Here is a 137,713-nt window from a genome sequence, read left to right on the forward strand (position 1 = left end):
CAAGAGAGATGCTGCCTGGATAAACAGAAAAACTTTTTCCCCCATGGAGACATTGCCAGTCACTTACTTGGATCTGGTAAAGCACATCCTGTTGATCTCCACCACGCAAAGTAACAAAGCCTCGCATATATGGTTTATAAACAGAAAATCAGGATAAGTAAAAATTCAAACTCTCCTTTGGAGGGTTACAGTTCTTCCTGAAGAATTCTGAAAGATTTATAAGAAAAGTAGCTCAAACTCAAAAACACCTTAGTACTGCTTTAGATCACTAAAGCAGATGGAAGAGCCCGTGTGTGAACATTTTATTTAGGCATTTGGAAAGGCATCAAGAAAATCCCTAATTTATTGCTCTAAACTGATTGTCTAACAAAAAGAATTTCATTTACTTTCTGTAAGATCTCTGGTAATTTCTTCACTTAATACTCTCTCCTCTTTATTAATAATAGCAATAAGATTTCATATGGAAAAAAATCATGAGAGAAATATTTCAGTGTCATTTCTCTTAAGAAATGACACAAGTGTTACATTTTACTGACCCAAAATGTAGTCTGAATTTTGTATTTTATCAATATTAATCAATATATCTAGGTTGCATTTTGTTGTTGTATTTAATGCAAATTATTGTTCATTCACGCTTTCAGACTCCAACACATAACTTATCTCAGCTTGCCAAATATCTAACACAGCTCCTTAGTGTACCATGACCTTTTCCTTCTGGGTGAGCTAGTGGAGGATTTGATGTGGAAAAAAAGTAAAAGTAATTAATTTTGGAATTTTCTGCAGGATGGGATTTCTGTTTTTCAATTCCTCCATAATTCTCCCTGATCGTGTTCTGAGAGGGTAAACAATGTGATCAAGTTACACTGACAGATCTCAAGGGATGAAAAATACTAGTGGAGAAAATTAGCAACCTGAAAGCATTTTAACCAGGTTTCCAAGCAGAAGAATTGAAGCTGGATTCAAACAGGAATTTCCATATGTTGTACATTCCAGATGCCAAATTGTGCCAAACCTCCATGTAGAGTTACAAGCATATTAAGCAATTTCTTACAATAAAAGGATGGGCTGCTTCCAGCCCTAAACCTTGCTTTTGTCCCACTGTCTTATTAATATATTGTGATCAACTGGAAGGGGAAATTCATGGCTGAAAATTAAACCAGTATTGAAAACAGGCTATTTTTAACTTGTCCCTGTTCCTTGCCTATCAAAAAGCTCCACAAACACAGTGATTCAAACGAAGCAATGAACTGGAGCAATAGCTGGCATGACTGCTCAAAGAAATATAAGTATAAATTCATGATTTTCCTTCATCATGATGAGCTGGGTGTAAGTGCTTGTGAGTCTTCTTTCCCCTTACAAAAATATCCTTTGAGACCCGTGAACTGATTTTAATGAAATACCAACTCTGAAATTTAAAGACGTTACGGTTCATACTGCACATTGCTTTGTCAGTGATCATCCTAGCAGAAGCAGCCAGCTATGGGATCATCTCCTGACTGTGAATTTCTACTTCAAATATTTGGAACTCAAATGTACATAAAATGCTCAACAAAATTACCAAGAAATTCTTAGGTTCCTGTTCCCTCACGCAATTTCTTTCCAGACTTTATGGATGTATCTGTTACTGAACAACTGGAACTATCACTTTCCTAAATACACATATATGGTGAAATGGATATTAATATTTGTTCATGCTGTCTTCTTCCCTGTGCATATTTTTTGTGCAAAGATTAATATTGAGTAGATATTCTGCCATCTTTACTTTTCAGAACTAACTCCTAACAGCATTCTTCTCTCTTGCTTAAGAGAGATTTAGTCTCCTCAGCTTTTCTGCATGTTTAATTTTTCCTGCTGTTTGATGTGATTATTGAATTGTCTTGAATAATGAATATCTCAAAATAGCAGATATCTCCTGGCACCAAATAAAAGATAGACAAACTATCTAAGATAGTTTCTTTCTGCTCACATTAGCATGCAGCTCTAAGGTCCTCTCAAGCCAGTAGTGAAACATTCACTGAATATATTCATACATTGAGAAATTCACATACACTAACTTCACATAGCATATCTTTCTGTTACAAAGACCTGTTTCTTATTAAATAATTACCTATGGGGATCCTTGAATACTTCCACTGTGAAAATTAGTTCTACTTGTAAATGGATAAAATAGAGTTTCCTTTACGGTAGTCTTTTGTAACTCAAAATGTCATTCAACTGACTTTTCCTTGCAAAATTTAAATTTAGGTAAATGGTCAGGTTTTTAACTCTTTTAGATCAAATGCATGCAGAAGTAGGACCACAGATTTTTAATTAGTTTTGATTGACTAATTAGTTTAGAGGGAAAGAGGCCTGCTTTGCTCATACAAAATGTATGTGACCATTAATCTGTATTTAGTGATGAGTTGTGAAGGTAGTGCATACTCAGTTTATATTTCAGCCACAACTGCACACAGTAGTGCTGTTTCTTCTACATTTGTCACTCCTGTTTGTACTTCTTTCTGGAAACTCTATGTTGCTACAGTACATTCCTCTTATTTCTCAAAAATTATCTTAAATTTAGGTGTTTGGTTTTGTTTTTAAAAAATGGGTTTGAAAATATTGTTTCAGAACATTTCTTTAAGCCTGGAATTTCACTGAGTGTAATTACAGTTTTCAGTCATTTATCTTTAATAACTAGAGATATTTAAACAAATATGTCTATGTATATTTTCTAATAAATCTCTTAAAAATTTGGAAAAAGAAGCCATGTAAATAATTTTATCTACTAGTCAGAATCATCAAAGAAAGATTTAAAAAAAATTAATTTTCCCTCTTTAATATTTTTTGTCTGCATCTCATCTCATTCACATTATGGGAAGACAAAATTTTTAGACAACTATTTCTCAGATACCGCTTATTTTGACATTTCTAAATCAACTTGAGCATGACTTTCCATACAAAGTTAATTTTCACTGAGTTAAACTTCATTTACTTTTACTACAGGAGGGTGAATTTCTGTAGGGGAGAACAAACATACTTTTAAATAGATTTTATACTCAGGGACAGAAAAATGAAGATAACAAGTTGTCACAGTTGCAGTACAATTTTTAAATTTCTCATGATGTGGCTGCTTTTGAACCTGCAGGTCAGCTTTAAGTACTTCCATGCAGGCACAAATTTGGAAAGAATTAACTATGGGCTTGAGTGAATTTATTGGCCTGATACCACTAGGAAGAATTTCTAGTGCATTTGCTCTAGCACCAAAACTCTTGCTGTTCCTTGTGTTAAGTGTTTCAGTAACTCAAGCAAATTTTTCAACTTTCACACTTTTTGCTAAGTCAAAAGTATGGATCTAATCAGTGGAAGTGTTGTGCCTTTATATATGCACATTACATTACTTGGTTTTTCCATTACCATGGTCTCATCTCCTGCAGAAAAGCAGCTTTTCTCTCTGACACAGTTCCAAGGTGCTGCTGTTTGAATGGAAGATTATTCAGGTTCCCAAACACTTGTTGCTATACCAACCCAACCGATGGCACAGCCTTGTTGCTGAGCAGCTGGCTTGATACAAATTGAGGTTTTACATGCTAAACCACAAACACATGGCTTGGTTCCAATAAATGTTTTACAAGACAATCTACAGCTCCTGAAATCTGCCTTAACACATTTGCTGAACTAAAACTCAAAGTTTTCATTTAAATAATGCAATTTCTATTCTCAGGAAAAATAAGCTGTATTTATGAAATCTAGTTAACAAAATATAACTGTTCTGTAACAAAACTTCCCACTGTCATTAATATTCATGATTTGTCAAGACACTGAAATTAAAATTAGAAGATTTTCATATCTATAATTTGGAGAAAAATCTGATTTTCTTTTGCAAAATTCTCTGCTCTTTTATCACCCAGAAAATTATTTGAAAAAGTCCAGTACAAGAATGAGGTAGTATTTCAGAATCTCAATTAGAGCTGGCTTACTTAAACAAATACAATATTTTTATTACCTTATTTCTTAATTAACTAGTGTGCTTTATTGCCTTTTTGTAATAAAGGATGTGCAGTCCCAATTAAGTCAGGAGTAGAGGTTTGGCTCTGGCTGAGAGGGAATTAGCCCTGCAGAAAATGGCCTGGGATGATGGTAGACAAGAATTTAGGTGAGGTTGCAGTGTTCCCCTGCAGAGATGGTGTGGCTGCATTAGCAAGAGTGAATCAGGAAATCAAGGGACGTGATTACTCCTTTCTAGTCAGTATTTGCAAGGGTTAAGTCAGTCCTCTTCTGTGTCCTCCTCCTCCCCAGTACAAAAGAGAGTCTGAGACAATGTAAAATGTCCAGCAGAAAGGTTCTAACCTGGCTGGGATGCTGTAGTTTAACATATGAGGAGACACTAAAGAAGGTGGCTTATTTCAGGCTGGAGAAGACTAAAAATGTAACTAGTCTTCAGCTACATAAATACAGGCTATAGAAGAGTCTTACTCCAGCTTCTCTGCAGTGCATAGAATGACAGGCAGTACTCTCAAGTAGTAGCAGGAGAAATTCTGGTACAAGGTACAAGGAAAAACAAAAAGTGAAAATGAGAGTGGTTAAGCACCAGAATATGTTAACCAAAGATGTGAAATCTACATCCTTGCAGATATCCAAAAGATTACTGGATAGGGCAAGAAATCCCTTCTGAACTAAAATATTCTGTGATTCTAAGGTCAAGTTAAGCAGAGAGGATATCTCCTATTTCCCAGGAAAGTAATAAATGGCTACATTTAATCACTCTGATAAGGTCAATGAAAGCAATAAATGCCTCCCTAGAACTGCTGAAAATGGATTAAACACTGCCTTCAGCTAACCTAACATTAGAGCTCTCACAATCTGTCTACTCTTTGTGAGTCACTGTCCAGTGACACATTTTGTCAGTGATGATTTATCAGATAAAGGTATCAATTGCAGATATGAAACTTCCCTGAACTATCTCTATAATCTCACTGGCGCACCACGTACTATGCTTGCAATTAGTCTGCCTCAGAGATGAAGGGGTTTGTATATCTTCTATCTTTTTAAAACTATGACACAGGCACTACTGTACTGCATTACACTGATATTTATGAATATATGTCTTCATAAAAATGTAATCTTGACCTTATTGAAACAAGTGGTTAATCTCCACTAATTGTAGTAAGGAATGCAAGTCAGTCCCTCTTCATGGAAACGGTCTATGGGGAAGAGTCTGGAGAGAAACACCCACAATTATTTCCAGCACCTGAAATAAAGAATGAGTGATGGTTTTCCCAGTCATTTATAAAACAGTAGTATCTGCAGCAGTTTTATAAATCAGACTCAGAATGTCTCTCTGAGAATATATGTCATAAAAAATGCCACAGGGGACTGTGCTATAAATCACAAATATATAGAAATGAAAGGTTGTATGTCCATGCCATAGTAAGTTTCCTGTTCTGCCAAAAGATACTTTATGCTTTATAAAGGTTGCATAAAAATTTTTGAATTTAGCATTATTCTGTGCATTATCTATGAACCATTTCTTTTTCTGTGTCTAACTTGCTTCTATACCTACAACAGCATTATGTCAGGAATGCCTTCAATTTGAATCTTTTCCAAATGATGACACAAACTAGCAGGACTGTATTTTCATTTCCCATTTTCATTTCCTGACTCTGTTTAACAGTTTTATCTTCTTAAAGTCTGTGAAGTAAAACTTGAGCAAAAGGTTAAAAAAATTACTACCAGGCAAAAATCCCTGGCACATATTATTTGCTATCCAGACAGTGACTGTGCCTGCCTGTAGCCCTGGAGTAACACCATATCACCATTTTCAGGTTACCTCTGAACACAGAAAGACTTCTTAAGGGGACTTCTGTAAGGACTCCTCACTGACTTGCAAAATAGTATGTGGCTTGGAAGGATATCTCTGTGTTTAGTTTCACTTACTGTTCAGAGAGAAAAATGAGGGGCAACACTGGTTTATCATGTTTCATTCTGCCTTAAAGTTTCCTTGACTGAAAATAACCAGTCCTCCCTTCAGTTTTTTTTAGCTGCCTTTTTAAATCAGCATTTTTATAAGCATTTACCATTAACCTTACATGAGTGTGACAGTAATGAAGCAATTCACCCATCACATTCGGATTATTTGTTGTGCTACAGTAAGAACTCCTTGCTGGATATGAGGAGCTCTTTGCACTATCAAGACAACCCATACTGCTGTATTGTACTCAATATACTACTCCACTATCCTGAAACCAATTAAATCATGTGGTATGTTAAAAAAGAACATAGTTTCATTCACATGTTGATTTAGACTCACTGAAGAAATCGAAGATAATTCTGTTTGTCATTTGTTCTAGGCCATGTTTTATAAAAACCTCAATATTATTGAAATACATCTTGGGTGTAAATTTGTCACTTTTTAATAAGATTGGAAATTGTGTTTTCCTCTACAGTCTAGATCCACCTCTCCAGAGGCAGCCTGGGTCTCATATCAAAACACTCCAAAGTCTTCTGAGACCTGGAAAAGGCTTTGTGATTCAATCTCTGGAGAAGGCTCCCTTTTTCAGTGCCAGCAATATATTTGTAACAAAGGTTGTTAACTAGTGTTTTCAATTTAACTTTCCAAAACATACTGTCTCCATTTACCAAAAGGCATCCTGATTTTTAAAATTAAGTTCTGGTAGGCTATCTCCTCCATCTAAAATGCAGAGTCCCATTCTCACAGATTTATATAACTTTTCCATTTTTATTGTAAACAGCATATTTCTTTTGTCTGCCCTATTACTTTTTCTTGTTTTCTGCTGAAACAGAAATATGTTGCCAGTTCCTCAACTTTGCCACATGTTTAAGTATTCTGTTTTTATTTTGCTCCTTCCAAAGATGCTTATTAAAAAGTGTGCTTTTATTCATCTATTATTACACTGGATTTATTATTGATAGCAGGAATAGCTCAAAGCAAGAAAAAATCAGATGAATGCTTTTTCAGACCTCTGAGTTTTGTTGCATTTGAATTAATAGATAAAATACCTGTTATAATCTAGTTTTCCAAGTCCTTAATGATGAGACTGTCAGTGATGCAACATTTTGTTTTCTTTCCTTACATACACAGTGGAAATTTTTTTTTGACTGAATAAAGAATTCAAAAGCAGATCTTTTACCAAAGTATCCTCTGCATTTATATGGCTCTCTTAACTCTGGCTGTGAGTTGGAAGAAAAAGGAAATTGGAAATGACGGAATAGTACCTTAACATGAGTTGATGTAGACATTTAACATCTAAGATTTCAGATAATGGATTAATTTCAGAGATGGACATCTAGTTTTAAAATAACCTTGAGCCAAAGCACAAGCTTACTTCACCCAGAAGCTGTGATTTTCAGAAATAGTCATGCAGTATAAGAAACAACTCTTTTGCCTTATCAAGATCTGGTAATTGGAAATGAAAAGAATGTTTCTTTACTCTTCATACAATCACTTTTATTTTTTTTTTCTATTATCAACCTCTTCTTTCAAGTCTAATATGAAATGAAAGTGCAGTATGGGTCCTGTCCTTCTGTTGTACAAATTCAGCTCTTAGCTGTGTCACAAAACAAGTAATCCTGTTTATCTTTGAATTAAACATGCCACAATTTTCTAAGAAAATAAATAAAATTAGGCCATTACCATTCAAAATACTAAAACAAAAACATATTTAAGCAAAACTGACAACATCAATAATATTCCTTTTTATATACAAAATATATAACACCATAAATAAAATCAGTGATCATAGTAGATAACGTTACAGAATATGTTTCCAATTATCAATTATCAAAATATTGTTTGCAATTACTATCTTTCACTGTCATCTAGTGTACAAAAATACTTTCTGCAAGTGCTTGAAGAAGAATAATTCAAGAATGCACAGAAGAATTAAATACTAATTTTTCCCAACTTAATTAAAAAACTTTTAATTGGAAAGTAATTCCTAAGGTTTACTTCTGTCCCTCTAGTTACTCAATCTTGAAAAGTCTATACTGCTGAACAGGCATGGCCAGAATGGAAATATGAAATGGAGAGGAAATACAGAGCTTTATAGACCAATACCATTACAGAACATAGTGGAGCAGGGATTTCAGGTCTCAGTTGTATCAGGGCTTTAAGGGCTACAGGAAAGTGCAGTCAAAATATGTCTGTCAATTTGAACAGAGGAAATAAGTAGCAAGTGAAGAAAACCATTAAAATATACTGCTAAATAAAACCTCCAAGCTCCCCCCCACATACAACTCAGAATTTAATTGCCTAAACAAGAACATGCATTAAATATATTTCATATGTTCCCATGAATTGTTCATCTTTTCTACATAAAATAGCAAGAAAGTAAACGTGGCAGGTTTGAGTCAAACTCTCTTAGGGCATTTGTGAGATATTTTGGTGAGGAGTGTTTCAGTTTGCACAGTGAAGAATAGAACCATATTCATAGCTTATATGTTTGAGCCTTACTCTCCACAAACACCCATGTTTATAATTTTAATTACCAATATTGCACTGAAAGTATCTGATCACCTTTTCAAGGAAATATTTATTAATTTTCATATGAAACTATTGTTTCTACCCACATGTTCTTGCCACAGCCACGTGACCAAATTCAGTTTTCTTTTCACAACATTCAAAAACTGCACAAGTTATTTTGAGTAAAGTGAGGACTACAGTCACACATCCAAAAGGAAACAGTATTTAAAAATAAATATGAATAACCTGTGACGATGCTAATCTATTTAGTTCTGGTAAAATTGACCTCAAGGAACGATGGCACCAGATACTTAAAATGACAAAATTAATGCAGAGCATTAATATCTGTTCTTAAGTGCAAGTTTGATGCCAAATTTCATTACCTGTTCACTTCATAAATGTTAGTTAAATGGCAATAGGCAGTACAGTGAAGCTAAGTAACCAAAAATTACATAAGAGCAATTTATTAATATAAAAATATTAATAAATGGTTGATTTTAAAAAATAATATCTAAAGAAATTTCCTTTGCAACAAAAAAAAGCAACCCAAAAAAAGACAAAACCCCACCAATTATTTTTGAATAATAATAATGATAATTGAAGAACAGGTAAAATTGCACTGATTTAAAACTGTACAAAGAATGAATTCATATCCATCTTCTCATTCTTGAAAAGTGGGAAAAAATATTATTGCAGATTCATCTGAGGGAATCTGTATTGGTGTCCATACAATTTAAGACTGAAAAAAAATAAAGGCCTCACAAAAATTTAATTTTATAATAATAATTTGGCAGTTAGTGGAAGAGTAATGTAAACTCATCATTCTTGATTAAGATATTTAGCTTAAAATAAGGAAGATAAAGTTTAATATTACTTTTCTTAATTAATTTTTTCCTGTATTTACTGTTTCTAGAAATAACCAATAACATTGACCAGTTTTCTGTGAACAAAACAACAGTTCCTATTTCTTCACTTAGTAAATAAAAAAATTTCATTAGCTCAAGGTTCTGAAAGTACTGTAACTCATTTTCTGTAAGAAAACAATTTTTTCTACAAATTTTTTTTTTTTTTGCTATGGTTATTTTTGAATTATGAACATGGTAATTTTCAATTACAACATAACTTGGAATCCATTAAGCAGTTCAAATGATTTCAACCCTTTGTGAAATTAAGTATATGTATCTAGTAAAATATCTCTTTATCAGTACTTGAACATTTGATGTCACACTGCATTGGACCTCTAAATTTCTGCTTGCTGTTTTTGAGTGCATTAGAAATATTCAGGGATATAGATAGTATTTTGGAAATAGTAAAAAAAATTCAGACAACTTTTCAATCTGTAAAAGAAATAGAATAAACTGTAAAAGATATAGAATAAACTTAAAAAAACTTTCTGAAAACTCTCCTAGCCTCACAAAGGATTCTACATATGATATTCTGCATTGGAATTCAGGAGTTATTCCTAATTTTGTCCTTTAATGAAAAATACCAAAAACTAAATCCATCCTTGCTAAATGAGACTTTTGAAAAATACTTAAGAATGAATTAGAGAGAAAGGAGTAGCATGCAGGTTGTTAAGACCATTGTGATTTGTAATGTATATATTTTCTTGTCTCTTCTGGGATGTCTGTCTTATTCCTAAAAAATCCTAAAAAAAAATAAAATACAGGAACTATTTAAAAAATATATCTCAAAAAATCCAAAACCATTATGAAACAATGACATCAAGAGTGGATATTGATACAAGCCATACTCCATGCCATGCATGCTTCGAGAATTTTAAAAACCAATTCCTATCACCAAACTGAGAGCTCCCAACACTTGCATTCAGACAGATTAAAAATGTAAAGACTAGCAATGACCTCTAGTGTTATGGTTTCAGTACTGCAAAATACTCTTGCTAGCAATAAACCACAGCACCCATGGAGCATCCAGGGAATTTTAGACTGAATTATTCAGTTACTAATGCAGCACACAAGAAGCTCCTTTACAAATAAAATGTTTTGTCTGTTACGTAAAGTTAACAGCAGCAGAAATACTCTGCTATTTCTCCAGTTAAAAAAAAAAAAATAGTTTACTTGTTTGAGTTGGAAGTGCCTGCATCTGATGATATCATGGGTAACTTTCTGTACTCTTTGCACCTGTTTCAAGAACAAGGATTATGTATCAGGCGAAATGCCACTGTGGCTGGTTTATAAGCCCAGGGCAAGTAGGACAAGGGGAGCAGGAGACAGTGAATGAAATTTCAAGAGGAAGAGTAAATAAGAAGATATTATATTTCATACTATTTTGCATACAAAATATGTGACAAACGTTTTGGATAATTTGCAGAGAAGGGACAAATCAGTGCTGCTTTCTAAGATGATCTTCATGCCATTACTGTCCCCTCCACACGCAAATGTCCATGTGGTGTATTGGTTTTATTAGCCATGAGAATGAGCAGAAAAAGCCTCCACACACAAATGTAGTTATAAAATTATAAAATGACAGTACTGGGACCTAAACCAATTGCCCATTGAGGCTTGAGAGGAAATGCACTACTTGTCTTTGGTAAAACCACAGAATTCTTGGCCTTACTCTTACAGCTCAGACCTTGCTTTTAGATTATTTTTTTGCACTTATTTAAGAAGCAGGATTTTTTTCTTTTCTCTGCTACATATTGAACAAAAAAGTCTACAGCTTCAGTGAATTATGAAAAAATGTTTTTAAGGACAAATTGCCACAGCAGAATGGTTAAAAAGATCAGATGAAATTTGCTGTGAAATCCTTGTGTGGGTTACCTGACAACTGAGGGGAACTTCCCAAACACAGCTGAACTGAAATTACAAAGTGATCTTCCAGGGCTTCCTCTCATCACCAAGCACTGAAGAGAGGAATGTTTCTGTGCTTAATTCTAGTTTTGGATCTTGCTTACTCTCATTCATGCCTCATTTATTTTCTTTTTAATATTTTCTTCTTTTTATGTCTCTAACAACAATGTTAAACACACTGCTGAGTTGTTCCTTATAAGAGTTTTCATGTGCTCTTTAACACTTTGGTTTTGTTTAAATGCTTCCATTTTACTGCTACTTTCTATATCAATGTGGATATGTTGGGTTTTTTACAGAGTTCAACAGTCTAGCCAATCTTTATCTGCGATTTGAGATTATTTTTATCACTGACTTTCAGAAATGCAATCCTGTAGTTAGACACCATAAAACCTCCTGCCACAGGTTTGACTCTGCTAGCTGTAAATTGATAGCAGCACTGCGGTGCCATAGGTGCAAGAACACGGAGCTCAGGCTGGGTTGGCCCTTTGTGGATCCCCTTCGCTGGCTCTGCAGCCTTGCCTGAGCCACACGTGTTTCCTACACTTGTGTAAAGCAAGTTCCCCCCTGCTTTGATGGTCTGAGATCCCCTATAGACCACTAGCAGTGTGTGCTCATCCTTACACGAGCTGCCTGCAGTAAAATCACAAAGCACTCCCCTTCATGCTAGAACATACATCACGAAAAAGTTAATAGGCACAGTGACCTTAAGGCTGGGTGGGGGGAAAAAAGGCTTTTTGAGATGATAGTTTGGAGAATTTCTAAATTACAGATAATTGCATGAAATTCTTGAATTTCTACATGGCATTGGAGGGCACAAAGGAAACTGAAACTTAAGCAGGCTCATATTATAAAAAGCATTTGGGACAGAACAAGGTTTCTCCTCTTCTGCATCCTAAGCAAACTCATAAATTGAGTTAGCATGTAGAGAAATAATGAACAAAATTTTTATGACAGTTTATCCAGCACTTTCTTTAAAAAAATAACCTCATAACTAAGCTGGAAACAAACCATTACCAATTTAATCTTTAGCTAAATCTAGATTAACAGTCTTTGTGACCGTTCAATGACCACCAACAGTTTTTATTTTATATTCAAAACAGATATATTTTGTTAAGGTCAAGGGACATATGTAAACTTGGCAATTACTTTTGACTAACTTTCCAGATATCAAAGTACTGAGAAAAATTAATTGAAAACACACTTACAAATTAAAATGTAGATGAAAATTGAGTATCTCAAAATGGATTTAATAAGCAGATAAAAAAACCAAATTTCACAATCTAGAGAGAACTACTGCTAAGAGATTTTACAGATTCACCACTTATATAAAAATACAGTTAGAAATTAAACAGCAGCAGTAACAAATCTAATCAGTATTATGTAACAAAACAGAGGAAAAGAGAAACGGATAGGAGTAATTTGAACTTGAAGCTATTAAACACGGTCCATAGCCAGTCAAGGCAGGGGTTAGTCGCTCTTTTTTTCCCTGTAGTCCTAGAACTAAACATTGAGCCTACAACAGATGGCTGAAACTATTAGTGACATGAAAATTATCTGCTGCCAATTAAGAAAGTGACTGGACAGAGATGGAATTTAAGTAAGTTGAGCTAACTTTGGGTTTTACGCTCAGGTTCACTAAAGTCAGTATCAATAAAAATGTGAAAATCAGAAAAATCAGGAAACTTCAGAAAACTGCTAGTATTAATGCTAGGGAAATGTTCAAAAAGGGCATATAGATAAAACTGCTTAATCTATAGCCTGATGTCTACAACACGCTTTTTCTTTATGACGCCAATGGTGCATTTCAGTTAATACAGATAAAAGGATGAAGAACAGTAAATGTTGCTCAGAAAAGTTTTGTGAAAATGGACTCCAACCAGTAAATGTTAATTGACTGTAATTATGCATTTGAGTAAAGCACATACTGGTTACTGAAGTTAATTTCTTCCTTGCTAAATAAGAAACAATGCTAAGCTTTATGTACAAATCTGATTTTGTACCTAGAGTTTTTTAAAAAAAAAGAAAATCAAAACTCCAAACAAGTCTTCAAGGAAGCAGGAATATTGCACCAGGGGCAGGATTTTGAGCATCTCTAGCTGAAAATTCAAGCCACCAGCCAGCCAACATTACAGCACTCAGCCTGGAAATGTACATTGCCAGGCCCTCCACTGAGCCAGACTCAGCCCTACAGTTTTGACAGTTTTTCATTCTTTCTTTCCTGTGCTCAAATAATTAGGCAGGTATTGATCTAACTGGCTTATTTCAGTAGAAGAGAGTAATTTCCAGAGATTTGCATGTGTCAGTTTATATTTGGTTGTCTTTCATACATTGGGATAAAAATATCCTAAATGAGAAAATTTTTGTTGTTTATTTTCAAAAGAAAATAATTTAAAAACCTTGGTATTTCTAACTGCAAAAGAGTCTACCACAATCTACATCTATCTAAAGAATTCCCTTTCTACACAGATTTGAACAGTCTATACATGCTTTTAAAATGCATAGGAAACATAAATGATGCAATCAAACCAGCAGCCATCTGAGCTGCTGTATTGGAAAGCTCAAGTATAGAGCAGATTCCAAAGCTGCAAAGCTCTGAAAGAGGACTCTACCAGCACCCACGCCTGAGCTCATCAATGAATATAAAAAAGTTCCTAAGAATGAGTAATGAATGTAACTGCACTCAGAATAGTCATTTTTCTTTCTTTCTTTTTTTTTTTTTTAATGATTTAAGACATAGTTTGAATTAGTCTACTCCTACAGTATAATCTAAAATTATGTAGCTAGGTATTTAGGAATATTTGAAATGTATAGTCTCTTCTGGAAATGCAAAGAATCACTGTTTCAGTGTACTCAATTCATCATTTCAGTTCACTCTGTAAATTGAGGTCAGTGACTAATTCTTTGAATTGAAACCCTGGGAGCTGCAAAAAAAGGAAGACGGTTTTGTTTCTACTCCATTCAGAAATAAAAGGACTGAATACTATAAGTTAGTAGAGCAAAGGACAAATAGCATTCAAAATGTTAATAGATTATATTTTCAGTTAGCAATTTATCTTTATGTATAGGCAAAGTGAGTTTTATTTATTTGGTTTAAGGCTCTTTGCAGTTTATTTATATATATTAATAGAACATATTAAACAAAGTTTTAGAATTTAGAATTTAGAATTTCTAGTTTGCCTTACTAGAAAGGTTGGGAAGAGGAGGGGAATTTAGATGCTTACTTTAAAAAGGTAATTATTACTTAATAACAAAATATATTAAAAAAACCAAATCTAAATTAGTGACTCAGATTAAATATACCCATACTTTTCTAACCTCTAAAAATAGACTGCAGATTAAAAGCTAAATATAGAAGGAGTGGACATAGTCTAGAAGCACTTGAGTTTAACTCTCTGGAGTGCCTGATGAGGTACATTTCCAGGCCAGCTGCTGTGATGCTGGCTGGCTTGTGGCCTGTGGTTTCAGCTGGAGATGTCTAAAATCCGCTCCTGGCATTGGATCCTGTACTGCCATTTGGATCTGGATTCAGATACTGTTCCATGGCTTACAGTGAGAGACACCTCTGCTGGCATGCAGGGCTAAGGGAGAAGCTGAAGCTTCTTGCTTTACAGATTCTGTCTTTATGGCTACAGACCAGGAGAGTGAGTGATGCAAATGATGAAAAGATCAGAGTATGTCATCTGTGAACAGAAAGATCATTATAATGCTATTTTGTAAATGGGGACAGTATATTTTTTTCATGAGCGTAAAAAGAAAAATACATCAAGCTTCTAGCAGTAGAGGCCAAATAAATTCCTGGTATAACTTCTTCAACTGAAATATCTATATATGTAATAACTTTTTGTTAGCAGAAATTAAACTTAAATTTTAAAAGTATGATTTTATACATGAACAAGGAGACCTGCATGGATTAACAAGGAGCTCCTGGACAAAAACAGAAAAGGGGAACTTACAGAGGGTGGAAATGAGGAATACTGTCAGGAATACTGGCAAATTGTCCCAGCAGCCAGGGATAAGGTTAGGGCAACTAAAGCCCTGAAAGAATTAAACCTGCCTAGGGATCTCAAGGACAACAGTAAAAGGAAGACTAGGGAAAATGTGGGTCCTCTCCAGAAGGGAACGGGAAAGATGGTTACCTAGGATAGGGGGAAGGTTGAGGTACTCAGCACCTTTTTTTGCCTCAGTTTTCCCTGGCAAGTGCTCCAGCCACACCACCTGAGTTGCAGAAGGTAAAAGAAGGGAGTGCAAGAATGATGAACTGCCAGGTGTAGCAGAAGAGCAGGGACCTGATAAGTTGCATCCATGAGTCTTGAGGGAACTAGTACAGAAAGCGGCTGAGCTACTTTTCATCATAATTGGGAAGTCATAGAAGTCCAGTGAAGTTCCCACTGACTGGGAAAGAGGGAGTAAATCCCTTTAAAAGAGGAAAAATGGAATACATACCTGTGACTAATAACAATATACTCATTAGTGTCTCCCCACCTCCAGTCCTTAGTAAAGCTCTAAGATACAGGAAAGAAGTTTTTTACAATGAAGTTTTCAAAATTATGGAATAACCTTCCTGAGAGGTGGTGGATGCTCCATCCCTAGAAACATTCAAGGCCAGGTTGGATGGAGCTCTGAGTAACCTGGTCAGGTTGAAGGTGCCCCTGCCCATGGCAGGAGGGTTGGAAGTAGATGATCTTTAAAGTCCCTTCCATTCTATTTCTATTCCCTTCAATTCTATGATTCTATGAACATGACTTCAGTGCTTTAATATAAAAAAACAAAGCTGATAGACAGTAAAGGATGAGAATTCTATTCTCAGTGACACTAAATATTCAGTAATGCTTACACAGCTAAAACTTTCTATAAATATTACTAACAGTATTACTGTTGTTCTATGTAGTCTGCACTGTAATGCTTGTTTGACCTCGTTGTACTCATTATCATCTGAGTGCTGAGAAGTGGTGGTATTGGAAGGAGCCTTACACAAATGGAGACTCTAAAATGAACATGCACAACAAGGGATTTTTACAGGATTATTCAGGCTGCGTGTTTTCCCTTAAGAGCTTTTGTCCTTAACACTTTTGAGGGTATGTCCATTCTGACTTTTTAATCTGAGATTTAAATGCCCTTTGCACATTTCTCCACAGGACCAAGAACTGATCTCATGACCTGAATGTTAAACTGAATCGAACTATTCCCTTCCTGCAAGAAGTTCATGCAGCAAACAAGAAAAATCACTTATGAATTCAAAACTTGTGTAGTCAGAACTACTGAAACATTAGGAAGCCACACAATGTTAAAATCACTGGTTAGGAATGATCTGTAATGAGGTCAGAGGGAGTGGCATGCTTTCAAAATGGCATCAGCTGTTCTTTAGTCACTGACCATTCAAAAACAAATTAGTGATTGCTTATGGACCAGTCAGAGCTCTCGAAAAGAAGCAAGAGATGAGACAGGATTTGGCGTTTGCCACAGAGTGCCAAGCTACATTAAAGGATAATCGAAGTTCTTGAAGTCTCTCTCAAAACACGCAGGAGCACTTGTGTTGTTGGAGACTGCTGTTCACTTTGCGTATTCCAGGTCAGAACAGTATTTTGTCCTTTAAAAAAATATTGGTTTCTGAAGGGGTTGTTTAATTGGAGGATGACTTAAATGGAAAACAAATACTTGTTGAAGATTACTTTGCAAGATGCCACAAAGCATCAACACAGAAGGAAGGAACTTGGGTTTTAAGCATCAGCCTGATCTAGCAGAGGAATGAATATAGCTGTTTCTAGTATTTGAAAAAGGAAAACAAAAAAACAAACAATAAAACTCCAACAAAACAAAAATCAAGGGAAATTGATGAAGATAGCAATGTGTTTGGTTTTGACTGGGGCAGAGTTAATTTTCCTCTTAGTATCTGGTACTGTGCTGTTTTTTTATTTAGTGTGAGAATAATGTTGATAACTCACTGATGGTTTAGTTGTTGCTAAGCAGGCCTTATTCCAAGTCAAGGACTTTCCAACTTCCCATGCTCTAGCAGTGAGCAGATGCACAAGAAGCCAGGAGGGAGAATGGCTGGGCAAGCTCACCAATAGACCAAGGGGATGTTCCATATCAGAGAATGTCATGCTCGGTATATAAACTGGGGGGAGTTGAGGCTGGGAGGGGCCAATCACTGCTCAAGGCAGGGCAGGGCATCTCTCAGTGGGTGGTGAGCAACTGATTTAGTCATCACTTGTCTGTTTCAGGTTTTATTTATCTCTCTTTTTATTGTCTCATTATTATTATTATTATTATTATTATTATTATTATTATTATATTTATTTGAATCATTAAACTGTTTCTACCTCAACCCATGTGTTTTACAATTATTTCCTGCTTCTCCTCCACATCTCACTGCGGAGCAGAACTGTAAGAGCAAGCAACTTTGTGGCACTGTGGTGGCTGGCTGGGGTTTAACCAAGACACAGCAGTAAGGGAAGCAGAAGTACACAGGGCAAATTTCTGGCAAGCAGAGCTGAAGAAAATAGGAAGATGTGGGTTTTGAAGTACATTTGAAACTAAATAAATTCTGACAGTATTGGCTCCTTACAGGAGTGTAGACAACAATTGTATGGAAAAACAATCACCAGACCTCACTGATACTGTGGGACTGTGCCCCTTGTCCATGACAGTGCCCCTTGCTGCCAGCCTTGGCTCCCAGTTTGATTTCCCTTAAAGAGCAGCCTGTTCTTTTTGCTCTCTGACTACAGCTACATAAATATGTAGTTTAAGAGACACATACTTTGGTATGCCAAATTTAGTGCCCAGAATTAAAAGCACACAGTGAAAAACCCCTTCAACCTTCTTGGTTATTTTACAGAATGTGAAAAAATATATGCGTGAATCCTAAAAGGCATCTTGAAGGAATAATAATCTACATTTTGTACAGCACTTTGAAAATGTTAAGAATTCCCAGTAACCCTGATTCAACGCTTTCTTTTTGTATATTCTAGAGTAAAAACTACATAAAATGCTGGCTTATTTTTTAGGATAGAATATAATGCTAAATTTTAGGTTTTGTTCAGACAGGCTCATGAAAAAACCCTGTAATTAGTTGTTTGGCATGAAGCGGCTCTGGAACACTTTGAGAGGAAGCAACATAATGAAATGTTACAAGAACAAGCCAGAACAACCTGCTCTGCTAGCAGCACTTTGCTTACTCCACAGATCTGAAGTTCCTGCTTCAGTCCTGCCTGAGCTGCCTCTCAAATCAATCAACAGTTGTCCCACATGTGCTGTAAAAACCAGAACCATGCTTAAGTGCCTGAAGCCTCATTTTATGCTATTGTTGAAAGCCTGACTGGCAGAGGTGCTTTGCCAGAAAACTAAAAGCTCTGTCGGCACTGCCGCTTCAGTGTTTGAAGAGATGCTGCTGCTTCTCTTGCCAATGTCTCAGCTTCTCAGACTTCAGGAGGTCACTCTCAGTAATTTCTCCTCAAGAGAATTTTAATGATACTTATTTGTGTTTCAGGCTTACCAAACCTCAAAGTTTTGGGGTATTTTCCTTGACTTCTGACAACAGCATGCATGCAATTTGTTCTGTATTATACTTCCCATTACATCTGTTTGAGTATTAATGTCTTCCCAGCTCCGTTTGTTGTTGTAGTCTGACATGCCACAGATGTTTTTCAGAATTTGGATATGTCTCCTAACAAGCTGCAGAGTTGGGGAGTACTTGTTTATGGGATGCCACAAGGTGGCAACTGGGGGCTTTTTTTAAAAGGCCAAGAAGTTCCTGTCTGGACAGGCTGTGACGATTCCACATAGCCTGGAAGCTCTCCAGCATAGCAGAGGTGGCTACCACAAGTTTACTGTGAAAACCATAAGCCTGGTCCAGCTTGTGAGAAGCACCTTAAGGTATGGAAGGCCACAATTAGGTCACTCCAAAGTCTTTTCTTTACCGGGATGAACAAAGGAAAATCTCGCAACTTTTCCTCCATCCCACTACTCAACCTGGTGGCCTCCTCTGGACTCTTTTGATATATATATATATATATATACATACATATATATATATATATATATATATATATATATATATATATATATATATTCTTCCTGTGCTTGGGATCATGGCATGCTTGCACTCTTTTTTGCAATCCTCCTCTTATGTGCAGAGAATATTCTATAACTGAATATAGCCTGGCCACAACATTATGCTTTGCTGCCTATGGTGTATGTTATGGAAGGAGAGGTGAAGGGAGGCAGCAGAGAAAGTACAATCCAGCTGTATGGTGCTCTCAAGGGATCTTGGCTAGAGGATGTCCTTGATGCCAGCATTGTGATCTTCTCCTGCATCTCTGAATCAAACAAGCCTCTTGCTTGTATTCCTCTCACATTTACTCTTCTCTATGTGGAAATGTGCTCATTCCTAAGAAAAGTTCTGTGGGCTAAACCTCTAAAGAAACTTGTAATAAAACAGAAACCAAAAGTGACCTGTACAAGGTTTACTTTTGTTTTCTCAGACCGGATAAGAGGTCAGTTCCCACCCTACAGCTCATGGGCTGCTTTCTGTCGAAAGCTCTCTGAGAGCCCTTCCCTGGGGGATGGGAGTCCAGCCTGGACAGTGAGTGCACCTGGGGCCACCCTCACTTACTAGCACAGGGATGAATTGAACAGTTGCTAAATTCTGCCCGCATCTGGAAATACAAACAGCCATCATCTTAAATGTTGAAATAATAGTCAATGCCTATGGCAGGAAAAAGAATATAAAAAGAATATAGTGACAGAGAGCTCTTGATTCCCATGAATCCTTCTCTTTTTATTTCTTTCCACTTTATCATTGCTAGCAGGTCTCAACTTCTAGTCTTAAAATTCCTGTGTGTTTGGGAAATGGACACAACCTTTGGCTGGACTGCCCATGGTGATCGCACTTTCTTTAAGTGACACCTAGAAGTTTGTTAGGAACTAGTATCCCTGTAGTTGTAATTTGCATTTTATTGCAAAAGTGGTTGGTAAGTTTCTCTAGCAGAAGATGACATTTTTCTGTTTGTGCAGAGTGTAAGAAACTGTCATCTGAAACCATCTTTTTTTAAGATTTCTTTTTACAGTTCTAAATGTCAATGAAGCACATAAGTTATTTCAGTACACTTCTTTACAATAAAACTCAAAACATAGAGGAGAGCTATTTAAACCCCTCTGTAGATTTTCTAAGCTTTTGATCTCTTGTCATCTCAGATTAAAATGGAATTGAATAAGCCTCCTTCTCAGGTAAGGCCGAGGGCCTAACTTTGAAATGCCAATCATGTCCTGGGTTGGATCAAAAGCAGCATGGCCAGCAGGTCAGGGGAAGGAATTGTGCCCCCCTGCTCTGCTCTGGTGACACCCCAGCTGCGGTGCTGCATCAGCTCTGGGGTCCCACCAAAGGGAGGACATGGACCTGTTGGAGTGAGTCCAGAGGAGGCCGTCAGATTGACCGGAGGGATGGAGCACCGCTCCTGTGAGGAAAGGCTGAAAGAATTGGAATTGCTCAGCCTGGAGAAGGCGTTGGGGTGTCCCGATTCTGGCCTTCCAGCATTTTAAGGGAACTTGGAGGAAACACGGGGCAAGACTATTTACAAAGGCACGCAGGGACAGGGTGAAGGTATGTAAATTGAAAAAAAGTACATTTAGATTAAACACTAGGAAAAAATTCTTTAATGTGACGGTGGTGAAGAAATGGAACTGGCTACACACGGATGAGGTGGGGCGATCCTGAACACATCCCTGGAAGTATTCAGGGCCGGGGTGGATCGAGCTCTGAGCAACCTGGTCTAGCGGACGGTGCCCCTGCCGTGGGCAGCGGGGGTGGAACCGGTGGAAGCGGAGCACCCCGGAGCCCTTCCAGCCCGGAGCCCTTCCAGCCCGGAGCCGCTCCATCCGGAGCCGCTCCATGCCGGAGCGCTCCCGGCTGCGCCCGCCCGCCCCGCGCGCCGCCGCCGCTTCCGCCGCGCGGTCCCTCCCGCGCGCCGCCCCCTCCCGGCAGCCCTCGCGCCGGAAGCGGCTGACGACAACAACAAACAGCGGCGGCGGCGGCGCCGCGCTCGGTCCCCGCGGCCCCCCGCCCGCCCAGCCCGCCCCGCCGCACCGTCTCTCCCGGCCCGCCGCCTCTCCCCGCTCGGCCGCGGGCCCCGCCGAGGTGCTGCGCGGCCCCGCGGAGCCGCCGGGCCCGGCCGCGCGGCGCGGGGGGGACGCGGCGCCACCGCCGCAGGATGAGCGGCGCCGCCCGCGCGGCAGCCGGGGGTGAGTGCCGGGCGCTGCCCGCGACGGGCGGGATCCCCCCGCCGCCCCGCTCAGCCCCTCCCGGCCGCGGGGAAGGCGGGGACTCCGGTACCGGGAGGGCGGCCTTGGCGAGGGGCGGCGGTCCCGGCGCCGGGCGCAGGGCCGTACCCGTGGGGCGGGCGACCGGGGACTGGCAGGAGGCGGAGCGGGGTTCGGGGAGGACCGGGATCCCGCTGGAGCCGCTCCAGGGCGGCCGAGTGACCCCAGCGCAGCTGCTGCGGGAGGCCGTGGCTGCCGGCCGTCGGAGGGGAGCAGCGCCGGGCGGGCCGGGGTGCTCCCTGCCTGCCCGGGGCTCCGCTGCCAGGGCGAGCGATTCGTGTGAAGTTACTACAAGGAATGACTCAGCCTGGCAGCGCCTCCGTGCTCGCCGTCGGCGGCGGCCGGGCGAGCACCGTGCACAAGCGTTGTGTGTTTATAAACGGTGTTCTGCCTCTCCCTCGGTTGTTTACTTGGTCCTGCTTCCGAAGAAGCATGTGTACTGTAACGAGTTTTCCCTTCGTTTTTTTTTCTTGCGGCGCTTTAGTAGGCTTTCAGGATGTTATGTGGATCCATGCTCGCTTTTCTTTCTTCACTGACCCCCAAGAGTACTGGCTGCTAGTGATCCAGAGGTAGAAATACTAATGTAAATGCTGGGAGAATTAAATGAGCTGACCTTTGTCATGTTTATGTTTCTTGCCTAACATCACCTAGACATGAAATAAAAAGTCATGTCTGCTCTCAAGAAACCCAGAAATGTTAGTTTAGACCTCATCTAGCCATAGCTTTTTTTTCCTCTTGTGACTTTTTTTTTTTTTTTGTCTGAGGTAATTACATGGTATGTCCTGGCAATGTGACATTTCTTATGGTTCATATTTTAAGCTTTCACCTTTACTTCTTTGTGGGAAAGAACAAGGAGGTTGATGTTTGGATCATTTTCTTTGTATATGTGACACACATATATGTGTGTCAGAAGTAGTTTGTGCTGTTTGCTTTATGGAAGGACTTGCATTTCTGGAGATGTGTGTTTAACTGTATGGTAAAAGGTACCTCAGCAATGCTGGAGAAATGAAAATAAAGGAAAAACATATTTCAGACAGTTGAATTTTATATAGCTGAGACTATAAATAGAATTAGAATTATACAGTGGCCTGGGTTGGAAGGCACCTTAAAGATCATTAGTTCCAACCTCCCTGCCATGGGCAGGGACACCCTCTGCCAGACCTGGTTGCTCAAAACCCCATCCAACCTGTCCCTGAAGACTTCCAGGCATGGGACATCCACAGCTTCTCTGGGCAGCCTGTTGTAGTGTCTCACCATCTTTACAGTAAGGAATTTCTTCCTTATATCTGATCTAAAATTATATTCTCTCAGTCTAAAACTATTGCTTCTTGTCTTCTCCCATACATACCCTTCTAAAAAGTTAATCTCCACACATCATGGAAGTACTACAGAATAATGATAATAATGAAAACATATACTATTATGGTATATTTAAATAGTGAATGTTAAGAATATTTAGCATGTAGTACCTTAGGAAATTTTTAGAAGATGAAGTGCATAAAAAAAGACTTTACTCTTATCTTGTGGTCTAAGACAAACTTTTGTGCCAAGAAGCAAATATTAACAAGAAAGGATTTTGATATTCTAGCATCATTAAATTTAGATTAAAGTGTGCAGAGGATATACTTGTACTTACTCTAAATGCTACATGGAACTCAAAATGGCTTTATTGTGTTGAGAGTAGTAAAGAAAATTACTTGCTGAATAACACATGGTAAGGGACTTCAGCTGTGCCAGTTTTAGTGCTGGAAATACAAATGGGATCTTTTGGGATAGTGGATTATTGTAAGATAGACGTAATTGTGCTTTGGAAGTCCATTATTGTTGTCCACTTTGTACAAGCAGCTGTGTGTTTTGTAGATTGTAAAATAGCAGTCTATCTTAGCCACAATTGTGTTGCTCTAGGCTTGTGCTCAGCACAGATTTGGGTTATTAGTTTCTGAGATCGTGTCCAAGGGGCTGTCTCTCTCCCCATGTCAGGTTACTATATTTATAATTAGAAGTGTATGCAGCAGACTTGTGCTCTCACTGGAGAAGAGGGCAAGGGTTATTTTGAGGTCTTTTGTGGTGTCTGTTTAAAAAATGGTGTGTCCCTGTGTGTTGTCTGAACACAGCTGTTATGTGGCCTTGCAAAAACTAGGGTATAAAACAATTTCTAAACTGAACTTCAGTTATCTTGGTTAAATAGGGAACTGCGTGCATGTTTGGGGATAAGGGTGTAGCACAAGTTGATTTGTTTTTGATAAGAGTGGCAGTTACAGTGGAATAACTGGAAAGAATTTTTCTGTGTGTTATCAGTGTGTCCTTAAGTCTTTATTTGCTTTTAAACTAGTAGTTACTTTCTGTGGAAGAGTGGTGTGAAGGTCTTGAGAGTTAAATTGCACAGGATGGGTTCCATCAGCATGTTGAGGTAAAAGTGGGAACAAAATGAAAAACTATAATGTGTGTACCCAGCTGTTACATGAGCTACTTCAGTCATTTAGATAGTGACCAAGGAGTCATCTGTCTCCTGCATTTGCAATATTCCTCGAGAAAGTTGCTCTCCTGAGTTTTGGTCCGCAGCTTAATAATATTATATGAATAGTTTCTGAAGATGAGGAGGGGAAAAAACAAATAATACCTTCCTACTTTCTAGGAGCCTATTAATAGGTAGCATTGTGGTGCAAAGTTGTTAATCAGTATTACTGAGTACCAAACACTTGATTACGAGATGCCAACTTACATAATAATATTGTATTATACTGCGGGATGTGATTGAATGCAGTGATACCAAACAGGCAAAAAATATAATTAATATGTAAATTACTCATCCAATTGCAAGAATTATAGCATGTCTGTTTTCTAGCTGATTTGCTAGACTGATGTTTTTGGCATACAAGTTGAAAGATCCTCACATGAATTGTGTGTTGTAAAAGCCTATAGCATGATTAATGGTGATAAAGAAATTGCTATTAATTATTTTTGTGAGCTAATTAACATTCTGTAGTTACTGACAGTCACTTGTCTATTTATTAGTTAATTCATAGTGGAGATCCACTCTGAATCTTATTCTTAATGAATTTTATTTCGTTTAAATTTTAGTTTTTTAAATGTAGTTCAGTTGAAAGGCAAGTTGGAAGACATCATAGGCACGTACCAGCTCTTTCTATCTTTCCAATTTGTGAGCAGGGCTGGAAGTATGTGACTATTATTTCAATATTAGTTATTGGAAGTTGTCAATAGAAGTATCTAAACAGATTTATTGATACCAGATTGAGTATGTTCAGAGATTGAGACGGGGCTTGTAAGGAGAAACACCAGGGCTGTCAGGGCAATTCTTGCTTGTCTTCTGTCCATCTCTAGGTGTATATTTTCCTTTTGTTGTTCAGATTTGTTAGTCCATGGTTCAGAAAGGTTCTGAGCTCATGCAACAGCTCAGTGTAGCTTTTTATGTCCATCCAAGATGTTAAGAGTTTCTTTTGGAAAGAGATTTTGCAGCTGGGCCTGCTGTCTTTATCGCATCAAGGTGAAATGATTACGGTGTGCTGTATATAAAGCTCTAGTAGTTTGTGCATCTAGAAAATAAGCTGTGGTAGAATATTGTTGACTGTTTTCTATGAATTAGTACAAATAAGTACAAAAAAGCCTTGTTTGAGTGCTGTATGAATTTATTTCTGACTTGTGTTAATCACTTGTTAATGGAAAGTAAAATGTCAAACTGCTTTGTTGACTAGTTGAGTTCCAGCTGTCCTGCATGTGTCTTGCTGTGTAATGCTATAGGATCAATGAGAAGAATGGTGTGTGAATATTTGAGAGCAGCTCTGCCTAAGTCATGTTCTAAGGGGTTTTTAAATGACTTTAGAACATGGATTTATTTCCTCTTTTTGAAATAACTCATATTTTCTTACCTCTTAAGACTCTTTTGAAACAGAATTTTTGCTTTTTCAGAAGAGTAGGAAAGCTGAGGTGGCGATAGTGAAATAGTGTGTTCAGTGTTTTGATTGCCTGTTGCTTTCGTTTGGAGGGATTAGGAATTAGTATCTGTATGATCCATCTTCATTATTTTTCTTGAAGATGTGTTTGGCAGGTCAGTATGCTGTTTTCATTTTGAACAGACTGAAAACTATATGTGTTTTAGAGGTAGAATGCAGTATTGAAGAACTAATTATAGGGAGAGTTTTACTTACATCATGGATTAAAAAAAACATACCACCTTTAGCAAAGCAAAAATATAAATTCTGTAAGAATTTCACTTTGCTGAGATCTGATTTTTGAATGTTTGAGGCTTCTATTTTGATTTAGTTCTATGATTGAACATATTATGCTCTTTTGTGCTGTAGTTATAGCTGCAGTACTTTTTGATATTTATCATTTGAATAGTGTTTTTTTTCCCTGATATTACAGGAAATTTAAATGTCAGTGATTTATCCCAAACTTTATTTTGAGTTTGTTGATGCCAAGTAGCTGTGCTGGTACATCAAAAGTGTGAAAATCTGACCCTTATTTATTGTAGTTGGCCTTGGATAAACAATTCATGCTGACAAAATGGTGCTTTTGTTTATACAGTTATTCTTCCATCCTCCAAAGTGTGTATTTTTATTAAATTCAGATGAAGGGAAGAATATTACGTAAGAATATATTGTGTAACAGGACTAGAAGCTGTCTTCTAATATATTGTGCTTATGCTATATTGTAAGTATTCTACTAGTAAATTCAAGCTGACTTCTCTATTTAAAAGTATTCTTCACAAGTACTTGTGCTGTCTACTGATTGAAAGAAACTTGATTCTCACCCAGTGAATGGTTTGAAATATGACTCAAAATTCTCAGTTCTTTCTGAATGAAGGGGGGGAGGGGTAGTGTGTAAACTTTCCTTTTTAAATTAAAGGCTTGGTGGTAAAATACCTATGCATTTCAAAAAGCAAATGTATTTGTAGCAACATTTTCACATGCATGTTACAGCTCTAAACAGTACAACCAGGGTTCAGTAAGGCAGGAATATAGTTATAATACAACAGTCATTGTAAGTTGTGTTTTTCTCTGGTTTTCTTGGGGTTCTTTGGTGGTTGTATAGTCCTTATGTTGGTAAAACTGCATAAAAGAATTTATCGGTGCATGTTGTTAGCTGTTATAGGCTACCAAAGATTTATATTGCAGAAAGGTAAAGAAGGGCAGATGAAGATTAGAAAACAACTTCTGGAAATTAGAGATAATTTAATATTCTGCAAACTATCCTACAGCTTTTCTCATTTCTCAGCACATTGCTGTTATTTTTCTTTCACACTGTTGCCAGTAGAGATCTGAAGGTGATTTGTAAATGTGTGATATCCAAAAAGAGTTAATAAATTGACCTGAGAATAATCTAGACATTTCTGAATATGTATTCCTAGGCAGACTGGGGCTTATATCAGCTCTGCATCTTGCTGATGGTAATTTGCTTTCAGATACCACTGGTAATAAAAGAAAGTTGATAAATAGGAGGAGGTTGGTAGGTGACATGATTTATAAGTAACTTTAAAAAGAGAAATTAGATAAATTCTATCTTTAGATCTTTAGAGTTCAAATACTGATTTTATGATTAATGTAGGATAAGAAAAATTTGAAACAAGTTTGAAAGTTGCAAACCAATTAAATAACTTACCAAGATGGTAGTGGATTTCCTTATTTCTAGAAAATTTTACTGTTTTTTTAAAAATCTCATTGCTTATGAATAGCAATTAAGGAAGAACCTGTGACTTTTATGTGGGCAGTCAGACTAAATCACAAGGATCTTTACTTGCCTTACATTTCATTATTGTCAATCTTTGACTTTCTTTTCCATCTGTAGTGTTTTCATTCCTGTGAAGTGAATGCCATTTAATCAGTCTTATGTTCTGTATTTTCATCTTTTAAATAGTTCTGGTCAAGATTTTTCTCTTTTCCATGTAAAAGAAAACAAAACAAAAGTTGTAGCATTAGGATGTTGTATCTGAAGAGGGAAGAACAGGGGAAATGGCCTCTAGACTAAATTTTGAGAAACTCTGTTCTTGGTTGCATCTGTAGTAATTGCAAATTTTTAAATTATCTTAGCCTGCTTTTTAGAGGTTTGGGCTTTTTTACTGGGTTTCTAAGATGTGATCTGTTAGTAACGGAGGATGGCATGGGCAGTTAGAAATGTGAATGATGCCTTCTGAAAATTTTCACTTGTCTTCTTGAATGATGATTCTGATGTTGGGTAGCCTCTGTTTTCATTGGCTTCTCTCCAGCCTGAGCTGAAGTACAGTTTGTGGAGTTATATAACAAACCAGATCATGGAACCAATTTGAGCTATCAGCATCCTGGAGAAGTATGGTATTTCTAACTTATTACAGCAAAGGCATCCAGTTTATTCCAGAGAAATATGGGTACTTGCACCACTGAAAGTTGGTGCAGGGAAAGGAGCAAAAGAACTGGCTGAGGAAAGGGGTTCATAAGTCTGGTGCTCTTTCTGTTTGTGTTCCAGAGTTTGTGTTCTTGGTTGATCAGAGAGAGTGTTAGTGGAAGAAGGGTTGGTGCTGACTTGTATGAGTTGGTATAAGAAAGAATGAATTTTTTTTTTGTCTGTTTCTTGTAGAATTGTTTACAAACACTGAAAGATTTGACATGCTCATTATTTTGGAGTACATACCTACAGAAAGAACCTTCCCACCACTATGGAGTCAGTCAGTAGCTTGAATAAAACCACCTGAAGCTCCATGTACCTGAGACTTCCAATCTTTGCAAAGAGAATGTATTAATCTCTGTAATTCAAGGGAGGCTTGTACTCCACAAGTGCTTTGAAATGGCAAAATTATACATTAAAAAAAGAAAAATCTGATGAAACCTTCAGTTAACTTTGTCAAAAGTAAGGCACAGACAGCTGTGGAAAGACATGCTTCCATCAATTAAAAACAAAAAAAGGGAAGAAAGAAAAGGGATACTTCTGCAGGCTGTGGGCTGTTTCCTAGCAATGAGATTGTCAGGAATCCTGTTTGTTTTCTGGCTTGTACCTGTTAACTGAGACACAGAAGTTTCACTTTGTCATGTAAGAGATGTGAGGTTTTGAAAAATGGGGTAAAATTGTATTTACTATTGTAAGAGGAGAACTTTTGTCTGATCTGTTATATGGACTGTTTTGGGAGCTGCTCAAATCAGTGAAAACAGCAGTGTAAATAGATGCTAACCATCAGATTTGAAGCTTTATCATCACATCCGTATGTAATCATGACACACTGCCTGATAATGTGCTTGTTGTCTTATGAGCATGTTTGAAACTATTGCATTCCTAGAATTTACAGTGTAAGTTTTGTCTGAACTTGTGAGAAGCTGCATTGTTTTGAGCCACATCGATTTCAAAGCCACTCTTTAATGCACAGTGTTTTCTTACCTGCCCAGATTTGCTTTTGATCTGCTCTTTCACTTTTGATGTTGCTGAGGTCCTCTGAAGGCATTGCAGCACCTACTTAGCTGAATGAGGAGCTTCCATATAATTCAGAGTTGTAGAAGCAACTCTGAATATGGTGGCCAATATGTAACTGAAATATTAGGTTAGTAGTACATAAAATGATTCATCTTAAAGGAGGGGAAGGAGGGAGGAAGCCTCTTAGACTATGAAGTACTATGTTACTGACTTTTGAAATTCCTCTTTAGTGAATTGGGAAGTAGGGGTTTAAGAATATGTTCTGGTTGCTCTGTAGGATTGCAGCTTGGCTCTTGGGTTGAGTGGAAAAGACTTGCTTTGCTGACCCGCAGCTGAATTTGAGAGCTGTTAAGAACACAGTGACTGTTGGAGATGCTGTAATTAAGTAACCGCCTCTGTGCCTGATGCACATCTCAACATATAAATAGAGCTCCAGATGGCTGCAACTTTACAGATGTCAGGGATTGACAGCCTTTCTTTAAGACTGCAGTGTGGCTTGAACATGAGGTTTATAGGCTTTGATACAAGGTGGCAGTTGGAGATAGGGTCTCCACCTTCAGTAATATTTATCTCAGTGATTAAATGTGGTCTTGTTAAATTTATTTTGGAGGAGTAGGAGAATTAAATTATTCTTTCCACATGGGTCAGGAGGAGCCCTACTACTTTTTTATCACACAGCTTAGGGGTTTTTTTTAAAGTTTTTTTTTAGTTTTTCTTTTAAGTTTTTAAAGTGTCTTTTAAAGCACATTTCCTTTCAACAGTTGGCTGTCTAGAAAATGGTATGCATTTTCAATGTATTTTAAAAAGGTAGTCATTTCTGTTGCATAAAGCATTACTAAAGAATGTGTGCCCTCAAAATGAGGTCATACTCTGTATTCTTCTGGTGCTGGTAGTAGTAATGTTCTGCAAAATTAAGGTATTTCTGGTTAGATGCATTAGGTTGCAGTATTGAAGAAAGGTCCTTTAGAAGAAAGCCTACTTTTAGAGAGGATCTTACAACTGACATTAAGAAAGATGTTACTTGCATTAAATTTAGCTTCAGTTTCTATTTTCGTTTTCCTTTGACTTATGTGCTATAAAATACTGTGCTGCTGGGGTCTGCAAGTTAAAGCAAGACAGGAGTTTTTGAAAAGGGCACTTGAAAACAACAAAGGAAGTGGAGGTAGAAGGTAGGTTTATAGAAGAAAACAAAATTAATTGTAAGGAATATTCTGCACTGATCTTGTACCTTTTTTGATTATAGAGTTGCTTAAGTCAAGGGTAAAGCAGGAAATCCTGTTCTAAAAGGTGAAATCATAAGAACTCTAGCATCTGAGAGGCAAACCTTAAGATTTGTGGTATGGAAATGAAGCACTATTTAATAACATGCTAACGTGCTCCAAAGTTGACTCCATCTCGAGAGGTAATAAAGGTATATTGGCCTTGAGGGGAGATGTTACCCAGATAAGATATTTACTGAATGAGGAATAGCACTTGAGTCTTTTTAAGCATGTCACAGACTTGTCAGCCTTTGCCTCAGATGAATTGTCCTTTCAATAGGCAGAAATTCTGTGGTGTTGTCCTGGAGTCTCCTGACCCTGGTAATTTGTGGGTAACATTTATGACTCATATCAGAGACACTGTTACCTGTAGTGTACCTCAGTGCTTCTGCAGTAAGGGAAGTGAAACTTCTTTATCAGCAGCATGATAAAGTTATCACATAGAAAGTATGTGATTGTCTAGTAGCAGTGTGGAAATGCAGGCACTGTGTCTTGCCTTGATCAGGTGATTCGGCTAGTTCTGTCTGCTTTCAGGCTTGAGCCCATTTTGACCTGGAGATACACACAAGGGGGAAAGAGTTTGGGCCTCTTGGTTCTATCTGACTTGGAAGATGAAGCGTTGATAAGTACAGCGCTTAGCATACAGATGTGGAGCAGGACTTCCCTGCTCTTCCTGGAACAAAAAGCAAGATACCATGTACTACTTGCGTGTTGCTGTTGTGGATGGAATTTTACACCACTGGGTTTTAAGGAAAGCCATTACTTTGGCATAGTTCAGTTTAAATTTTATGGTGTTAAAGAAAAAATTATCACTATTGCTGTTTGCTCAGATTTAGTTTGTAATCCAGATTATAAAGGAAGTATGGGAAATGAGATGTCAGAAGCATGAGCGTGAACAATTAAGATAATGCAAAGGGAACTTAATGACCAAAGTGAAGTTGATTAATGTCCCATTAAACCCAAACAGCATAAATGTTGATTTTTGTCTTTGTCTTGCTCTGAATGCCATGATTCAGTGTTTGAGTTTGTGAAGTTGGAAAGAGCTGTACCATGAAACAATGAAGCAGTCAGCATTAGGTAATTAGAAGCAGGGATTCTGCATTTAAGGACAGAAATGGATGCTTAATGTAGTCATAGGATTATTTGTACAGTTCTGTGAAACCTGTGATGCCTGTGCTGTAATGACAAAAAGAGTCTGTAAACAGACATTAATTTCCTTTCCGAGATGTAACAATGAGCAAGTTCCGAACTGAGATACATCTCAGTGCTTGTAAACAGTATGTGTTGAAAGTATTGATCAACACTGACTTCAAAAGTAGTTGGTTGTTGAAGAGTTCATATTATACAAGAAAAGAATGCAGTAATTGCATTGCAATGTAGGCTTTGGTATTTTATTACCTAATGTGCATATTTCAAATTATGGAAACTTTTTATATTTTGTGCTGTTCTTACATTTTTGTAAGCTTATTTTTTTTTTATTTATGCCTACCATTTTCTGTCTGACCTGGCAGCTGTTTAATAAAATTTCAAATATTCAGCTATTGGTATTACTGATAATTCACGACAGTTGGTCATACAGACTTCTATCCCATAGTGTGAAGGATCTAGTTTGTATGATTGCATGAATCTAATGCTGCAAGTCTAAGTCTACAGGTTAAACAAATAATCTGGGTGGATTAGTCATTTGTGGTTTTGTTTGATTACATAGGTAGTAGCTCTGTCTTCAGTAGCTGTCAAATTGTGTAGTTGTTGAACCTCTATTAAAACAAATGAAAATAATTTCAGCAACATAACACTAAAAGCCTTGAAACTTGTAACATTTAAAGCTAAAAATGAATAAATAAAGCCTGATACTCTGCTTATGGCCTGTTGTGGTAATACAAACAGAAGAACAAAACATGTATGGATATATTCTGTTGAAGCTTGGTGTGACTTTCACCCCAAGATTATGTTAAGAACTTGTGTTACTGCTGGATGATGACAATATTCTGGAATACCTGGAACAAATTTAAAGGCTGATTTGTGATATGTAGCTGACCTTGTTTTCAGCAGTCTGCAATAACCTAAGTTTCTTTGAAAGAAAAGAAACATAGGCGACTGTGATGGGTTTTCTTGCATACACCCTGTAACTTTGAGTGCAGTCAAGCAGATGTTGTCCAGAGATGCAAGACTAGGGAGAGTTCTCAAAATTAATTTCCTTCCAGTGTTATGAAGACAGCTGGAGAGAGGCGCTTGACATAGTTCCTGCTGAAGGGAGAAAGGGCTACAGCATGCTTTTGTTGGACATCAGTGCAGGAGAGGTTGCAGTTTAAGGCATGTATTCTCTTGAACCTTGCTTTACGTCATTCTCCTCTACCTCAAGTGTTCATTGAAATTTGAAACGACTTTGAGAATGGGTCAATTCCATAGAATTTTATGAATTCTACCTTATTTTTTTTTAAAGAGCAATTTAATACAAATTTGTCTTACCTGTGTTAGTGTAGTTCTTTTCCCTCAGCATAATTTGAAGAAATGTTGGGTGAAGAAACAGGACTTGTTTTTTCTGTCTTAGTGGCTGCAAAGGAATTATAAGGCAAGAGATTATTGCATTGTGTTCCTAGTTTGTGGCAGAAGTATTTCAGCAGTTTCATGTTAATGTGCATTACTTTGACCTGAAGCAAGTATTCATAAATTTATTTTGCTCAAGTACAGCTACTGACTGCTGATAGCTAAATGGGAGGAGGACACTTAAGTTTTTTTTTTTAATGGTAGCACTTAAACAGACTGGGTATTTCCCTTTTGTTGTACCTTTGCTTCTGATAAAATGTCATGTGTGCATTTTGTATAGGAGATATGGGGAAGTGGACAAAAGGGATGAAGATAATTCTTCTGTTCCATGACCATAAAATAATTTTTTCCTTTATGAAGGTTTTCAAATGTGGGGTGGAGTGTTTTTGGTTTATCTGTATTAACGCAGGTTGTATAAAATGGTTTACATGTTCTAATGGTTTTCAGGCTTCAGCAAGCCTATTTTTAGTAATGGATTATCACCTTTTATAGTGCCTGATCATCTCCTCAGAAAGCTTGCTAGGGCATTAACATGATATAAATGTTTGTTTGCAGTTTGGAGTTTGTGCACTTGCTTCACTGCCCTGAGCCCAACAGGTCATCCACATGTTCTTTGCCAAGGCTCCTTCTCCTTTGGCACTGGTACTTAACTGAACACGGTTAAAATGAGCTAGGGTAGCCTAGAAAAGATCACCTTTGCTGATCTGGCTCATTTTGGTTGTTGTAGTTTCCATTGTAGTTTCAGAAGCTGCCCTGGGTGATGAAGCCCCTGGCCAAGATGTGGTGACAATCTGGGAATGGTAACATCTTCAGTTTATTTAAAAAAAATAGAATAAATAAATCTAAAAAATGCTTTGAAAGTAGGTGAATGCCTTAGCAAAATAGGTTATCTTTCAGGTAAGGAAGGTGATACCGATTCCTGAAGGAATCTCTGAGAGGCAGCTGCTGGATAAGACTGTTCATTCAACAGCAGTAGCATGTATACCTTTTAATGCTGGATTTTCTTAGATAAATTGCATTGTTAAGACTTTTCTCTACTGCTCTCAGCGTCACTGTATCAGCATTCTGCACCAGTTCTGAAAAATAATTTCAGTTAGTGGAAAAGCAAGCACTTCTTTATAGTGAACTAAATTTCTCTCCTTGTAAAGACTCAAAAGTATGATTAACAGTTATTTTAAACAAAAATGATGAGCAGAAGTATTCAGATGTGTGGAAGATCTGGGCAGACTTGTGACTGGATAGTTGTGGAGTTGCGTTATGTATATGTTTTATTATCCCTGTATTATGTATTGGTTTATTCCTTTGTACCCCTGTGTGCAACTTGGTTTATCCCCAGTTTTCCCGCCTTGTCCGCCCTTCCCGCCTTCCCAGTATCTATCCATCACCCTGAAAGAGGCATTTTACCCCCCCCGGGTGCCTTGTCTATCACTCGGTGCCCCTTCCCATCCATCCAGAAGCTTCTACTCAGGGCACCGGGTGATTGGGCGAGGGCCTGGGGCTCCCCCCATATCCTTCCCCCATTGGACCCCACCATATCCCCCCATCCCGGAGCCACCCCCTATCCCTATCCCCATTGGTCGTTGGATAACCCTCCCTTACAGTTTATAAGCCAGTGCAAGCACCTTGTGCTTGTTCCTGTTGGCTGGCACCGTTCTAGGACATTTGGCCCCGTTGGGCTACAATAAACTCGGACTTAGCCCCCAGCAGGATCCGCTCTTCATTTACCACCGCGAGGCTTGCTAGCGCTGCCCGGAACCCACAAAGGCACTCTCCAAACCCCAGCTGGGAGCGGCGGAGGGTGCCTCCATCGCCCGCCCTCGCCCCACAAGAGCTAGCCGGGGCTGAGAGAAAAGGGATTTGGGGCGGGAGCGCGGCAGATAGTATTGTTAATTAACAAAACCCCAAATAACTACCACGTAATTATTCTTCTGGCGTTAACATACACTGATTTCTGTATTAAATGCAATTATCATAAAATCCAGACATTTTAGTAATAATTGCATTCTGAATCTTTGCAGATATTCTTTGGCTTTGAACAGCCATGCTACTCTGTTGCCAAAAATCAAGTAAAGTGAATGCGTGTTTGAATTTGAAGAAGACGGTGGCTGTATAATGCCTGAAGGTAATTCTTTCTTTGTCAGAAGTTAAAAAGTTAGAGACTCTTGATATATGGCAGATGCTATCATAAATATTGTTGATCTTAATGTTTCTTCTTTCTATGTTTTAGTTAGGTTTACTGTTATGGTATGGATGGGTAAATGCTTGATTAAAATTTTGGTTTCTCTCTTAAATATTGCTTTAGCTTAGGTAGTAATGTTCATATGAAAACTAGGTACTATACAAACCTTTTACTATGCTTAAATTGAAATTTTTTTGTGTTGTCTGTGCTTGGAACATTGTATTATTTAATGCTTGTTTCTAATTCTACCTTGATCATGGTCACAAATACCCTTTGGGAAAAGAATAGTGTGTGCATGAGACTGATCAGTTCTGAAACATTGTCCAAAGATTTTATTAATAAAATAAGGAACTTCTACCTTGTTCTTGGTGTTCAGCAGTTTTTGCCTGTCTAATAACTTAGTTTAATAGAGTATGTTCTTTTTCTGATTCAAAATGAAGCTGATGCCACTGCCTACAGTTTAGTTCAGGTGTAAGGACAAAATCACTCTCTTCAGATCAAATTATTTAACTGGCCCTTTTTTATTTGATGTTCTGAAACCTTTTTGTAAAAATGCATATTTTAACTAGGACTATCGTGCTTGAAAAGTGTGAGGATAGCTGCTCTCTTGTAAGCAAACTCTTATGACTTTCTGGAATAAATATTCGGATAAAACATCTTCACCCTCCTCATATTAATGGCATGTTTGTTATTTTTCTCTGTGGTTTGTCCATTTTTCTATGTGTAGGCAAAGAGATAAATGCACATTCAGACTAATATTCAAGTAATGTGATAAACTGCTGGACCCTGTATGTGTGTCCTATTAATATTCGAGGAAATAGAGATGACTTATATTACCAGTGCAGTAATTTAATAAAAAAGGTAATTTTTATAATAATGTAAAAATATTGCTTAGTGGCTAAAACTTACAGCTTAATTTTCTGTAATTCTTTCCATATAAAAATCTCAGGTTATTAGTGACTACAGTGCTTGTATTTCTGTAGCAGCTTTGGTAGTGTCGTGGAAGTTACTCATAAGCTTCCTAGTTCGTAAGGAGAAGAGAAAAAGCTTCAGAAGTATGAAGTACTTCAGTGATAGAATCTCAAATTAAATTTCGGTGTTTTATGAGGCAGGTTAAAGTTTTTCATCTGTCACATACACTGGAAAAACACATGCATAGAATTACTCATCCAGGTTCTTGTAGGGTATGCAACTGAAAATGTGTGTTGACCTGCATGTTCTTGCCTGAATGCTTCATGTTTGCCGTCAGTAACAAAGAAAGAAGCTACAGATTTAGCTAATGCTGATAACAGAAGAAAATATTTCTTTTAAAGCTATTAATTATTGTAGAGAAATACAAAAAGGAATTTTGCCTTTTTTTTTTTTCATCAATGCTTCAATTTCTGGAGGAAAACGTATGGGTAGGGACAGCAGTGAGCAGATAGGAGATGTAAGTTGAGGAGTTACTAGATTGTGCTGCTGTTAGTAATTTCCAGACATCATTTCTAGATTTTACAATCTGGGGCTTTAAAAAGGTGTTTGATAATTGAGAAAAGCCAGGTAATGATCTGGGATGATGGCTTCTGCAATTGGAAGTCATAGTTTCTTTTTTTTTCTAATTTAGTTTCTTTTATTCTTCTCATTGTATATTCCCATGTGTTCTCCCAACTGTCTGTGTATGCAGAGACTTACCTTGCCCGTGTTTCTGGCTAGAGGAACATCTCTGTCTTTGGTAATGAATAAAGAACTGTGGAATGTGAGCACTGATGTAATCGCACGGTATAGATATGAAAAAGTGTTTTTAAAAATGTATGGCTGTCTTTTTCATAACGCCTGTGAAACTAACACTTGACATTTTGTTTCAGTTTCTAAATGATTTTAGCGGTGGAAGTTACAAACTTCAGAGACCTAAAGAAATCATCATGAAGCTATATGTATTTTTGGTCAACACTGGAACTACCCTTACATTTGATACTGAACTTGCTGTACAAAAGTAAGAGAGTAAATTAATTGTGTATTGTTTGTTTTAAATTAAAAAGTGTGTATACTTTTATATACTAAGTATTTGACAGATGAAGATTAGGGTTTTTTTTAGTATGTCATTGTAGTTTTCCTCTAGGTTTTCTTGTATTTGAGTGAATTTTGGTAATTTTTTCCTTTTTTTTTTTTTTTTTTTTTTTTTTTTGTTTTGTTTTGTGGGTTTTTTTTTTTTTTTGTCTTTTTTTTTTGATTAGCATTTTCATTGATTTGCCAGGTGATTGTGTGTGATTCCTTGAAAGAGTAGAGAAGTTACTTGCTTTCTGGGACAGTGACAGAAGCTGACCTGCTCCTCACTGAGTGTGGTGTTGTGTTTGAAAAACCTGTCAGAAGGACTTTTGATCTTTTATGCCCTTTTTTTGAATAGTATTTTTATTTGGAATTCTCTAGAAAGGGCTTATTTTTTTACTGTTTGTCGTCATAGAGGGAGTTCTGCAGGTTGTTCTTTCTCTTGTCAGTACATTCATCCTGAAAAAGATGTGTACTCTGTAATGTTTTTGGATGCTAAAGAATTGGCATGAAGTTTTTTGTCTCATGGCTAGATGGATAAGTTTTGTGCTATGTTGTAAGGCTCCAACCTATTTTACATTATATTGTATGTAAACCATGAACTTCTGAATGTCCAGCTGCCTGAAGCATGATTAGTATTAGAGGATCACAGTTAGGTCACAACAAATTTACTGTTTCTATTTTTTTTTTTTCACTGCATGCTAAAAGCATCTTGTAAATGTATAGATGCTTTTTAGATAGGTTTGTATTGTATCATTTTTCATTGTTCTCACGTGCAAGACACTTGGGGGTAGCAAGAGCCAAGCTCACCTGCTGTTCTCCATAGTTAGCAATGAATGTGTTGCAAGTAATTGGGTAAGAAAGATTTCTACCAAGTTTTTTTTTTTTTTTTCCTAATTCATTGTTACCTTTCTCCTGAATTCCTATTTTTCATTTTCATGACTGAAAAAAGACTGTCTAGACTGTTTTTGTGTGCTCTTCTCTAAAGGCAATTGACAGTCAGGCTATTGCTGAGCATGAAATAGTGTTTCAGTCATTCTGTTTCTACTGGGTCATTTACAGATGTGCTCACACCCCCTGTAAGCTGTCTGATACATTTAGACATTACATTTTTAAATCAAGGTGAGTGAAGTGCAGCATCTAAGCTGCCATGCCAGGCTCTTAATTTGCTATGGGCCCACTTTTTGCTCAATTGAATTGCTCTTTGAGAAAGCTTTCCAGCAACTGAACCACACAAAATCAAAGACTCTTCAGTTGAGCAGTGTAACTACTTATTCTGTGTATCTGCGTGTATATACTTGCATTTTCTAGTAAGACTAACGTTATTGGGTTCTTTGCCTGCTTCCTTGTACATGGACAAGCCAAGCTATCTTCCTAAAGCCCGTGGAGGTGATAGGTACATGGTTACTGTAACACAGCTAGCAAGTATGAGCTTGTGCTCATGAGAGGTTTGTATTCATGATGTCATGCTGAATCATGGGTGTTTTAAATAACAGATCTTTATGATCTTTTTCAAGTAACACTTATGTTTCCTGCCAGTTACAGCAAAACTATTGATGTGTATATTATTCACTTCATGATCTGAAGCTTTTTTATACCTTTGCACAGGTGTTGCCACAGTGTGTTATGTTAGGTGGGGTCAGTAACTGTATCAGATTAGTAAATTCTTGTTTACTTTGCTGTTTACAAGTGTCTTAATGACAAAATCAAGAACTGTCCAAAATATGCAGTAATGTTAAGATGTCATCAGCTAGAATTAAACGTGTGAGGCTGGTGAATTAAAACCAGAAGTGGTCTATTGACATACTGTTTCTATGTTAAAATCTGTGATGTTTATATTAATTTGTTGTATCAATTGTTGAATTTCCTGTTATTGTTAAGTCCTTTATGATACTTCGCGTACAGTAAATCAGAGTTTATTAGTGGAATTGTTGTTATGTTGTGAATAATGAAGTGTTGATAGTCTTGACTTCTAGGGTCTTAGCAAGTCAGCTGTTTGGTCATAAGCTATGAATTCAAGGAATATGATATGACTTTTACATTTGCTATCCTAAATGCTTGGTGTGACTTAATTCAGAATTTCAGCATGCTAACAGATCTTGGAAAAAATACTGCTGGTGACTTATCAGTAATGCGGAGACTGTTTTCTTTTAGCTCATAGTGTATTGACTGGATATTCAGAATGCAACACATCACATCATTTACAAAATTTACAGATATCTCATTGTGCAGAATAAAAATATTTTCTTAACAAATGTTCTGCTTTGACACAGACAAGTCACCAGTGTCTCCTACAGAAATATGTAAAATTAGAGACATAAGTAATCTGATAGCATCAACTTCTCTTCTCATTTTTTTTAGTGTGGCTGATCTGAAACATGCAATTCAAACAAAGTATAAGATTGCCATTCAGCACCAAGTACTGGTTGTCAATGGAGGAGAGTGTATGGCACCAGACAGAAGAGTGTGTAGTTACAGTGCTGGAACAGTAAGTGCATGCTGCATTCTTAGTCTAAACTTTCATTTATAGGGGAAGGAAAATATTAATTAGTAAGGGATTATTAATTTTTTTCCATAGTTTGCTGGATTTCTTTCATTTGGGAAACAGGTGCTTATGTATTCAGTTTCTAAGTGTAGATTTTAACTATTTCTCAAGACACATTACCACATGAGGAAATAATCGATAATTCAACAGGAAGTTGCCTTTATTCAGTGTTTGGTTTTGTTTCCTTTTTGAGTGTAGGACACCAACCCAATTTTTTTATTCAACAAAGAAATGATCTTGTGTGAACGCCCACCAGCTATCCCCAAAACCACGTTTTCAGCAGAGAATGAGATGGAATTGAAAGTAGAAGAATCTCTTATGATGCCTGCAGTGTTTCATACAGTAGCATCACGAACACAGCTTGCGGTGGTAAGTAGATTGTTACTGGATTTGCACATCAAAGGAAAATATGTCAGAAGGAAAGCTTGATGTAAAATATTAAATAGTTTCTTCAAAAGGCAGTAAAAATGGTGTATTAGTGATGATGTACTCTTCAGAGCCTTTGTCTCATAGTTTCAAAGTAAGTTTTGAGAAATGTGCTTGCTTCTTCAGCATGTTCAGAGCTTCTTTCAAAGCTGTAGTGTAAGGCACCTTTTGGATGTGTGCGTTTGCAGTATTCACAAAACAAAAGCAATCAGGTTGCTTTGGACCATGCCTTAATGCACTGCCTTATTTTCAGTGTCCTCAGTCTGCCTCAGCCTGAAATGAGAAAAGTAACTTTGAAAGCAATGTTAACTCAAGTAAAAGATTAACACTGTAATTTTTAAAAGCATCATGCCAAGCTTCTGTTTTATGCTTATGTTTTATGTCTAAACAACTGGTGAGGAATTAATAAAACTAAGCTTTTTCCCATAATTCAGGTTGCTTATTATTGAATACTGCCTCCTACTTGCCTATTGCATATATTTACTTGCAAACTGGTCAGAAGTCCAGTTTGATTATTTCAGTGGTGTTTTGATAGGGAAAAGTCTCACGCTGCACCAGGGTCAGTAAGATACGAAATGTGCATGCAGTAAAAACTAGCTGCCTGCTCAAGACACTGTCACAATGCCTTCAGTATCTGGACTAGTTATATTTTCTTTTTACGGATTATGTTTCTGTATTAAAACTGATCTCATTTTCTTTACAAAATTTGTATTTAAATGGATTAAGTATTTTTCATACCTCTAAATATTATTCCAGTGGTTGGCAGCAGGAGAATAGTTATGTGGAGCCCTTCACACAAAATGAATAGTGATATGTTTTTTGTCTTGGTAATAAAATTTCTTAATTTCATTGACAACTTTAATGCAGTTGAGAAGAACATGTAGCACTTGAAGTGGCTGGGGTTTAATACTACACAGCAGAATTTAAAGAAAAGTGTTAACTGTTGTGTACAGAACAGGTTTGGTTTCCCCCTTGGCGTTCTGACTTGTCAGGAAGGAGAAGGGTCTTGTGAATAATGTGAAATAATGTGATCATGACATACTGTCTGATTTAAGGCAAGAATTGAGTCCAGTAGACTCTTTCTCTCGCCCCCACCTGTTGACAGTTAGGGCTGACTTTGTAAATAGGACCTTGAGTTACTAGGTGTCTGTGAGTCATATGACTGTCATAGGCAAGAGTAGATATCAATGTGATTTCAGCTAAGGAGTAGGAGGTTTTCAGTTGTGCTCTTTGAAGAGTGAGGGTTCTGGTTTTAACAGCTGCAACTGAAAGTGCTTCCAAACCATTCTTTGTGAAGTATTAAGAGGAGGTTATAAAAGTAAGCAAGGCTGATAGCTTCTAAACACTTAACACAGTGATTTGATGTGAAGGGAGAGCTGTAGTAATTACTACAGTCTTTGTGTTTGTGTTTTGTTTTTGAGGGTAAGGGAAGTGAAAGGTGATGATACTCAGTCTCGTGTTTCTCACTGTTGTTTTATCTGGCTCCTCTGTTTTGTGCCCTGTTTTGTGCTCTTAGATTATTAATTTGGATTTCAGTTTGGTAAAATTACTACAGCAATGGAACATACTTAGTCCCTCTGGAGTAAGTGTTTTTTATTCCAAGGTTTTATAAAAGATACTCCTGTTTAGACTTGAAAAGTTGGTGCTGCCTAATTTTCCCTCTTTGATTCTGAAGATTATATTAATATGCAGTGCATGCAAGTTTGTTTCAGTGTTTATGCCATTAAATATGTTATTTAGATCTTTCATTAAATATGTTATTTAGATCTTTCTAAATATTTAAATGACATATTTATAGTTCTTTTCATATTCTTGCAGCAGGCCTATAATACTATAGAATTTAGTTACAGACTGGAGACTTTATACAGAGACAGTGATCATGAGTTGATGTGCAAGGAGAAAATAAATGTTTCCATACTTAGTGTCACCTGTTCGTAGTATTGCAGGATTGGGGAAAACGGGGAAAGGAATTGTCTTCAAACATGGATCCAAGTAGCAGGTGTTATTTTTAGCCTGAAGATATATTTTCAGGAAGATTATTATTAGTTCTCCACTTTTGACAGTTCTTCCCTGCTTATAAAATGGGTATTTGTTTTCTCATGAAAAACTTGGAAATTTATTTAAAGATTAAGTAGGTAGATAGTGATATTTTAAAATCTGATTCACCTTTACATCCACATTTAATTTTATCCAAGATTTTAAATGTTTTAAAGCCATAGGCTCTGTGTTAGGCTGTGAAGATGAATTGAGTACTTCTCTGGGATGTCAGGGGACTGACAAATCCATCATATATAAGAGAAGATTAGTAAATAGTCTGTTGTGATTTTTAGATGTACCAAGCTATGAAAACTGTATAAAGAAATATTGTAGTGTTGTACTAAAGTAGTTTTTCATGATACCTGCTTGAAGAATATTGAACAGTAATTCAGAAGAAACTGACGGAGAACAGGGAATGTGGTTAGAGCATTAATCTTCTCCAAGGTTCACCATAAGCCTCTTGCCTGGGAGGAAGAAGGAGCATGGGGTATTAATCCTTCTCAAAATTGATTAAGATCTGGGGAGAGCTAGAAAGGCTCTGAACCTCTGTGGTTGTGTGACTGATGCACCCAAAGCCACACTGAAAGTACTGTATGTGAGAGTTCCTGAAAAATAATCCAAGCTTTCTTTTTATTCATTCTAGAGAAATGGTAATCTGCTTTACCAGAAAAGCAGAATGACAGTACTTGATTATGGCGAGGTTTTTGCCTGTTGTAATTATTTAGAGCATTTTATTTAATTAAATTTGATTAATTAATATTTACTACTAATACAAATGCTATTATATGATAATGTACTAGGAAAATAAAGGTTGCATTCTAAATTATTGCTAATGAAAAAGTCTTACCTGTTCTTGTCAACAACACAAAGCAGTAATTTGTAAATATTAAAAGAAGGGAAGAATATTTGATAGCTACTTGTTTCTATTTAATCTGGTGTCTGCTCTACCCAGAGACTATAGGATATGATCTTTAAAATCAGACTTGACAGGAAGTTGCAAGCATACAATTAACACTAACTTATATTGAAAGTAAAAAAAGGTACGTCAAAAAAGTTACAATCTTTTTTTAGATTTCATAACTCCTAACCAGAAATTTCCTGTGGGAAATATATCTTGCATTTTCTGTTTTCTGTGGTACTGTGTTTGTCATACATCCATTTTTTGTTTCTTTCTGTTTTCATGATTTTAACATCTATTACAGATTTTCTTAAGTTCCTACTCACTGCCTGTGATCTCATTACCTAGAATTCACAGCATAAAGATTAAGTAGCTTTAAACAAGCTGCATCTGTTCCCTCAACTCATTCCTTTACCATTCAAACTGAAATTCTTGCCATGGGTTTTGTGATTTGCAATATGGTGTCTTTGTTCATACATGTTTTTAAAAAGCTCAGGTAAATCAACTTTCTGAACCTGTTTCTATTTTGTGTCTTGGCATTCTGGTTTCTCTTGGGCTAAAAACTTACATTTGAGATGTCTCTCCCTAAAGGGTTCCAGGTTGCCCTTTTTACAACTAGCCTAGTCTCCCACCTTTCTTGCAGTTGATCAATTCTTGCCTTGAGCTGCAATATGTGGACATTGAGGTGCACACAGTGTTTGCAAAACGTTACATGCACACCAGCTGAGAAAACAAGCTGTTCTCTACACAGTATGTTGTGCAATAGGCTGTGTTGTGTCAATCTTACGGTCTTTTAGCACCACTACTTAAAATAATTTCTGGTAGCTTGGCCTTTAGGAAAGGATTTTTTTTTAATATTATTGGTTTTTTGTGATCTAACTGAAGCTCCCATGTAATTTGTCCGAGAAAGATATTGAACTTTTTGTGAGTGGGTATGTTTCACACTTCATGGGGTGTTGCTGCTGTCATGATCAAACTGTCAATTCCCGTCAGTTTGTCTTTGAGAAATGAAAATGAGGATGAGAAACTGTGTGGTCATTTCATTTGGTTGCGTAAAACTGTGGCTGTAGTCATAGTACATAGTCATAGATCATTCTCAGTTTAGTTTTAAACACTTCAGGTATTTAAGCCAAGAAGTATAGTCATGCTTCCTGAAAGCTGTGGATCTACTATTTAGAGAAATGCTCTTTTCTACCAGAAAGTTGCTTTGAGACTCTCTGGAAAGAATTATTTTAAAATATTAATGTTCTCTCAATCTTTTGAAGTAATTGTGCAGGGTGAGGTAAAATGGGTTTATCCCAAAGTTTATCCCAAAATATAAATTAAAGATTTACTCTAAGGTAGGTCTTTCTAAATGCTGCTCTACCTTTTATTTTTTTTGACCTTTGTAACCAAAACTTTAGATCAAGCTTTCATAAAGTTGATCAGAACAAAAAGAGTTGTGTGACTTGGAATCAAGCTAGTGGAAGCCAATGCTCACTTTATACCATGGTTTGTATCCCAATTGTAGTGGTTTATGTAATTTCTAATTTTTTTTTGATGGGAAGTTCTGTCACTTGACTTCTCCAAACCTGCTTATAATATCAGGGAGAACTAGTGAAAGCAGTAGTGAAGAAAGTAATTAATCTGTGACGTAAAAAATTACTTCTGCTCTGCTATGCTGGTGAAAAAAGTACTTTCTGAGTAGGAAATAAGTAATGAACTGTGTGGACAAATGTCCAAAGGATGCAGTCAGCAAAAATACCCAATATTAATGGAGAATGAAATTTTGAGCTGTCTACTGAAAGGAGAGAAGTTGCCATGAAATATCGCTTCCATCACAGAGAAGTTAACTGCTCCAGTTACAGGTTTTAGAAACTTAAATGTTGAAGTGTATCTTAATTTGGTAGGTTCATGTCATAGCTGTGAATGTATTAGAGATAATGGTCTTTGTTACTAATTTTGGTAAACAAGGTAACGGTTCCTTGTTATGAAAGCATTTATCTGCTGTTGCAGTGTGTAAATTCTTGAAATTTTACTTTCAAGGATCATTTTTATTGGTCTGAGGTTGATTTTTACGGTGATTGAAACCCATAAGGAGTCCATTTCACAGGATTTCAGACACATGGCAATAGAGGACTTTGACTTATTTCCTTCTACTGCAGGGTTTTAGAGAATGGAAAGAACCCTGCATTTCCTGAGAACATTTGTTCTTTAGAGGTAAGTCCAAAGACTGCTTAAGACAAACAGACCTTTGTCAGATTTTGCTCATTCAGATGAGCGGAACTATGATAGTAGGATGCAGAGACAGCCTTGAAATTAATCCTAAATGCTTCACCAGTTAATTTTTGCTTTAAATAAAACATAATCTGTTGCTTCTACTGATTTTTGGTTGAAACCTAGAATATAGAATTAATTATAGAAAGATTCTTCATCAGAAAAATCACCTAAATTTAAGTTGTAATTCTCAAAGGAAATAATTCAACTGCACACTTCATTACAATATCCAGCCAAAGATTAAATGCATTCTGGTGGCCCTGTGGATTTCTTGAAAAATTGGATAGTGAAGATGTCATTATTTACTATTCAACGTAACAGCACATGGGGATTAATCTGGGTCTTGATATTCATGTTCTGGTAGTGGTGCTCTTTTAGGTCCTCATTCCAGTGTGCAGTGAGGTGACTGGTGTTCTAGATATGCTGCTGTACCACTGTAGGATGAATGTAGCCCTACAAGGCAACTGAAGTTAACTTTTGTGCTCTGTGAACTATTGGGTGTCTGCCAGTAAGACTTGAGTGTGTCTGTGAATAGTCAATGACAAAAGCAAGCCTGTTGTTAGGCAGGCTTCCTTTTCTGTGCTGGAGCTGGCAACCTAAATGCAAAGTATTAAACCATATGTTAGATTGCAGGCCTTTACTTCTGTGCTTGGTACAATTCAGCTTTTAGGCTTCATTTAGCAGAGAGCTACTTAATTCTTTCTTGTAAAGAGCCATACAGTTGTATAAAATGAATTGCTCTAGTTCCTTCTAAAGTAGCCTGAGATCTCTCACAAAAATATTGTCTATGGAGGTAGCATGTAGGAAGAACAAGGCACATCACCTGAAGGTTTATTTCAGAAGTGATGGCAAGATAAGAAAGGTACATTTATGTAGTTTTTAATTTCATAAATTCAAAGAAAATTAAGTTACATAGGTACTCCAAAGGATGCAAAACAACTTCTCCGCTGTGTTTTCTTGCTGCATGCTTTCATATTTTGAAAGCAGAATGACTGAAACAAAACAAATGAAATAATAGTTTAACATAGTGTTCTTGTATGCACTAGTATCTGCTTAGTATAGTCTAAGTCTGAAACAATTCTGGCATGTGGACAAATAGTTACTCCATGTGGTTTGACCTTCATTAGAGCCATCTGTTTGGAACCTCTTGAATTCAGTGTAATTTTCTTTACTATTTAATGAGCTTATTTCATGGTATGGCTTAAGAAACCAGCATCATAAACATTACTGTGTTTCTGTGGACTCTTAATTGCAAGCCATGCTAACATAATTCTCCTGTTTGCCCCCTACCACCTAGACTGAATTTCTTTGGCACATGTAAAAATAACTTTGAGAGGATGATAATATGGCATGCTATTGTAATAGCTTGCATATGTACCCTGAAACGTGTCTGTTCATTTATACAATTGGATTTGTAGTCTGTTAGCATATGTATAACTTTGAAAATGTGTTGCTTGAAAGAAACTTAGCTAATGAATTTTGATCTCAGAGTTAGCTCAGAAAAAAATCTGTCTCTGAGAGACAGTATGTCTCAATGCTTATGATTGAAGTGATTTATGAGCAATATTAATGATGGCTTTCATAAGGGAATTTTTAATTTAATGTCCACATCTCCTGTGTATACATTAAGAAGCTGCAGCTCATCTGACAATGAATACCTAGTTACATACTTAGATGGCCTTGGGGTATGTTTTTATAATACTTCCTTTAGGCATGTATCTGTTTATACAAGAGATACTGATACTTATTAGAATGTCCTTCTCTTACAAGGTTTCTGAAAAATTAACAAATATTCATTTGCTACTCTGGGAAATACTGTTGACCCTTGCTTTTGACTGCTGGGATAGGAGTTTGCTTTTTCCCAGACTACTGGGATAGGAGCTCCTGGTTTGGTTAAATTTGAGTAAATCGCTGCAGGTTAGACTTAGGTACAGAGTGTTAGTGCTGGTTTTCAGCTGTGCAACAAGTGATCTCAATTGTGAGGATGATTTTTTTTTTCTGCTTGTAACTTGTTTTGTGTTTGAAAGTGTTTTGTTGTGGAAACAGGCTTGTTAATACTAAAATTTTAAATTGCCAACACTTAAGTTCTTAAATAAGTATCAAAAGTGACATATAATAAAACTTCATAGGGCAGCTCTTGCTTATAACTTTTGACTTCTATTGTGAACACAATAAATGTATCTATCTAGCTGAAAAAGCAAACATTTCCCATTAGTTAAGACTGTCTCAGGGTGGAAAGTTTGGTCATATGAAGCCTAGTGCATACTTTAATGTGTTAAACACATGAGCTGTGCTGTGCTAAGTGAGCTCGTCCAAAGGAAAATAGAACTGGCAAAAACCTCTACTCAGGGCATGTAAAGAAACAGCTGAGTCCAGTCTTTATCTGTTGGTACTCATTTGGAGGAACTGCATAAAAAGACTTGATTATTAATTTTGATTTTGTAGGTGGCTTATGTTGTTTTAAACTGTTTGAAATTAATGTGTGTTGTTATATATTCTCTCACTCTTCTGGAACTATGGCTTATAATGGTTTGGAGTGGTATAGCTCCTAATTTGGTGGAAGGTAGACTTTGAGAGAGAATGATTTTTGTAAGTTGAAAGTAAAATGTTTTTGTACATTTCCAGGATGTACATTTGAATGAAGCAGAGACATTCAGTTACCTTTTCAGCTTCATATTCTTAGTATACTTTTTTAGTATATGTTAGGGTAAAACAGCCTGTTCTTTTGGCTCTTAATATGATAACCGAGGAAGCAGTAATTCTGCTTTTTTTATATGCTGTGCGATTTGCCTTCGAATAACTTGTATACAAAGTCAATTTAAGACAGTAAAAAAATGTTCAAATGTTCAGGTAAATATTGCATTTGTCAGCTTATGTACATTTAAATTGTACAGCCAAACTGGGGATAGTCTGGAGAAAATGACTTGCAGATTTCAGCATTGTCTGGATACCATTCCAGGTGTTATTGGTTGATTTTTGACTTGGGAATCAAGAGTTCTTGCAGGAACTAAAATAATCATTCATTTCAAACTGGAAATCATCATTCTCGCATGCACAGGAAGCTGCCAAAGTTCAGAAAACAAAAAGAGACTGATAACAAGTTCAGAAAACACAAAGAGTGATAGGAATTTGTATTAATAGCTTAGGATGTTATTGGAGATGCATATATAACTGTTTTGAATATTCATCCTTCATCTGCTCATAGCTTATTTATCAGAGATTTGAAGGACAGTAGAATTTTGTCATGCTTCTTGAAACACAGCTTGGACTTCTGAAACAGGAGGATGATCATAACTTTCAGGTTTTGTCAATATGAATTATGAAATATTTGTTTAAAATGCCATGTAGTTTTGTGGTTTATTTCAAAATGTAAGTGTTGTTGGTCCCTAAATTTTTTTGAGTGTGCATATGTGCTGCTAACCATGTGTTCAGCAGCAAATGCATTCTGCAATATACGGATGTGTTAGGTTTTTAACACCGCTTTCTCACTGTATTTTGTATAACTTGTTTTTCCATGCATGGTTTTCTCATGCATGATGGGACAGGGGAGTTGTGTTCAGTCCTGGTTTAACAGCATGCTCAACCAGCAAAAAGTTTTTGCAGAAGACCTTTTTCTTGTAGGTTAGATAGATGCTAAAACCTAATATGTAGATGTGTGCAGGAAAGTATTTTCCAAGGAGTCTGTTACTGGTAATGTTTTGAGCTGAAGGATTTATTGTCTGACTTTTTTAATACTTTTTGATGATTTGGTAGACCCTTTGAGGGGAAAAGCCTTTTTCTTAAATTCCTAAACTTAAAATAGTTTCTTTTCCTACTAGTTGAAAATTTGGTATTTATTCTAATGGGCATTGCTGTTAGTACATGGTTTTTAAGATCTGGTAATTGCCATATGTAGACCTCTGCTTTAACTTTTCCAAGTGGGGCAGTAAATTCTCACCCTGTGGCAGTACAATGCCTCTGTGTCATCTAGTACTTTCACAGAAAAACTTTCACAATGGTTTGCAGATGCCAAGTTTCAGGGTATGTTTTAGAGTTTTGTGGACATTGTACTGCTGCTTGTCATGTTACATCTGGTTTATTAATCAGTGAAAGGCTTAAATTATTTGCCGTGCTGTTTCCTCATGCATCTCTTCTTGCACCTGATCCACCTGTGCTTTTTGCTGACTGATTGTGCATTTTATTGTCTTGTTCTGAGATTCTGCTTGGCTCATCAAAAAGGTCCAATTCTCCTTATTGGACCTTACTTGCCAGTTTTTTCTATCATATTATTGGTGTGAGGGTTATTATTCGGGGTTATTATTCATGTATGTGTGTACCCTGAATATTTTATATTATCAGCATTTAATTAATTTTATAAGGTGGTTTTGGAATTACAGTTTTCACCTCTCTGTTATGAAGAGTTCTCCTCTCAGTAAATAGTACATTTTTGTCATCTAATTTACTTCCTTTATTCTTAAATTTTTAAAAAATGTTATTTTTATGAGGTTTTAAGGTGTATAACTTTCAATCTGTCTAAACATCTTGTTTTATGTTAATATCTTCAATAACAGCCTAATTAGTATTTTGTTGATCGTTTTTTCAGGAAATGTATGAGGTTGCCAAGAAACTTTGCTCCTTTTGTGAAGGTCTTGTACATGATGAGCATCTTCAACATCAAGGCTGGGCTGCTATAATGGCCAACTTGGAAGATTGTACATACTCTTACCAAAAGCTGCTTTTCAAGTTTGAAAATGTGTATTCAAGCTATTTGCAGTCCATAGATGATATCAAATTGAAACTTACACAGTAGGTTTGCTGTTAAATTCAATTTACTCAAATTTACTCTATTTTAAACTTAGTTTTTTAAAGTGTTTTATGTCTGGTTCTAATTCTGATTAATTAGCATGTCTTTGATTATGTGTCATGGAGAGCATTCATTTTGTTCATGCTAGTGACTTTTTTAACAGACATTTTTCCTTGTATTTGTCAGCACAAAGAAACCTCTATTGAATTATGTGGAAGATAAACTTTTTAGTGTACAGCTGCTTAAGAGCTGGAGTCATTCCAAAAATGCACTACAAAAAGGTGGATAAGAAATCTAGATATTAACATGTTTAAATACTTATTTACACTTTTGAATTAATTGGCTTTTAACCACTTGAACTGATATTTAGAATTACAATCTGTGTTGAAAGTATAAAGTCATAGCATAAACTTTGAGTGAATTTGTATACTTTTGAAAGGAATGAGGGGGACACCTATGTAGATATATAGCTATTGTATGTATGTGTATGTATCTTGTGTCCTGCAAACTCTGGGTTTTCAAAGAAAATCTTCTATATCTTTGTAGCCACTATAGTATTATGGTATTTCTATGAGTGCTTTGCTTAATAGACTATAAATGGATATTGGATCATTAAAAAAAAAAGAAACCATAAATATGTTTTGTCTTTAAAAAAAAATTGAGCTTCATAGCTTTTACCAAGTAGAAACTATTCAAACTCTGCAAAACTAGTCAGACAGAGGACACTGATAAGTGTTGATATCCATGCAGACAGGAAACATAAGTCCCAGTTGTACATTTAAACAAAGAAGTAAGTGGGTGTCTCTGTTAATCACTTCTTTTCATTCACTATAAGTTTGGAGGTGTAGAAGATACTATATTCAGCAATGGGAGAGCAAAATCTTTGGCTTCTTTAGTTGTCCTTCCATGATGTTGATATTCAGCACAGAAGTTTTGAAGGGTAGTTGCAAAATAATTTCGAAATCTTCTTCAATTCTAAAATTAATTGCAGTTCATATTGTGGATGATTTTAATCTAAGATTTCATGTTGTGTTGGCTTCTAGATATTGATGGGTCTTTTCTTTTCACTTTTCTAAAAAAGCTTGGGTTCTGCTGTTTCTATTATGGCCAAGATACCACTGCTGGAGTGCCTAACAAGACATAGTTACAGAGAGTGTTTAGGAAGACTGGAGTCTTCACCTGAACATCGAGGAGCAGAAAGCGAAGACACTGAGGATGGGAAATCTGCTGAATTGGTGCTTTATCCTGATGTATCTAAAGTGAACAGTAAATCAATGTTAGCATCATTTTGCAAGTCAGTTGAACATTCAGCTTTGGAAGGCACAGATCCTGAAAATGTAAAAGATGATAAGGAATCTGGTCAAAATGCTACTGTCCAGGACAATGAAATGTCAGTAGAACTGAAAGATGATGATCAGCCTTCCTTCAATGTGTCTTTGTTAGACTGGATAAATGTTCAAGATAGACCTAATGATGTTGAATCCCTGGTCAGAAAATGTTTTGATTCCATGAGCAGGGTAAGTTAATTTATTTTTTTTTTTAATCAAATTACATTGCATTGAGGGCTGCTGCTTTTTTTTTTTTTTTTTCCCAGATGCAGGTGCTTTTGAACTGACTGACTCAACTATTTTTTAACTTGTTTCTCAGATAACTTTCTGAATGAAAGCCAAAGCAGAGAATGAGGAGGGATAAGTGTGACGGAAGTGTTTTATGAGTTTGGATGTTAAGAATTTGATCTTTAGGAAGATGTATAATTTTATGAATGCTTGTTATCTTGCTTACATTTCAAATAGCCATTTCTTTTAGAAAGCCAAAAGCTTCTTATAGCCTATAAGCAAAGTGACACTACTATTGTTTCTTTGCCTTTTTCATAGATACTACATTTAGAATAAAAATAAAGATTTTCCTGGATCAAAATTACTGTTCTTTGAGTTTAAAATAGATAAGCCCTTATTAAAATATAGAAAAATTTTATATGGTTAATTGGGATAAATTTATAATCTGTATCTCAACCTTCTTTATTAGCTGATACAGAGGTGCTCAGAAGGGTCCAGGCAGTCAGTTTGTGTATCTGATGCTGGAAGAATACAACAGGGCTCACTTTACTTTCAAAATTAATATTTTAATCAGTGAGCATTATAACCTTTTTAACTTCTTTTGCCTATAATTTTCCTTCCCTCTTTGCTTTCACTGTAGCTGATATTTCTTACCCCTTGTTTACATAGGTGTAATATATTATTACAGCACAACATACCTTGAACAAAGAAAACAATTTCTGTTGTCTTTGACCCTTTATTTCCTCTGTAAGGTAGGACTGGAAGACTGAATCAGTGATTTCTAAATCCCATCTATTGTAGGGAACATCATGGTATGATCAGTTCTGTACATTGATATTTTGATACTGTCTTAAAATTAATTGGAGAATTTGGCTTAATTTTAAGGGCTGTCTTAGATTTTAGTAGTGCAGAAAAGGCTAAAGAAAAGATTGGACATGACACAAGGTTTTTTTCTTTAATAAAAACAAGAGTTTATTTTGTATGATAAAGAATTCCTGTTGGCTGAAGTCTGAGACAGTCCTCCATTCTGTTTGTTCAGTAATGCTATAAGGTACTTTCTACTATTATAAAACAAGAGTAACAGAACCCACTAGATGGGTTGTGAGACAATAAATTCAATTTCTACATAGTACTAACAGAACATGGATGCGTGCTAAAAATTTTAAAAATTAATATTTGAAGAAATGGATATTAAGCAATTACTTCCAAATAAATTACAGATTTCCAAAATACACAGAAATGCTAAGAATACTTTAGTGCATACTCTTCCTTTTTTGATCAGCTTGTAGTCTTATCTGACATATATCACATGTTTTAAAGGCGCTGTTTTGTACTTGTCTATTCTATCCTTGTCTTATCTAAGATTTGGCAGAAATCCTTTATTTTGGCTATTGTAATTGTTTTGGAATTGCAGTCAATTTTTATGGGAAAAAAATGTGATTGAACCCACAAAAAATGAAGTTTCTTTTTGTATTCATGGCATAAGCAGAATTGGCAGGTAGGGAAAGTGCTTCTGTCAGAGTATTCTGGCCACCACCAGAGTAGTTGTGATTGATAAGTCCTGATGCATTTTGGTCCACAAAAAACCCCATAGCTTTGAAGTAATGAGTTCCTGATTCTTCTTAGGAAAACATTAATTTACTTTGTTTTGATAGCAGTAAAAGCAGACAAAGCATTGAATCTTTGCTTACCATTGGTTTAGAATTAGTTGAAAACAGAACTGGCCTGCAGCTGCAAAGGAAAAGAAAATCCTAAATAAATATCTTGCAACATAATTTTTATTTAATGTTCATTTGAGATGACACTTTAATATAAAAAAATATAGAATAAAACTTTTGCCTGCATTCTCCCTGTGCCCTTTCTTTCTTGTAAATGCGAGCCATACAAGTGGTTTTTGACTGCTATTCTTATTTCAAAACTGAATTCAGGTAAGATTTTCCTGAAAGCTTAAAGCACAAGAGTTAAGAGGTTTATACATTTGGTACTGGTAGTCTTGACATTGGTGTGTTGCACAGAGTGCTGCTAAGTTTCTGATGGTTGTAGCCTCTAGATGTTTCTACAAAAAGGCACTTCTAATTGCAGAAACCTTGGCTGCAGTAAAAGCACTGGGTAAGTAGGAGCTAACCAGGTGTTTTTAAGTGCTGTTGCAGCCATTTAAATAAGAGGCTAGAAATGGAAAATAGTTTTAAAAGATGAAAAGAGCAGTATTCCAGTGAAGGTAGAGATGGATTGTACAGATGCAGTTAGGTTAAAGATGGGATGAAAAGGGTGGATGGAGGAAATAGGTAAGAAAAGAATGAGAGGAATAGCCATTCTTTGTAAAAAGAGATAAAACATCATTAGTTTAAGAAGGTAAAAAGAGAAAACACCCACCATATTGTTCTTTAATATTTTGTTTGTTAAGAAACTCTTCTGGCTGCTGTTGTGGACTAATTCAGGATGTCTTAGGGAGTAATCCTGAATAGCGTGGCAGTGAAGATGATCCTGTACAATCCATCTGGTTAAATACTTCTGTTACTGTTTCCTGAGGATGGAAAAGTGACTTGAGACCAAGATTCAGAAGACATCACATGCAAAAAATTAACCTTTGTATTCAGAGAATTTGGATGCATTTTGTCACAATAATAGCAGCACTTATTGTTTATTCTAAGGAGTTCTGGGCTACTACTAGGTTTTAGTACTTTCCCATTTCCCATGCAGTTTTTGGTTGGCTGGCATTTTGTTTTGGTTTTTTTGTGTTTTTTTTTCTTCATTTTTTGTTTGAAGTGAATGGAAGACCTATTCTTTATAGTTGTTCCTTAATTTTTAATGTTTCTCCTCTCCAGATTCCTCTCTACCTCTCCCAGAAGGTTGTTTCCAGAATGAAGTTGTGTGTGAAAACCTAGTTAAATAATACATTGAGGGGAAAATACACTTTTCTTTGTTACTATTGAGTCAAATTAATGTGGTTTTTTTTTTGAGGATGGAGGTTGATTTGTGTACTCTGTAAGTGGCTTAAACCCTGCATGTTGATGAAAGAAGCCAGTTCTGTGACAACCAGTGTGACTTTACAAATAGCATCCTTTTCACTGGATTTTCTTATAAGAGATGGCCTACCATGATAATTTTGGATAAATTTGGGCAAATTTGTTCATCTTCTGCTATCACCTAATGATATTTACTGTGTTCTTAACTAACATATTTCGGGTTTACTCTAAACTCTGACCTTCATAAGTAGCAATTACCTATGTTGTTTCTAGAACTCTTATTTTAAGTTACTACTCTTATAGTGAAGTATGAAGAGTCACCCTTAGTATCTGTGGACATTGGTAGACTCTTAATGTTTCAAATACTTCTCTTTTTCTGTAATATTATGCAATAACTTTTAAAATGTGTTTTTGTTACGGGAAAAAAGCCTCTAGCTAAAAGTATGACAAATATACTAGTTTTCCATGGGGTTTTTTCTGGTTGCTTAGAAATTATTTGCTTTTTTAAGTAGTCAATTAAAACACTCATTTAGTGAGAAAAGATTGATGGTTCTTGCATCTTTTTCTCACTACCCTCCCTTCTGTCACATTCATAATTGGTTTTGATTCCAGCTGAATGATGGACTCTGCCACAGGTCAGATTATCCATTAGCTATAAAGTGCCTCTTTCCCCCGTACCTCAACTTGTCCCCTCAACCAATGTCCCTTCCCTTTATAAGGATCCACATTGCTCTGATGGTCTGGTTGGAATACTTCAGAAAAAATCATGCTGCTGTATAGAATCCATAGACTCATTTACTGAGAATTCTGAAACAGATAGATGTAGCCATATATTAGATGAAAGGAAAAAAAAAAAGGAAAATGTTGAGGTTTAAAAAAATCTTATTTAGCTAACTTAAATCACCTTTCAGTGTGTCAGCTACTAATAAATTTCTTTTTTTAGCTTGATCCAAGGATCATCCAACCCTTTCTGACAGAATGTCGCCAAACTATCGCCAAACTAGATAATCAGAACATGAAGGCTATTAAAGGTCTTGAGGATAGACTCTATGCATTGGACCAGATGATAGCAAGCTGCAGCAGACTGGTGAATGAACAAAAAGAACTTGCTCAGGTAATACACAATTGTGTGTGCAACATTGAAAGATGGCAGGGTTTTGATATGTGTATGGTGTTAAAGTTATAATGAACCAATTGCATGTCTTTATGCAAGATAGTTTTCGACACCCCACACTGGGGTTGGTCAATAAGGTGCTATTTCTTAATAATTTGGCATTTAAATATTAGTGGGTTTTACATTTTGCTGTCATGTTTTCACATGGTTTAAAGCTATAGCTAGAAAATCAGAACTTCAGTAAGAGTTGAGTAGATCAATTTTAATTTTGAAGGGAGATATGGAATCCTTGGTAATTTATCACTCCGTGATATAGGATCAGGGAATAGGTTAATAGTTGATCATCAGTATTGTAGTAAGGAGAAAAAGTAGTATGCCTTCAGCGGACAGTGTCATTTTAAGTGATAAGAAATTTAGTTCAAGACTATTTTAAATATAAAATATGTAGCTCCTATTTTTAACAGACACTTCAGTATAATATGGAAGTTATTTTATTAAATACAGCTTCTGTAAAGAGCTCCAGTGATCTTGATAACCAGGATGCCTTGCTTGCTACTGAAAGTAAATAAAAGTCTATTTGGCAATACATGATGATGTTCAGATTTTCACCATCACCTTGGAGCTGGGACTCAAAAAAGGCACGAGTTTCTTACTCCTACTTTCATACTGATATATTAATAGTAGGAATAAAGGAACAATCTTGCCTCCCTATTTTGAGGGAGATTAGAGACCCCTTTTGAGGAGGGCAGTGCTGGACTGAAGGTTGTGTAGGCCCATGCTCCCTGTTGCCTCTTTGGTCTAGCATGTGAAAGTGGATGCAACCAGTACTTTTGGCAGCATTGTTTAAAAGTCTAGCCTGTCTCCAGGTAAATTCAATGAGTAAGTTTAGAAGCAAATTTGTGGTAAATCTCAGTCTTGTGGTGTTTGTATTGTAGGCCAGTGCTAAACTCAAGTGGTGCTTTTAGCTATCTTTTCCTTCTTCACTTGAATAAAGACTCTACCTCAAGTTTATGAATCCCACTTCGGAGTGAGAAGCCTTACAGTCAGCTGGAAAGAGACTTTGTCACCTTGTTTAAATGCTACTGTAAATTTAGAATTTGTACCTTTTTGAAACTTGGCAGAGACTTCAGCCTTCATCCTTGCCATTTCCTTTTATAAATTTTCTATTACTTTACTTATGATGTAAGGGAACATTCTACATGCAAATAAGATGTATGGCTCTTGATCTTGGCTCTTTGGAAGAATTAGTTTAATGTGTGAATTTCTTTATGCAAGAAGTACAAATTCTTTAGCCCACAGTAGTATTGAACATGCTCCAAGTTGATGTTAAAACTTTCAAATGCCAGAAGCTGGGAAAAAGGTTGTTAGCAGAAGTAAGAATGATGGTTGATCCTCTCCATCCTAGTAGCTATGCTTCTGCTCATGAAGTTTTGTGGTTGTTCACTGGTGTTGGTTAGTTGTGTGAAGTTCTGTTAGGGTTGTGTTGGTAGCTATTTGGTATGGAAATATAGAACAAAACTGATTTGGACTGAATTATAGAACAGAAAGAAAGCAACTCTGGGATTTGCTTTCTCCATGTATTATTCTGTTATACTTCTCAATGGTTACAGTAAGTTTGTTAAAATTACTACATTCTTAGAGAAGATACGTCACTTTCACACTTTTTGATTGTCACAAAGCTTGTGTAACAAGTATCTCTCTCTTCCTCTAGGGATTTTTGGCTAATCAGAAGAGAGCTGAGAACTTGAAAGATCCTTCTGTGCTGCCTGACTTGTGTTTGAGTCATGCAAATCAGCTGATGATTATGTTAACTAATCACAGAAAACTGTTAGATATTAAACAGAAATGTACCACTGCCAAACAGGAGCTTGCAAATAATCTGCAAGTCAGACTGAAGTAAGTTAAAACTTTACAACTTCCACTTGCAGCAAGGCTGTTTAAGGAATGTGTGTCTTAAGAAAATCATTACTATTAAAAGGTCAAGAGCACTTAGAGTGTCTCTGTTAGTATATATTCCTAATTGCTTTCTGTTAGTATATATTCCTGATTGCTTGATGTTGACTTGTTTGTATTTGTTGTTTCACTTTTGCTTCAATTCTGTCAATAGAAGCAATTTTATGCTTTTTATTACTTGTGGAATATACCTCTACTTTAAGTCTTTTCTGGTGGCAAAGTTGCTGTGATGTTTCTCCTCAAGCACACCAATTGATCACCTTCCCAGTAGTTACCCTGTAGTTTAATTATATAGGTGTCTGTGCTTGAAATTTTTAAATTAATTGTATGATTAAGGGAATGGAGGATGTGGTTACAAGATGTGAGAATTTGTTACAGCATTTGTTGCTTGTAGTGCGTGAGTACATTGTGTGGACTTCCCAGTGTTGTATTCTTATTTCTTTGACAGCATTCTAACTTTTAGTACCTCTTGCTAAAGCTTTTCAATAAGTATTTTTAAGATATATAAACAAAAAGTAGTCATTTTTTTTCTCAGGATGTATCAGCTTTTTTTAATTCTACAGGAGAAAGTTGCATTATTACTACTCCTAAGGTTTTTTATGCTAATAACTTTAAATGTCTTACCAAGACATTCAAAATCAATGTCTTAACTCAAATGGATGTCCATTTTTGATCACCGATGTGGATATTCTGTTGTGAGAAATTAACAGGAAATTGCAAGGTGACTACTGAATTCTGAACAGCTTGGTATTTTCAGTTAGCCTGTTATGTGAAATGATGTCATTGTTCATTTCATCCAGACATGTTGCTAATCTAATTTAAATGAAAAAAAAATTTCCAAGATGTGATCTTCTAAAGTGTAATCTACTTTTGTAGGTGGTGTTGTTTTGTAATGCTTCATGCTGACCAAGATGGAGAGAAACTACAAGCACTGCTTCGTCTTGTAACAGAGCTCCTAGAAAGGGTCAAAGTTGTAGAGGCTCTCAGCACTGTTCCTCAGATGTACTGTTTAGCTGTTGTTGAAGTTGTGAGGAGAAAAATGTTCATAAAACACTACAGGGAGGTAAGTAAATAAAACTTTGAGACCAAACCTTTGTATCAGAATATAAATTAACAAGTAACTATGTATTTTCCCCTTTCATAGTGGGCAGGTGCTTTAATAAAAGATGGGAAACATCTATATGAAGCTGAAAAGGCAAAAAGGGAATCTTTCGGTAAACTCTTTAGTAAGTATTTTATCTTCTGTGAAGTTGAATTGTGTTAAAGTGTATCTCTTTTCTTTGTATTTAAAATAATTTTCATCATATTCTACTTTCAAGACCTGAAAATTTTTACTTAAATAGCTGGTCCTATTACAAAGAAAATACTTTTCCATTGAGGAAATCAATTAACTATTTCATGTAGATTATCCAAAATGTGAAAGCTGTGAAGTGATAGTAAAAGATACGGTTTCTCATTATCACACTTAAATGCAGTTTGTACTTAAACATGCCTTGTGAGCTTTTATAAGTTTTATTGTTCTTTTAAATAACACTTCTAAAACCATTACTGAACATTTGGGTTACTGCTGTGACTTCCTCTGTACTACTCCAGAAAAATCCAAAAACTAAGACCCATGTCTAAAGACGTTCACCAGAAGTTTTAAAAACATAATTAAAAATAAAGATACTACTAAAAGAATTTTGGTTAGTTTTTCTGCAAAGCCTGCCACTTGTGTTCTGAATGAACAGCTAAAATAAAAAAAATTGAGTGAAAATTTATCAAATTTTTTTGGAAAGGACATGAGGGAGATTACAGTGAAAATTTCAAAAATAAGTTGAGGCTTTTCCTGTGTGTACGTTAAGCAAAAAGAGACTTCTGTGAAGGGAGCTCTGCTTGAGTGGTGGGTTTTGTCTGATGTTCTGTGGTCATTTGCAATTTTACGTAGTCATCAATATAAGTAGTAATGTTTCCAAATATACTTCGGCTATTAAACTGCAGTAATTTCAGTTGATTTCTCTTGAGATGTTGCATTTCTTCCTTTAAATAAGTTGTTTGTTTGGGTTTTTTCTTCAGGGAAGTCGTTTCTAAGGAATCGTTTGTTTAGAGGACTTGACTCCTGGCCTCCATCCTTTTGTGTATGTACTCATATCTTTGGGTTTATTTAATTTCTATATAGTTTTATAAATTAAAAACCTATTAAAAACTATTGTCTTTTGCATTGCTGTGACACATGAAGAAGCTGGGAGCTAGTGTTCTCTGCCATTTCAAGTGACCTATATTAACATCGGTTTGTAACTTACAGTGCAGTGGGAGAGGAAATGTCAGCTCTCCTTTTTATCAATGCAGTCCTTTTTTATCCTGTGGTATTGAAAAAAAAAATTAAATCTTAATGATCAGGGAAAAGAAGCCAGGAGAAATTTAATCTAATTGTCTTGTGAGTAATAGAGCAATAAAATTAATTGGATGATAAAAGCAAGTAAAAGTTTTCCATGTAATCACTGTATGAGTGGAAAAGCAGTTTTTCCTCTTAATTGGCTGATAACATGAGGGTGTTGTAATTAAGCATTGCCTGTTAGCTTTGATTTCGTACAGGTTGGTTAACTCTGAAGTAAGCTTACTCTGTGATTCCAATGTTGCTATCTCACTTTGCCTTTTTAACCTTTTCAGCTTCTCCTTTTCAGCTTTTTTTTTTTTAATTTAAAGGATACTTGGAAAATAAGAATGCTACTCACTCCAATGTTTCAAATTCAACTGAACTGAATTAATATTTGTATGTGTAACAGCACAATAAATAAAGCTTCAATGCCAACTTTATACCTTAACTTTTAAGCACATCCATCATGTTTATGAAGCTTGGTAATAGGGAGGAAGTTGGACTAGATGCTCATTGTAGATCCCTTCCAACTGGAGTACTCTATTCTACTGCTGCCCAAGCACTATGGATAGTTAATCATTACAAGTGTAGGGGTTTTTTTTAGGGGCAAAGGACCAGACTTGGTTTCTTAAAAACTAAAAATCTTTTGTGTAAGAGATCAGTTTACTGCTAACTTTTCTGTGTTATTTATTAAGCTTTTCTTAATCCTTCTTTAGTAATCTGATACTTTACAGCAATGTGTAAATTAATATCTTCTTTACAGACACGAAAACCTCGCAGATTTGACAGTGAGCTTCCAGATATCTCATTGAGTGACTTGCAGTTTTTGCAGTCTTTTTGTCCTTCAGAAGTACAGCCATTACTCAGGTAAGACACCTCTTTACACCTTTTGTATTACAGAAATAGCTTTCCCGGGGATCCCATCCCCCCATCAGCTTTCCACCCCCTTAGGTCATTTTCCATAAAGAGCAAATAAGGATATTTTCTGATCTAACTATCATTCTTAAACAATGATCTTCACTGAATTAAGGCACATACATATATACTCAAGCTCTGATGGTTTGAACATACCTATTCTATATTGAGATGTAAAGGATTTGGGTGTTCTTTTGATCTGCCTCAGAGCTAAAAAACAAAAAAAAATTGCCATCAGTTTTAAACTGAAATAAACTCATAACTGTTTTGTCAGATCAGTATGAGATTTTATACTTTTTTCTTTTGCTCTTTGTTGTGTGGTATTCTGGAGGAAATAAAGTAAATGTCTTTAGCTCTCAGCATGAGATCACAGAGATCTCCTATATTCAATTACTACTTTTTCTCCAATTTTATTAAACTGATTTTGCTAAAAAGTGTATTCTCTTAAGTGCCTCTGCTGTCAATAAAAATCCATCATTTTGAGTAGAAGCTCTATTGGAGGAGATCTATCAGTATGACCACATTCAGATGTTGCATGTATCATCATCCTCCTCCAAAAAGAGACCTGCAGTTAGAGATTAGAGATTTGCTTTGATTCCTCCTTTTTGTAGTTGGTTTATTGGGGTTTTTTGTTTGTTGGGGCTTTTTTTGTTTTGCTTTTTTTTAGCCCCGAGACCACAGTCACACTAAGTTGTGATTGCATTTGAAAAGGTAAATGCAAGAGGAGGATGCTTCACTGACATCAGGTTCACCAGCAGTGTCAAGCTAATACCTGTTATTGGTGCATAAGGCAGGAGTTGAATTCACTGGTTTTGTTTACCTGTATTTTGGACTGGCATTCTTTTTGGTTCAGAATTCCTGACTATGGTGGTGTTGGTAGAGTTTACAAGTGTAGTAAGCTTAGTGGATCACAGCATCACAGTGGATTTGCTGTAGGTAATTTTATAGCTGATGTACCCTTTTAACCCTCTTCATCAATTTTGTGGGAGAAAAAGTGCAACTGTAGGATATTATTTTGAATGTTTGCCTGATTTTTTTTTAATTTGTGAGAATTTTACAATCTTCCTAGAAGTTATATACTGAATTCAGGAAGAATTTTGCCCTGCTATTGTCAGAAAACCGATCGCTGACTTAAGATGTTTTATTTGGTTTGAATTGTAGTGACATAGCTTTCCACTTGATGGCAATAGAGGTGGGAATATGTCATTGCTTCTGGTTTCTGGGATCAGGGTTGTACTTGGTGAAAATACAGAGGCTAGTGTTGAACTTACAACTCGTGTGGGCAAAAGCTGTAACACACCTTAGGTAGATCTGATCTTCAGAAGAAACTTGAGAGCAGTGTTGGTGTTTTCATTTAACATGTAAAGAGCAAGCAATAAGCAAAACTGAGACCCAGCACAAAGTCCTTTTCTGTCAGCACTGAACCTCTCAGCTGCATAATTCAAATGCTGTTTCAATTTACTTACAGTGCTTCAGTCTTCTGAAATTGTGTTTGAGCAAATATTGAAATTATTGAAATCTTAATTCTACAAAAATACACTGAATGCCACTTGCTCTATATATTGAATAGAGAATGCAGAATACAGTGAAGTGTAATCTGCTTTTACTATATTGTTAGTCTAAATGAACTCTTGCTCCGTGTTTTCAGCTTATCTTGCCATACTTGAAATGTGATCACGACACATTAATCAGTTGTTTAATTTAGGTTACCTATTATGAAAATAAAATAGTAGAGAATTAATTGCTTCTTCAGAGGAAGAGCTGGATTGGAGAGAATCCAACTGGAGACAAAATACAGTCATTTGCAAACACAACTGCTTCAATTAGAGATCTAATCACTTCTGCTACTGTCATTGGAACTAGGTACTACTGACAAATGCTTTCCTTGGGAGGGAAGACTAGAATTACTTGCTTATCACTGTGTTTATTGTTATGGACTCCTTAAAAGTGCCCAAGTTTTTAATTTTAAACAAAAATACCAGGCAGTCTTTGTAGACTTTTTTTTTTCCATATAAAATACATGAAAATAAGAAAGTACAGACCATATACAGAGGCAAGCTTAGTGTTGTTGAAATACACACATAGTAATTTAATAGATTGGAGTATTAAACTAACAGTGTGGAAAAAAGTAATCCTGTACTGTTTTTAAGGGTTCCCATACTTTGTGACTTTGAACCTCTTCACCAGCATGTACGTGCTCTACATAACCTGGTCAAGGCAGCACAGAGTTTGGATGAAATGTCACAAACTATTACAGACCTGCTGAATGAGCAAAAGGTATTTTTTGCTTTTCTATATTAATAAAAAAGAGATTATTATCTTTAAAACAGTAGAATATTTTCATAATATTGTTTTATCAAACACTTTAGAATGCATCTTTGTTTTTCCTGATAAAAAGATTAACTGCATAAGTTTTCTTTCTAATCACAAACTACTGAATATTCTCAGAGTATTTAACAGATTCTATTGTTGTAGAAGTAGAATTGTACTTTTTATATTTTTGTTTTCTGTCACTTTCAAATCTTCTGTCTGCAGTATGTCTGCATTCTGCCTTCATTGCTTTAGTTTCTATTCAGTGAATTTGTAACTTCTCTGGATTTCTGTGTTGTTTCTTAGATCCTTTTGGTACAAGCAGTTAAGGAGATTTTAGGTCTTTGGTTGGCTGTTGTGCAGTCCTTCTCTTTGAGTACAGAAGGAACAGATGGTAAAAAGATCCCTTCCTAGTTTCACTCTGCCTGTCAGATTCCTTCCCCTAGAATTGTGTTTCTGCCAATCACTTTTGCTTCTGTGCACACAGCCTCCATAATACACCCAAGAGGTTCCTTTTAGCTTTTGACTGTGGCCTCTCTCAGGGAAACACTGGGCGAATTTAGCAATGCTTAAGATTTTTTTGTGAAGTTGACTTCTTCAAGCTGGGTTTCTTTTGCTTTAGAAAATCATTAGGTTTTTCCAGGGGCTGTGTTATTGTCTGCAGTGTAAATTGTTATATGCACTTGGCTGACTGGGAAGCATCTTATATATACAGATAAAGCTATGGGCATGTTTAATTTTGAATGGCAATTTCCTGCTTAAACCAAGTGACATGAAGTCTCTATTTTTTGATTTGTCTGGAATTTGAACAGGAGATTTATTGGGAATCTTTTATTTGTATAAAATATGAAATTTGGCTGCTCTTTGTTCTGTAATATAGGAAAGGTGTATTACTTAAGTAATTTCCCAGCTATTTTCTTTTTATGAAGATTGTTTTTCAAATAAACAGCCATTAAGAATAAGAATATTAGGACCTGAACACTGTAACAGCCATTGAAATTGCTAGAAGTGAAATTCCGTGAAATTTTATTGTTTTCTGAAAATGCCCTTACAACAGACCTTGCTCTAAAATATAGACATACACTCCCATTATGGAGTCCCAAATCCTGAAATTTATCTCATAAGAAACTAGGATACTGGCAGTTGTTCTAATAAATTAACTTTTTCACGAAGGCTTGCAGTGTCAGAAAAACATGAAATTTAGGTTTTAATTCAAAATACACATAATAACAGTAGAAAGATAAGCAGGAAATATGCCTGAATTTGTGAAGTCTCTGTCATTTTCTCTTCTATCTTCAGATATGCTTATCTGAAAAAAATGTTATAAGTATCTGGCTGTACAGAAAAATGCTTGCAGAATCAGGAAAATGCACTCTTTTCTTTTGCTTTTGTTTGACTTCTGTGTGAGTGAAGAATCCAAATAAGTGTCAGGTGCTTAGACAGATTTGGATAATTGTCTTTCCTTAGAGCAAATTGCATTGCACAGTCAGAGCTGGGCCATTCGTGATGTCATCTTGAAAATGCCCATCTCTGTGTGTCATTTGAGTGATTCATTTGAACTCTTTTTGGAATTGAAGCAAACAGATTTGTCAGAGATTTCTTTTCAAAGGCAATGTTCTTGTTACTACTTGATGAAAGACACAAGGTCTTTCTCTGTGTTGTTTTGCTCTGCAGCTAATATGGAAGTGTTTTTTTAAATTATACTACTTTTGCCTGTGTAGAATTATGGAAGTAATTTTTAAAATGCTCCTTTTTATATCTTCAGTATTGCTGGTAATTCACAGTAAATAATTAGAAGGATGAATAAGCATTTAATAATTTTTGTGAAGATGCCTACATCTTCATGCACCCACTTGTTCTGGTGGTGAACTGTCCCAGCTTGGTGCAGAGTTGGCAATAACTGTGCAGGCATTGAGTGTTGCCCATATTATTACTCTTGTACTCTGCCAAGGAAACACAATCGAGCCCAGCATTTCCCTTTCCATACTAGTGGCAGCAGAAGCCTGGTTCTTCAAATTTGACTGGGATAGTTTGTCTGGGTTGGTGGTGGTACAGCAGTTGAATTCTGTCTGGGTCAAGTGGAAGTTCATCCTACTAAATCAGCTGCAGCAACTGTCCTTTAATAGTTGCTTTAGGCAGGAGGGAAGAGTTGTGACTGGAGACAAGGAAGCAAAGAGCAAGTCAGAGGAGATTGAATAAGTTACTGGGGATGTTGAGAGTATTTCTTTTCAAGTGTCTGCATAACTCTTACTATTTCAGCTTTCAAGTTCATACAACATACGTGATAATTTTTTACTTTAGTATTACATCGGAGTAGTTAAATGACATTTTTGTGGCTATCTGTTTAATTTGTTAGTATTTTGAAATCTGTTTTCATTTTTAAGACCTTCTGCTTGTTCTTTGCAATTTAATAGACTCAATGATGTTGCTGTGCCCTCTTATTTCCATAATGCAAAGTTTAAGCAGGTCAGCAGTTGGGTTAAAGATGTCCAGGAAAAGCTAAGGTGCTTGTGAATAAGATGATTAAGCCATCTTCTCAGGGGTTAGTAGGTAATTAGCATATGCAACCCTTTGGTGTTAAAACGTTTTCTTACAAGAGAAGCTCGCTTTTCAAATCAGATCATAAATCTACCTTTTCTTCTAGTTGAGATGGGAATTGAAAAACTGCTTGTAATCTTCCTGAGAATTGCACCATTCACTTTTTTTTTGATGTAACATAATTAGAGCAAGGCATGTAGTCTTGCAATACCTGAGAACTTGGAAATCAATTCTGCTTTTCTGTCTCTATTTTTTTGTTTGCTCTTGACTCCTCTTCCTTTGTCTTTACAAAAATTAGTGTATGACATGTGCGTACACTGCTGCTTGTAGATTGTAAACAGACTCGATGGCAGGCACAGGCTTCTCAGTAAACAAAGTCTTCACATAGTTTCAGCTACTCAAAATGTGACATTTAACTCTTCTCTAAGCAGTAATTGGGTGCTCTCGTTAGATTCCCAGCTCACAGCAGCCACTGCTGAGGCATGTAGTGTGTTACAGCCCAGGTCATGAGGAAACAGAGTTCATTATTGTTCTACAGAGTGGCAGGTTTTTTTTTAATTCTTTATGCTATATCGTTACTCTACCTTCTAGGATGATTCTACAGGGTTACCAGAAGTAGATACTATCTTTCCTTTGCATGTGGATTTCTGTAAGACTTGCCCATGTTCTAAGTCTTTGAAATGCTTTTTTTAGTGTGTGGTTAATATCTGTGATGATGGTTTTTGTTATTGTTAAAGCTTTGGTATATTAATGATAGATGTTTGTCACTTAAAGCGTGGTTTGAACCCAGGCATGAATCAGCATACACAGTAGCCTTCAATATCTATTTTACTAAGTTTTCTCAGAAAAACAACAAGCTAAAATTAAGTTCAAGGAAAATGCTTAAACCTTGACTAATAGAATCATTTAAATAGGAGCATTTTATTTTCATTTTTTTTGTCTCATGTCCTGTTCACTTTTCATAAATACATTATTCTGTATGCAATAGTCTCAAGGTTTTTTTATAATGTATTTAAAAATCATTGTATGATTTAGATTCATAAAGATGCAAAAGCTAAGGGAGCTAAGGTGCAAGTGCAACTTGCTAAATAGATGAGCATTTAGATGAAAAATAGGTTGTTCTTAAATCACAGCTGAGAATTGTTAAACATGCAGTATCTCCTTTAAGGAACGTTTGTTTGGTGCAGAAGAGGATAAGGTCCCTTTTTGAGTAACAATCATTTGTACAAGATGGAGAAAGCAAAGAACAGCTATTTATACAGCAGCAGATCAATGTCTGTCGCTTCAGGGATTTTTGCTGTTGCTGAACATTTATTGCCAAGCTCCACTAACTGTCACCAATCAAGTAGCTGAATTCAATGGATAGCAGAAGTTTCTTCAGTAATAGCTAACACAGTAAAGAACGCCAGACAGGATTTTAGGTGTATTGAGGCAGTGTGGATGGTTTGGGAAAGAAGCATGAACAGGATCACAGAATTATCAACTGGATGCAGTGTTGGCTTTTTGAAGAAAACCACACTAGATTGCCAGCACTTTGAGACTGAACATCTTATGGGAACTTTCTACTGGAAAAAGTTCCATGAGTTTTTCTTCAGGAACTATTTATTTTCAAGGTGATTATATTTCTTACATGAGTAAAACCAAACAAGTTCTTAGTGATGAAGGATGGAAGAGCAAGGTAATAGTTAAGCTATGGTGTTACAGAGAATACACCTTTTAGAGCACTGATATGTTCAGAAAACTTTGCATCTCTTCCAGTTTGTGATCGTAATGATCCTGTGCATACCCCTTAATAGTGTGTCACAGTTACTTGCCTTATGTATTTTAACTGTGTGTGTTTCACTATAATTTTCCTAGGAAAAATTGCTTCGCTATCCATCCTATTACAAACTTTTTCAGGAATGAGTCCTTGGTGGATACTGAGGCTGTACATTGCTTTTTGGCTTACACTGGAATGTGTTCTGCACTTGCTGAAGCTTAAGGTTTATATTTTTGTCTTAAGAATCTATAGATGTATCCTTGGCATTAGGGCTTCCATATTCCCTGTTGTATGTGATAGTTAATAGCATAAGGTACTAAAGGAGTATTTAATAACAGTATTGGCAATAATTGAATAAAAATATTTCAGTAACAAAATTACTGGGAAAACTGAAGTAAGTAGGCTGTGAGGAACCAAAGCCTATTTCTGAGTGGTAAGATACAGTTGGGTGTGCTCTACATAGGATTTTCAGCTTGCTGAACATTTAGTATTTGTTTTTACAAATGATGCTTTTCTGAAACTTAATGGAAGATCTCCTTGATTTTCTGCAATTTTTGCTTAAGTTTTAGTAATGCGTATTATGGATTGTTGCAAGTAATAAGGCTGATATTTTAAAGTTCTTGTTTTGCCTGGTGGTTTTGAATTAATTTTTAATATCAACAGTTCTGGTTTTCACTTTGTGTTCATTTCTTGTTTTATAACTTGTAGGCCTCAAATAGTCAAGCATCGCCACAATCTGCTACCACACCAAGGATGGAAAGTACTACGGGAACTGCAATTGCTACCTCTTCAAGAACTCCTCCATCACTCAGTCTTCAGGGTCCCCTGTGTCCTCCTGTGTGTCCCCCAGCTCCATTAGAAGAATTGTCTCCAGACAGCATTGATGCTCACACGTTCGATTTTGAAACTATTGCCCATCCAAACTTGGAGCAAGCTCTTAAGCAAGGATCATTAGACTTGGATTCATTGGCAGAGAGTCCAGAATCTGACTTTATGTCAGCAGTAAATGAGTTTGTAATAGAAGAAAATCCAGTGTCTCCTAATGTAATAAGTGACCCACAAAGCCCGGAAATGATGGTGGAATCTCTTTATTCTTCAGTTATCAATGCAATAGATAGTAGGCGTATGCAAGATACAAGTTCTTGTGTAAAGGATGTTTCAGCAGAAAATGCTTCTCTCAGTGTTTGTGTGGAGAAGTGTAGGGTTATTGCTCAAGACTCAAAGGTACATTTAAGAGGCATAAAAGAAGATCTTTGCCATTTCAGAACACTTGTACAAAGAGAACAGTGTGACTTTTCTAATTCTTTAAAATGTACTTCCTTAGAAATAGTAAATACAATTGAAAAGGTAAAGCTTTCACTTGAAAAAACACTAAATGATAAACATCAAAATGAACTACAGTCTTTGAAAAGTGAGTATGAAACTAAAATTAATAAATTATTGGAGGATGGTGAAGAAAATAAAAAGAAAATCAAAAAGTTAAAAGGTGACCTGTTAGGTCTCGAGGAAGTTCTTCAGAATAAGAATGATGAATTTGCAATAGTAAAGAATGAGAAAGAAGCTGTGGTTTGCCTTCAGAATGAAAAAGACCAGAAATTACTTGAATTGGAATGCCAAATGGAGACACAAAATTCTGAAATCAAGGAACTGAGGCAGTCACGTGAAATTGTACTTGAAGACTTGAAAAAACTTCATGTTGAAAACAATGAGAAACTACAACTCCTGAGGGCAGAACTTGAGAGTTTAGAGCAAAGCCATTTAAAAGAACTGGAAAGCAACCTACAAGCCAGACATTTACAGGAATTTGAGAAGGTCCTAGCTGAGCACAAGGACTGTTTGGATAAATTAAAAAAAGAGAACGAGCATAGACTTGAACAAATGCAGGAATCTCATGAGGTAGTTATGCAAGAGAAACAGCAACAAGTAGAAGAGTTACAACTCAAGGTTTCAGATCTGTCTGATTTGAGGTGCAAACTAGAAGTTGAACTTGCCCTTAAAGAGGCAGAAACTGATGAAATGAAGCTTCTTTTGGAAGAAAGCAGAAACCAGCAACAAGAGACCTTAAGATGTCAGATTGACAAGGAAACTGAAAGCTTAAGAAACGAGATAGATAAATTAAACAATAAAATACAAATCAGCAGTGATGAATATCAAGTGGGTTTATCAGAACTAAGGACTCTGCTGACAATTGAGAAAGATCAATGTATTTCTGAGCTAGTAAATAGATATGAAGAAGAATCAAATTTGCTTAGAACTGAATTAAATAAAGTAACGCTTCTTCATCAAAAAACTGCTGAGGCAGAAAAAAGACTTTCAGACCAAATAACAGAACTGCAAAGTAAGTTGGAGTTGGAAATGACTGCCCTAGAGAAGGAAAAAACAGAAAAAATGTCTCTCTGTGAGCAGCAGGAAAAATATGAAGCTATTATCCATGAGCTAAAGGAAGAGAAAGAACTGTTAATATCTAACCAAGAACGAGACAGGCAGTTGCTCATTCAGAAGCTCAATTGTGAAAAAGAGGATGCAGTACAAACTGCTTGTAAAGAGTTGGAGTTACAGAGGGAAGCTGCTGAAAAAGGGCTTTTGGAAAAAATACTGCAACTTGAGATGCAAGTGAATAGGAGGTACTGTAAGAATTAAGTTACTGTGTTTGCCTAGTATTTTAATCAATATGGTATATTCATTATATACTTTGCAGTAACTAAAATTGTTGTAATAGAGTTTCTCTGTATTGGTTTCTCTATTCAGATTTCAAATTGTTTGCATGTTATAGGTAGTGGTGTTCCCATATCTGTAGTGAATCTCAATGATTGTAAAACATGTTATACTGGATTATTTCAAGACATCAATGAAGGTTTTATATTTCAGTCACATTGAAGGAGTGTTTCTACAGTAGCAAGTTACTTGAAATTCTGACTTTGATGGCCTCAGCCCATCTCTCCCATCCTTGCTCTGCTAGCACTGTGGGATCATGCAGTGGCTGGCTTTTAGGTAGCCTGGTAACTTTCTTTATTGGCTAACTGTACACCAGGTTGGTGATAATGGTGTCATGAAAACTTGTGTGGGAATTTATACAGGATTGACTGAGAGCTGTCCCATGGCCACATGGACTTCCAGTGACTTTTGCTGCCCCACTTAACTATTTCATGGTCTTCAGTTTAAGCTTCATAATGAAACACAAGGGTGCAGCATAATCTTAAACAACATCCTAACATAACTATTTTTTTTTTTGTTAATTCCTGCAGAGATTTTTAGATTTTAAAAATATTTTCCCTAGCCTAGAATGTGTATAATTATTCTTTCAATTGCATCTTACGTACTTATTGTTGGTAATGCCTGACAGCAGCCTAGATTACATTGTTATAAAATTTTTCCATGTGCTAAGGCTTAGCAACAGTGTTTTTTTTAAATGCTCGCATTTATCATTTATGTTCTTGTGGTGTGAATCAATGCAACAGATCTTGTTTGTAAAATATCTTCATAGAGGAATTTTTTCTCATGTTAGGTTATACCAAGTATAGATGTTATACCAAGGCTATAGATGTTAGGCTATACCAAGTATGTGAAATGAGAAAAGATCAATAAAATGGACAGAATGGACATTAAAGCAAGAATGCTACAAAAAATGAGTACAGACTTAACTTAGCTTTTAAATTTTGAGGATCAATGTAGTGTTAAGAAAAAGGTAGGAGAGGGGAGGTAATGCAGAGTCCAACAGCATAGTCCAAGGGAAATGGGAATATCTGCTTCACTGGAATTGTCTGCTGCCTCAGGACTTTCACATGCAAGCAAATCCATCATTATGTGATGTTGTGTTAGTGCCTGTGGTTGTCAGTGTAAAAAAAAATGCATCAGATAATATTGCTTCTTTGAATGAAGATTGGGATATAATGAAACACAAGATCAGCCCTTCTTAACTTAAGGAAGTATTCTCTTAATGAAATATGGTGTGATGAGAAGAAAAAGGATAAATTATGTGTTCTTTTCTGTGTATTAATGCATTGTAGAAATTTGAAGAACTTGACTCAACAGGAAAAAGATGTAGCTGTGTCATCAGACTTAAAATCCACCGACACTTAAATTTGAACTTGCGATCACAGCTGTGTGTATTATCCAAACTGGATAAAGCATATAATGTATTTCAAAGAAATATTATCTGCTTCAATCTAAAGAAGTGCTGTTAGTTTGTTACATGTTCTGTCAAGTAATTTAATTTTTAGTGTTACATTGAAATATATTTTGCCTCCTAAGGCTTCTTTTTATGCCTTTATTCTGTTAATTTTTTTCTCTAGATATCAAGATATACTATGTTTTATCTCCAAAGGGATGTATGTTAAGTAAATGTGTCCTAATATTTCAAAGCCATTATTTACTTGTTTGATTTTTGAATTCCTAAAATCCCAAGCTGTGTCAGTAACTCAAGGTGATTTGTTATCCTCACTCTTTGTTTAGAAGTTAATTTGTAACACTATAAACTTTTGTTTGGCATATGACTATATGTTTGTTATTTTCTGCAAGAGTAAAGTTGTATTAGCCATTCAGAAGGTACAGACAGAGAGAAGGATTGTTAAATTTGACCTGAGTATTGCACTGGTGTCAGGAATTTAGGTTTTAAACTTTGATGAAAACTAACAAAAATATTAAGGGGCAACAAAGAAATGTTTGCTATCTATGCATTACCACATTATAAAAATTAACATGGTTTGCTGTGTCTGAAAATCAAATAATTTTGATTAAGAAAGATAATACTCTTTCTGCACTATGTACTAGTGTAAAACAGTAAACAACAGTATCTTTAATGATTTGTTGTTAAGCATTTTGAAACATTTTTCTGCTTAGTTAAAATATATATAAAAATACTGTAAAGAATGTTAGAAGTAGAATAGGAATCTCAACTGCTTTGAAGATGGAATTGCTGCTTTGGTATCTTGCAGGCTTAGTATTGTCCAGCCACTTCTGTCAGACCACCATATGAAGTGGAGCTTCACAAAGTGAATGTCCTCTCTCTCTCTTAACTAGACTTCATTTAGAAATAACTTGAAAGTTAATCAAGCACAAAAATGTTTTCTCAGTGGCACAAAAAAAGATTTGCCTGAATGTTTCGTGACTTTAATGTCAATATGGTATAAATTCTGGTGCAAATGAATAATAGAAATAATACTATTTTTCACAATTGTTGCCCATCCGAGAAATTTCTCTATTCTAAAGTTCTTCAGGAGTATTCTTGGTGAATCAAGCCAAAACACAGAAGAGTGTAGTTAGTTTTTGCTTCAGTGGTGAAAAATATTTGGCCTATGTAACATTTTTTCAAAGCCATTTAAGGTCATTATCCTGCCTTTGACTGTTGATGGTTTCCTCCTTTGCAAAGATTACTGCTGTGCTCCAGCTTCTGCAACCCAGAGTTTTGAATTTCACATCTGGATTCCCTAGCATCAGATTTGCTGCTGAATTGTTTTTTCCTCGTGTGATATTTCTGAAGGCTTTGCATTTTGACATAAGTATCTTTGTGAAGTTGATAGTTGCTTCTTTTTATCACTTTCTGCACTTTCTATTACATTAGTGAAAGTATAAACAAAAGTCCTCCCCCACAACAAAACTTCAAAGTTAGAGCCAACTTGCTATGCTAAAAACACAGAAGCAAGAATTGGTGAGATGCTTATGATTAAAAAGTAGAATTGAAGTTAGTAATGGCTTAATTGTAATTAGTATTTATTAAATATTTCAGAAATAATGTTTCAAAATGAACATCTGACATTGGTGTGTTGTGGGGCTTGATATATTCTTCACATTTAAAGTCTAAACATTTTCTTTTAAGTCCTCCTGCTGAATCATCTGCTGAATCAAACTTAGTTGCTGAACTTCAGGAGAAGCTTCAGGAAGAAAAAATGAAGTTTTTAGAGCAACTTGAAGAACAAGAGAAAAGAAAGAACGAAGAAATGCAGAACATCAGAACATCACTCACTGCAGAGCAACAGGTAAAGCAGATTTTCTAAAAATTATTTTTGCATCCATGACAATAGTGTTCTTTTACTTCTTTGAAGTTAGAGTATGGTTTTCTGGTTTTCTCTGTAACACTTGCACATTCTAAACCATTGTGTTTGTCTAAGCCAGGATATGATGTGTTAATGTAATCAAACATTCAAACATTTGAGTATTAAAAAAAAAAAAAAACAAAACAAGCCAAAGAAACAAAAAAACTCCACTGAAAATAAAAAAGACCAAAAGGCAAAACCAATTACCAAAGAACTGGCAATCCAGATTCAGTTTTTGTGACTTTTTTTGTTTAAGTGCTTGGAATTTATATTCATTCATCTCTTTAACTGCAGAAAGATACCAGGTATTTTAGAATTTTTGGGCAACACTAAATTATTTGAAATACTGATTGATCTGGAATGCTACTTACTGGCTTTTAAAGTTTATTACCATGGACAGATGGTGTTTTGATGTTCAAAGCATAAATATATTGTATTTTGAGGTTCAAACAATATGTTGCATTTTGTGTAATAAACTTAAAGGCACTATGTACTCCTTATCTTGATGAAAAATCATGTTGCACTGGATTATTATTTAACATCTGTATCCACACATCTTTTCCTTTCTAAACATCTTGAGCCTGTTAGTTTCTGTAGATGAGTCTCAAGTTCTTAAGTTAAATCTCTGTTAGTAGCAGCTATTATCTGCAGCTTTGTTGCATTTGAACACCAACAAGGATTTTCTGTTTTAAGCACTTCTCCTTACTTACACTATGGTAGGATCAAATAAGGACAAAGAGACAAGGGTGGTGATCAGCCAGCTTGGTTGAATCAATGCTATGAATCACTTGATGCAGGGAGTAGGGAGCACAAAATTGCAGATGGCTATAAAGAAAGGAGTATTACTGCAATTGGGCTGCAAGCCTTAATACTGAAGTTAGCCTTACATAATAAATCTAATAGGAATTTTTTTTCCTAGATTGGTAGCTATTAGATTTATTTTTCTAATATTCCATAGTATTCAATTTTCCTCATTATCTAATAGTATTCTTCATTTCAGCAGCAGAGCATGGAAGGGAGGGTTCTGAGGCATTAACATCAAATTCCAGGGAAAGCTGGAACTTTTTTTAAAAAAACAACAAACAAGAAAAACTCGCTTCCCCCCAAAAAAAGACCCCAACCAAAGCAAGCAAACCCAAACCCAGAAAAAGGAGTGTATCAGTCAGTGCTGACAGTTTACTTCACTGGCTCTGCTGATTACTGAATATTTTGTGTATTTATCCTTGCCTTTGTCTTTTTTGGGTTTTGTTTTTTCTTTCTCTGTGAAGTTTCTTTAGAAGTGTCACTTATGCTTGTGGTGTGAAAGTTGTTATGCATACATATAACAAAGGCTGCTGTGCCCTATGTAAGGTGTGTAGCCGACCAAATAGTTTGCATTTTAAGACTGAGAGTCGATAGACATATATCAAGGCAGTCTTCAAATTTGCAGGAGAATTAAAATTAATTTTAATAGATGGTTGTTGGTAGGTTTTGTCTGTCTCTTCAGCAGCATCCTAAGAGTAGAAGGGCACAATGGTCAGTAGAAGGACTGAAGTGGAAAGATTTATCAGACTGGTATTGAAGGCTATGCTGGCCTCTTTTTATGTTCACCTATGCAAGCTATTAACCAGAATTCCTGTATATCTTTTGCAATAATTAATTCTATTAACCAGAATTCCTGTATATCTTTTGCAATAATTAATTGTTCACTGAAAAATTAATGTATGACTTGAAATGCAGTTTTAATTAAGTTTATAGTGTATTGATAATGGTATTTTACTTTTTCATTGTATGCAACATAGCTGTATGCAGTTCATCTTTATCTTAATCACTTGAACCCTACAAGTAACTGTTTTAAATATAGAATGTTCAACATTGCACTAACTGGAATATAAAGTATTAATTTTAAAGAAAAATCAACAACTTTTTTTTTTAAACAATTTTTTTATTGTTTGACTACTTGTATATATCAGGCTTGAGGGAAAGAGGGCTAAAATGAAAATTAATTACAAAAGTATTTTAAATACAAACATGAAAAATAAAATGTACTGGCATTTTATCTCTTCACAAAAGCAATAAGCAAAAATGCTTTAATTTCTTATTTAATTATATTGTAGAAAACTGAAATGCTGTCCTTTGTACTATTTTGCAGTACATTTTTACAGTACATTCCTTGTTTCAGTAATACTTCCTTTCTGTTTTCAGACCAACTTCAACACTGTTCTGGCAAGAGAGAAAATGAAAAAAGAAAACATAATTAATGATCTTAGTGACAAATTAAAAGTGCTTACGCAACAGCAAGAAAAAGACAAGGGTAAGCAAAGTTCTGACTAACTATTCATCTTTTCTAAGAGGACTGCTCCACTCTTTGCAGATTGATTTTGATCCCTAGTGCTACTGTAATTAAATTTATTTGTGTCATAGATTTGATTGAAACACTTTCTGAAGATAGAGCTCGCTTACTTGATGAGAAGAAGAAACTTGAAGAAGAAGTTAATAAACTGAGAAGCAGTAATTATTCTCCATCAACCTACTTGGCAGCAGCATCAGAAGTTTGTGGAGCCTGTGCAGCTGATGTGCCCACAGACACAGACAGATTGGTTGCTGACTTTGGGGCTGAGGGGAGAATGGATTCCACAATGGAAACCAGTATGATGGCTGTGCAGTAAGTATAGGGCATTAGAGTAGAAATACACAAAGCATGCTCTTGTTCTGGAGATGTCTGCTATTGGGCAGTGTCAAGTACAGATGAGCATGTTTAACTCTCCTCCTGCCTTTCCTCTTCCTGAAAATATTCTTTTAAACATATATGTGCATGCAATTGTGGTGTCTCAATCATTAGGAATGTGTGGGTTTGATGACTTTGAAGTATGCAGCTTCAAGGTGAAACTTGGCCCCATAATCATGATGTAAAAGAATATACCTAAGTATACAAAACTTAAGTCAAACAGAAGGAAAACTGTCATGCTGAATGAATTGGGAGGCTGTATGTTACTGACACATCTTTTGAGCAGTGTCTCGCTTTCATGGCCACTTGTGTTTTAAAGAACCCCAGGCTTCTCCTTCATACCTTCACAGAAGTGAGAAATCTGACTGGGAACCACACAAGAGGACCAAGAGGAATAAGAGCAAAATTGTTACATGTACTTACATTGACTTTAGTCAGCGTGCATCACAGCTGGTGCTGCCTAACCCAGAGTCACATACCCAGAGCACTAAACAGCTTTGTGGAAGTGAAGATTAAAACAGTTTCTCCTTGCCAAACTAAACTTGCACTGATAATAAAACAAGGAAGTACCCCATCTTTAAAAAAAAGAGCCGTTTCTTATAGTAATCATTCTAGTCCTGCACTCTTGAAACAGATGTACAAAACAATTAAGGTGAGCTTGTGAACCCAATGATTAGACAAAACTTTCACAGGTTTCTGTTGACTGTTTCCTATTACATGAGAGCTAAACAGCCTTTTAACTGAAATGAAATAATGATTAGTATAGTTTAATTATAATCTGTTAGCTTCTCTGATTATTTTGATTGGATTTATAGCATGTTTCATCCCAAAACTAGTCCGTTTTCTCAGCCATATCAGTTTGGACTAGAAAGTACATTGTTTCTTGTCTATTAAAACTGCTTTTAAAGTACATTATAACTGTTTTAGGAGTTACTGTTATGTTCTTAAGCAATTACTTGGGATGTTAGCATTTATTTTATCATGCCCCAGAACTCAGTTTATCCTACAGATGAGCAGCAACAATTAGCAAATTCACATTAGTGTCTCTACCAGAGAGTACCAGGGCACTTCAGACTACTCCTCAGTAGCCCTTGAGCTAGACTAGGAAAATGAGACATAATAGAGCTGAATTGCAATATCAGGTGTTAACTGTCAAAGCATGTGGGGCTGTGTCTTTCATCCTGCTGTCTTGAAAACAATGCAAAATACCAAGAAATGTCCCAATGTAGCTTGATAAACTAATCAACGGCTGAAAATTCACTGGCTTGTTGCAACAGAGAACCCCCTTGGTTTAAAGAAAAGGAAAAAAAAATCCAAAACATCAGCCAGAAATATTGATGCTGATTCCTAATGAGTCTTTCTGGGCTGTTGCCACTGTGCCAACAAATATATAACACTCCTTACTAAGTGAAGATAGTAGGAGGGTGTGGGAAAGACAATTTTTGATTATTAAAAAAATGATAGTTTTTAACCTGTCTATTTTCTTTCTCTTTTAGTGAAAATGTTCATATGTCTGAAGAAAAGCAGAGGATAATGTTGCTAGAAAGAGTGAGTAGATTGTTTGTTTGTGAGGTTGTGTTATGACTAAGTACTTAAATACTTAAAAATATGTACATGTGAAGTTGTGCTGTGGTCATTTATATACTCTGATAAAATACAGTGTCTGCAGGGATTATAAATATGATTTCAGGGAATCTTTTTTCATTGTACTTTTGGATCACTGTAATTCACTGTAGTAATTCTGGATAACTATTAAAACATTACTCTTGGCCTATCCTTGTTTATGTGAGCTTTAGTATGAGTGACTGATGTGTCACTCCTCTTTGGAGTGGCAGATCATTGACACAGAAAATTTCTATAGGAAAAAAAAAGTTACAATTTCTTTTTCTAATTATAAAATACAAAAAGCTGGACAGGATTTAAGACTGATTTACCAGTTTCTCATAAAAATGGGTAATTTTTCCTCATAGACTATATTCTTGGTGAAATGTGAGATTAACCTCTAGTAGCTACACTGGAGTATTACAGATTCCAGTAATTTTTAACTATCAAGTCATGTCTAACTTCATCTCATTTGTCTTTTTGAAGTTTTTTTTTTTTTTTTTTTTTTTTTTGTTTGTTTTTTTTTAAAAAAAAGGCGTCATTAGCTTCCAGCTTTCTAGGAGGCTTGGACTAAAATCTGGGACCAAATAAAGCACAGAAATACTTTTCTTAATGGATTATGACCCTGTATGAAGCAACAACCTGGGTGTTTCTGACTATGAGCACATACATGCTTTTTTCTGCCATTTGATTACAAAGGATTTGTCATGGGTAGAAACTATAGCATAGTAATATATTACATTTCTTTTGCTGTTCTATCATTGACATCTTTTTCGAACTGAAATAGAAGTAAGACTATGCAGGTAAAATGTTAGCTTGGGGATTTATAGCAATTGGATAATTCCTAGACTTCAACGGGTTTTTTGCACGTCTTTGTTCAAAAGATGTTTTGATAATTCTTTTAGAGCTGTAGTGTTGTACAAGTAGTTGGGCTTTAGTCATAACAGAATTTAAAAAAAAAAAAAGTTTGTACTGTATAAGGTATAATATCCAGTTACTCAAATTAAGATTTTCCTTTAGACTTTGCAGTTGAAAGAAGAGGAAAATAAGAGATTAAATCAAAGATTGGTAAGTATTTGTGCAATCCATTTTTTAAGCCTCATGCAAAAATAAGAAAAGCTTAAAAATGTTAAGTTTCTTAAAGTCTTAACATTCTTAAGAATGTTTTTCTATTAATTTGAAACATATTTGAAGTGTTAAGGCAAGTGGTGAGGTACATGAGCTTAGTCTCCAGAGGTACATGAGCTTGGTCTTTTCATGGAAAAAGATTCACAGGACTGGAGAGTGACTTCTTCCCAAAGATTGCAGACCATCCAGAGTTGGGATAATGGGGTGTTAATTTCCTGGGCACCATGACTCAGTTTTCAGCAGCAGTAGATTGAAGACCAATTTACAAGAATATAAATATCTATATTATTAAAGTGCAATTATGCCTGCACTTTAAGCATAATTGGGAGGGTTAATGATAACTTATAGATTGTTTTGGGAAAACTGCACCTGCCACCTTTGTAAGGTGTAATTCTGCCTAGTAGCTGGAAAGGCAGGCAGCCACCATATGAAATGCTACAGTAAATGCCTATGGAATGAAAAATAATTTAGTAACAGAGTGCCCTTCTTTCCTGTAGTATAAATTATTCTCCTTTTATTTATTCTCCATTTATCTGTGCTAGCAGGTCTCAATTTTAAGTCTTAAAAAATTCATGTGTATATAGGAAACAGGCACATCCTTTGGTTGGACTGGCCATGCAGATCACACTTTCTTTAAATGACAGGTGATACCTGAAAGTTTGGTAGGAACTGATACCTCTGTAGTGGGAAGTTAGACTTCATACCAGGTGTAAGAAAGGATTGCAAGACATCTAAAAGTAAAATTTTAAAAGGATTATATTAAATTCAGAATGTCAGTAAAGTACACATTATTTAAGTGTGTTTTTTACAATAAATCTCAAAATACACCCAGACAGTTTTCTAAACATCTCTATAGATTTCCTGAATTAAACTCCTGATCTCATGTTACGTTGAAGTAAAATAAAATCGAAGAAGCACTGTGTATGAGACAAACAGAAGATTATTCTTGTTATGATTGATATGAAGCCATGTAGAAGAAATTGGTGGTCCATTGGTCTCTAAAGCAATTCAAATTTGATTTCTAAATGGAACTTCATATATTTTCAATTCCTTACTTATAAAATGAGTTTTTACATAGATAAGTTTATTATTTGTCTCATCCTTCTTTGCCTCTTCCCCTCCTTGTAAAAAAACTTCTAAAATTGAGATATATATCAACACTTCAATACCAGTGTTTATTTCTATTGAGTTACTTCAGATAATGAGCTTAGAAGGCATTCTGTGTGAAAAAGAAAATCTTCGTAGGTCATTGGCTTTTGCAGAAGAACTGTGGGTTACTTCTACAAGGAACAAAAAGGAGCTCCTTTTAATACTTGGAATGTTATTACAGGATTTTTGTTACAGTAAATTAGTTTCTGAGAAAGGGAACAATTTTTTCTATATAAAGGCTATTACAATTTTATTCATAAAACATTCCTTACTAGATTTTAATGTAATTATTTTCAACATTCTAACCTGTTCTGTTGTTCTAGAAGTTAAAGGAAAAATACAGAAATCAAGCTATTTTGTGTTTTCATTTGACACTTACTCAGTTTGAAAAAATATCAAGAAAATATATGGTCTGTTTATCTGAAGAGAACTCGCAAACACTTTTATGTACAGTCTAAGCAAATTTGACAAATTTCATGCTAGCTGCAAATTTTTCAAGAAAGAAAGGTAGCCTCTAAATTTTTTTAAAATAATAATAAAAATTAAAATCTGAAGTTGGATTCTGTAAAGAAAACTGCTGAAGGTGTCACAGAATTGGAGAGCATTCTGTGATTTACTGCATTTGGACCCATTCTTTGAAGAAATGAAGAAAATGAGCTGTGAATAGGCTTCAGGCTCTGGGGAAGGCAGGTCAAGATTGACAATAGGAAGGAAATTCACTGTAGGGATCAATATTTGAGTTACAGCTGAAAAATCTCATGCTAAACTTTAAGTGTGGGTAATCTAGATTTGAATAGCATGTATAAATGGTCTAGGAAGTAGGAATAGATGGAAAAACTGCAAGACATCTAGTCAGAGTTTCTGTGGAGCAATTACGAATTGTGTTTTGTAAGGAGGTTACCCCAGAGGGTAATGGAACTGATATAATTACATTTGAACAGCTTCCTTGGTTAGTTGCCTGCACATGGGGTAGGTATTCCTTTGGAGATAGAAGTAGCATTAATTACCTATTGTCAATTCTTGTTATCACAGTTCTTGTAGAAACTTTGTGTGCACTTAGGTTTATTTTTAGGTCTAGTTTGTCCTTTTGAAGTTGGTCCATATGCCAGTATTTTATTAACTGAAACAGAATTAAAAACAAATATACATATAGGAGATAATTCTTATGTCCAAAACCTTACAGAATCGAACCTTTGTTTGGTCTTTGTAAATCTGGCTCCAGTTTTGTTCCAGGGAATACTACCCTGTTGATTACAATAAACTTTAGACTTTGTGACAGTTTGTAGAAAAACTGAGAGACTATGTTGAGCTCAGCATCTAGAATTTAACTGTAATAAACATGTAGTGTATTGTTTTCTACCATCAGCCATTTCTAGTGCCAGTTACTTCTTTGTTAGAATGGACAGTTTTATCATAGCTCTAATGTATGCCCAGAATAAATCTTCACTGGCATTGATATGAAAGCCCTTCCCAGTTTTAAATAATGAGGGAGAATACAGTTATGCAGGAACTTTTACAATCAAAGGTAGTTATTAAAAAAAGTACAATAATAAAAAACAAAACTGAATCACAAGCAACCAAACCCACTACAGAACAGGATCACAAAATTATGGTGGGTTTTCTGAGTGAATATAAAATCTGCAAGACTAGACACTTTGAAATCAGTGAAAAATCATCTTGCCATATTTTTACCTGCAATGTACATTTCATCATAGCTTGCCAGTACTTTGTAGCTTTTCTCTTTTTATAGATGTCCCAAAGCATGTCATCAGTATCCTCAAGACATTCTGAAAAAATAGCAATTAGAGAGTAAGTACATGTTAATTTTCATATAAACAGATGGATATACTTTCAATAAAATAAGTGCATAGTTAATGTTACAATTTTTCTCTTCTTGTTCTGTGGTGAAAAGATGCATAGATCTCTATAATTTAGCCATCAGCTATTGAACAATCCCAGTTAAGCATAAATCAAATTTTATAAAACCTTTTTCTAAACAATGAAATGGCCTTTTTGAAATCTGTCAGTGACTTTCTTGAATTCAGTATTCCATGGCATTTCCAGAATTCTGAGGCTTTTCTTAGATTTCTTTTTTGTCTGTAATCTTGAAGTCTAAAATAAGGAGATATATTCATCCTGAATATGCATAGTGATGTATTATATTTCAAAATAAGTCTTACCTTCCTGAAGTCTTCAAAGTTCTTGTCTTACTCTAACAGAATGAAATAAAATGAGCTCAAGCATTTTGTTAGGTATTATTAATGTGTTTGCAGCTGGATGTAGAATTGTTGCTGGAAAAGAAGTATTCTTGTAAAAAATGAAAGCTACAGATAGCTTCTTAATTAATATTAGGCTTATAAATTACTTGAGTAATATAAAAATTCTTTTGAGAAAGAAAACCTGCACAGATTTTTCTGTTAATGTTTTCTGAATTACACCAGTTTCCATTTTTGCTGCAATGAGACCAGCAGGGGAAGAATTGTTTTTTTCCTCTCTAGCATCTGAAAATTGTCACAAGTGTCCTTTTTGAGGAGGAAAATGGTATGAAAGCAGAATTAATCTGTCCAATAGAGATGTTTTTAAGTCAATATAGCTTATCTTCATAGTAAATCCAGGCAGAAGAGTTTGGAGTATTATTTATTTAATCCAAAAATTAACTTTAGAGATTATGACCTAAAATTCTCTACATTTACTCAGTTGACTGTCTGTGTATCTGTAGTCTCCTCCTGTGGAGAAGTTTTTCACTTTCTTTGCACTTCCTCCCTCATCCACAGAGGAGTAGTAATATTTATTCTTAGAGCTCCGTTGTGATCTAATGCTTCATTTGTAGCTATTTTATACTTCATTAATGGGCAAAGAATTTACTTGCAACACTTTACACAGTGGAACAAGAAGTTTGGAGACAGAAGTTGTTCTTTGAATTCTGTTGCCAAAACTTCGTATGGGAACTTGGCTTTTTGTGTTACCTTGGTGTCACAAAGAAGCAGAGTTCTAAAACATTTTATGTACAGTCTCCACCGTGTTTCTTTGGCTTTTCATCATTTGATCAAAGATGAACACTTCATCCCTTCTCTGTCTTGTGTGCTTAAAATTTTAAGATTGAAAGCTGCATAAATGTTCTCACTGTATTTTTCTGTGTTCAAATTTGCTTCAGTTTAAAACAACAAAATAATTTTTGTAGACACCACTACAGTGATGGTTACCTTAAGTACCAGTGAATAAAAATAATACAAAATTGAAACACTAGCATTTAGTTAGGTATTTCTGGTTATGTTTTAAAGAAAACCTGACAGTTCTTTTGAGAAAAAGAATTTGAGCTGCTGGATGTATAACATTTCAAAAACAGTTTTTAAAGGTAGCCTGCTTTTCTTGTCTTCAGAAAATATGAAATGTATATGAGTTGGCATAGCATGTGGAAATGTCTGCTGCTCTTCAGCTTAGTCTGTCTCATGCAATACGTGGGGGAAAAAATGTAGTGTAATTAATGTAGTTTTAAGCTTCTGTGCTTTTGTTTTAGTTAAGTTCTGTGATTTTTTTCCCCCCCCTAGTTTTCAGGTTGGCGATTTGGTACTCATTATCTTGGACGAAAGGCATGACAACTACGTGTTGTTTACTGTTAGTCCGACCTTGTATTTCTTGCACTCAGAGTCCCTTGCTGCACTGGATCTCAAACCAGGTGAGTGTGGTAAGTGTCAGATTTTTTTTCTAATTATTATCTCCTCTTAAAACTAACCGTCTTAACTTTCTAACACTGAGTGATTTTTATATGTATGTGATAAATACAAGAAGCAAGTAATAGTTGTCAGCTATTTTGGTAGCTTTTGCTACTTGTTCTGATGCAAAATATTTTTCAAAGCAGAACATTTTTAATTAAAAATTTATATAGATGTTAATATCTTGCAAAACTAGGGGAAAATATCTGCGTCTTCAAAGTAAGCTGTGGAAAAAAAAAAAGAGAGAGAATATGCCAATTTAATATGCAGAGTTGTTAACATTCCCATCGGGCTGCTTCAACTACTCAGCATAAATAATAAATAAAAAAATGTACATAATAGTATATGGGAGTGTGCAAGCAGTATTTTTGCTCATAGTTCTTCAGTTCTTCCACCAAATTAAAATGATATTTATTATAAATTTTCAGAGAAGACTACCTGTATTTATGTTCAAGTTGATGATGCATTTACTTTTTTTCTCCCTTAAATTTCAAGGCTTTTTGTTGATGTTTTTTTGCCAGCTATCTAAACTTAGCTAAATTTAAATCTTTTTAAATGAGGAAGAATAACAATGCTTTGCACTAAACCATGAGGTCTGCATGAAGTGGAGTAATTGACATGTCTTTAAACTATCATGTGTTTTAGCAAACCCACCTGTGCTCCCAACTTTGTAAAAAAACATCTGAGATTATGCATCAAAGAAAATTTGTATTCATTCTAATTTATCAGTGAAAGTTTCTGTAGTATTGCAAGCTATCAAATAATTTCCCCGAGCAGACTCACTGTAGATTGCAGTTATAATGAAACATGATAGATCTTGAATAATTGTGTAGTCTCCAGAAGACCACTAAGCCCTGAGTTTGCTGGAGGATCTGTGCCATGTGTCATCTGTGAAACCTAAGGAGAAAATGCCTGTCTTACTTCCAGATGTAATATGTTCTGAACTATGGCATTAGTAGTGCATACAGAGCTATGTGAAATATGGTAGACTTTTCTTACTGTTTTTTTACATATGTAAGGTAAAAAGCCATGTCAGTTCGTATGTTACTGTGAGTACTTAATTCACTGACCTGCTTTCCAATGGACTTGACTTGCTCTGGTCCTTACCAATTGCTGAACAGAGTTAATCTCAAATCTAAGAAAACTGCAGATAAAACAAACATCAAGACTTATCAACTGCCTGAGGGACATGTTTGTCTCTGTCTCACTGCTTCAGGAAGCTATGTCTTGATTATATTCCTGCATCAGGAAAGTGGGGAAAGTGAAATTCCGAATGATAGTTGTGTATGTGATAAGTTAAAATTCATGTTGGCCTAGTTACTGCAAATTATTGTTCTAAGGGCCACCAAAATGTTACATTTAAATCTGACCTTGCTGAATGTTTGTTTATTTAAACTGAATTTTAAAAAAATCTTCATTTAATGAAAATATAATGTAATATCCTGGTACTTGTAGCTGCTTATTCAAAATATTAAATACATTTTCTCTTTAGCATCAGGTGCATCTCGGAGACCGTGGGTGTTAGGAAAAGTGATGGAAAAGGAGTATTGCCAGGCAAAAAAGGTAAGAAATTAGTAATGAGAAATAATCTGTGATAAATAGAGAAGAAAGTATATTTTAGTATTTTTAACAATTGTGACAAATTCTCTCTGCATAAGAATTTAGATGAAAATTGTCCCAAGTTCTGCTATTCCTGCTTTTCTTTTGTGTCAGTTTGTGTCAGTGAATAGCAAGAGTAAGGGGAACCAGAAGAGTCAAGTGAGCAGTGGGGTTGGGTGTTGGCATCCACACTGTCCAAAGCCCTGCCAGACTCCTAAGGGTCTCCTGAATATTGAGTAATGGGAATAATTAGAGTTTAAAAATACAAAAATCAGTAGAATAATTCCACATTTTAATTGTTTTATTCTTTTTTTTGTAGGCACAAAACAGATTTAAAGTTCCTTTGGGTACAAAATTCTACAGAGTGAAAGCAGTACCATGGAACAAGAAAGTATAACACAACAGATTTTTAGTTCATTCTGTCTCCATTCTTTTTTGACTTGTCCTTCAGTGCTCGTTCATCGCTCCAAATACCAGGCCATCTTTTTATACTGAGGTCATGTGACAAGATACGTCATTGATGTACTGCTTTCACTTTTTAACAGGTGTCATTTTAGAAATTCATCAAAAACTCTGGCCCTAACTGCTTCGATTTTTTTATCCAGATAACTATAAGAGTGTGGACCAAATGAGTTCATTTTCTCTAAGGGCAACCACATGAAACATGGTTTGTTTGCCATGTTAATTGCCTGTTAAATATACATTAGCTTGTATTTAGATGTTAAATGTTAGTTACCATTATTACCAGCATATGTCCTTTTGTGAAATCATTATCAAAGTACTTGCACTCTTTAACAGATTCTTTATATGTGTAAAATTCATCAACTATTTAAAGAGGTTGTTCATTGCATGCAGATAATCATATAATTTTTCTTCAACATGTTTGCCTCAGTAGATAAATAAAAATAACTACTGCAGCTTGTTTCATTACATGAAAATGCTCTTTAATGTTAAAAAACCCTTGTAATTTGATAGACTGATTTTGAAAATCAGTCACAGTTAGATCTGCAATCTTCAAAAGCACTTTCGATGGATTGATCACATGGATTCTGAAGGGAAGACTACCTGTGCTGTTCATTCAAGGTGAAGCACTTGTTCTTCCTAACAAAACAGAAGTCTTGTATTAATCTATTTAGAAAAATCATATTGATGAAAATGTATTTCATGGTTGAGTTTCAGGAAAAAACTCATTGTACATTAACCATACAAGAGTCATTTAAGTAACAAATTATTGTAATTGTAAAAGACATGTAGAATTTTAAAACAATAAAGATTTGAAACTGTATGTGTTTGAAGTATTTGTGTGCCTTTTAAATACTATCTCTAATATTTATTTCATGTTAATCTGTTGCATCTTCTTTATGATTTCTCCGTCAGTTTCATTACGTAGCAATACCCAAATTTTCTATGAGGAGTAGTAATTTTCAAAAGCATTTGGGAATTACAGGAATTACCTTGTAATCATAAAAATTAATCTAAGTGGACAGAAACATTAATTTTGTCATATTAAATGCATAATGACATTTTTTTAGTAGTTATACTGCCTACATTTTTAAAATGTAGTCTTATTTATTTTATTTTTAATAACAGTATAGAAGGGATGTACTATAAATATGTAACCAATGGGGAGTGAAATTATGAGTTCAGCTATGAGCTTATGCCTAGGATTTAATCCATAGTGTTATTCAGCTGTGATTTATCTTAAGGATTTGAAGAGGAAGAAATAAAGAAACAACCACATGAAAATCTCAATGCTTCTGCTTATATGTTTCAAATAATATTTCTCTAGACTAACCAGTCCAGTTGAATACCCAGAAACATCTGTATATGCTTTATTTAAAATTTTGTTCCATAAAAATTTTCAGTTCAGATTTTTATGAAATGCATGGGCTTGTAACTGTATCATATCTTTGATTAAATAAATCTAAGATAGTTGATCTGTGGAAAACAGAATGTCATTTTGTCAAGTTGTATTCTTACCTGGTTGTTAAATTTACTAGTTGATTTACTGACTTCTAAAATTAGTTTTCTAATGTGCCTTGTTCTTCAAGAATAGTATTACCATAGTTGAGTACTGCCCAGTGTCAAATGTGTAAATAAGATAGGACAGGTTTAATGTATAAAAAATGCAAGCCAGAGAAACAACCTATGCCTTTTTTAATCATTGAATTTTTCACCTTTAGCTAAATGGGAATTCAGTTCTGTCTGCAGTTTGATGCAATCTTGTTCCTTAAGTCAACTGAGTCACAAGAAGTTGCACACATAGTGTAACTCATTTCTTTTAATATGCTAAATGTTTAGAAGCCTTGATGTCTTTTACCCATTGACAAAACTTTCCCAGCCTCAGATACTACTGCTATGAATATTAGAAGTCTTGCAGGGATTAGTTCTCTTGGAAGCCATCAGGCTTTGCTAACAGGCACTGAATCCTTCTATTTCTGGGAGAGCAGTTATTCCTTGAGTAGCAGCAATGAATCTGTGTAGCAAGGGGCAATCCAGTGCTATAACATTAGACCCCACTCTTTTATTACTGATTAATCTACTTCAAAGATGAGTAAAATGTTGCCTAGAATTTTCTCCATGGGGGAAAGGATGTGTTGTCAATCAAGTTCTTCCAAGTTGGATAAAACTGCTAATTTGACGATGGCCCTACGTGACAGAATACCTACAAGTGGCACTCCTTTTTGGGCATACAAAAATACACATTTTTCTTACACTGTGAGTCATTAATCACTGAGGTTTGTGTGTCTTTCTGCTTTGTGCTGATGACATACCATGAAGTTCATTTGTTGTAGGCTCTGAGATGGTGTCCTCAGTGCTGAAGTGAGGTGAGTACAGAACTCGTGCTGAGAATTAACTTCCTCGCTAAAAAATAGAAAAAAACTCAGAAATTCCTGATCTGTATTTGTAAAAACATCTAAACTTTCTAGTCTCGTTTTACTGTTGCCTCAATTAAAAATATGTACTTTTAAGCTTATATATGGACAGTAGCAGTGATGATTTATGATGCTATGAAAGTTGGCTTGATTTCTAGTTTAAGATAAAACTACATGACTGAGGTTTATATAACTCAGAAACACATGAACAATATATGAAAGTGAACTTGGGAAGCACCTAAATAATTTGATTAAAATAAATTACTATAATGCAAACTATGAGGGAAGAAAAACTTCCCTGCTGATATCTGCCATTTAATAGAATGCCAGGATGTATCTGTTATTGTTACATGACATAATATTTTAAAAATATAAATAAACAGCAGTGCCTTTGGGTTTTAGGAATATTTGTCATGTGTTTCATTTTATAATCTTTATGTATATTCAAAATGGAAGTCCTGTCAAACAAACGCCTTACGTATTCAGTAATGATTCTGAACAGTCATTGAGAAAAATGTAGTTTACATATTTTTTGTATGTCACAGCCTTACTAGTTCTTGAAAGTATGTTTGTTATGTACCACCTATGTGCTTCATCTTGCACCATAATAAAACTTTGTGTGTAGCTATATAATTTGGAGGAGCATGGTCAGGAGGGATGGGGGAGAAGTTGGAGGATAAATTTGATGGTCTCAGATTTCTCTAATTCTTTTGTGGAGCAGCATGTTGGAAACAGCAAATACTGAAAATAAAAGCCTCTTGTGCTACTCTAATGCATGTTTATTCCAAAGTCTGGCTTTAGAGAGAGAAATTTATTTTTCTGAACTGCAGAAAGGAAAATGAATGGTAGAAAAAGTTGACCAAAAAAGCAAATGCTGTCCTGCAGACTTAACACAGAAGGGATGTGATAATTTAAAAGGGATTTTTTCCAGTGTTCCTGGAAAGCTTATATCCATTTGAGTACTCGGAGAAGCATATCAGTTTTTGCACTGCTCTGCAGTTGGTTGCCTGTCAGGAGCTTATGCTTATGTTCAGAATTCAGCTGTATTGCATTTGAATCTTAAGATGGTCTGAGTAGGACCATTTTTACACTAAAGTATACACTTTCCCTTAAGTTACCTATGTTGCATAGTAGAACTGGGAAGTCTGCCCTTTGCAGAATTATTCTGTGCCTTTTTGCAGTGCTAGTTTTCTTTGTGACCTAAATTGCACCCTTATTTCATGGAGTTTAGGTATAAGCCAGATTGACTGTGAGCAGCTACAGCAAAAATGGATTAGTATTTTGGAGTGCTGTTTCATTCCTATAATTTTTTCATTAATAAATTGTAATGCAGGTAATTACTGCTTAGTGCCAAACTAATAATTCAGAAATGGAGCATCCTCCATATAACAACTTCTCAAGCCTTTCAAACTTCAGTGATCTATCTCGGTGCTGCATTGTAAGGTCGCTGATTCCTTTATCTCTTTACAGGCCATTCTGCAGTCCTGAAGCAGTGATAAATGAGAAAGGGTGAACAGTTACTTCCTTTAGCACTCGATCTATTAACACACGCTCATATTAACAACATCCACATAAAATACTGAGCATGGGAAAGTCTAGTCCCCAGACTCCCAATACTGGCTAAGAATTGAGTTCAATGTTGATGCTCTCAAGTAGCATCAGATTTAGAGAACAGTTGAAGTTGTAAGGAACCTCCTGAGGCTGTCTTTTCTGACTCTCTGCTGGGGCTCGAATCCTGTGATGTTTCTAGTAAGGGTCTTCAGTTTACAACTGACTTGGCAATTCAATGTTTTCAATGTTTAATTTAGTCCTTTGTTTTGAAGCCTGGATTGAAACTGCTATTGTAATTTGAATATTTTTTTAATTCTCCCTTATTTCTGGCTCAATTTTCTGAAATTAATCATGGGTAGGATCCTTGCTTTCCTTTTCCTGACTTTTGCTTATTTGGACTTAAATTCTCATTTTGGGTTTGAATTTCTAGGCAAAATTATATAATAAGTAGCAGAATTTATTTTTCTGCAGCAAGAAGAGCTATTTTCTTGCCTCCTACTCAAAAATTTGTACTGTTTGCAAAAGGGTGTTAATAAAGAACTTTTTTTTTCACCATGCTCAGATTAATAAGTCCTGTTTCTGCCCCAGATATCTACATGAGATCTGCCTCTTCTGAACACAGTGCTGTGTTCATGCTTGTGCACACAGCTTTAGCAAATACTGCAACAAGCAGCAGCTTTGGGCCTGTTTACCTGTGCTGGGAGCATTAAAGGTGCAGAAAAAAATTGATAAATAATACCTTATTTTTATTTTTTAATGAAGATTAGTTACAGAGATATGAGTTACATATAACCAAAACATTCTGCTGTGCTGGAATTTTACACTTCCGAGCTGACACACTGTATAGTCGTTATCAAGGATATAATAATTTTTTATATGTCAGTTATCAAGGAGGGACAAAAGAAAATGGCCTGAAGGTCCTGGATCCTTAAGGGACATCAGTCAGTTTTAAGTACCAGTCTATCTCTGAGCCAGTTAATTTAGGCAGTTGAAATGTCAGCTCTTAATATCTAATATAATCACAGTGCTCATGAGGAGGAGACTGCTAAGCTATGCCTCTTGTGGGGTGTTGGCCAACATTAATTATCTACCATGTCTCTTGTGAATGGTGGGGAGTACTGTCAGCAATGATTTAACAGTGATTGAAATGGTAGAAAAAGGTTATACTTATATTGAATACAGTACAAAATACTGTAAATAACAGGAGATAACTTTGTAGAAAATTGATAGCTTTTTAAGCTTCAGAAGAGACATTTATTTTATGTAATATACAGAAGAAAAACAGGTATTTATTTTCAATTGAAATCAGCTGACTAAAACCAACTGTCTGCTATTAAAAGGCTGTAAACTAGAAATAGCCTTTTTTGGTATATACTAAGATTTCTTGAATTAGGTTGAAGTAATTTTTCAGAGTGTATTTTTTAAAATCAACAAAACATCTAACAAGTAAAATATTTTATTTTAATTTTAGACCATGTAATACTAATAATATTTCTATTCCTTATGTTTGTAGCTCTTACAAGTGAATTTTTGGAAGCTCAAATAATTTTCCCCAGATATGATACATGCAGTTAAATATGCTTCTGTTGACCTTCTAACAGTACATTGTAGAATTTGAAAAAAAATTTCCAGATTAGCAGTAGAATGTAAGTATATATACAGTGTTGTTGCTACTTGGGAACACCAGAGGTATCTGAACATAGGTATAGGATAGAGTGACTAGTAATGGTTTTAAACTAAAAGAGGATAGATTCAAACTAGATAAAAACAATTTTTTATGATGAGTGTGGTGGAACACTGGGACAGGTTGTGCAGAGAGGTGGTGCGTACCTAATCCCTGGAAACTGGATGGGTCTCTGATCAACCTGATCTAATTGAAAATGTCCACTCACATTAGTGGAAGTTGGACTAGAAGTTCTTTAGAAAGGCCCTGCCAATCCAGAATATTCCACAATTTTATGTATGATGACAATATGTATGTATATACTGTGATGGCATATGCTTCTGTTTTGGCAGGTTTAAAGCACTGAAAAATTGAGAAATGTCAGCTTATCAACTTGGATTTTATATGCCTGAGGATGCACTTTTCAATTAGCTAATTAGGTGCTCTTTTCCTGTGCTTCTGCTTCCACATCTGTTCTCAGTTATGCATAAAAACCTTGCCTTTAACATATTCATTCTTGTCCTTTTTATGGTGACAATTTCTGAGCAGAATGCTTGCTATGTATCACTTACATAAGACTCGAGTTTCTCCAGATAATTTACTTATTTTTAGTTACCTGTTTACCAGGGGGACCAATTTGAGATGCTTGGGCTGCTCTTCCATACCACAGCAGTTTTATATCTTCAAATCCTGTGCTCTCACCATTTTGTTCTCTCCATTATGTAAGCAAGATGGTAAAGCAGTGTACTCAAAGGCATGTGACACTTCAAGTAAAACTTACAGCCTTGCTTCTCTGCTCTGTTTGGTACTTATGATTCTCAGGCGCCTCTGAAAACTGTATGTTGATATCCATGTGGGTCAGTTCTTACTCTGTAAACCAATTTTCTATATTAATACAATATGCACTGTTGTAATATGGTGCGTGTATTAAATCACATACTTAGTGTTTTTCTTTGACTGAGACCTAATACACCAAAAATAAATTTTTTACAATTTTCTACCTGAAAATGTTAATTTATTTTCAGTGGACTTCTACAGGTTCTGATTTCTGTCTTGAGATCTGCATTTTTCAGCTTTATATTAGACTTCTGTAATGTATTCAAAAAAGGAAGAAAAAAAAAAATCAATATTGGCACTTGTCCATCTGCCAAATTATTTCTTTGCTGAGCTACAAGTGTCATTTTGAACTTTCTGACTTCTTGTTACTATAGTCACCTATAAATCATCTTGAGAAATTTTAAGTTATGACCCATTACTGCACAGGAAACAGGATGAGCCATGATTCTTACATGATGCCTTTGGACTGTCTATTTTAATCTTTCTTCTTATACCTTTTTAGTGCCACATGTCCTCTTCCCAGCTCTCGAGTTAGTTCAGAAAGAGGAACTTATTGTTGACAACCCAAGTCCATTCCCTGTATCCCTGTATGGTTAAATGAAGCAAATACGTTTGTCTTATTGTATAGATGAATCAGATTTTCCCTTGCACGCAGGTAATTTAACCTATTCACTGGTGACAAAAAAAAGTTGTGCAGAAGCTTTGATGTGCTGGAGCTGGTTGGTTAGGGTGTAGTACAATGTTCATTTTTGGAAAATCTCAACTCTTAGAGGCTTGAAAAATTCCATAGATATACATGGAAGCTACTGGGAGTAGAGATGTCACAGTGTTGTCTGGCATGAAAAGGGCCATGTGTGGCTCTTGAGGGAAGACACCTCACTTCTAACTGCTGGGCCATTGATTAAAGAGCTTTCTCCAAGAGATCCTAGTATATGGGGTTTGGTTGGGCTTTTTGGGTTTTTTTCTCCTTAACTGCAAGAGTTAAGCATCAAAACTGCAATGCTTTCTGTACGGAGGAATAGCTGTTCAGTAGGCATCGGTAGCACCACATTCTTATCTACAAAATAATCTTATAACCAAGTATTTGAATGGATACCTTAAGAACCTATGAAAAGGGGAGATGTTGAAATTATTTTATTTTCTGTAACTATTAAAAAAATGTATTTTAAAATTTTTACTACCTTATTTTGCTATGTTCCTTTACCCATCAGACAGTGACTTATTTACTGGTTTTGTGTTCCTCAAGGAACTAAAATCAATACATCTCGTATCTCATTTTTGTTTTAAACAGCAGGCTGCAACAGTTTATTCTTCAGGAACATCTTGGGATGTCATGGACTCTCAGCCTAGCTTAGATAATTCTGTAATTTCACTGGCAATCAAATTTTGACACAAAAATCAACATTTTAGAGATGGCAATGTCTATTCCCTTCTTGCTTCCTATAACATCTATAGAGGATGAAGTCATAAACTGATTCAAGTGTTCAGGGCATAATTTGATTTTTTCCTAACTACAGAAATTTTTGTTCAAGCATCTTCAATATTGATATAGAGAACCAAAATTATACTAGGAATTATTATTTTTATTGCAAGGAAAATAAATCTGTAAAGCATGTCTTGTACTTCTAAGCATAAATTAATATAAATAAGAAGGAAATGTAATGAAGGGGTTTTTTTAGTCATTGCCCAGCAGATGTTCTTGAAAACTAGATTTAGGTGAGAAAAATGACGAATCTGCTGTTGTGCTGATGGCTACATTTCTCATTTGCTGAACTTTGCATGTTGACCAATAAGAGAAGAATATCCTTAAGAGTTTATAAGCAATTTCCTGGTGACATTTTGCCTTCTCCTTGCCACAGAATTTAGATCATCTGCTATAAATACTCCTCACCTGCCCTTCATGTTTTCAGTTGCTCCAAATTTGTTATATTCTTAAATTGTTTCAGAGGGTTGGTGGGATTTTAATTTTTTTTTTCCCTTGTGAGATTTCTGCAGAAACTTGAGTTGCTTTGTAGTGGGATGGATGTTATTTTCCTTTATGGTTGTACTTTGCATATTCAGGAAGTGTGGCACAAAGGAGGGAGTGGATGTTGGATGTGTGCTCAGGAGCAGTGGACCTCAGCAGGATCAGAGCTCTGATGCTGACAGTGGCCTGTGATCATATCACAGCACAGGGTCACAGGCAGGTTCTTTAGGATGCTGATTTGCTGCAGGTCTTTTCTTGCATTGATCCAGGCTTCTGTGGCTGTTGTGACCCTGGATGTAGGGGTGAGGAAGACAACATCAGGAAGAGGAGAGGGTTGAAATAGTTGTGCCAGAGGCTTTCTGTGATTCCTCTTAACATTAATCCCAGAAATTGGTACCAAGATGGAAAAACCATTTTAGCACAGGCTTTAGAGCCTTGGCTGGGGAACTAAAAGTAATTTCTGAAACTGTTCTTGAAGTTTAACCCTGAAGCATGTCCTCTGCAGGATCACTAGTAAAGCAGTTCTGCACATACTGTTCTGAAAGGAAGTAAACCCAGAACACTGTTTAAAGCTCACCCCCTTTTATACAGTGTGATGCTGAAAGAGGTAGAGATTTATGAGCCCCCTCAAAAATGCAGATATACAGATGGCTGCTCTATGAGCTCTGATGTTTCCCAATCACAAATACTCAGTTCCAATGACTTGCAGTTGTGGCATTTCCATATCCTTAATGCACCTCCAGAAGGTACAGTCTCTGTATTTTTAGCTTCCTAAAATAGATGGGTAGTTTCAACAGGATGATGTCTGTCACTGTTGCATAACCTCTGTTGAGTTCTTTCCGAGAGAATATTTTTTTAAGTCTATGAGCAGTTATTAGATAAATGGCAAAACAATAGTAACACTTCCATTTCTGCATGCTTAGTTACTCCTTTTTAAACAAGCGTGTGATTATGCTTCCACATGAAAGTGGAAGGAGTTGATTTAGTAGTTATTTTCATTTGAAAATCTTTCTAGATATAGGGGAAAAAAAAAAAAAAGAAAATTCCATCTCAGGGATGGTCTATTATTAAATTCTTGAATGCATAAAATGAATACGTTACTATTTTAAATGTCTCCCAAGAATCTGGGAGTCTTTTTATAACACAAATCTGTGGGTTACTTCAATGAAAAACAACAACAAAAAAAGCATTCTATTATTCTCATGTAATTATTTGACATAAGTAATGTTTGAATTTATTTTTAAATATATAGAATTAGTTGCTTTCTTATTTTAAAACCAGATTTAAAATAATAAAATATCTTTTATTGAACTGTAACCAATTATCTATGCAAGGTGTTTTAGCAGTTTTTTTGTAGGTTTGAAGGAATTTTTGGTCATTTTTGGTAATCAGTAAAAGTAGATAACAAATATGGAAATCTCTTCAATGGAATTCCCTGCTTTCTTCCTTCTGTGCTTCATCCTTTGACTAGGGCAATATGCCTGTGCTGTGCCTCCAACCTATGTTTCTATATAGGTTATGTAGCATGAAAACAGCATTGCTGTGTGGGTAGTTGTGTTACTCTGTGGTATTTTGAATGGGCCTAATGTAAAGCTGATAATTCCCCTTGTCTGTTTCTGTCTGACTTGAGATTAGTCCTTTCATCAGACTAACTTCCTCTGGGCCTGTTTTTAAAAATTGCATGTGTGGAAGACTGACATAAGAAAAGAGTCATTTCCTGCAAGGAATTAGTTTAGCCTCTGTTTCCTCTCTTTCCACCAAGTTCTAATTTTGACTTGTGAGTGAAAAATATATTCTATTTTAAAAATTATATTAAAAGAATTATAAGGAAAGAATGGGTCTACACAATCTTTGTTCTTTGTAAGAAGCAAAACCCACAGCTTTTTGAGAAGTATGAATTTTGGAGCAAATCCCAAGGGGAGAACTACAGATAATGGATAGATTAATGTGCTGACTATAGACTAGTGTCTCGGTTTGACAAGACAGGAGTCTGTGAAGGAGGGCTAAAGCCTCCTGTGCAATGGAGAAGGTAAACCCCCTCCCTCCGAATTACCAGGATTTTTAAATTAAAAGGCTCTCAGGCAAAGATATGGGAATGGGAGTAACAATTCTTTACTAGGAGAAAACTAGATAACAATTTAAAAAGGCAAATGCAATTGGTACAAACAAAACTAGTGATAAAGTCCACAACCTGAGGATTCGGGGTGTTGGTAGCAGTCCGGTTGAAATGATAGATGCTCCTCTTGCAGTGGCTGATGAATTGCAGCTGAAGTGGTGATCTTTAGAAGGGTATAGTTTCCTCTGAAGATCTGGTGGCAGTGGGGCCGGTCTTCCCCTGTGCCGGGGTTGCCTCTGAGCTCCGCCGCCGTCGCCTCACCGCGCTCCGGCCGCTTCTCTGGGAATCCCGCCGAAGAGAGCTGCTTCTCTGGGTATCCCGCAAAGAGAGAGCTGCTCTGTCCCCCAAAAGGTACCCCTTTATACAATAAAAGAGTGCTTGGCTTCCCCCTCTGGGTGGAGCATCTCACAATGGGATGATGTTACGTTTACCAGCCCTGCATTGAATCAGTCAATGGCCCATTAACAAACGATTACCTCTTCGGAGCAAACCATTGTTCTTGGAAGAGATAACAAACCTGCCCAACCTCCAACAGATGGCAAATAGAATACAAGCTTATCTTACAAACCAGGACAACTAGAAAATACATTTCTAAGAATAAGTAACAATAATTTACTATACTTAGAGGATACTTTCTTAAGGATAAGTAACACTTTTACTATAATGTAGTTTCACTTTTTAGAGAGCTGTTACTCATCATTCCAATCACTTCTCTGTATCACTTTTTAATAGATGGAAATAAAGGTCTCAATTGAATTGCTTCTCTAGGTCCTGGTTTCGTATAAACCAGGCTTTAGAAACTAGTCTGCAACTGCTCGGCATATTTTTCCTGTTCTCCAGTTTGAGATTTTTTTTTTCCACCTTCGTAGCCATTAGTTTTTTCCTTGTCTCCTGATCTGTCATCTCTATTATTTGATTCTGTGAGAGAATATATATTGATTTTTTTGCCTTGAAGAAATTGTATCCCTTGCTACCCTGAAGTGCTGAACTGTGAAAGAAGAAAAACAAGCAGTGCCCTGGCAGGCAGCTAAGATCATCTTGCTGGTGGCTTGCTTCTGACCTGAAGACTACACACTTTGAGTGACTCTTTGATGGCAAATTAAGGAGAAAATGGCTGTTTGCATTTCAGGAAGATATTAAAGCTATGAAGAGACAAGAAAAAAAATTGTTGTCTTCAGGGTAAAAATGAAAATTGATTATTCATGGCATTAGCTACTTGGGAAGCTGCAGTATTTTTAAGAAATACCAGAATAGAAATGATGCTATTCAGGTTTGAGGTAAACATTAGCAATGAGATACAGATTCTAGAATGGTCCTGGAAGTTCACAGATTAGCTATTTCTGTGACAGAAAGAGCTTTACACTTTGAAGGAGGAAGGAATTTTCTTTCTTCAGGCTCCCAGGTCCTTCACTGAGGATTCCAATGGGTCTTCATTTTCCCAGTGTCTCTGGTTTTCTGGAATGGAAGAAGGTTCCCATAATCCTTCCTGTTCCTAAGATAAAAATATATGGAGAAGTTAATAAAGACATCTGATCCTGCATGGGGCTTTATTTCCACAACAGAGTAACATTCCCTGACGTGTTACAGAAGGATAAAAATAACACTTGGAAGTCTCTGACCATTTCAGAGGTTTGAGGAGCCCTCTCGAAATACAGCTTTGGCTTGAAATCCTGAAGAAATGCTCAAGGTTCTGCTGTACATGTTAAAAATAAAGATCAAGACAAGCAAGAAAACCCCAGGCTGGTGGCTTAGGAAAGATCAATGTTTTGCTGACTGGTTTGAAGGGAAAAATAGGCCCTTGCCTTACACTTTGGCACTTCTTGTATTATTTGCTTGTTTAGGCTTTGGTGCAATGTTACCTACTACAGAGAAACATCACAAGGACTTCAGATGAAGGATAGGCTAATGTTTGCAATGAGTCACAGTTTGAGCATGAAGTGCAGGACTTTGGAGAGTTCAGGCATCATGATTCCTTTGGGATTCCTCATCCCAAAGCAGTGGGAGGGAAGAAAATTTCCACAGCCTTCAAAAATCTAGGATCCATACCCTCAAGGTTTTTTTGCCATTTTCTGATTTGTTTAAAGGAAAACTCAGAGTAAAAATGTTACATCTGCAGTTCATCTCACACTAAAGTGTCAAAACATGCAGTGGTTAAAAATTAAAAAAAAAGGATCAATCAATCCTTGGTTTTTAGGATTCCAGCAACTGACACAGCATGAGGGATGCAGAGAGAAAGGTGGTGCTTTCTGATAACAATGTTTACAAGTAAGTTACCTTCATTTTCTTACAAGATTATCTTCTGAGAAGGGCAAATAGAGAATTAAATTGCTTTAAGACACACAAAAAAGTGAATTTAAAATGTCAGATTGTTCTGTCCTACTGAAGGAAAGCATTTCTCTTGCTTTGAGGCCCATTGATGCCAAATGAAGTTAATGTAATGTCTCCTGATAGCAGAGCAGTACTATTTAAAGAAAGGTCCACAAATCCAGGCAACAGCAAAATATCACCTATAAACTGAATTTAGAAGAATGATCCTAACAATCCAGAGTTTGGAATGCTTTTTGTCAATTTTTAGGAAGCATGGTCTTGTTTTTTTTTTTTTTTGTCTCTTTTTGCCTATGGTAGGAATTTGTAAGTTTACACAACTGTTTCTTTATTAGTGGGAGAAAGGGGTAGAGATTATTCTTTGGGAAAGCAGTCACAACTGGATGGGTATTTGTGAGAAAAGCAAGGTTTTTTGGTGCTTTATAGGTCTGAATATCACAGCCACAATAGTGGGAAATTCCCATGAAGTTATGAAACTAATAAAAAAACTGCTGTTGCTTTGAAATACTGTCTACCAAATTAGGAAAAAGTCATCTGTGACAGGAAATATGAGCCAAAAGACAACTGAATGACTTTGATTTCTTTTTTTCATTATGTATGAGAAGCCTTATCTTTAGTAAGAATGGTTTCTGTTAGAGTCTTGCTGAGATGAACCTTTGACTGCTCTAACATCTGTAATGCCATGGAAAAGGTTGTCTGTTAACTGATATGGAGTGTTCAGCAAGAATTCAAGCATTCCTGGATATTAAACACACCATGGGAGATGTTTTAAGACCATGCATCTTTGTCGGAAAAATGGTACAGCCACCTTTCTGCAAAATCTTTAAAAATAATGAAGGAATCAACAGCCATCTACAAAGAAATATATGCTTCAAAATAAAAATACTCTTGGTGAGAAAGGCTGACTTTTAGAATTTTATTAAAGCTGTGTATCTTTTTTCTCTAATTTAATGTTTAGTTTTTCAAAAATTAAAAAAAATAAAAAGTCTAATCTCATCTCTGAAAAGGAAATTTAAATGTGCTCCGGATATGTTCTTAAAAATTATCCTACAAAAGTGATACTTGAATAAAGGTACTGAAGGAGGAAAAAAAAAAGGAGGGGAAAAAAGCTGATGATAATTTATCTTGAGAAAAATAAAACAGTCATGTAAAAATATCTTGGCATTATCTTGTGAGACTAAACAAGTGTACATTCATTATAATGATCTTAAACATCTAGATAACTATTTTGGAAGCTGACCCTTTAGAGCAGCCTTCCACTACAAGATAATTAGATGAAGTGCCTTCAGAAACAAAAACAGCCATTGAACAGTGAACATTAGCTAGAATTTATCTTCTTAGAGTAATCGTTGCGGTGACAAATTGTTTCAATTATGGATAAATTTAGTAATTCAATAGGAGACCTTGTGTTAAAAAGTAAATAATGAAAAACACGAATAATAGTTTTTCTTTAGATGGATCTATTTCTGTAGTGTTAAAGAAAGGCTTTAGAATAACTGTCTTCAGCCAGCATGAGGAATTCTTCCACCTGACAGAAAAGCAAGGGATAACTTCTCCTCATACTGTTCTAATGAGTTATTTCATAATTAATTATGTATTTTTAATTTTATAGCATGTAAGTCAGAAAACTGATTAGGTCACTTAATTTGGCCTCAGGCACTCTACAGCCCGTCATATTTTTTTCTCTATTAGGACAGAACTGAACTCAACTTGCCAAAATAAAAATAAAACACGCGTCTGTCTTCTACAAAGACACTCCGTCTTGATGTCAAGGCTCCCACTAATTCATAAGTATTTGTAACAGTGGTTAATCCTACCTTCTAAAAATAAAAACAAAAAAAAAAAAAAGAAAAGAGCCTGACTTCTAATTCCAATGCACGTGGCTTATTTTCCAGCTCATGTTTTAGTTTTGCTGGTCACTGGCCCAGGATACTTTAGAGAAGGCCTGGAGGGTATGTTGTGCTCAAAAAATGGTTGATTGGTCCTCTGTCTGCTGGCCTATGTAGAGCAGGAAAACATCTTCTCTTCCTGAAGGTCTTTGTGTCTTATTCCTGTCTTTTGACTGGCTTGCATAAATTGTTCTCTAGAAGTATGTAAGATGTTGGTGGTTTATGTTGGTGGTTTGTGTTTGTTAGTTTTTGTTTTTTTTTAATGTCTGTGGAAATCTAAGGTACATTCACAAAAATCTACCAGCCAGACTATTACTCTAACCAGATACACCTCCAAGGGCAGAGATTCCCCATCTCTCAGGAGGGACAAGTGGTCCAGTTCCTGTATCTGCTGTGTCTTTGCCCGTGCTCCTTTGGTGTTTGTACAGACTCCAGCTCTGTGACTGTCCCAGAGATGACTGCCAATCCTGAGGGTGCATTTCAAACTATCTCTGGGGCAGATCTGCATTGGCCCAGTGCTCTGTTGCCAGGGAAGAAACTAACTGAAGGTGCTCTTATTGTGTTTGATGTGCAGCCATCATACTGAAGTATTATTGATTTAGAAATGTTAGAAATTAGAATATCTTTATATTTTTTCTCTATTAAATCCAAAAGCAGTAACCAGAACTGATGTGTCAGGCAAGTTGAATACTGACAAAAAGTGACTCTAAGTGTCCGTGACTGACAAATCTCCCAAAAGATGATTCCCCCCAAGTCCCATTAGATGTGGTGGCAAAATAATTTATCAGTCTCCTCATGCCGGCCTTCTTGAAACAGGATGAACATGATAGGCTGGGTTTATTTGTTTGGGTTTTCTTCCCCTTATCTATATTTGAACCTATATTTAGCATTTTGATCCTTCTCTGATTGGTTTTGTTAAGTAAAATGATTACCTAATTATTATTAAGTGATAGTATAGGTAGTATTCAGGGGTCATTTAAACACAGATGATAGGCTTATTGACAGCAAATTAATGGCAAAGCTTCTTACACCTTGGGATTGGAGTCTTTGTGGAACACAGTGCCAATTCTGGGAAGAAGCAGTTGAGTGGGAGGCAGTGTGCTCCTTCTCTGTGAGCATCTTTGTGGCTGCTGTAGATTCCAGATGTGCTGAGATCTCCAAACAGGCTGAATCTCCTGTGATGTTCATGCTGTGGGAGGTGGAAAACATCCAGTACTGTGTGAGAGGTTCCTAGAAGCCATGAAAGATAATAAATATGCCTTCAAAAAAAAAAAAAAAAGAAAAGGAAATAAAAAGTTTTTTCAGATATTAATCCATCCAGAGAATTTGTCACTGGGGTAGCAACAGCCTTATTTAGCAAGATATAAACTTCCCTTTTTTCCTAAACATCATGGACGTTATGGAATTTGCAGCTTAAACAGCTGAAAGGAGCAGCTGAGCTATTTGAGGAGCTGCATTGCACAGACAAGTAGGGTCATAACTTATTAAAACATTTGCAAAACACATTCCAGTGAGATGAAGTTAAACAGTTAGAGCATCTTTCCATGTAAGAAAGACATCAAGGAATGGGTAATCATGGAAATAGGCTGCTCAGACACATTCCTCAGGTTGTTGAACCCGCTTTTCATACCTCTGAGCTCACTATCACTAGCTTTTGGGGCAAATGCAATTGGTATTACAGGAAGTGATGCTGGAGCTTATGTAAGAATTTTTCCCCCCCATCACACTCTATTTCTAAGATGTATGTGATTGTAGGCTGCCTTGAAAACATATGTTTTGGTCAGAAATAGAGCAGTGTGCAGCATACACTTCCTGAACATCCTGCATATAAATAGGACAGGTGGGAAAGATTAACTCAGTTATCCTCTAGTTCAATGGCAGCTTGAAAACTGGTCTGGCTGTCCTTGTGCAGTGATGTAATATTGGCAATGGTAAGCAGGAGTAGAGCCAGAGATTTCAAGATAGTGCACAGAGCTCCAAGGCTGCTTCCCTGTGCCCCATCCAATGCACAGTCAGGGCAGCAGCAGGTCATAGCTCTCTCCCCTTCCATCCCTGTTAGCTCTGGCATTTTTAGGGGCTAGAATACTGGATGGTGTATCCTCCAAAAAAGAGACAGAATAGGTGGGAAGATTCTCTCCATCACTTCCTAAGAAAACTATGCAACTGCATGTAGTGAAGGTGCCTGCCCTGCAATGACAAATGGTGAATGTAATGTTCACAGTGGTGCAGAAATGTGTCCTGTTGCTGAAGATCAAAGTGAGAAGTTCTCTCTGCACTCTCAGATGTGTTTGGTGAGCTGGAAACAATTTTCTTCAGAAAGCTGCAGGCACTGTTCTGAGGACATGCTAGATTTTTTTTGTCTTGTGTCACAAAGTTGTTCTGAATATTAAACAATAATCACTGTCATATACAGAATATATTCAGATGCTGCACTCTTCACAATTAACCATTAAACCCTGTTAAATTTATTTAATTACCTCACTTCCTAACTGCAGAATTCAAGTGCATCATCATCGCGTGAATGCTTAGTTGAATAATGCACACACAATGCAATAATACACAATAATGAGTGAAACCTGCAAATGAATCAGTGAATACTGTAAGTGAAAGTGAACAAAAAAGCAGAGATCCTGGTTGTCATTGTCCAGTTCCTTAAGACATGCAGAGGTAGGATTAGTTACTCTTAAATCAGCAGTACGCTTTCTGCAAGTCTGGGTGCTGATATGCGTCACATGCTGTTGTATTAAGTGTAAAAAATTGATTGTTTTTCTGGCTCTAAGGCTAATTGCTATTAGGCCAAATGAGCTATCAAGGTGATAAGATAAAGGCCCTGTTGAATATTTATACAGAATTAAATTAAATACGCATGTGCCACTAGCTCTACAAAGAGCATAAGGGAAAATATGACTAATACATAGGAGCAAAGATTAGTTTACTTGTCAGTTTGTGATCATGATATAGATGGAATTTCCTTTTAAAAAAACAGCATGACAAAGAGTTCATGAATATTTTCATCAGTAGCTAATGTTTCCATTCCTAGAGGAGAGCTCTAGGCCCACAAACAAGAAAGGCTGTTGCATTTAAGATTCAAGGGAATGTCATCACAAAATGTAAACTGTCTGTAAGAAACTTCTGGCTTTGATAGTTTTACCTCATTAGAGACAAGTGCATCCCAGCTGTGAAGTGCTTCACAGTACAGGCTTGACCTGTATTTATAAAAATCTTTGGCTAATACAGCATTTTGCTATATTGGAAATCTGAGCTATGCCCCACTGAGAGGAATGAGAGTTTGTTAGGTGGGGGGCAGTATTTTGTTATCATTTTCATGTGAAAGCTGCAGCTTCTACACTGCTACAAGCGTGAGGACATATTTTCAGGGAAAGGCATAATGAACTTTTATGCATTTACTCTCTGCCATTTAGTTTTTTTCATAAATGCAATAGATTCAATTGTAGGTGAATATGTAACATGTAGGTGCAACATATATACATTTTGATTTTGGCTGTGTCATAAAAATAACTGATCTGGTTTAGTAGTTTAAAATAATTCTCTCCCAGAATAATGATAGTTCTCACAATTAAGTATGAATTAGTTAATTACAATCTGACTTTGAAGCCTTGTGTAAGCTGTTTATGCACTGAGCTGTTTGAAATAGCATTATCAAGTATTTGGAGCTCTGTTAGCTTCTGCCAAAACTATACCTGTGTATTATTTTGATCATTCTTGTGTATTTTTCTCAGGTTTTTATCTCTTCGTCTTGAAACTGGGAGGGATAGGCAAATAAATTTGGAAAGAATCTACCCAAATATGGGTAATAAATAGTGCTGCAGTAGATCTACAGAAACTAGTACATAAGTGAGAGTAGCCCTAATTGTTAATGAAGGAGAAGGCTGAGGGAAAAGTTGGAACAATATTCTTAAAAGTGGATATTTAGCAGAATGACTTAGAGATGACATAAGTGGGGGGAATAGTTTTACAAAATTTATTATGGGAAAAGTCTTGCAGCCTTCAAAATGTGATAATGAGAAAATCAGCAAGTTTCTATAAAGGGAAAACATCCACAACCATCTAGAAATATTTTTATTTTCAGTTGAGTGCTGTGACATCTTTTCCACAGAAGGAGTATAGAAATTGAGGAAGTTCTTATTATAACTGCTGAGCAACCCCAAATGGGCAAACACTTAGTTTTTCCCAAATGCATGCAAGCTGTCTGCAAAAAGCAAAATTCTAAGAAAATTAGATAATTAAGTTATGGGATCACAGACATTTAGTTCTATGGCAGTCATAGAGCACTTTGCTACATTTCCGTTGTTTATATTATTTCAACATCTCTACTGAAGAGACAGCTGGCCTGTGTCTGCAGACCACGTTAATACATAGTCTGTTACTATTCTATTTCACGTGCAGTGTGGTCCCAGAAGCAGCCAGGATGTATCTGGAGTGGGATACAGGGTGATGCATCCAGAAAAAGCAGGGGGTCTCTGGCCTCCCCTACTGATGCTCTGTGCTGAGGGGACACTTGGAGGCAGCTCCTGCACCATGTCACAGGGTGAGCCCATGGTCCCAGGTACACACTGAGCAGTGCACTGTGGAATGTGCCCCTGATGCCCACTGAAAATTTGTGCTGTCACTTTGCCTATTTGCCCGGGATTCCCAAAAGTTCATGGAAATAATTTAACAGTCGTGATGGGAAATAACAGCCATGAGCAGAAAGACAATCTCTGGCCTCTACTGGCTGGGTTGCTAGACAACAGTTGAAAGCTATTTTCTCTGTCTCAGTTTGGAAATGTTTTGTTGCTAAATGTTGCACTATGTTATGAGCAACAAGACCCAAAACCAGAGTATGAAGGAATAGAGCAGAATCACATTAATACAGTTAGTATCCATTAATAGATCGTACATTATTACCTTGCTGAAAATCAAATAATTGCACGGATTTAATTGCACACAATTTATAGCCACTTGAAGGCTAAAACATTGATTTTTTTTTTTTAAATTTTAATATATGAAAAAGATGCTGCTTTTTGCCCTCTTAAGCAGCAAGAATTATCTAGGTCCATTTCAGTTTGGTTTGCTTTGTAAACTCTGGGCACATGCACTGGAAATACACTTTCTTTGCAGAATCTGTATTTTTGAAGCATCTACTGAGAAAAAGCAGAAACTAGCTCAAAATGCTTTTTCTGCACTTCACAGCCTAAACATACAGACTGTTGTCTTCGTTGAGCAGCAACATCTGTTACTCTGGGAAAACAGATGTGTGAAGTATATTAGCAGTTGGGAAGTATCAGAAAAGGTGCAGATAAGGCTTCAGCAGCTTCAGAAGCAGCAAAGAAACTGGAGCAGATGAACAAGGTTTTCAAAAGAGAAAAACATACTGTGTGAATTGGTTAATTTTGAATGAGAAAGGAAAGTTCTAGGAAGAAAAGCACAATATTGTGAGGCCTTGCATATGTTTTGTTATCTTCAATCACATTCCTTATTTCTTACAGAGTTGATGACTTAAAGATTTCCCAGGAATCCTTGCATAGTTCTGGGTGCTGATTTATGCTGAATCTCAAGGATTTGCTGTGAAGGGGATGTTGTATTAGTTGAACAATATTTGGATATAATTCTTGGCCATGTTATAACAATTCATGAGATGAAAGCCTGGCTCCAGGAGATCAAATAGGAGGTTTTTATTTGATATCAGGACTTTGCTCTGTTTTTTCTTTTTGTTTTTTTTTTTTTTTTCACAGCTTGATCAGAGAAAATGAAAAAAAGGGCTGGTATGCTGAATGTTTGTAGTTTCATTAGAACTGAGAACTGCCAGCCCTTGTAATCTTGTGATTACTTTAAAGAAAAAAAGATCCCCTGAACCATGGAATTTAATGCTTTATGAGTGTTTGTAAACCTGGAAAATTAGCTTGACCAAGTGTTTTCATTTCAGATTAGTAGACTGAAATGTAATTATTAAAAAAAAATATTAATATAATTAATAATCTTAAAATAATTAAAAAAAATTATTACCTGTTTAAGCGTATGAAGGGATGCTGACCCATAGTACTGGAATGCTTGGAAAAGAGAGTCTTGGATCTCCCTAGGCTACTCAAATCCAGATGCCTTTCAAAACAGCCTTCTTGGTAGTGCAAAAGTTGGCTAGAGGTCTTTGCCCTTTCTATCCAAATCTAGCATGAAAAACTCAGTGTTCAGAAAAATTATTAAATCAGGAAATATAGTTCAGACAGCACATTTGACCTTCCAAAAGTTTTGATCTGTTCTCTGTTTTTCCCAAATATCTGCTTCTCCCTTTGCACTGCTTAAAATATATGAAAAGTGGGAGATATTTTGATACATTTCTTCCTTGAGGTAAGGATTCCTGATTTATATGATGCACTGGTTCTTTGTGTGTCTTCAAGACTATTTTGGCTGCAAGTTAAAACAAATGCTGGCAATAGTTGCTCTGCTCCTGGGCACCCTGGAGGGGGTTAGCAGAAAAGCTAAAAATAGAATTAAGCTGGCATAGAGGAAATACATCTTGGATTAGGTCCAAACCTCACCTAATCCCCTACCATGATTCCAGCAATGATTAGTGTCATATACATCAGTCAAAAATGGGATTACGTGGTCTTGGCTAATACACAGACATTTGAAGGCTTATTCTGAGTTGTAATAATTTGAAATTTGTTTAAATCCTGAAGGCTGTGGTTTAATGTCCCTTGCAAAAAAAATTAAACTTATCCAAAGCAACCAACCAACCCCCTTCCCCAAAGTACTCTCCAAACCTGTGGTTGCAACTTTACATTAAATATCTTCTCACTTGTGTTGTACTGATGCTATGGACACAGAAGCAACTGCTCACCTGACAGTTCAGCTCCAACAGTGTTTTCAAAGTGTCAAAGCACCTGCAAACAATAGAAGTGAAAACTGCCTACATAAAGTATGTACATTTTCTAGGTACTCAGTGAGGTGCCATGGTTTATCTGGAAGCAATTCAGTACCAAGCATTTTAAAGAAACTTTTTCTCACTTCAGTATCCTTCTAAAAAAAAGAAAGGAAAAAATGAGAATTTTAAACCAGTAAATTAAAATAGAGTGTTGTGGGTTTTTTTCTTGGATCTATTGCTCTCTCAGTATTTTTCAGATGATTCTCAGTGTGAAAATTACTACACCCATATGCTTATCAAATGTCTTGCTCTTACTTCAGTGGCACTCCTGGGGCAATGAGGTGGGCTGAGTTTATCCAGTGAAACCAGGTTCTCAGACAGCACCTGAGAAATCCTTGAAGTTCCCATTGCATGTGACAATTTTCCATAAATCTTTAAGAAAAACAAACAGTCACACAAACAATGACTAAAACATCATCATTCCTGTTAAGTGATGGGTCTGTGTTAGTAACCTTCTGATTTCTCTGCAGCTGCTGCTAAACTGAATTCTGGACCACAAGGGGCCCAAGAGGAAAAGACATTTGAATAGGCTTTTGGTCTATGTGTGTATTTCTATCTAGATTATAGACCAGTTTATGCAAATAAAATAAATTGAGAAATCAGTATGTGCCAGAGACTATTATAACTTCAGGGACTTAGCAATCTCTGTAAGAATGCTCACATTTTTTATACTGTGTTGCCAGTATTATAAACCCAAATTTTGTGGTAACTTGAAAAAACCAAGCTCTGTCTTTTCTAAGTCACCTCCAGGCTTTAACACAGAACAAAATTTTCCTGCTGAGTGAGCTCAACATTTTTTTAAAAATCAACACAAATGGAAGTAACTGTAATTGTGTGAGATCTGAAATACAGCCAGCTTGATAAAGTGTTTAATATCCTTCCTTAGCTGGTTGACTGTTTACTCGTGATACTGCATCTTCAGTGAGGCTGTTAAAGCTCTAAAACACAATTCTAGTCCTACACACAGCTCTAAATCTAATTCTAATAAACACAGTTTAGATCCAGTGCTTAAGCCTTGAGGTTTATGAATGGACTGGTGAAACAAGGAGTAGAAACACATTACCTTCTGGGCACTGCAGGTGGTGTTTCGGAAGCTTGTGGGCTTGGTGCTCACCTTAAGTGGTTACTTTAAGATTTTATATTTATACAAAATTAAAAATTAAAAATTAAAACTCTACCAGTTCAAAACTTTGAAGTGTTTTTCAACTGTAATAGAAACAGGCAGATCAGATTAAAACTAAGCTGCATAATCTGAATTGAATAAAAGTCACTTTTCTGGTTTCAACAGATATTTTGATGCTGTAGAAATCATTCCCCTTCTAACCACCTTTAGCTCTTCTAAGAAAATTCAAACATTCTTTGACTTTTAACAGAAATTACTACAATTAAAATGGGAGGAGCAAATTTCTTCAAAATATTGGTTGGCTTTATGTACAAGTTATAAAAACATTAAAAAAGAGACTTATAATTTAGAGAAAAGATAGTTAATTGTGAGTGATCAAAGGAGATTTAGTAGGAGTGATTCCTGCTGAGCTTAGTGCTCTTGAACTTCATTAAAAAGACATCCTTTCCTAGGCAATCCTTCACTATTTCAATTCTTTTATGTGTTTTATAAATCATAATGAACTAGGTAATTTCTTGCCATGGTCTTCATTGGTATAAGCTTCTGAGTTCTCTGACTGTTAACTGAAGCAATTACATACTTCAAACTAATGGTTGAACTGACTAAATTGACATGGAGAAATAAGTCTGTCTTTTCATATGGGAGTCATTTAATGATTTATCAAAAGGATGTTCTTAAATTTGTGTTTCTTTGAAGTCATTTAAAATATTAGAAGAAGAGAAATATATAAAACACTACATTTTTCAGAATAGGAAAAAATCTCACTTTGCACATAAAAATTAACAGGAGGGTCCTTCATCACTGTTCATAGTGTTATGTGGCTTGGTACTACAGAAATCTATTTACTGTATCTAAGTGTACTCTTGTTCTAAAACTATCATATTCAATTAAATATTCAAATATTCTTTGACAAGTAAAAAAAAAATTTTGGCAAAACTTCTGGTTTGGCCTCTTCATCAAGAAATTAGATTTTATCCACATGACTTTCATTTTATTTTTTTGTTACCTTTTGGATGGGTGTGTTAGATAGTGTGAGTTTGGAAATAAGAGACTGCAAAATTTACCATTTGAAGTATTTAATATATAAATCAGAGGTACTTGGAGGCTATATTTTGCCTTAATTACAAAGATGGTAAAATGGTAATTATTACTTGCCCTGATAGTTCTGAGTTCCATAGGAAACTGTTTACAGGCTGATGATTTTTTTTTTTTTTTTTTTTTTTTTTTTTTTTTTTTTGCTATTTTGGATAAGCTGGGATGTAGCCAAATGTCTGAACTTCAGTTTTTTGAAGGCAAGTCCACAGCCTGCCCTGCTCCCTGTTTCCAGTGTAAAAACATAGAGTAGTCCTTCTGGAAAAATAACACTACCAACTTTTGGAAGCTGCTGCCTATTTAGGGATCAGGTATAATATGGAAGAGTTTTGCAGACTTCCTTCAGATTATCTTTAGAGTGTGGCTCATGCCCTGTGTAATGCAGTCAGGGCTTGGCCTCAAAGGATTCAGGGGTTCCATTTCCTCTTAGACAGTCCAACCTGTGTGGTAAAAATTATGTCACTATTCTGTTTTATCACTTGAAAAATCAACTGATCACCAAATTTCCCTCTCTCTTTTATGGGTTTTGGCCATTAAAAATATGGACTTAATAAACTCTCTCAGTATACATTGCTCACACACACACACATTGTCAGTACTCATTTACTGCTTCAAAACTGATTATGTAATTTCCAGAAGTCTTTTTCAAAACTCTACCTGATGACACCACTTTAAAGGCATTTTTCTTTAAGCTCAAACTTCATCTCAAAGAAGTTCTAAAATTTATACTAGTGCCTTGTTCCTGAAGGCCCCCATTAAGCCAAAGCATTTGGTGATGGTAGAGAAAATGAGTAGCTCCAGCACAGGCAGCAGGACTGTGAATTTTCAGGACATTTTGTGCTTTGAAGGCTGGAGTAGTTTGCTGGCACTAATGCACATTAATGTGTCTGAATTTAAAGACTTCACAGTTCCATTTGACCAATGAGGTAGAGAAAGTTTAGGGTTCCTAAACTTGTTTTCTCTCCTCTCTATTCAATTATGTGATTCCTTTTCCCCCAGTGTCTTAGATCAGAATGGGTGACTGTCAACTCACCAGGCAGGTCTGAGTTGCTCCTGCTTTGTATTTTTGTAATCCCTCCTGAATTCAGTTGCTGCTGGACTGGTCTTTTTCACACCAACTCAACTAATAGCATTGCAAAACAAAGATAAATTATTTTATTTCAAAGGACATGATTGTTAAAGTTAATGAGGGATAGTGGTTTGGATGCTCACTGACACAGACTTCTCTTCCAAGGTAAAGGAAAGCTTTGCTTTTAAAATTTAGCTTTTATTGGCTTTTTACCCCATACTCATACTGTGGTAAAAGTAAACAAAGTCAGTTTCTGGGGAATGATAAATCCTTTAGAAAACTTATCTTCTAGAAAAAAATGTCTATTAGAAAAGCAAAACCCAAATGAAGCTATTAGTAATTCTCTATCTGTAAAACCAATCATGGTACCAGATCAGAAAGAACAAATGATGATGCTTTATTTTGCTTTTATTGTTGCAAAAACTGGAATAGAAGAGGGTGTTTTCTTCTTTACTTACCCTTAGAAAAATTTCTGATTATTTTCTGATGAAAAATTCTGTTGATCTGAGCCCTGTACTGAAGAGGAGAAAAGTGAGCCCAGTTGAACAGTCTAAAAGAACCTGATTTGACTTCTAGCTGTGACTGGCTGTGCACTTTCTCTTGGACAATGTCTGTGTCCTGTCACTCTCAGTGGAGCCAGGAGGAGCTGCTGGGATGCTTTCTGTAAAAAGACCAGGCCACTTGGCTTATTTGCTTGATGAAAGGAAGCATTTACTGTCATGGATCTGATAGAGAAACAAAAGAAGGTAAAGAAGAGAAGCAAAAGGTAGTTTGACCTAGGTATGAGAAATAACTAGAATTTCTATGAGTCTGTGAAGATTCCGAGGTGTTTTATGAGATTCAGGCCCAGAAAAAAATGCCTTTTCCACTAACTTTCAGAGCCACATGTGTTTTGTTACATTTATTTCAGTAGCTTCTAATCAGAATAAGGATTATTTTTGAATCAAAGTGACGTGGTCTCAGAAGTGAAAACATCACACATTTTGAGCTATTTTGCTATAACTTTCTGTCCAACAGAGCCTTTTGTAAGGGAGTTTGCAGTGTGCAGAACTCTGAGGATTTTTTCTGTCTGTTCATTTGCAGGTGTCTGCCACTGAAAGAATGAGAGCATTTCCCAGAGGATGTTTTCAGACCTGTTATCCATAAATCTGAGTAAAACTTCTATGTAAAAAAGAGATCACACCAAAGAGTCAGTACTTGAATAGTCAGCTAAGTAATCAGGAAGTTTGCTCTCCTGTTAAATAATTTATCATCTGAGATGGAAAAAAATTTAATAAGAACAGAAATAAAAATGTAGATATATCCCTTACAGCAAAATTTGGTTGATCTTTACAAAATAAGAATTTGAAAAATGTAAGTATTTTACCTTAACAACATAGGTACTGTAGGACTGTTAAAAGCTATGGAAAAAAGTTTATTTATTTAAAGGTCTCCATTTTATTTACCAGCACAAAACAAAATACTTCTTTGTTATGATCAAGATTTTTCATATAAGGACCACAATGATAAAAAATAGATTAGGCTTGTTATCAGAAAAGTATCACTTTTTGTGATTTTAGTGAGGTGGATGACAGTGGATGACTGGCATGATACATGTCTGAGGATACTTTACACATATTAGGCTACTTCCTCAAAGGTGAATTTAAAGGTCAGCCTAATTGAGAATTTGGGTACTGAAAATTTAAGAGAGAACTGGCCTATGGCTTAGTTGGGGGCACTTTGTCCCCAGTTCTTGTTTGCTGCTGAGCTAAGCAGTTCACGGTTTTAATTTGGTTCGTGACTTTTTTTGCAATTTTTAAACTTATTAGTAGTTATGGTTGCATCTATGTGTAGATACCCAAGCCTGTGTGTGATTTAGGAAATACTTCTCTTTGTCTTCGTTGTGGAAATCACCTCTCCTCTGACACTCCCATTACTGAGGATGTGTGTGAGCACCAGGAGCCAGGGAATGAAGTCAGTGTCCTCCTGCCCAGGTTCTCAGTACCCCAGAGAAAACTGGGGAGTGACTGAGATATTTCCCATCTTAGCAGTTCTCAGCTCAGTGAGGGAATGGTGATACAGACTTGGGGGCTTTGGGGTTTCACAGCTCCCTCAGGGGAGCTGGGGGCTGCCGGCTCAGGCAGCTCAAGAAAAGCAGGTGTAAGTCTGGCAGCTTTCATGGGGACGAGGCAGGAGATGGGTGGGGATTTCTTCTTCCACTTTGCCCTATCACAAAGGGAGAGGACAACGAGTATATTCAAGTGAGCAAATGTACACACATGAACATGTCAGCTGTCACAAATGCCTCGAAATTAATGACATGCTTAGAGTCACAGTGGCTAACCAGTGGTGGCCTAGACCTTTCAGAGCATTGCCTTTATCAATCAAGGACAACAGAAACACCCTTCAACAAGTAAGCAGTGACTTTCTTCTGGGAAGAATGCCACAAGCAAATTAGGGGTATTGTAAACAACACTGGGTTTTTGTGTTTGACATCAATGCTAATATTAAAAAAAAAGGGTTTCTATTTTTTTTATTTAATTCCAGATGCTTATGTTGTTCTTTCTGGAATGTAATATATACAGATATCACTGATATCTGTATGTTGCTGACAAAACAAACTGAATTTATGTTGCTAAAATCATCACAATGAGTCATTAAAATCATTAAAATGAGTCAATAATATGAGTCATCAAGTGACAGAGCTACATCTGCAACCAGCTCCTGTCCCTATGTTATGCAATTAAATTTTTGATGATGGGCTTAAAACTTATGGCTGTCACATTGAAGTGTTTCTTAACAGCTCATACTGCCACTGGAGTTATAATATTTAGTACTGCTGAATGAGTCTTTGTGATTGAATTAAACTGTTAGTCACAGAAAATAGAACCTGCCACACACAAAGGGGACCTCGATTCTCAAACTGAAGTATTCTTTTGAAAAAAGTTGTAATAAGCCTTTTTTTGGGCAGAAATGATTGGTATGTCAGAGCTGGCTTATAAAACTAGTATATATTGTGAAGATATACCCTGCTTTCTAGATTTTAGTTTATTTACACCTTCATTCTTGATCTAGTAAACTTTTTTGTTTATGTGAATTAAAATGCTTTCACTTTTTTGGGAGGGAAATTTTATTTGAGAATTATATGCTGTATATATTTGTGTTATATAAAGTAACACTTGAGCTTTGTAAGGAAAGGGACTACACATTATAGATATCTATAAAATACCTTCCATATACCTACCTCTTTCTCACTCTTATAGTTGGTGCCTTATTAATTAAAAAAAATACAAGTATTACCCTTACTTTTTATGTGTTTGGTATTATTTGCCAAATATTGAACACTAGAAGTTGTTTCAAAACTTCTAATGATTGAAGATGCATCATTCATTTTAACAAAAATTTGCTCTATGTATTATTGGAGCTTTTTACTAACCACTGGACGCAATATTTAAAACCTGAAATTTGTAAACTTGCTTACGTAAATGCTGACTTAAATTCTTCTCCTTTTTGTAGATTTTTAAAATATTTTGCTTTGTTTAAGTCCACTTTCAGGGACCTAAACACAGCTTTTGTTGTCCACCTTTACAATGCTATTCATGAAAAATTCAACTTTAGGAATTGGCATGAGGTTTTGTAAAGATTAGGCTAGAAAAAAAAGAACTGTTCAACTCCTATTTTTTATTATTTTAGTAGTCTTTTCCAGATTTTAATACTATGAGATATAAACAACAAATGTGTTCTTGTAAGAAAAAAACACATTTCAAATTTTTAGCTGATTGATAAGAGGAAAATTAAAAACAAAAAAGCTCAGTGGGTCAACATATTCTTTTAAAAGAGTTCGGGGTGTTTCATAAGTAGTTTAAGATGGTGGGAAGGGAATCTTCATCTTTCTTGTGCCCAGTGCTTTTTCTTGAGTGGCTTTAAGTAGTTCACTGAGGAATTAAGGAGCTTTAGCTTTCCTTGCAGTTTCTTCAGTAGAAATTTATACCATGCTACAAAATGCCTTTTCTAGACAGATTACACATTTGTTCTATGAGTCTATTTCATAGTCTGTCAGATCACAGAGATGTACCAATGGGAACTGCCTTTTCTTCTGTGCTAATCTTTTATTTTAAAAGTGATTTACAGTTCCTAGACAGAAAATCAGAGCAATAGAGGTACAGAATTTATTATTGTGATCATATCACCTTTCTCAGTGGACTTATGAGTATTTAGTGAGTAAAAGAGAGAAAATCAGTCTTACATGGGTAGTATATAACCTGCACAGATCTTTCATTTTACTTTGGCTTGCATGAACAGGGAGATACCATTCCTGTGGGTGACATCATTTAAAGCTTTCTAGAGCAAACACTGTGCTTTTAGTTTGTTTTACCAGTCACATACCATGAAGCAGAATAGTGGTTTGGCCACTAAGTAATGATCTTCCATATCTGTTTGCTACTCAAGAACATTGTTTGTAGATGGGCATGTAATGAAAGTCGTGCTTTGGGTTAACATCTAATGCATCTTGGACAGAAGAGGGAAGGAGAAAAAAGGGGATTTTGATAAAACAGATTTTTGGAGGAACCCTTTCAGTAAGGCTCTTTGTGAAGAGTCAGATTTGCTAAGCCAAGGCAAAGCAACACTAGCAGGAGCCCCAGATCTGTGAAAATGCTGATACTTTTATATTAAATTTCCTTTCTTTTCTAACTGCTAGTGTCAGAATATTTCAAGTAAATACATCTTCCAAAAATAATGCCTCCAGTTGAATTCTCTGCCTTGCCTTATATTTGCTTTCAAGTTAAATAACACAAGATTAAAATCAAGAGCACTTTTATTCCTGTTCTTTTCTCAGTCTTAATGTTTCAAAAGTCTTCAGGGAAATTCTCAAAGGACTCTAATAGGCAATTTCAGTAATACAGAAATGTTATAGATTCTTGGCTTTTCTGTAAGGTGGAGTATGATTTAAGAGACAGATCTTTCTTTATTTGCCTTAGTCTTCTATTAAGGGGTTTCTGCCTTCCTGGAAAAATGCTCATTTCTATCATTGATTGATGTCTTCAGTGAATCACAGTTTAAAACCTGGTTCAAGGGTTAGGTAATTCTTAGTGATATGATTTAATATTTTCAGACAGTAACATTTGCCTTTAAAATCTAAAGTATTTATATATTTTGGGAGATGGTGCAGACTTTGTTGTTTTACCAGCCATAACAAGAGCCAAGCCTGCAGCAATAGTCATGAGAATTTTCTTGCAGAAAAAACCCCAAACAATAAAAAGGCAGAAAGCTTCTCCTGGATTCTTATTGTGTCAGAAAAAAGAAAAACAATCATGTCCAAACTTGTCCTCCATAAGGATGGCTGTTACTTAAGAGAAGATTTGAGAAAGATTTGTAATAGTCTTCAGTTATGTTAAAGGTAGATGTGGAAGAGGAAACACACACCCCGTTTTATTCGGAATAGTAATAAAATATTCAAATTATAATATGTGGCAGTAAATTATATAGAGTAAAAGTTTCTTACAGCATTGAAGTAGTTTACTTTTAGAGATGAGAGAGTCTCCCAACACTGTAGGCTCTTCAGAGCATACTGTGCAAGCATCCGTCAAAAATGCCAGTGCTGTGTTTTGGAGAAGGCTGAGAAGCCACATTAAATCAATTCCAGCCCTACTTTCCTATAAGGAGAGGAAATTCAAGAACTGCATGTAGAAAGAGAACACTCTTCTAGAAGAGGAGAGTGGAGAGTATGCTTCCCATGGTGCCAATGCTAGACCAAACACCCATATGTAAGGCAAGTGGGAGAGCAGCATTATGGAAGATGATGAGGAAGGCAGTGCCATTTCTCTATTGTGCCTGCAAGGCGTAAGCTCCACTGCTTTCATCTGTGCTAATGGAAGAGGGAGCATTTAGTAGCTGCAGGCTACCTCCAGAGGAGACCTTGACACAATTCCTGTGTCATCCCTGCAGGCATCAGGCTCTGAGAACTCAGCTGCTGCTTCTGGCTCTCAGCAGTTACCGCTCAGCCGAACATGGCACAGCAGCGCTTACACAAAGCCTCTCTGCCGAGGATCTCAGGGTGCTGCTCAAGCAATTTTACCCCATTTTGCAGAGAAAGGCTCATAGAGTGCCTGAGTGACAGTTCAAAGCCACACAAAAGCAGACAGGTGCTCACTCACTGTCAGCCTTGGGTAAAACACAGAAGTTTGCTCTGTAGTTTTTACCTGAATGTAGTTTTTACCCTATTGCTGAATGGACCAGCACTGTATTCCCAGGAGACCCCTGAAGAACTTTGTTGAGACTTCTTCAAGTTTAAGCCTTCCTTACATGTGTTGATTAATTCCAGCGTCAATAAATGCAGAACAGTGAAAAAATGTCTTCTCCCTGGAGGTATTTAAAAGACTTGTGGATGTGGCACTTGGGAATATGGTTTAGTGATGATCATGGTGGTGCTGAGTTAGAGGTTCAACCCAATTATCTTAGAGGTATTTTCCAACCCTTACTGTTCCACGGTGCACTGTTACTAAACATAATGCCAAACCAGGAGGATTCTTTTAAGACATATTTAAAACAGCAATGGAAGTACAACAAAATTAAATAAAATGGGTGATTTTAAGTACATTTTGCTATCGTGATGTACTATAATTTTGAGAGACTAAATTTGTACAAAAATGCTTCACAACCAGGTTTCTTCCCTTGTGTAATCCATCAGTGCCTTGTTCTATATCCACTTCTTTGCATTTACATTAACTGTTGTGGACTCCAGTAAAATGTGTCAAATTTAAACTAGAGCTACATAAAGAGTTTAGGTGAAATTGGCAACTAAGTATTTAGGAAAGTTCACTCTGCAAACCCAGTCTGAAGTTCAGTTGGCACAATTCCCATTTTTCCCTTGGATGTTACTGCAGATCCCTTCCTTTATGAGTTGAATGCACCTATGTTTCTTTAGGTACCTGCTGCTTGTGCTATCTCTGTGCCTCACACAGAGGCAACAGGTTTGTAAACAGGTTTGTAATGTTTGTAAAACCTTTCCTGACCTTGAATTTACATTTCTACCAACTATGATGGGTGACTGCAGAGAAGATCTGTCACAGGTCCTTTCTGAAAGTGTCAAGACAAGTGAGTCAGAGGAGATGGTTGAGAAACTTATTTTCCTACCATCTCTTTTCTAAAATAAAGATTGACTTGTCCATTCTCTTGACCAGACTTGATCAGAGCTCAAAAGGAAATAGATCAGGGATGTTTTGTCTCAAAGGCAATAGACATTCTGCCTACTAGGGAATTACTTTTTCTCCCAGAGTCCTATTTAGGACATTTGGAGTCTCAAGTGAATGTTGGTATGTTAGCCATGTAAACCTTTTTTTTTTTTTGTCATCCAGTTGTGTATCCCTAAGGTCTGCGGCCGTAATATTACTGTTTTGATCACCTTTTTTCTATTTTCAACAGCTTGTACTCTCAATAACTTGACCAATTCTAGATATAATATTTTCAAAATTTATTTAGAGCTTGTAATTATTTTTTCCCAGATGATAACTTTGTTTTAGTAGTGTGGTCTTTATTGCATTTACCCTTACTAAACTTTGTAGGTTAGAACCGTGCTTGGTGTTTAAATAGAAGGTATTTTGAGGTTTTAGCCTCTCTTTATAGGCCTGAGAATACATTTATTCTTCTGAGATTTAATTGCTGTTTATGAAGAGGTTGTGTTGTGTTTTAATATTAATGGGTTAACATGAAAGGTTTGCAGTTCACAAATGAAATTTTTCTAATCAGAGCCATAGAAAGTTGGTCAGAAATCAAGAGAGAAAGGTGTTACTTATTTGTTACGATTGAACAAGTCTATGTTCTCACCAAGATAACTATTCTAGGAAAGATCCAATATGATGGTTGCAAATTTTGGGTGAAATATTAAAATGCATTTGTTGTTTTATGGCATGTTGAATTTGATCTTTTATTTCATCATAGTCTTTCCTTTGAAATGAACAGATTTAAACCTAGCCCCAAGTCTTCTGTAAACTTTATTATAGCTTAGAACACACAAGAGGAAAGGAATCTTTAAAATGCTACTGAAGGAGGTAAACCACCTGCAGTTAACAGGGTGAACATCCACTGGAACTTCTCTGTGTGACCTGGAAATGATCCTGACTGGTCAAGCTGTGATAACATTGATCTCAGGTTGTATCACTTTGCCTTACCTCCCACCTTGGTGCAGTTGGTAAAAGACAACAACTCTTCTATATTAACTCATTTAATGTTACAATTAAGTATTTTTCCAAGTCAAGTACAATCTCTGTTGAAAAACAGGGATGGACAGAGGAGCTCCAATCTTTGAAAAACCTTGAAATGATTTGTTTTTCTAAAGAGATACCAACTAAGGACTAAAAGACATTTCTGTCAGTGACTAACTATTCTTGGTTGATTTTCTCTTTTAAAAGCCTGTGTGTTATGCATGGAACATCATTAAATAGGAGCTGTTCCTCACCCAAATATAGGTTATATATATATATATATATATATATATATATATATTGTGTACTTGCTATGTACATCTTACTGAATCAAGAACTGTATGGTTAGAGCAACAAATTGACACCTGTACTCCATTACCAATCTTGGTTTACTAATCTTTATTATGAATGGATCACTTCTAATATATTAAGTGCATTATGATGTATGATTGTTATAGATCTCAATAGAATTAAGTATCTAATAAGGTTTCCTACTTTTCCAAGAATTCAAAATTTTAAAAGTGTGTTTTCAGACTCTTAATGACATCTTTTACATTCTGATTTATCTTAGATTACAGCAACAAATCTGGCACTCTGTTCTTGAAATCAGTAAAACCATAAGAGTTCTTAAGAAGCCAATTAGATGAAGAACATGTATGTTTCAGAGCTACTGTATCAGATCAAAAAATGAGGTGGATTCTTAGGTTTCTGAAACAAAAAACTCTCAGGCAGATTTAGAGCATGCAGTAATGACTCTGGAATTATTCAGAGCTGAATGAGAAACCAATGGAATTCATAAATAAACAGAACTACTGCTGTTCTGGCAACTCTTCTGGCACAGTCTGGAGACTCAAGATATCATCAAGGCAATCTTTAGCTGGTGTTTAGGAGTGAGAAGTCTGAACTCTTTTCTAAAAAGGTCAAAGAAAATTCTTGACACTAATCAAGGCTCACATGAAAAAGGGCATTCTGAACTGAGAAAACTTCCTGGCATTTTGTCTTGATGGTTCTAAGATCAGTGTCATAAATTACATTATTTATGGGTGTCATGCACTGAGTCAGCTGTAAAAGTCTGGGCCACAGCTAAGTTAAAATTTAACATTGGAATAAAGTCTAGTGAAACACATGTCAAAACTATGATCTATGATTCCGGCTGATTCTTTAGACTCAAAGCAGAGAAGAGGTCTAATGAGAAATTAAACACAGATTTATATATGAAGAGAAATTAAGCAATACATGTACAGTTGTTCTCTTAAAAGTTTCCTTACTAATTAGTTTTGAACGCCAAGGCAGGAGGGCAGAGAAAATTTGACTCATTTTCTTTGTCTTGTTTCAGATTCTCTCCCTTCTTTTCCATTCTCTTCTCCTTTTGAATAGTATTGAAAGGGGAATGATGCTGAATATTATTGGTATCAACTATGAAACAGGGGCAATAAAGGAATGAGATGTTATAAAAGACATTGGATGCAAATTCTATGGTTTTGGTTCAAATTTTGCCCAATTCAGCTGAGCCTGTTATATTGGAGACATCCTTAAAATACAATGGATTATTTGTTATTTTCCTTTTGTCTTTCATGAGCTGTTTGTTCCATGGTAATTATTAGTTCTCCTGAGCATACCGAGACTAAATTAGTTTACATCAGAAGTAGTATCAGATTACATCTGTTTCTACTAGACCAGATGAGCAAGTGAGTGCAAATATTGAAATAGCTTGGTTTTGATGATGTTTCAGATCTAAATGAAAAAATCCTCTATATCAGCTGAGTCATTACTGAGCCACAGAGAGAAAATTACCAAGTATGTGTTTGCAATGATGCATCAGAAGCTTGGTAGGTGAGAAATACCTGTTCATCTCTACCATGATCCATCTTAAACCACCAAGATCTTCCCATCCTAAGACACCAAAATTGGTAAATAGCTCTCCTCACATATTTACTGGTTTATGCTAATGTGTACTACAGATGAGACCTGGAGAACCTAGTTCTCTGAGTGGAGGAGACCTTTGTGACTAGGGAACGTGTGCTGGATCCAAACTCAGTCAGTTGTACTAGAAATGAAGCAGAAATTCAAGCTGGCACTTGCAGTGCTATAGGTACACATCTCTTTTGTCTCTCTGTAAGCATCTGACATGGATACTCTAGGAAGTCTGACATCTATCTCAAGGCTGGAAAATAGGTATTTATTTTTATGATGTTCATATCCATGACATTTTTCCTGTAGTTAAGAAAGCATTAATGCAGTCTAAATGGTGGTGGAGAAGAGAAAAGGGGTATTGAAAGGATAAAATGAGTCAATGGCTTGGGAAATTTTTAGAAATGAGGAGAAGTGTGCTCACCTCCTGTGAATTCCTGTGAATTTGCAGCTATACAGATTGGAGCAGCTGTCAAATTTCAAAGCTTATTATTTTCAATCAGGAAAGGGAGCTAGTTTTGATTTTCTTGATTCCAAGTAAAATTTTAACCACAGTATTTATAAGCAAAAATATGTTGCCATTGTTGCTTCTCTTTTGCTGGTGTGTGTGCAAATACTGTTCTTAGAATAGTCTCATCCAACTGGGAAGAGAAGCTCTTAATTTGCTAATTTTGCTGGAACTCCAGTACAGGGACAAGATCTGGCTGATCATCAAATATATAAAGACTGTGTAAGAACAAAATTGCCTTCAGACTACAGATGGAACCATGATTAGGTGACAGATAGGTGTGGTATTTTGAGGATCTAGAGATCTGACATAGGTATTTAAAGAAGTAAAATGTCTAAGTCCCTTAAGGTGTCTGTGGTGTTTAGTCTATTCAAAGGCTCCTGAAGTCTCAAAAAATGTTTGGGAAGGGCTCATTTTCCTCTAAGACAGTGGAAAGTAAACAATTTTGCTTTCCATGAGTAGTCATGGAAGTAATGAAAACAAAGAAAATTGTTAACTCCTTTACCAAAGCTATGAGATGTTTTGATATAGAATGAAATATTTTGGGAAAAGATACATCTGTCAGAGATAATATTTGAGCTGAAGACACCTTGTGTCTTGGCAAGCTGTGCTAATGCTGAGAGAGAAAATTTGCATGTGTTGCATATTTCACCATTTGCATACTTGGACCATTCAAGAGGCTGTCTGATTTTTGTGAAGGAGTGAATATTTGTGTGCTCTGAGTCACTCAAGAGAACACATCCATACTGCTGAGAGCTACAGAGGACTCAAGCCCAGTAGGTACCATCTGGATTAGAAAAAAAACCCACCAGTGACTTGGTGAGGATTTGCTGTTCTCTTCTCTTGCTTTCAGGCTGATGGCACAGCAATGCCAGCTGATTTCTGTTTTGCTTACAGAAAGTGAGTGAAAGGAGAAATTTTGAATCTATTTCATATGCTAGATGAGAAGAGCCTTTGCATCACCAGTGACATACACGATTCAGGCAACTCACCATTCTCAAACCCCAAAACTTCCTGTCCATCCAGTCTGCTTTTGACTGTACTTTCCAAAGAGAGTGGCTGCTGCCTGTACAGCCACCCTTGGCAGCTGCCCATTAAGCAAGAGGGACATGTCAGATACCAGAAAGTGAAGACTGCAGGGAAGATGTGCCTACAAACCGTGTGATGTGAGCTAGCAAGGAAGTACACCTGCCCACGTGCCTCCTGGGAAGACTTCAGCCTGACACGAGACCATGAAACTGACTTCAAAGGAAGCATCAAAAGAGGTTTCCTTAACCCAAGGACTACCTGATATTGGAACATGTGAAAGTAGGGAAATGTTCTGGTTAAAAGCCCAATAGTAATAATTTTAGGATTTGTAGAAGGATCTGCCTGAACACCTACCCATATCCTGACACTTGTTACAGGATTTTTATTCCTAAAAGAAACTGAGTGATCACTGCCACCTATTGGCAACAAATACACTAACATTACTATCCCACTGAGAAAATGCGCTAAAAATTACACAGTTGACCTGAAATTGAACATGCTGCTGTTAAAGTTTTTTTGTTTTCTTTTTTTTTTTTTTTTTTTAATGAAGTATTACCCCATGTGAAATGTGCACTTCTTATGCTAGTTTTCTTTGTCTTAGTTGGATGTTTTTGTCTCTTACAGCACAAATTTCCATTCATATGATTCCCATGAGACTGTGCTCCCGTTTCCAACAAACACCTGTCTAGGACAGCTCCAAGGGATTAAAAAATTGAAATTTCCAAGTATGAGATTACTTGGTTGCTTGATGGGAATAATTCATGCTCATGGCACAAATCTTGTGAGAAGAAATACCATAAGATCGTCTCAAATAAGGCACTGAGCACCACATTTAGTTCCTTGTTCATGGCACAAATCTTGTGAGAAGAAACACCATAAGATCTTCTAAAAGAAATGCACTGATTGTCACATTTTGTTTATTATTAGTACACTGATCTTAAGAGCAAAGAAAGGAAGACCCTTGCTATATGGGAGTTCTACTGATTTAAACATGTGAAAGAGAACTGACCCTACTAGCAGCTATGAAATTAATCATAGGCAAAACAAAGTGACAAACCCCTTATTAATATGTTAAACATTTGTCTTCAATATCTGAATATTTAAGAATACTAATTGTACAGAACTAACAAATATAATAATGCTCTAAGTAATTATTTTCAACACTTTTATGTTGAATGTTCAGTGTTTAAAAGATTTTCATACTTACATATAAGTAATTAAAAGCTAATTTTAGACACATCCTCAATGGCTCAATCTCACTAACTTTATTAGAAGTTGGAGCTATTTACATTAGAAAGATATATAAATTTATCATGAGTGAGCCACTACTGCAGTTGTGTTGTAACTAAAAAAAAATAAATTTTTCTACTGTGTGTACATTTATACTTCAGTGACATCATTGCAACTATAGATTAGAGAATTAGTCAAAACAAATTTGGAAGAAGGAAGTTTTTTTCCAATTTGCTGTCAATGCTGTATAGACCTTCCTAAACACATTCAAGGTTGTTAGTTTCTCTTGAAAAATAACAGATGTATTTTTTCAGAAGCCCCAAATTTCATCCATATTTGTGTTCCAATTATAGATTGGAATTACTTCAGCTGACATCTTTTCATCTAAACAATCGCTGCATATTCACCAAATAAGATGAGAACTGATATAAAAGCAGAATGGTGATTAAAATAGCCTAAAATTTCATTTCTCATTAATTTTAAATGAATGTTTTTCAGGTGCTTGGAGTACTAAGGAAAACTGTCTACTTAAACCATAAATTAAAATAAAATTTAAGACTACTAGCTTGCAGGAGGAAACCAATCAGCACAGACCAAGGATTACAGGGTCTTGTGCTACAGAAGTACAAGGCAAATAAAGCTGCCTGACAAGTTTTATGAATGGTTGTTTGAATTCTGTAAGAGAACGTTTTCATGTAGTTGTAATCCTTTTATCTTGAAAGGACTGCTGCTTAAATTACTGTTAACAAAATCAAGAGTGGGAGGCAACAGAGGCCTGCCAGTATTAAGGGGATCAAAGCATGCTGGCATCAATGGATATATTTATGTTACAGGTTTGCTGCATTAAATTATTGGGGTATTTCAGAAGAGAAGAATAATTCACTATCAATAAAAGAAATATTATATTGTTAACTTTGGTTTGAACTTATTTCTCTTTAAAAAGAAAGTCTTAATTTGCCATTATCTAATAAATTTGCTGTCAATGGCAAACTGGGAGGAACCGTCAACTCCTTCAAGGGCAGAGAGGCCCTTCAAGAGAGACCTAGATAAATCAGAGCCCTGGGAAATCACCAGCAATATGAAGTTCAACAAGGAATGTGCTGGATTCTGCACCTGGTATGGGACAACCCTGGCTGTCTGTGTGTAGACTGGGGAGGAAGATGCTGAAGAGCAGAGCTGCAGAAAGGGGTCTGGGGGTCCTGTTTGGTGGCAAGCTGAGAATGAGCCAGCAGTGCCCTGGCAGCCAGGAGGGCCAACCCTGTCCTGGGGGGCATCAGGCACAGCATGGCCAACCAGGCAAGGGAGGGGATTGTCCTGCTCTGCTCTGCACTGGGATGGCCTCACCTTGAGTGCTGGGAACAGTTCTGGGTGCCACAATATAAGAAAGATATTAAGGTATTGGAGAGTGTTGAAAGAAGGGCTAAGAGCATAGTGAGGAGTCTGAAGGGGAAACCTTATTAGGAGTGGCTGAAGTCACTTGGTTTGCTCAGCCTGGAGAAGAGGAAACCTCATTGCAGTATACAACTTCCTTGAGAAGGGAAGAGGAGGGACAGGTAACAATCTCTTCACTCTCAGTGACTCTTCACTGACCAGTGAGAAGACCCAAGGGAATGGCCTGAAATTGTGTCAGGGGACATTTAGGTTGGATATCAGGTAAAAGTTTTTCACCCAGAGCATGGCTGAATACTGAAATGGGCTCCCAGAGAAGTGGTCACAGAACCAAGCCTGACAGAGTTCAAGGAGTGTTTGGACAATGCTCTCAGGCACATGGTGTAACCTTTGGGGTGTTCTGCACAGTGCCACAAAGTAGACTCATGGATCCTGGTGGGTGCCTTAAAATAGAGCATATTCTATAATTCTATGAAATAAGATTCAATTATTTTATTTTTTTAAAGAAAACAAAATGTAACATTTTTCAGTACTTGTTTAAGGCTTAGGGGAAGGAATGATTTCCATAGCCAAGACAACAAATCTTCATATGAGGAGGTTTCCTGCATCTTTTATACTTTTTTCTTATTATAATTTCCCCTTGTTCTACATACAAGGTAGTTTCTAAAATGCAGTAGTTGTGGCTTTGTATTGTTTGTCCTTTGGGCCAGTCACTTGTGCTTTCCAGACTCAGAATCACACAGAACCAGAGAATGGATTAGGTAGGAAGTGACCACAGTGGCCATCTGGTCCAACCTCCCTGTTTGAGTACGGCCATCCTAGAGAGCATTGAACAGGATTGTATCCAGATGGTTCTTGAGTATCTTCAGAGAGGGAGACTCCACAACCTCTCTGGGCACAGGGTCACCCACACAGTACAAACTTGTGTGTCTCTGCCTTGGTCTTCTCTTCCCCCTACTCTGCATGTTGGCTAGACAAAACCACTGACTGATTGGTCCGGCCAGCCGGGACTGCATTCCTCAAAACACTGTTTTGGTGCTTTTGGCCAGCTGAAAGCAACATCCTCAAGATATTTCTATGGCTCTGCTAGCCACCTCCATCAGTAGCTACCAAAATGGAGAGCTTGCTCCTCTGTCTGAAGCAGTGATGTACATATTACAGCATTTTCAGCCTTTGTTATTGTTTATTTTTTAGTATTTCCATTAATTTGCCCTTTGGTTTAAAGAACCAAGGTCAGAAAGTCCTCAGAAAGAGTTTATGATCTTCTTATCTGATGCTTTAATTTTTTGTCTCAATGTTGCCAAACCGAGGAATGTTTTTTCTTACAAATAGGAACAGGAGAAATGTAAGAGCAAATATTGCTGACACGGAAGCCCTATTTCACATAAATATATATCTTTTAAAATTTAATTAAATTAAATTTTTTCCTCTTGCCTTCTTATTAGTGATGGTTGTTTTATGCAGGACGAAAAAAGCTCTGCTCTATCAATTTAACCTCTTGCCCTGAATGATACTTTATTGTGATAATATGCAGTGACAACATCATGACATTTCTTATAATCAGCTGGGGCCCCTGAAATTATTATACCTTATTTTGGATTTTAGTTGCCTCCTTAGAAACTTCATGGCAGACAACAGGAAAAATTAATTATAGTCAACTGGAATAAGGATTTATTTTCTCACAAAAAGTAGCATTTTTAAATAGGTGTACATATATGCAGACATATGTATTTATATGGCTTTTTTTTTTTTTTTTTGCTTATGCATGAACATAGGTACACACATGTGTATATTTCGTCCTGGATATGGATGAAAAGTTAGAAACCTGGCACTTTTCATGGGAATGAGATCCTTTTAATGTCTCTCTTGATTTGCTAGCTGCCAAGCTCCTTTTCTTCCCACAAAGGAGCAAGTGCAGGATTATGGCAACCTCTCTACCCCACTGCCAGCTGGCTGGAGCCTTGTATAAGGAAATTGTATTATTTCTGTTGAATTTTTTATGGACTCCTGCAGGATTCCTATGTGCTGTTTAATTCATAGTCTCTCATGGAGCAGAATCCTTCAGGGACAAAAATTTTCCTCAGTAAAACAAGTAGTTTTTTGTGGCAGGCAGGAGTGCTCTTCTCAAATGTGGACTTGATGTGTGCTCAGCACACTTCCAGGATGTGCCAATGTACCATAACTGTATTCAAATAGGGCTCAAGAAAAACTGAAAAAGGGCCACAGGGGTCCTGAAAGCTGACAATAGTAAAAGACACTCAGGTATTTCAAGATATGGACAATCAGGGAATTTCAGAAAGTTAGGAATGATCTCAGAGAATGGGAAGAAGCTGGGGGGAAACCCTGATGAGCCAGTGTCTTCAGCTTTTAGACATAAAGCCGTAAGTGTGTCATGCTTCAGAAATGCCCAGAGCCAATTTATGAAAGCTCAGCATGAGAAGAGGATATCTAAAGGAGCATCACCCCTGGTTATGCAAAAGCAAAGCCAACTTCATTATCTTTCATTTACCTCAGAAGCAAACCAAATTCCTCTATAATGCCAGAGAAAATGTTTTGCTTTGGGATTTTTTTCAGCTAGTAAATTAAATAAAGTCCAACTAACATACTAACATACATAGAATCTATTTTGCACAATTCATATTTGAGAAGAGAACATGGAAAGAATCTGATTTGTCTGTATCTGTTTCAGGTATGTATTTGGTGACATTTTGACAGTGCTCCTTCTCCATAAATTATTATGTTTGAAGTGATGTTTCTCTTGTAAACACCTCTCCCTCAGTTTATAAAAGTTGTTTGCTTGGGTTTTTAAATCCTATTTTCAGATGTTCAATTCTTAATTAACTCCCCTTGTGAAAAGACCTTCATTTTCTAGGAAAATATAGTGAATATAATATTTAAACCAATACCTCAGCTTCTTCCTCTTCATATGTCAAACATATGATTTTTGTTTTTCATAATTTCCTTTCCTACCACAGCCCAATATTATTTTCTTCATGTCTACCTCATATATTCCAATTCCTTTATTCCTTCTCAATTTATTTCAGTTTATTCACTTATAAAAAAGGTGTGGAGCAGAACTTCCTTCATTCAGCCTATTCAGCCTGTTCTGTCTTTCCATTTCTTTCTCCCTGCCCTTCTAGTTTCACTCTAAGAAAAGTCTTGCTTCCTTTTCACATTCAACTTTTTGATTTCTTCTTAATCACCTCCTCCTACTCTGCATTGACTCAGACTTTCTTTTGCTCCTCTTTTAACCCTTCTGTGCCCTGCATCTTTCCTCCTCCCTGCATCACTGCTGCTCACTGCACTCACTCAACATTTTTTTTCAAATTCTGTTCTACCTCCTCCACTAGCTTGTTATCTTCCCTAGTTAAATTCTCTCCTTGACTCATTCAGTGTTATTATTGTTAATAATAATAGTAGAAAAGAAGCCTTCCATAGAAAGCAAAACAGGTCTCTACCAATGAACCTCATAATATAAAAAGAGATTATAGAGACAAAGGTGAGATGAATAGAACTGAAGAAGGGAATGGCACCTAATGGGATGATGAAGTCGTTGTTTAGTTTTCCATCATTTTGTTGTTTCAGTAATCCTTTACTGAAGGAAAATTAGGCTAGGGATTAAAGTACATGTAAAACGTACTTTAGATAGATAGCTGTTTCAGACAACCAAGTGGGAGTACTTAGACTCTGTCAGTGGAGCCATTTGTCAGAGACATCCATATTCTCCTTTCTTTTACAGTATTGTTTGCAGTATTTATTTTTCTGCCTTACAGAGCTGATACTTTGTCATACAAAGCAAAAAAAAAGGTTGGTTTGTTTATTTGTTTTTACTCTAAAGTTCTCTTCAAATATTTATCAGGGCTTACATCCAAATAAGTTAAACTTACTGAAATCAGATTTAGTAAAGGTCCATATGTTGCAGGCAGGCAGTGTGGCAGGCTATCCCTAATCTTACTCTTTCTCCTCAACCAGCTAAGGGTCTTTGTCTGGTCCAAGGAGATCTGCTTATCTTAGATCCACTAGCTTCAGTAACACATTTTTCACGGTGTTTTATAAATTGTCTAAACATCACAGCTGGCAGATAAAAATTTATTTAATAGGGCTTTTTAAATTTAGAAGTGTAAGAAAGAAAGGGCTTTGGAAATATAGTCTTTGCCTAGCTTTCTGTTGGGTTTTGCATGTCTTGGTGCTGCCTACCAGGTGAGTAGGCTGCATGTGAGGAGGCCAGTGCAGTTTGCTCAGCAGCATTTTCAAATTCTTGCAATGATAATGAAATGAGAATTGTGGAAGGAGATGAGACAGTAGAGATGGAGCAGTAGTGAATACAGTCCTGGGACCATCTCCTGCTAAGGCAATTCTATCTTGACCTGGGAAGGAGAACAGAAGAACACGACATCCCTCACAGAAGTCTTTATTTCCTTTTGCTCTCCATGCACCAATGAATTGCTCTGACTTGGTCTTTTATATTTAGAAAAATTTGAGACTATCTTTAACTGTTATACATTTTTCAAAATGGTTGAAATGTCCTATGCACTGAAACATTGTTGAGATGGGCAGAGGGCACCACAGTCTCATCTGGACCACAAATGTATGAACATTATAAGACAGTAAAGCTTCTGAAAGAGGCACTCCTGCTCTCCTTTGCTACCAGCAATTCACTGACATCTCCATGGTATCTGCTTCTTCATATTCTTTCCAAGAGGAATTGTGAGCTATACAGTGGGCCTGGTGGGGGAACCAGCCATTAAAAACTAATTTAATCTCAAAATGGTTACTTGAGCCATTTCAGCTTCTATTTTTTCTAACTCAGGTTATTCTGTGACTCTGTGGTCATGGTGTGCTTCATATTAATCCTGTCCATGATGGGAAAGGATCAATAGATACTTCGGCTTTTCCTTTATTTTCTGCTCCTTTAGGTTCTTTCTATATCAGAAGTGGTCCCATTATGATAGAGAGATGACACTGGTATCAAGAGTATTGCTTGAATTGTGGAGGCCCTTCAGTGGTGAACAGAAAGAGATCCAGTGGAAGCTATTAGGTAGGCACAGCTTCACTCCCATAGGGTGTCACTGCCAGGGTTTATATCAAAAGATGCAGTAATTCAGAATAAGGAATGTACAACCTCAGCACAACTTCCAGTTTTAATATTAGTTTCAACTAGGCTGAAAATAGTCTCCAACAATACACTGTGTAATTAACACAGCTTGACTTTCTGTCAGTCAATCTTTATTCTTTTAAAAATGTCCAAGTCAATTTGGAAAAAGAACTCCACAGAAAAAAATACACAGCCACCACCACAATTCAAATTATTATTAATATGAAATAATTAAAAAGCATTAAAAGTGTTCCTGAGCTTCTTTATTAAGTTGTCATAGATCAGGGCAAAATTTAATGTTTTGCAGAGATTTTGGATGTGTTTAGTATGGTTTCTTCTTTCTTTCCTTGGTAACAAAGAACTTAGTAAATGGCTTTTTGTTTGTTAGAAATATGAGGCACCTGTAAAAAACTTGCATGAGTGAACACATTTGATATTTCAGCTGTAGTGTCATGTGTCATTTTAAATGAAAATAAAAAAAATAGTGTGGGGGATGGATGGCTGAAAAGAGGAAGGCAGGATCAAAAAATGTATACCAAGGAGAAACTGAAGCAGTTGAAGGAACAGGTTAAATGATGTTTTAAGATTTAGGAGTAGCATGCCAGGAAGGGCAATAGAAAAGAGGACATAAAAGTCCAAACTGAAGAGAGTTAGGAAGAACTAGTTATTTTATTTTTTTCATATGATTTTGGAGCTGAAGAACTCTTTGACAGTCCAGTCTTGCAACACAGTAGAAAGGAAGCAAAATTAAATGCTTGTTCTTTTGTATCTTATCAGGAAAAAAACCCCACATGTAATTACATAATGTGTAATTTATTAGTTCCTCTTATGACTATCAAAAGCTTTAGTTGGGATCAGGGATATGGCAAGGTCCTTAAAAGCATTTCAAATGTGATGCTAACAATTATTAGTTTATTTCAGAATAAACATTTTATTTTCAGAATAAACATTTATTTCAGAAAACAGTTTATTTCTTTTATTTATATGATCTAAAGACACTTTACATAACTTTTCATAAGGTGATTTTTCTCTGCCACTGGTAGAGTTTTTACAAGATAACTTTTATCAAAGGATGGACATCTTAAGGAATAAAGAAAATCTATGATCAATTATTAATTTGAACCATTATTTAGATTAATAAGAAATCTGGGGGGTAGGAAGGGGGAGGGAGAAAATAAAGCCATTGGTCCCACTGCCCCGACTACCAGAAGAGTTCCATACCTAGAAGTAGTCTCCAAAAAATTACAATGACTATATCCAAGTGAATTTAGAAGTTACAGGAACACTGTTCACCTACAGCTTTAATCCCATGTTGGCACCTGGTGAAATAGGAACTATTCCTTAGGTGTCTCTTAGATGCCTTCTCTGCGTCAGGAGGCAGAGAGGAGGAACAGATTGGTATTTTTCCCTTCCCTTTGAGTCACTGGAGATTTTTTGCAGCTGGAGACAATATGTCAAAAAGATCCATTAGTAATTTATAAAATTCTCAGCTGCTTGGCTGTGTATCATAATCACAGGTTCAGCTTTAAGTCAGTCACCAGGGCTGGAGTCATAATGACATTTTTCCTCTAGGTCAGGTAGGCAGAAGAATTCTGACATTCATAGCAAGGGGGATGATCTGCTTCCTCAGGTTGTTTTATTCTAAAAATCCTTCAAGGCCCTAAGGCTCTGGCATTGCTCTGGATATTTTTCCTGGAGTGCCTTCAGACATTATAGACTTCTGGCCTGTCACAGGCATTTTAAATTTGCTCTAGACTATTTAATAATACTGTGTCATCTGAAGTCTATAGGGGCATGTGGAGGGCATGTTTTATGCTCTGTCTGAAGTAGGTCGTTATTGCACTCTTAGAGCTTCAGGTATGTGGACCAAATGACCCAGGTGGTCTTTTACAAATTCATGTTCCTACATTAAAGAGATTCCTAGCATCAAATTTTTGTTTTCTGAGTAGGTATTTTTAGACCAGGCTCTAAGTTCTTTCTAATAAACTCGAGTCTTTTAATTAAAGTATTTCTTTTCCAAACTTAAAATCATATTCCTTATTTTTCTTCAGATTTTGTTATTCTTCCTGAGGTCTGAATTGATGATTAAAAGTACAAAATCTGATCAGCAGTCTCACCAGTAAGAAACCGTATTATTTGAGATTCTTTCTGGACATCAGCAGCATTGCTTGGCCAACTCTTTTTCAGGCAGGAATCCACCCTTAGAGAGCTTCTCTCTCTGCATGTGGCTGTGTTCTGATTGATTGTGTCACTTCAGTCTCAATGCCCATATTAGCCTGAAAAACTGAGATCAATTTTCTTTATCTTTTTCCAGTCTAAAAATCAATTCCTGCTGCAGATGTCTTACCAAATCTACACTGATGTACGTTTTATTCAAATAAACATTACCCACTAACATTTTTAGTGTAAGGCTCCTCTGAGAACCAGTTAATCCACTGAATTCAGACCATGTTAACTTTAAAAGTTCTTGTTTAAACTGTCAAGTGGCACAAAGACAAATGCTTCTTAGAAATCTTTTCCATTAAAACCATCAATATGCAGCAGGTCTGGAAAGTTTGCCATTCTGATGAGAAATCAGGCAAAAAATCAGCAAGGAATCCAGGAGACCACTGTGGAAATCTATCCTTAATGTAATAAATAATCAGAAAATATCTTTAGTGTAGGGAATGGCATCAAATGTCTTAACTTCTGCTTTGGAAGTAAAATGAACCTACGCTGGAAGACTTTTTCATTTGGGGTGATTCCTACAGTTCATTTTTTCTAAAACTTTTCAAGCCTTCTCTTTCATCATTGACACAACACTTACATCCAAATTTTCTTATTCTTTTTAAAAAATTGATTACTTCAGCAGTGGAAGTCAGTGAGCTCTAAACTCAGACCACTCTGCTGCAGCACACCTGGAGTGATTGTCTATGTTGAAGGTTGCCCTTGAATTTTTCCACACCCAAAAAACCATAGGTTCAGGTTCCCGTGATGAAGGCTCTCACTGCAAGATGAAATTACACATCTTTTTTCTGAATCAGTGACTCCATTATTTGAATGTAAATTCTTGACACTGCCTTTGTTGCCAAGCCCTGAAAATGTCAATCTCGGGTGTTGTTGACATGAAAAGTTTGGATAGCGGTCCTCATGTTGGTCAGATGGATCCCTTCAAAGAAGCCATGTCACCTGCACAGTTTTTCTGGTCACCAGTCAGCTTTTTGGTGCTGTCAGGAAGTTGTTGTCATGAATTTGCTGTCACAAGGGGCATAATGGTGAAGATGTTTTCTCTGTCAGGCAAGAGATTTAATTTAAACCTGCTGCATCTCCAAATAAATGCTTTTAGCTGCTATAATGACAGGTGTAATAAGCTGTCATTACCTCAGAAAAAGAACTTTTGTCTTTTGCAGTGCATCTGACAGAGCTGAGGATCTGGATTCAAAAGAAAAAGACTTAAACCAGTGGGACAATTTGGTATCTATTTTTGGTGTTCTGAGGTCAGATAACAGCAGGTGCCTGCAGCAGGATTCTTGTAGTGGAGCATCTGTTTGTCCTTATTAAATGTAGTTATAGCCAAAACCAAAAGGTGAAAACAAACCAAGCCACTATTGGATATTTTCTAAAAATAAGCTAAACTGTCAATCTTCAGAGTAATGGTAATAACAAGTAATTGCCTTCATACTTTCCATGTTCCAGCATTTGTGAAGAACTGCAAGCAACTCAAAGGGCCCTTTAACCAGACATATTATTTCTCAGCCCTTGAGACCAGCTGTCCTCAGCACACAGCTCTCAGGTCCTGGAAAAATCTTTCCAAGTTTTAAAATATTTTAATTTTTCTTCTTTGAAAATCTTGTAGAAGATTTTGTCCAGGGAACAATTTAAAAGGCAAGTCATGTTCATTTCTTGCTATTAAGTTCTCAATATAAGTTAGGCTAAGAGAAAAACTATTTGCATCAGAATCTTGTGAAATAACATCTATAGGCTCAGATTTTGTAGTTTATCCCATGTGCCACCTTCAGCTGAACAGTTCCAGCTGCAGACAGTCAGTTAGTGCAGTAACAAAACCTTCACTACTGAAACTGTTTCAGGAAAAATAAAGTAATATAGAACTTATTTCATAGTCCTAGAAAACTTGTCTCCTAAGTGTTCTTCTTAGATCCTCTTTGCTTCTTGCTAAATAACTTGTAGGTTAGTTTTCAGGTTATTATTTGAAGTCTCTATGTCAGAAACTTCGTTTCCAGCTTGGCCTTCCAGAGCACAAGGAAGACAAAGGGCCTGAAAAAATTGATTCATTATATTGGAATTGAAGGTGCAAAATACCCTCAAAACCTTAAAGGTGACTTCATTTTAGAATTTCTTAACAATAAGGTCAGTAAATATAATTTCAGCTTTGTAGCTAAAAATGCTTTAAATATGTTTGCAATAATAAAACTTATTCTTTAATGAGAAAGATGATAATCTTTATATGATCATCATAAAAAAAAAATCTTAAATCTTTATTGTACAGAATAACCACTGGAAGACACTATCTAAAATTCAATTAAGAACATGTCACAATTCTCTGCTGTGCTACTTCTACCAAAAATGTTCAAAAATAATATCAAGTTATGAGATGTACTAAGTTTTCATTGAAGATATAAATACAGCACACTGATTCTCACATTTCTTTTAGTGACACTGTTTTGCTTCTTTAGCTGTATGGTCTTCCCATCAGACAGTTCATTAGCATGACCTGTGCCTTAAAAGCCACTCACAGAAAACCCTATAGTTTCATAGAAACAAAGGACTGCAAAAAGTATTCAAAAGGCCATTTGATCAAGTCCTCTGCACTGAGCCTCAACAGGCACATATGTATATGGCTGTGTAAAAACTCTGACTTTAAGGAAATGCTGTGATCTGAAAACAGCTGTTATCGTCTGTTACTTATCAGAAATTACAACAGCCATCTACAGTTTACTGCCTTGGTTAATACATTCATATTTTTGAGGTGATTTCTCACTTCACCTCTCCTTTAGTAACAACTCTGCATTAAATCCCTGCTCAACAAAGTCAACAGGAAAATTCCCATGAACTTCAACAGAAATAGGTTTTCTCTGTTTTTCTTCTTGATTTAGATGAGTGGCCATGGAAATCTTTGGCTGACAGATTTACGTAGAGACAGCAAGACGCCTAAATTTTAAATCACTTTAGCCTGTCTTTTATTTGAGTGTGTGCTTTGGGAATACATTTAGATAATTTTTATATTTCAGTGTAAATCCCTAGGTAAAATGTCACTTCTAAACCCACATTTACCAATTTATCATTTAATGGATTTGTGATGAAGTGTTGAGCTTAATGGGAGAAATTAAAAGTTTTTTGCTGAGCCCTGATGACATAGATACAGTTGTCTCTGCCTTCAGTGAGGGAAAGCACTAGATCATCTCTCTGAGTCTCTGGCAGCCCTATGATATTCAACATAACTAGTTTGCTTTTAACTTCAAACAGACATACTTGTGGCTAAGGCACAGCAGAAAATAAAAAGAACATGTAGTGGGAAAAATAATGTGTTGTACCTGTTTAAGTCTGTTAGCTACAGAAAGCAAATAGCCAGACTTATTTAGGCTCACTACTAACAGGTTTTCTGTTCTAAATAAGATACTGAGTGAAGCATTAAGATGGTCTCTTTGATGTAAATCTCATGCTGAGATTCTTTCTCCATATAATGATGAAGAGAAACGCTAGAGCTACTAACAAAAGAGACAATGAGAATGGGGTTTCATCCTGCCAGAATTGCCTAGGATTAGTAAAACATCATCCTCTGGATGCAGTCTGGTCTTCCTTCTTTCAACTGCTCTCTGATGAATTCAAATATCAAAACAACTTAAAAGGAGACAAGGCTTTGCACAATAATAGAAAAGAAATCTTTTTGTTTTGTTTTTACACAAGACTTTAAGGTTCTTGAACATAGAAAGAATCTAAAAAAGCTACTTAAAACTTGTGATTAAGATGTGCCATGGTTCTAATTGGTTCTTTTCATTTTAAGGCTTGTCCCAACTCCTACAGAAGTGAATGAAAATCTTTGCAGTAACTTAAAGGGCTGATAGATCTGCCTCTCAAGCTGCTCAGCAGGGATGCACATTTTCTTGTTTTCTTGACTTCTTGATTATTCTTTTGAAAATAGCAAAAGATAACATAAAAAAGGAGAATAAATTAAGTAACCTACCTGTTTATTTTGTCTAACTTAAAACTAATTGTAATACAGTTCATTGCACTCTGGGTGGGTATAATGTCCATCCAAGGAAAGGATACAGCTCTTCCAAAGGAGAGAAACAAGTTACAGCAGACCTAAAGGACAAGGGTAAAATTGGGTGGCTCATAACGGTAAAGGGCCTAGCTGGGTTCCAATACAAAGCTTCAAAACTCTAAATAATCAACATTTACATTAAAGAACAAAATTTAATGTCCTTAGTACTTGTAGCAGCCTTTTTATCTTAGGAACCCGCTGCGTGGGGGTGACATATTTGAGAATCTTTGCTGAAAAGGTTAGAAATTTCCAAGCTGGCAGCCCCAGGATGTTGTCCATCAAGATTACATAGCCAGCCATGCTAGTCTGCAGACTCCCTAGATCTTTTCTGGGGATGTGGGTGAGAAAAGAGGGACTATTTGCTTGCCTTTTGCAATACTGCTTTTAATCTTTATGAGCATTCTGCCATCTGCTTCAAACAGACATCCAATAAAGACTTCGGGGTTTTTATGAGCAGCAAAATTATTCTGTCTTAACAGTGCTGCATGGATTTACTTCCATTGTGACCTGCTTCTAGGGCTAGATGTAAATCTTCTAGTAATGAAGTTGGGGCAGAGGAGCTCCAGTCAAGCCAATACTTGGTAGGTTCCATAGAAAAATTCAGTTCCATTCTGTGATGTCTCTGAGGGCAAAAGAAAAGAAGAAAAAAATAATACAAACAAATGAGCAAATGGAGAGAAAAAATTGTAGTTATTTTGCAGCTGGTTAATTAATATGATGCTTTATTTCTCAGTGGATTAGTGCTCTCCTTTCTGTCTTCACTGAACTTAACCCTCCGACTGACAAAAGTAAACTCCTTATATGCACCCAATAAAGATGCAAAAGCAGGAAATAACCTAGCAAGAAAGAATGGCACCTTGCTTCAGTTATCCTGAGAATCCACAGGTCAGATCAGTGTATCTTGTGCAGTACACCGACCTCTAAAAAAAAAAATCAGTGTGATAAAACCCTTTGTAAGCCTTTATTAGTTAAATATATGGTTTGATCTCTGATCTTTGTGGGATCACACCCCCAAAGGTGAGTGAGGACGGCCCAAGCAGAGGATGATGTAGGGAAGAAGCTGGTTCCCATCACCAGCAATGATAGTCCCTGTGAGATACAGCCAAAAGTGTGTGCTGCCTGAGACACCCAGAGAAGGGTATGAATGAAGGAGTTTGGGAAAATAGACAAAGTTTGTAGGGAAATGTTGTGCGCCAGACAGATTCAGAATAGTTTAAATCTCCTTCAAATCTAAACTCCCCATTTTCACATCTTATAGGACATCTCAAATCTTTTTTTCTTTTTTGTCCCACTCTTATTAAGTAAATATCTAAGTGGCAACTTATGACAAAGAGTTATATTTGCAACAAAA

The 137,713-nt window shown here is 36.1% G+C and overlaps 1 protein-coding gene across 4 annotated transcripts; it reads left to right on the top strand.

Annotated features, from left to right (window-relative positions):
* The first annotated feature begins 16,816 nt into the window (after positions 1–16,816).
* On the top strand, positions 16,817–86,614 carry RB1CC1 (RB1 inducible coiled-coil 1). Of its 4 annotated transcripts, none has more exons than XM_021555700.3 (24): positions 16,817–16,836; positions 34,802–34,905; positions 36,807–36,934; positions 39,349–39,475; positions 39,731–39,901; positions 49,732–49,934; positions 51,014–51,449; positions 55,398–55,568; positions 57,280–57,464; positions 58,398–58,584; positions 58,666–58,747; positions 59,577–59,638; positions 60,641–60,744; positions 62,943–63,069; positions 68,108–70,023; positions 73,215–73,374; positions 75,616–75,724; positions 75,835–76,075; positions 77,635–77,686; positions 78,761–78,808; positions 81,768–81,826; positions 83,566–83,702; positions 85,223–85,293; positions 85,649–86,614. In XM_021555700.3, the coding sequence occupies exons 3-24, from the start codon at positions 36,864–36,866 to the stop codon at positions 85,724–85,726; spliced, it is 4,797 nt and encodes a 1,598-aa protein (XP_021411375.2). In that variant the 5' UTR covers positions 16,817–16,836; positions 34,802–34,905; positions 36,807–36,863; the 3' UTR covers positions 85,727–86,614. The 4 variants fall into 4 exon arrangements, with proteins under 4 accessions (XP_021411375.2, XP_021411374.2, XP_021411376.2 ...); XM_021555699.3 differs by lacking the exon at positions 16,817–16,836 and adding an exon at positions 21,429–21,504; XM_021555701.3 differs by lacking the exon at positions 16,817–16,836 and adding an exon at positions 21,429–21,504 and having other exon boundaries at positions 83,566–83,693.
* The last annotated feature ends 51,099 nt before the right edge of the window (positions 86,615–137,713 follow it).

This window comes from Lonchura striata, chromosome 1 (genome assembly GCF_046129695.1).
Source record: "Lonchura striata isolate bLonStr1 chromosome 1, bLonStr1.mat, whole genome shotgun sequence".
Lineage (NCBI taxonomy): Eukaryota > Metazoa > Chordata > Aves > Passeriformes > Estrildidae > Lonchura > Lonchura striata.

Excerpts from the sequence above, each read along its gene's own strand:
- RB1CC1 (XM_021555700.3), top strand. The coding sequence starts at position 36,864 with ATGAAGCTATATGTATTTTTGGTCAACACTGGAACTACCCTTACATTT. Across the intron at positions 36,935-39,348 it reads ACTGAACTTGCTGTACAAAA|TGTGGCTGATCTGAAACATG; the intron begins GTAAGAGAGTAA and ends CATTTTTTTTAG. Across the intron at positions 75,725-75,834 it reads ACAGCAAGAAAAAGACAAGG|ATTTGATTGAAACACTTTCT; the intron begins GTAAGCAAAGTT and ends TTTGTGTCATAG.